We start from the raw sequence: 110,076 nt of genomic DNA on the forward strand, positions 1-110,076 counted from the left end.
CTGACAAAATTAACAGTGCTACTGTCCACAGAGCATTACTGTTAGCAACCATCAAACTATTGGTATGCCAGTTACGGTTGGATTGGAGTAACCCCAAACGTACCATGACACAATATGTTTTAGTACAGGATAAATGTAAAAGGTGGCAAAATATAGCAAAAGCATTATTGTTCCAAACGTATTTTGATAATACGAATAACAGCATATTTGTAAAATGTTCTACTAATGTTAAAGGCATTTGTTGATACAGAATTTTGCTAGATAACTCAAAATGCCTGATTCCCAAAAAGATCAACATAGGAAAATGCCGTTCAGAATGTCACATGATCAACCTTATGATTTTTGGCAAACTGATCAGAAGTTATAAGCAGAAATGTACATTTTTTGTTATATCTTTTGCCCAGCAGGTGTCACTGTGCCGAATCTATTCATGTACCCTTATGCACATGCTTGTTATAACACATACTAAATTTGGTCAGAATCCACTAATGAGCTGCAGAGATATAGACTCATGTCCATTTTTGCACAAACTTCATTAAATTCTTTAACACAGAAAATTCACACTGAAAATTCTAAATTGCAAAAAATCTTTATTATTAAATAAATTTGGTATGCATTCAACTCAGTATGAGCCAAGGAATCAACAGAAACAAGAATTTAGATTTTAGATCTTATGGTTCAGATATTATTAGCAGAAACATGAATGCAAATTTGGCCAGTTTTTGGCGCTAAAGTCTAAATTAGAGACACAAAATTTACTGTGGCTAATGATGAGACTGTCCTCTATCTGTGTGCTAAATTTCAGAACTTTCCTGCAAGCAGTTCTATGGGCTGCCATAGACTCCCAGAGTGGAAGAAGAAGAAGAAGAAAACAAATAGATACAATAGGTGACTAAGCACCTTTGCTGCTTGACCCCTAATAATACTACTGAATAACTTACATTTCAGACACTGTTACTTTGTCTAAATTTGGCAATGAAAAAATTAGTCTAAATATTTGATATGGAAATATGGAAAGTAAAAAAAACCCTTGTGCTTTGATTATCCACATTCTACAAAATGTTATTTTGTGTTCAGTAGGAGGAGGATATTCATACAGGATTAAAATGTGAAACTCTTGCAAATGAAACAGTTTAGCATTGGAACTCCAGTCAGTGACGTCTTTACATGTTCTGCACTCAGTCATCTTCATTAAAAGTGGTGAACACTAAATTCTTTCACCAGTGCTGGTAACATCCTCTCAATGTTCTCTCAACAACTTTGATCTTGAAATCAGCTTATGATAAATACAATGCAGCACACTTCTGTTGTTTCTGATGACATGAACTCCACCAAATTTGCATATAGTGTGGGAACTAAAAAAATCAGACATATTCATTTTGTGGAGACGCATTTGTGTGGCCAAGTGTAAATGGCAACATTTTTTTTTTAACAAACCGGATAGCTATTTGATCAGAGAAAAAACAGCTACAGTAAATGGCAACAATTATAAAACTAACTATTGATTCTCATGAGTTTCTTGCTTTAGAATTTATTTGCTTTTCTATTTATACCCTTTTGAAGTATAGCTGAACAATCAAGGTCAACTTTAAGGATTCCTTTTAATGAGTTTAATTCACAGAAGCACATGATAGCATATTAATGTGTCATATAGCACAGAATGGTGAGAATTAGTAACTGCATAAAACAATAAACATATTACACACACACAATTCATATAGGAACAAAAAAGTGTTTACTAGCTTTACTAAGTTTCAGTCCAGAGTTTTTTAAACATGTTTGGCCTGTTTACAACACAATATCTTTTACAACTACAAACAAAATCAAACCTGATCACAGCTGATAAACAATGAGATTAAACCCTGTAAACATTATTTTTTATTGCACCTTCTGCATTTCATTTTTCTTTCTATTACAGTGTTTACCTTGTGTCGTTTATACAGTTCTTTTATGGACTGCATGACCTCCTCTGTTTTTAGAGTGTATATGATGGGATTCAGCATAGGTGGTATTGTCTGTGTCAGGGAAGTGTTTATTATCCCGGTGTTCGGATCAGAATATGTTATTGTTATAGATGCAATATTATTACTTATAAGCGGGAGATAATTGATTGCCACTAACATAAGATGTGAGGTGCAGGTCTTTATGGCCTTGATCCGATCAGCACCATGAGCAATCTTAAGCAGAGCCACAGAAATGCAGAAATAAGAGATGATGATCACTATGACTGGTGTGCAAATCAGAAGACCAAAGCTAATTTTTCCAATCAAAATATTCATGGAATTATCATTACATGCTAGTCTATAGACAGGGCGATGATCACAAAAATAACTTTTAAGCACATTGGATCCACAAAAGGAGAGTCTGTTCACCAAACCTACATGCACAGAAAAATATATCACAGAAAAAATCCACATCATCCCTATGATCAGAAACATGGCTGGTTTGGTTACAATGACATGATACCGTAGAGGAAAACAAATAGCAACCAGTCTGTCATAAGCCAAGACAAGTAGTGTCAAAGACTGCAGATTCATGAAGTGAAATACAGAAAACATATTTGCCAAACACGCTTCATATGAAACAACCTGATGGTCAAATAAAAATGCGTCCATGACATTTGGAATCAAAGCTGAGCTTCCACACAGATCAGAAAGAGCCAGATGAAAAACAGCAATGTATTTGGCTGTGTGAAGCCTGCGGGCCAAATATATGATACACATGATGAATGAATTCCCCAAAACAGTCACAACATACACTATAGACAAGAACACATAGTAGTATTTCACATGTGGAACATTAGACAAGCCATTGAGGAAAAATGTTGCAGGACGAACAAAAGTCACATTTGCAGAGGAGTTTGACAGCATGGAGCTCATGATACCTGTTGTCTGGCTTTTTCTTTTTGTGTCACCTGTAATGAAGAGCTGTTATGGAAATACACTCAAAAATACAGAATATTCAAATAATCATTTCATTTCCAGTCACAGTGCATTTATGGATAAAAATGTTTGGATGTTATATTAATTTAAACTTATTAAACTAATATATATATATATATACATTTTTTTTCAGTAAAATCATTAGAGAGAAACACACATAGAACACACATGGTTTATACTCTACCTTCTCCAGACTGGAACCATCTCATTAATTTACCAGCCATCAGCAAATATATAGTTAGATTATTCTCTTGAGTTTGGGACTTTTTTCTCTATGGATTTGAGGGTAAAGGGGCAGGAGTATCTATTCAAGCATGGAAAAAAAAACAACAGTGCCACTAGCCATCAAACTGATGGTATGTCAATCATGTGTGGATTAGAGTAAGCCAATTGTATCATGACACAATATGTTTTGGTATAGAATAAATATAGAAGGTGGCAAAAAAAGGTGCTTGAACAGACAAATTAAAAAAAAAATAGGGAAGAACTTATGAAAATAGTTTGATAATCAGAGCCAATGAAAATAGTTTGATAATCCACACTCAAGTTGTTCCAAACCTGTATGAGTTTCTTATGTTAAAATATATTTTGAAGAATGTGTGCAACCAAACAGTTACTGGTGGCCAATGACTGTACATCATGGAAAACTGTTTTTTTTTTTTTTTTTGAAGTATAATTGTGCATTAAAAACTGTTACATACAGGCCTGTGTGCTGTATCCTGCATTTCTGTCATGTAAATAATGTCTGCTATGCGTTATTTAATAGGATGATTTATATGTAGGATTGTATGGCATTAAACTAAGTACTGTGTGCAATGTTTTACATAGCTGTTTATTATGTATTTTGCATTTATTTTGTCGAATACACAAGGTCTAATGTAAGAATGCCTTTAATAAGTTTAGTTCACTGAAGCACATTATATGAATCACGATGCAGTCTGTGGTTAACAAATACCTACTAATGTGTCAAAAAGCACAGAATAGTGAGAATTAGAAACTGCATGAAACAATAAACACATCACACATGCACAATGCATATAGGAACAAAAAAAAGCATCAACTCTCTAAGAGCACTGCAGTACTGACAAATACAAACATTTACATTTGTTAGATTTAAAGCAAGTGTAATGCAAAGGTTGTTTTTTACTGGATATTTATCTAAAATTATTAAATGCAAAGGTGAGTACTACATTAAAAATGAATATTTACATTTTTTTGTTTGTTTGTTTTAATCAAAGGAAGGAATCACAAAGAAGCATTACTACATTTCAGCCCAGAGGTTTTAAACAGTTTTGGCCTGTTTACAACAATATCTGTTACAACTATAAACAAAATCAAACTTGTGCAAAGCTGATAATGATTATTTTTAAATTCTCCTGTTGCATTTCACTCTTCTTTCTGTGGTTGTGTTCACTTTGCTGTGTTTGTACAGTTCTTTTATGGATTGCATGACCTCTTCTGTCTTTAGAGTGTATATGATGGGATTTAGCATAGGTGGTATTATCTGTGTCAGGGAATTGTTAATAATCCGGACATTTGGAGGCAAAAGTGTTATTGTAGATGCAACGCTATTGCTTAAAATTGGGATATAAAAAATTGCCACCAACATGAGATGTGAGGAGCAGGTTTTTATGGCTTTGATCCGGTCAACACCATGGTGAATCTTAAACAAAACCACAGCAATGCAGAAATATGAACTGAAGATCAATATCAGTGGTGTAAAAATCAGAAGACTAAAGCAAATTTTAAACAACAAACTATGTAGAGAAGTATCATTACAGGCTAGTCTATAGATAGGCCCATAATCACAAAAATAAGTATCAATCACATTAGATCTACAAAAAGAAAGTCTATCCACAGAACTTACAAGTACAGAAAAAAATGTCACAGACAAAATCCACACCATCCCAATGATCAGAAACATGGCTGGTTTGGTTACAATGGCATGATACCGTAGAGGAAAACAAATAGCAACCAGTCTATCATAAGCCAAGACAATTAGTGTCAAAGACTGCATATTCATGAAATGATATAAAAAGAACACATTTGCCAAACACGCTTCATATGCAATGTCCTGATGCTCAAATAAAAATGTGTCAAGGACTTTTGGAATTAAAGTCGAGCTTCCACACAGATCAGAAAGGGCCAGATGGAAAACAGCAATGTATTTGGCTGTGTGAAGCCTGCGGGCCAAATAAATGACACACATGATAAATGAATTCCCTAAAACAGTCACAACATACACTAAAGACAAGAACACACAGTAGTATTTTGCATGCGGGATATTAAAGCCATTGATGAAAAAAGTTGCAGGACGAACAAAGGTCACATTTGCAGAGGAATTTGACTGCATGGAGCTCATGATACCGGTTGTCTGGCTTTTGTGTCACCTGTGATTAAAAGAACTGTTGCATTAAATAGAATATTCAAATAATTATGCAGTCACAGTGCTTTTATGGACAAAACATTTAAATGTTCTTTGATATAATCTTAAACCAAAAATATATTTTCAGTAAAATCATTAGAGAGAAACAGAGGCAACAAAGGTTTATACTCTACCTTCTCCAAACTGGAACCATCTCACTATCCTACTAGCCATCAGACAAATTTATATGAGATTATTCTCATGCATTTGGGACAGCTGTTCATGGATCAGCTCTTCTCCCTATAGACTTGAGGATAACACAGCAGGAGTAAATCTATAGAACTGTCCACAGATCATCACTGTTAGTATCCATCAAACTAAAGATGCTAATTATGGGCGGATTGAAGTAATCCCACTGTACTATGCCACAAAACATCAACGCGGGTATAAACTATTTTCAATCAATGTATAAGACTCATTGCACATCTTAAGCTGCTATAGTAAATAATTAGAAGAATAACAAATCGTTAAACTATTATAAGGCATATAGTGCCTTGAATGAAGGGCAACTCACTCATTAGAACAATCACTTGCACACCTCTAATGCCTACTTTAAAAAAAATGCCCCTTTGACTTAACAGTTGAATGTATTTGTATGTTAGTTCTTTTTGTATGTTTACTTTGGATGAAAGTTTGGACTTATCACTCTGCTATAACTGTTTATACAACGTGTGGTATTTCCTTAACGGAATATGCGGCATTGGCTGTCAGTTGTAAAGCATCCAGCCGGGACATTCAAACCCTGTATCAATTTCACACTGTACATGTGTCCAATTAAGTCCACTAAAATCAAATAAATTACACTGGCACAGCAAATAAAAATGTTAAACCAAGGTTTACAAGACAACCCAGGATTCCATTTACCCAAGGTTAATTATTTCAAGTGTGGAAAGCCTCTAAGTTACTTAGGCTGTTTGGCAAAATAAGTACTGTAATAACGCATGTAATGCGTTCACTCTCTGGGATCACGATCATGAAAAAAAAGAGTTGATGTCTTGAAAGTCACTATTTAATTCATAAACTGTTCGATGGTCACAATCTGCTGAACTCACAAATGCCAGCTAATGATTCATTAGAGACAACAGTATATTCAGGATTGTGACAATTATGAAGCATTTGTAAAACATTTGTATACTGAAACCAAGGGCAGGCCTACTTTTTCCAACTTTTGACTAACTTATCAATTCACGTTACTATATTTATATTGTGTCTGAAATAATTTATTATAACCTATATAGTTTAAACAAAGGAGGTAATCATAGCCCAGAGGTTTTATATCTGATCTGTTTATAAAACAATATCTGTTACATAAAAACATACACAATCAACCAACTTGATAAAATTAGATATTTGTTTAATGTTGATAAGCAGTGAAATTAAACCTGTAATTTGCAATTATGCAATTTATTTCTTCTGCATTTTATTTTACTTTCTCTAGCAGTGTTCACTTTGCGTCGTTTATACAGTTCTTTTATGGATTGCATGACCTCCTCTGTTTTTAGAGTGTATATGATGGGATTCAGCATAGGTGGTATTGTCTGTGTCAGGGAATTGTTAATTATCCGGGTGTCCGGATCAAAAGGTGTTGTTAGAGATGCAATATTATTGCTTAAAATTGGAATATAAAAAACTACCACCAACATGAGATGTGAGGTGCAGGTTTTTATGGCTTTGAGCCGGTCAGCACCATGAGCAATCTTAAGCAGAGCCAGAGCAATGCAGAAATATGAAAAGAAGATCAATATCAGTGGCATGAAAATAAGAAGACTATTGCCTATTTTCCCCATCAAAATAGTCATAGAATTATCATTACAGGCTAGTCTATAGACAGGGCGATAATCACAAAAATAACTATCAAGCACATTAGATCCACAAAAGGAGAGACTATTTACCAAACCTACAAACACAGAAAAAAATATCATAGAAAAACTCCACATCAGCCCTATGATCAGAAGCATGGCTGGTTTTGTTACAATGACATGATACTGTAGAGGAAAACAAATAGCAACTAGTCTGTCATAAGCCAAGACAAGTAGTGTCAAAGACTGCAGATTCATGAAATGAAATACAAAAAACATATATGCTAAACATGCTTCATATGCAATGTCCTGGTGCTCGAATAAAAATGTGTCAATGACTTTTGGAATCAAAGCTGAGCTTCCACACAGATCACAAAGGGCCAGATGGAAAACACCAATGTATTTAGCTGTGTGAAGCCTGCGGGCCACATAAATGATACACATGATAAATGAATTCCCTAAAACAGTTACAACATACACTATAGACAAGAACACATAGTAGTATTTTGCATGTGGGATATTAAAAAATCCATTAATAAAAAATGTTGCAGGACGAACAAAAGTCATATTTGCAGAGGAGTTTGACAGCATGGAGATCATGATGACCACTGTCTGGATTTTGTCACCTGTGATGAAGAACTGTAATAGAAATGCACTCAATAACAGAAAATATTCACATGATTTTCAGCTACAGGGAATCAACAACCAAAAAATATATGGATGTTCATTAATATAATCATTGTAATAATAAAACAAGTTACTGTAGTAAAAGGATTAGTAAGAAAGCTAAGAAACATGGTTTATACTCCACCTTCTCCAAACAAGCTCATCTCATCATTCTACCTGCCATCATACAAATTTATATGATTCTCTTGAGCTTGGGCCTTTGGTTAATGGATCAACCCTTCTCCCTATAGACTTAAGGATAAAGGGGCAGAAGTCTATTAGTAGTATTTTTTATTTATTTCTTTATTTTACAACACTAACAAACTCACTTTTCATATTACACAGTGTCATAATCCTTTTTAGTAAAAGGTAGGTGTACAGAATATTCATACATAAGATGCAATGACGGAACAAGAGTTACTTACCAGTTATCAACACAAAGCCTTGTACCACTGGTAATCACATACCACCTAATACCCAAAACATCACAACTGTATTATAATGCTTGAAAAGCCAATTAAATGAACTAATGTTGAGCAACTTTTACTGATAATATTGCCAGTTCTAGTACCCTTTCAAGACTTGTTCACTCAATGTCGCATTATTAGCTGATGCTGTAAGGAAACTCCTTTTTTCTGAAAATGCTGAAGCCTGTTTGAATAACATAATGCATCACAGTAGGCAATGGTGTTCCATCGCTCAAAGTGTACGCCTCAGAAACATTCTCCTTTTCAGACACACATGATGTTTGGGTCACACCCATACAAAAGTGATGCTGAAGGAGTCTGACTGTCATTTCTGTGAGAAGTCAATCATGACCTTATGTATGAGACTCCATTGTCCTTAATAGCAGCTCGTCTGCCGTCATGCCGTCCCCTCTCACCATGGATGGGGAGGCCATGACATCTCATTCAGGAGATTCCCCCAATGAGTTGACGCTGTCCTAGTGCCCATGTACTCATTGCCACTATAGCCTCTGATCTCCTATGCTAAGAACATCATCCACCTTTCCACCAAAGCATGGGAGCTGGTTGTATTTTTTTCTGTAGAAGATGACACAATATTCACTAACACTTCAAACCCAGGCATTTTGTCAGAAGCGCCTATGGATGTGACTCCTGAAGAGAAGCACCACTAACGAGAGCACATTTGTTGAGTTGTTCCACTCCAGAAGGTTGCAGTGAGTGGAAAGAATTGTTTGAATTCTGTGTTACCGCTTGTAAAAGTTGTAATAAGTGTAATAAGTTTTTTTTTTTCTCAAAATCAGAGATCCTTTGCTCCTCACAATCTCTGTCACAGTATAAGCACAGCCATTCCTTCGCTCCAAACAGCCAGATGCAGGGCCACTTGTTCCTCTTCCTGAGGCAAGTCCTGATAGGGCATGGCTAATCTCTAGCACGAAAGGACACTGATTGTCAACACATGGCGGACTGCCAGCATGAGACTGTGTATGTTCTCAAAGTGTGTGAAAGTGGCACTTTCCCCCTTAAAGGGATCATCATTCTGTGATCATCATCATCATCAGTTCAGCCTCAGGATATGCTGGAAAGCCATAATCACAGACTTCCCAACCACTTGAAGTGCCTTGGCCTGTCTGTCAATGTGCAGAACAGCACGTTTCAGCGTCTCAGTGCATTGCATCTCTAGACATGAGACTTGCGATTGATGATTGCATGTCTGTCTCAGGAACGGGGGCACCATACTAAATGCTCTGGCTGCGTTCAAGCTACGAAGGACTGAAAGCTAGGAAGGTCTGAAATAATTTCAGAGGCTTCTAGGGCTTGCTGCTTAGATCTGCTACAAATAAGGCCACTTCAGGTATGGCTAAAAGCTTGTATCCCCTGAAGGGCATGGAAACCTGGCAGAAACGCATTGTGGTGGCACATACCTGTCTTGATGCGCTGTCAGGACTATGTATAATCAGGGGATCAGTATGGGCAGAGTGGTCCAGAGGGGGCCTAGAGCACAGAGAGTGGAGGATGTATCTACAGAGGAGACGGAGGTTGATCTCTGATCCCATGGAAGAGAAATACTATTGCCCACTGTTCTTTTACATATCGAGTGCTTACCTAACAGGGGAAGTGTTGTTGAGCCACTGGTCCAGAAAGCGCAAGTATGCTGCTAGTGCTGGACAAGACCAGGGATGAGCAGGAGACCTGGTTACTGGAAGTGCTGAGATGGCCCAACCAGACATGGTTTTTAGAGATGATGGAACTCCTTACAACCTCCCCACCCGGTCCAATCTTGTTGAGGAGGGATCTCTTGTCGCAGACGGGGGCACCATTAGGCATCACAGACCAGAGATTTGGGACCTGCATGTGTGGCAGGTCAGCACATCACAGCCATGCTAGGGGTTCTGCAGTGAGTGCTAGATAAAATAGTGTAGCCTTAACAAGATGTCTGTACACTAAGCGGCACATGTTCTCAGCCTGGTGTGAGACCAGGGACAAGAACCCTTGGACTGTGCTGTATTATAAGGGTGATCGGTAGTTAAGCATATTCTGATAGTGAACCTTCTACAGGGGCTAAGGCGGTTGATTCCTGAAACCTGAGTTGGTGCTCAGGGTGATGTCACACCTGCCCTTTGAACCACTTCATTTGAATAAGTTGACAGTTAACAGACAGCGCTGTTGCTTGTATTAGTGTGTGGGAAGTGAGTTGGAAATCTGCAAGTGAGTTAGAGACCTGCAAACTCTTATTACAAATGCTGCTTATATGGAGTTTGGGGCGAATGACTGTATAGTAAAACTTACGCCTAGATGTGGCTTTACACCTAAAGTGCTCTCAATTCTCAGTTCAGAGCTCAGGATATAAGCTAAATTATAAGTTGCTGCATTTAGATCCTCACCTCATCATTATTTGCAACAGTTTTGTGACAGAAGACTTGACTGCCTATATGGATCTAGCAGTTAAGAGAATCCTCCTCCTCTCACAAAGGAACCAGTCCCTATAGAAGCACACACAAGTATTTTTTAATCTTTACCATCTCGCCCCTTATGATGATGACTCCCTGTATGCTTTTTCAGACAAGCCTCAGCTGCACTTGCCCAGAATCAAGCCGATAGGGACTTTCATGGAGTATGTGGAATGGATAGTGGGTACTCCTCCACAATGGTTCCCCCTTTACCATCTGCAAGAATGAAGAGAAAGTTAATGCTCCAGCCACTACCATCAGCTCAATGACAGCAACACTTGAGCCCACCGCAGAGCCAATGCCAAAACCATAGATCACCCCGGAGCCCAAGCCAACCATGTCTGACCAGGTGTGTGTGCCAGCAACATCGCTTATGCCAACTGAATTGCTGGTGGAGAATGAGGGGATTTTGTGGAACAGCAGCTGATGAAGCATTAACTGATTGGGAGCGTGGCTATTCTCTACCCATTTCATTTTCCTGCAATGAGTCTGTTTCACCCAGCACCACAATTTTAGAGTCTGTGTTTCCCTCATCATTGTTCCCGCTCAGCCTCCCTCTCCTGCCTCCTCATCCATACTCAGCCAGTTCTTTAGCCCCATATCTGCTGTTTCCCCTTAGTTCCTTTGCTTCTCTTCTATCACCACTTTCTTGTGTGGAGTCATCTCAGACTTTCTCCAGCTTCGCCCTGGCATGAGCTTCCTCTTGCTCCACCTCAGGCTTCGAGCTCTCCACGCTCCCTCAGCTCCACCAGGTTCCGTCAATCCTCAAACTCCACTGGGCTCTCTCATCCCTCTGGCTCTGCCTTGGTCGGTCATCGACCTGCCTCCACCATTCTCTTCCACTCTTCTGACTGTGCCTTCTCCCTCTATCCCTCTGGCTCCGTAAGCTCCTCCTTTCCTCTGGCTCCACCTTGGTCCTTGGTCGCACTGGCTCCACCCAGGCCTGCCAAAGCCCCCATTCTCACCTTAGTCCCACAAGCCTGCAGCTCCTCCTCCGGTGTCACCCCAGATCTTTATCTCCTCTTTGAGCCCTGGACTCCACCACTGGCTTTCTGACTCTTCAGCTTTCTCCATGGCTCCATGTTCCCTTAGCTCCATCAGGTTCTGTCAGTCCTCAGACTCCACCAGGCTCTCTCGTGCCACCGGCTCTGCCTTGGTCGGTCATCAACCTGCCTCCACCATGCTCTTTCACTCCTCTGACTGCGCCTTGCCCCTCCATCCTCCCGGCTCTGTCAGGCTCCTCCTTTCCTCCGGCTCCACCTTGGTCCTCAGTTGCATTGGCTCGTCTCAGGCCTGCTGAGCCCCCATCTCCACCTCAGTCCTATGAGCTTGCAGTTCTGCCTCCGGTGTCACCCCAGATCTTTACCTACATTGCTCTGCCTGGGTCTCCACCTCCTCTGGCCTTATCTCAGTCCCTCATCTCCCTGGTTTCACCTAGTTGGGCTCCTGGTTGGCATCTCTCTCCCTCAACTGTGCTGTGGGTCTATGTCCTGACTCTTATTATGGGAGTCTCACCCTGGTTTCTTCCTCCTTTATCTTTGCCCTGGCTCCTTCTGCCTCTGCTTCCACCCTGGCTTCTCCTGTCATCGTCTCCTCTTTGGAATCTCCTTCCATCATCTCCTCTGTGGTAGTTCCCTCAGTCAGCCTCCCCTTGGTCATGCCTCTCTCCAGCTCCACATCCATCTCTTAAGCCCTCACACTCCCTCCTCTGTTGGGCTTTAATTTTTTCTACTGCATGAGGATATGACTTTTGGAATGGAGAGCTAATGTCACGTGTATTCTTGTTGCATGTAACCCAGTTGCTCAGTTCCAATGTCCAGTTTTAATTTTGTATAAATAAAACTAAATTGCTGTGCTTAGATCCTCACCTTATTGTTATTTGCAACTGTTTTGTGACAGACAACCAGTATCAAAACAGAGGCTTTTGCACTGGATCAGTGAAGCTGTACAACTAGCTTATGCCCAGGAAGTGGACTACCCTATTGGTATTCGTGACTGCTCCACTAGGGGGCTGGCTTCATCTTATGCTTAGGTAAAAGATATATAAATTCTGGACATTTGTCTGGCAATGGGATGGTATTTGCAGAACACCATCTTTTTTTTTTTTTTTTTACCTTGAAACTTCTTCTTTTGCACCTCATGTCTTATCTGTGCAAGGGAAGAAAGGCAAGCTGTCAGTGGGCACTAAGACACTTTGTGGCCTCAGTGGTTCTGAGCACCATACACTGGTTTTTATGCTTCTAAATAAATCAGTGTTATTGAATTAATCTTTTTAGTAATGACCAAGACAGCCACTTAGCGCCATGTACTGGTGTAACTGGCGTAACCTGCAGGAAGTGTCACTAAAAAACTTGACTGTTACAGTAATACACATACTGACAGCAGCTTAATTCTTAAATGCATAATAGTATATAGTGCTACTCTTACTATGTGAAAAATATCAACATTGTATGCGATAGGTGAAAAACACTTATATTTTTAAAACCTTTTTAAAATGCATATGTCTTCAAGAAAGTGTCACAAATAGGTAGGCCTGTCTGTTGTATCCATCTTTCTTTGTATAGTTTATTTCTGTCTGTTGTTATTTACTAGGTGGGTTTGTAGATGTAGAAAGCTGGTGTGTGTCATTGTACTAAGTACTGTGTATATTGTGCTTGACTTACTCTATGTAATTACTTGTCATAATTATTGACTATATTTATTTTGTTAGATTAACAGGGCCCCAAAAATTGATTTAGTTCAATGAAGCACAAGCCATTACATGGTCTGGGATCACTCTCAAGAAAAATGTAGATCCCCTGAAAGTCACTGTTCACAAATTGTCTGACAGTCACAGTCAGCCAAACTCAAACAAATGCCAGCTAATGATTAATTCAAGACATCTATATATGAAGTGTGAAGTTTTCTGTTCACGATGATAACAAACATGATGCCGAAACATTTCTAAAACATTTGTTATAACCATTTACCTGAAATTCATTCTTTTCATAAATTTCGTGAAACATTTTTAAAGAATCTAGACTGAAATTATTTGTATATTGTTTTGAGCAAAGGAAGATAACACAAAGCAGCTTTACAACACATTTGGCCTGTTTACAGCACAGTGTCTATTACAACATCAAACATGCAATATCAGTGAAGTTTGTTATATTAAATACTTGTTGAATGATCACAGCTGATAAGCAGTAAAATTATAATTGTCATTGTTTTTTTTTTTATTATTTTTTCCAACTGTATTTCATTCTTATTTTTTGAGTTGTGTTCACCTTACTGCGTTTGTACAGTTCTTTTATGGATTGCATGACCTCTTCTGTCTTTAGAGTGTATATTATGGGATTCAGCATAGATGGTATTACCTGTCTCAAGGAATTGTTAATTATACGGGTGTTTGGATCAATAGATGTTGTTAAGGCTACAATATTATTGCTTATAAGTGGAAGATAACCGATTGCCACCAGCACGAGATGTGAGGTGCAGGTTTTCATGGCCTTGATCCGGTCACCATGAGCAATCTTAACCAGAGCCAGAGCAATACAGAAATATGAGATGATGATCAGTATGAGTGGTGTGCACATGAGGAGACCAAAGCTAATTTTTCCCATCATCATATTTATAGAATTATCATTACAAGCTAGTTTATAGATAAGGCCTTGATCACAAAAATGACTATCAATCACATTAGATCCACAAAACGAGAGTCTATTCACCAAACCTACAAGTACAGAGAAATATGTCACAGAAAAAATCCATATCACACCGATGATCAAAAACATGGCTGGTTTGTTTACAGTGGCATGATACTGTAGAGGAAAACAAATAGCAACCAGTCTGTCATAAGCCAAAACAAGTAGTGTCAAAGACTGCAGATTCATAAAATGATATACAAAAAACATATTTGCCAAACATCCTTCATATGAAACAACCTGGTGGTCAAATAAAAATGTGTCAATGACTTTTGGAATCAAAGCTGAGCTTCCACACAGATCAGAAAGAGCCAGATGAAAAACAGCAATGTATTTGGCTGTGTGAAGCTTGCGGGCCAAATATATGGTACACATGATGAATGAATTCCCCAAAACAGTCACAACATACACTAAAGCCAAGAACATGTAGTAGTATTTCACATGTGGAACATTAGAAAAGCCTTTTATGAAAAATGTTGCAGGACGAACAAAAGTCACATTTGCAGAGTTTGACAGCATGGATGTCATGATGCCTGTTGTATGGATTTTGTCACCTGTGACAAAGAACTGTTAAGTAATCACTTCATTTCCACTAACAGTGCCTTAAAGACAAAATGCTTGAAATATCTTTGATACAATAATTTTGAATAAATAATAAAAGGTCATTGCAATAAAAGCATTTAGAGAGAAACAAAAGGGAACACAAGGTTTATACTCTACCTTCTCTAAAGCTGCCAAAATGGCATTACTATACAAGCTATCAGACAGATTTATATAAGATCATTGCTTGGGACTTTAGTTGAATGAGTAAGGCATCTCCCTATAGATTTGAGCAATAAGGGGCAGGACTAAATCAATGTACGCATGTGCCATTATCTACAAAACATTTCTTTATGTTAACATATATATATGTATGTGTGTGTGTGTGTGTGTGTGTGTATATATATATATAGAGGTTGTATTAACCGAACATTTTCCGTCATTGACCCAATTTTTTTTTAGCATTGACGGAAAGATCTGAAGGCCGTCCGTCACTTTGACATATTACACTGAGGTGCTTTATTGTACAATTTAGCTGTAATTCTACCAATTTAGCAGTTGGTAGCGAGTGCGTTCCAGTCTAACAGCAGAGCACAGGATCCACAACAAAAAAATGAAATTGTCACAAATCTTTAGCTGTGCAAGTAGCCTACCCACTATAGCTACAGCGACACGCCACATTAAAGATCGCTAAAATTATATTTATTGCTAATGAAATTAACAGAATTTGAAATCTGAGATCATATCAAAAGTAACACAAAGCTTAGCCTATTGCAATCTATTGGATGGGATGCACACTATGTACTGTTCATTCATCAACTGAAAACAGCATTGAAGAAATCTTTTTTTTTTAACCTACCTATTCTGTAAGTATTTGTTTATCACAGAGTTTGACTAAAATAATTTAGATAAATAAACGAGGCCTAACATAATGATTTGGTTCACTGAAGCACAAGCATGGGCAGGGATTACTCTCAAAGAAAAAATCCCCTGAAACTATCTGCGATTTACAACAAACAGAACTTGAACAAATGCCACCTAATGATTCATTCAAGACATATCATTAAATTCATGTATGTGAAATTTTCAAATACTATTTATTACTTTATGTAATATAGTTTGAAACAAGGGAAGAAATCACACAGCAACTTTACTAGGGCTTTAACCCAGAGTAAACATATTTGGCCTGTTTGCCATTCAATTTTTATTTCTCTAGTACTGTTCACCTTGTTGCAATTATACAGTTCTTTTATGGATTGCGTGAACTCCTCTGCCTTTAGAGTGAGTATGATGGGATTCAACATAGGTGGTATTGCCTGTGTCAGGGAACTGATAATTACCTGGGCATTTGGATGCAAATGTGTTGTTAGGGATGCAATAATATTGCTTAATATTGGAAGATAAAAAAAAATTGCCACCAACGTGACGTGAGGAACAGGTTTTTATGAAACAGAGGAGGCATCATTTATATCATCAGGCAAATTTATATTAGATCATGCTCAATCTTGGGACTTTAGTTCATGGATTAATCCTTCTCCCTATTGACTCAAGGATAATCAAAATTAATAATGGTTTTCACATTTTTCGGACACTGTGCCATGCCATAATACTAGGTATATAATACATAATGCCATAATAAAGTAAGGAGTAACTATAGTGCATTTTAGTAAGCTGCAGTGATAGTGTATATCAGGAGCTGTTGTACCACACATCAGCGCACGCCATTGTGCTGCAAGAAATCACACAGAAGCTGATACTCAGAACAACAACACGATTGTGTACATTTTAGACACAATATTGCCAGTTACTTGACCTGTCAATGAAAATTGTTTTAGAAAATGTAAATTCTATGTATGCATATATGAAAATGTAAATGACGACCACTATATTCATTATTACATCAGGCAACACAACACCACAATCACTCAATCGGAGATTGTTACAGGGAGTGAGGGACGAGAGGCGAACGGATCCACATGCAAGCTTTTATTAAAGGGAGGAGACAGATACATGGTCGGACAGGCAGGGTCAAATCAACAGTAAACAGAAGTGTCAGAGGCGAGACGAGAGAATAGTCCTTAATGACGAGCGATAATCCAAAGGTAGGCGGCTAGACAGACAAACGAGATAACCAGGCGGGAAAAAACAAAACACAGGGAACTAGGAACTCGGAACTCGGAACTCGGAACAAGAAACTAGGAAGCGATAACAAAGGGAATACAACAATATAACAATCCGTGCCTTGCAAGGGGAAAGTCCGGGGTTTTTATAGTGAGCCTGATTGGCTACCGGAGGCAACGCAATGGGCGCGGTGGAGGATGGGAGATGCAGTCCGAAGTGCAAAGTACCAGTCAGAGTGTAATGCAAAGGTGAGAGTGACATCTGGTGGTGAGCAGTCCGCAGAGCACCGACCAGATTCGTGACATAGCCCCCCCCAAAGGAGCGGCTTCCAGACGCTCGAAGGAAACAACAGTCCAAGGGAGCGGTGGGGCGGGAGCGAGACAGGGCGGAGGGCCAGGTCCATGTGGAGGGCCCGGTGATTGAGGCAGGACCGACAGAGCAGGTACCCTCCAGGGCGGGGCGGAGCAGGCGACGCAAGAGCCCTCCAGGGCGGAGCCGGAGGCGGGACAGGCGACGCAAGAGCCCTCCAGGGCGGAGCCGGAGGCAGAGCGTGAGACACTGGCGCCCTCCAGGGTGGAGCAGGAGACGCAGAAGCCCTCCAAGGCGGAACAGGAGGCGGAGCGAACCTCCAGGGCGGAACAGGAGGCGGAGCAGGAGGCGGAGCAGCCCTCCGGGGCGAAACAGGAATCTGCGTCACGGTCTGGGACCTGGGGAAAGCAAGGACAGAGGAGGCAGACAGAATAGGGGGAGAAGGCGCAGCAGCCCTCCAGGGCGGAACAGGAGGCGGAGCAGGAGGTTCCGCAGCCCTCCGGGGCGGAACAGGAGGCGGAGCAGGAGGCGGAGCAGCCCTCCGGGGCGAAACAGGAATCTGCGTCACGGTCTGGGACCTGGGGAAAGCAAGGACAGAGGAGGCAGACAGAATAGGGGGAGAAGGCGCAGCAGCCCTCCAGGGCGGAACAGGAGGCGGAGCAGGAGGTGCCGCAGCCCTCCGGGGCGGAACAGGAGGCGCCGCAGCCCTCTGGGGGGCGGAACAGGAACCTGCGTCATGGTCTTCTCTGAAGGGGAAGGCCTCTGGAGCAGACTTGAGACCAGACGGGACCCCTGGAGCAGACTTAACACCAGACGGGGCCTCTGGAGCAGACTTGAGACCAGACGGGACCTCTGGAGCAGACTTGAGACCAGACGGGACCTCTGGAGCAGACTTGAGACCAGACGGGACCTCTGGAGCAGACTTGAGACCAGACGGGACCTCTGGGGCAGACTTGGGACCAGACGGGATCTCTGGGGCAGACTTGGGACCAGACGGGACCTCTGGGGCTGACTTGAGACCAGGCGGGAGCTCTGGAGCAGGAAACCGCGTTATGGCCTGGGACCTGGGAACAGCAGAGACAGAGAAAGCAGACAGAATATGGGGAGAAGCAGAGAGGTCGTAGAGGGATGCCGCCTCCATGGGAGGATCTACAGCCAAGGCTGACACCTCAGGAGGCATTGGGATGGCTTCTCCAAATGAGGGGAGCTCTGGAGCAGACTTGAGATCAGACGGGAGCTCTGGAGCAGGCTTGAGATCAGACGGGAGCTCTGGAGCAGGCTTGAGATCAGACGGGAGCTCTGGAGCAGGCTTGAGATCAGACGAAAGCTCTGGAGCAGGCTTGAGATCAGACGGGAGCTTCGGAGTGTAGTGTGCGGCCCACATACTGAGAATGGTGATTGCCATCACACTGGCAGACATGATGTGACAAGGCTCTGGCCGGTCAGACAAGACGTAACTTGGCTCTGGACAAATAGACGAGACATGACGAGGCACTGGGAGGTCTGATGAAACATGGGGAGGCTCTGGGCCGTCGGGCAGGGCGTGACTTGACTCTGAAACAGCAGTACCTTGACTTGGCTCAATGAGTGCTGCTGTGGATTGACCAGATTCGTGAAGATCAGTAGTGAACTGACTTGACTCTTGGAGATCAGCGGTGACTGGACCTGGCTCATGGAGATCAGCAGTGACTTGATTTGATACGTGAAGACCAGCGGTGGCTTGAACTGGCTTGTGAAGATCAATGACCTTACTTGACTCAGGAACCACGACTGTGACCTTGCTTGACTCAGGAACCACGGCTGTGACCTTGCTCGATTCAGGAACCACGGCTGTGACCTTGTTCGACTCAGGAGGAGCGGCCGTGACTTCACTTGGCTTGTGAAGGTTAACAATGACTTTACTTGGTTCAGGAACGACAGCCTTGAGGTTGCCTGACGCAGGAACGACAGCCTTGATGTTGCCTGACGCAGGAACGACCGCCTTGACGTTGTTGGACTTGAAAGCTTGACTGGACTCGGAAGCTTGACTGGACTCGGAAGCTTGACTGGACTCGAAAGCTTGACTTGGCTCTGGAATAACAGCAGCAGCTTGACTTGGCTCATGAGGAACTGCTATAACCTGGCTTGGCTCATGGAGATCCGCTGTACCAGGACTTGACTCGTGAACAATATGGCTTGGCTCAGGAACAACAGCTGTTACGTGACTTGACTCAGGAATAACATGGCTTGACTCAGGAACAACAGCTGTAGCGTGACTTGACTCGTGGGGAACAACTGTGACTTGGCTTGACTCGTGGGAAACAGCTGTGACCTGGCTTGACTCGTGGGGAACGGCAGGTGTGTCTTGACTTGACTCAGGGGTAGCTGCCGCGACATGAAGGAGCGCCACTCTAGCTGCCCATACTGTCATTAGGGGTGTGTCCAGCACGTGGGCCATCATGACCACAGGTGGCGTCCGGGTGCTGACCACAGGTTCTGGAATGGCAGCCATATTGTGGAGTGGGCTTGGAGACAGCGGCCATCTTGTGCAGTGGCTGGGAGACAGCGGCCATCTTGTGCAGTGGCTCTGGCGTGGCAGCCATCTTGTGCAATGGCTCCGGCGTGGCAGCAATCTTGTGTGGTGGCTCAGGAAAGATGGGTGTAACTTGACTTGACACAGGAACAATAGCCGCAGCTTGACTTGACTTGGAAACTTGACTTAACTCAGGAAATACAGCTGCAACTTGACTTGACTTGGAGACTTGACTTGACTCAGGAAACACAGTAGCAACTTGCCTTGACTCAGAAACTTGACTTGACTCAGGAAACACAGCTGCAACTTGACTTGACTTGGAAACTTGACTTGACTCAGGAAATACAGCTGCAACATTATATGGCTCTGGTATGGCGGCTGTGATGTGACGGAGCTCTGTTCTCGCCGCCATCTTGTGAACGGGCTCCACCGTCGCCGCCATCTTGTGAACGCGCTCCGACGCGGCCGCCATTTTGTGAACGGGCACCGCTGTCGCCGCTACCGCATTAACGCGCTCCGGCACGGCCACCATCTTGTGCGCGGGCTCTGCTGACGCCGCCATAGCTCGAGCACGCTCCGTCACGGCCGCCATTTCACGAGCGATCCAGGCGGAAAACCTGTTTGTGGCGTCGTGATCCGGTGTTACCGCCAATCTGCAAGAGGGGTGCGCGGCTGCTCTGTCTGCGTTGTCGCGTACCTCCTTCGCGACCCCCACAGTACACGGCGAGCCCACACACAATAACGCAAAGTTCAAGAAAGCAGCCAAAGATGAGCGCGGACCCTCGCGTCTGAGTCTAGCCTTTAAGTGCTCGTTTGCGCCGTCGCAAAAAATCTCAATTAAAATACAGTCCGGTTGGGTGTACTGCTCGAGTGAACATTGTCCTTGCTTTATCCGGCATAGAATCCTGTCAGTGTCTGTATCTGAATGTCTGGATCCTGTTGTGATGGATTGTTCTGTTACAGGGAGTGAGGGACGAGAGGCGAGCAGATCCACATGCGAGCTTTTATTAAAGGGAGGAGACCGATACATGGTCGGACAGGCAGGGTCAAATCAACAGTAAACAGAAGTGTCAGAGGCGAGACGAGAGAATAGTCCTTAATGACGAGCGATAATCCAAAGGCAGGCGGCTAGACAGACAAACGAGATAACCAGGCGGGAAAAAACAAAACACAGGGAACTAGGAACTCGGAACTCGGAACAAGAAACTAGGAAGCGATAACAAAGGGAATACAACAACATAACAATCCGTGCCTTGCAAGGGGAAAGTCCGGGGTTTTTATAGTCAGCCTGATTGGCTACCGGAGGCAACGCAATGGGCGCGGTGGAGGATGGGAGATGCAGTCCAAAGTGCAAAGTACCAGTCAGAGTGTAATGCAAAGGTGAGAGTGACATCTGGTGGTGAGCGGTCCGCAGAGCACCGACCAGATTCGTGACAGGAGATATTCTTGTCTAATTTACATCCCTACTCCGGCATCGGCAGGCGGGTCTGAGGTAAGACGCTCATGTCAATCAACTATGGAGATGCCACACCAACAGGCATCTGAGAACAGCTCAATTTGAAATAGGGAATATTATTTTTACAGATTAATTAAAAACCACTTCATGGATTTTTATCATTAGAGGGCAGATTTGTACATACACTACTAACACACATTAATGTTTAAACAACATGTAAAAGTGAACTTTGCATCCGATGACCCCTTTAATTGTGACCCAAAACTAAATGTAACATTCAACAACAAGTATTTCACAAAATATATTTTAGTCAACACTGTTGCAAAGCAGGTTAAACCATATGAAATGATGTGAGTGTCTCTGAAATGTTAAATAAGCTTCTCTCATTTTTTTTTTGACCACTTGGGCCACATACTTCTTGAGCAGTGCTGTCACTAGCTGACTTTCTCCAGGCATGGTGCACAGACCTGGGTATTTGATAATACAATTTATTGCAGAGTATTTACATGACAATTTCTTAATCTGTTTAATTAATTAGTTGTTGCAGTCCTAAAATATTGTCTTGCTGTCTTGTGTTTACATTGTGGGTTTATAGATTAGGAACGCTGTTATACGGCCTTACAGTACACTGTTTTTGTGTGATGGGGTTGTGTAACTGCTATTGACTGTTTTACTTTAGTCCAATAAACACATATTAATACAATGATTTAGTACACTGAAGCACCATGAAAAATTGGGTAAATTCATAAACTGTCTGTGGGTAACAATCAGCAAAATTCAAACAAATACCAGCTAAACATTTAAGAGGTCTGTTCATTAGAATAACAAACATGATGCAGAAGCATTTGTTATTTTGAGAGCAAATTTGTTATTTTTAAGAGCGGATATACTTCCATTTGACTTGTTAAACTGAAATTATTGAATAAAAATATGAATATTTTTAAAGCTTTATTTTTTTTGTCTTGATTTAAACTGTTTGTACACTGTTTTGAATAAAAGCAGCAATAAGAAGCTTTACTATATTTAACTGTTCAATATATTTTGTCTATTTATAACACCATTGCTGTTACAACATATACATACAGTACAGAATCAATCAACTCTGTTAAATAAGATATTTGTTGAATGACCACAGCTGATGAAACAACTAATCAAATATCTGTAGGCAAAGAGTTTTTTTAAGGCAGGTAAGGAAGGTCAACACCAATATTGCGTTTCACACATTGATCAGAATATATGAGATTAAACCTGTAATTATTTTAAATTTATCCTACTGCTTTAATTTTTCTTCCTTTGGTTGAATTCACTTTGCTGCGTTTGTACAGTTCTTTTATGGATTGCATGACCTCCTCTGTCTTTAGAGTGTATATGATGGGATTCAGCATAGGTGGTATTGTCTGTGCCAGAGAGTTGTTAATTTTCTGGACATTTGGATGCAAAGGTGTTGTTACAGATGCAAGGACATTGCATAAAATTGGGAGATAAAACATTGCCACCAATATAAGATGTGAGGTACAGGTCTTTATGGCCTTGATCCGATCAGCACCATGAGCAATCTTAAGCAGAGCCACAGAAATGCAGAAATATGAGATGACGATCAATATGAGTGGTGTGCAAATCAGGAGACCATAGGAAATTTTACCCATCAAAATATTTATGGAAATATCATTACAAGCTAGTCCACAGATTGGGGCATAATCACAAAAATAACTATTAATTACATTAGACCTGCAAAAAGACATTCTATTCACCAAACCTACAAGTACAGAAAAAACTGTCATAGATACAATCCACATCACACCTATGATCAGAAACATAGCTGGTTTGGTTACAATGGCATGATACCTTAAAGGAAAACAAATAGCAACCAGTCTGTCATAAGCCAAAGCGAGTAGTGTCAAAGATTGCAGATTCATGAAATGATATACAAAAAACATATTTGTTAAACACGCTTCATATGAAACAACCTGATGGTCAAATAAAAACATGTCTATGATTTTTGGAATCAAAGCTGAGCTTCCACACAGATCAGAAAGTGCCAGATGAAAAACAGCAATGTATTTGGCTGTGTGAAGCCTGTGGGCCAAATAAATGATACACATGATAAATGAATTCCCCAAAACAGTCATAACATATACCAAAGAGAGGAAAACATAATAGTATCTTGCATGTGGAATATTAGAAAAGTCACTGATAAAAAATGTAGCAGGACGAACAAAGGTCTCATTTGTAGAGGAGTCTGACTGCACAGAGCTCATGATGCCTGTTGTTTCACCTGTAATAAAGAACTTTTACAGAAATACACAAAATAACAGAATACACCCATAATGATTTCAGTTCCAGTCACAGTGATTAATGAATGAAAGTTATAGATGTTCATTAATATTAATATTAAACTAACAATAAAACAGTTTTCAGTCATTGCAGTAAAATCATTAGAAAGGAAACACACGGTTTATACACTACCTTCTCCAAAGCTGTCAGAATGACATTATGCTACCAATCATCAGACATGTTTATATTAAATCATGAGCTTGGGACTTTAGTTCATGAATCATGCTTTTTCCCTATAGACTTGAAGAAGCCAGAGCATGCAAATGAAAATGTAATAGAATAGAAAATTTAAGATTGTTTACGCAATACATTGATGCTTATAACAACAGAAGCATACACTTTATAAATGGTTTAAAATTACGACTCTATAAATGGTTAGACATGAAACAGCATTGGCTCTCTTATGCCTCGATGTGAGTGTATTCATATAGCGGTAATATTTTCCTGATTGAAAGCATTAACTTTAACTGCTCGTTACGTGTTTTGATTTGTTGTGGTTATAGGGGAAAGTTCACTCACAAAAATGAAAATTCTGTAATTAATTAATCACCCTCATGTCGTTCTAAACGCGTAAGACTTTTGTTCATCTTCAGAACACAAATTAAGATATTTTTGATGAAATCCGAGTCCGCTTTCTGACTTTGCACAGACAGAAAATGTTCCCAGGCCCAGAAACGTAGTAACATCGGTAAAACAGTCCATGTGACATCAGTAGTTCAACCGTAATTTTACGATGCTAAAAGAATACTTTCTGCATGCAAAGAAAGCAAAAATAACGACTTTATTCAACATTATCGAGACTACCTCTGCACATAAACAACGCATGTGCTGTGACTTGTATACGTGCAGAGGAGCACACATATATGCGTTATGATTACGTGATTTGGAGGAGAAGAATTGTTGAATAAAGTTTTTTTTTTTTTTTTTCTTCGTAAAATTGCAGTTGAACCACTGATGTCACATGGACTATTTTACCAATGTCTTTACTACATTTCTGGGCCTAGGAACATTTCAGTTACATTACTGTCTATGCAGGGTCAGAAAGCTCTTGAATTCCATCAAAAATATCTGTTTTAGGGCTTACCATACATAACCAAGACATTCTGGGGTGCAGAACCTCAAAAAACCAAAGACCATATATTTTTTAAAAATCAAAATAAATTTTAAGAGTTGTTTCAGGTCACATCCATGCTGTTTTTATAGGACAATTTCAATACAACAATATTAAGAACAATCATAATTACTATTATTATTATTCATTATTAGTACTATTATGTTAATGTTATAATTATAACAATAGTATTTTAACAAATACTACAAATACATAATAATAATATTATTACACTGTAAAATAAAAAAATATATTTTTGATTATAATGATAATAGTACTTAGAACAACTGTGAAATAACAATACTAATATTGTTGAAGGAAAAGCGTTCTGTAACAAGAACTACCCACACACATTGTCAAAACATCCATGTGTTTTTAAACTTTCAAAAAATGTATGTGATGGACTAATAACATGAAAAATCCCATTTTAATATGAGATGTTGATGTTGTAAAGTTTTATTAAAAGACTTAAACCGCAACTATTCTGTGATGAACCTTTTTTTACTTAACAGACTGTTTTAAATTCTGTTCGCACTTCATAACAGAATGTTGAAATATTAATTATTCTAAACATCATGAAGATATATGAACAAAACAACACTGAAAAATAATGTTACATAAATTGAAGAAAAGAGGTTTATTTCCAAGACAGAAATGTGACTCGTCTTTTAAGAAGTCTTTTCACAGACACCATGAACTCCTCTGTCATGAATGTGTAGATTATTGGGTTAAGCATTGGAGGAAGTACAGTGGTCAAAGAGAGATTAAAAATCCTTGTGTTAGCGTTTATAAATGAAGAAAGAGCATATGTAAAAGTGATGGGTACATAAAATATAGCCACTAATAATAAATGAGCAGTACATGTCTTTGTGGCTCTTTTACGGTCTTGTGGGGTCGTGATTTTAAACAATGTCACAGCAATGCATGTATATGAAAAGATAATAAAAGCTACTGGAAACCCAAGGATGATTGCTGGGAACAAACTGGCTACCACAGAGCTTGGGAAATTATTGTTACAAGCAGAACGATATATAGGACCATGATCACAGTAGAAACTATTAACGGTGACAATAACTTTGCAGAAAGAAAGTCTGCTCATAAAAATTGCTCCGATCATTGTTAGCAACAGTGCTAGTGTCCATGAAGCACCAATCATAACAAGCATTGATCTGTGGGTCACAATCATATGATACCTCAATGGTAATGAAATAGCAACTAATCTGTCATATGAGAGAACAGCAAGAGTTAGTGATTGCACTGTAAAAAATAACATATTGGAGAACATATTTGACATGCACAATCCATACGGGATCAACTGATTCCCAAACAAAAACGTGTCCAGCAGCTGAGGGATCACAGCCGTACTCTCACAAATGTCTGTTAGTGATAAATTAAAGACAGAGATATATTTAGGAGTGTGAAGATTTCGGTCCATAACAATAACACACATGAGGCAGGAGTTTCCAAGCAGAGAAATAAAATAGACAAAGAACAGAAATATGTAATAGTATCTCATGTGAGGTATACCAGACAAACCAGTGATGTAGAAGTAAGATGGAATAGAAATATTCCTGTTTTCAGTGAAATCGAGATTCATGGTCATTCATTCACTGATCCTTTATTCATCCTGTCTGGGCAGAAAATAAGCGTGTTTATTATTGTGGTAAGATATCATTTGAAATGACAACAGACTTTGCAAGACAAGAAAGATATGCTGACAGACACAGAAAATGAGTTTCATAAACAACAATTACAATACAATTAAGTAATCATTAAGGTTTTCATGTATCTTTAAAAACTTGTACTCACAGAAATGGAAAAGAGTGGGTCTGGTGTATACAGCAGACGGCATTGTAAAAAGAACTTTCCCTGCATTGTTATATATTGAACTACATATCCCTCAGTTGAACTCTGAACCTCACTGGACTTGTCAGCTGACCAATCACAGCACAGAACTGGCAGTCATACTAATCCATAGAGGAGAAACATAAGTCAGCATTTGTTGCTCCATACGACTAAGGCTAAATCTTAAACAGAAATATTATCCTTTACAGCTGTTTTTCAAATAGCAGATTTGGTAGAGTTTTGGAAACACAGCTAGTAGCAACCTGATCTAATGGCGAAAACATTCCTCCGCCATAGTCTTGCGACGCTAATCATCATTCGCTTCAACATCAAGCACCCTACCCTACCCTTACAGTAATCAAAATACAGTGTTGGAAGCATAATCTGATAGGAACCATTGTTTGTCAGAACACCAGAAAGCGAAACATACTGAGCTGTAATCATAAGTGTGTACAAAACGATTACAAGTACTCGCCATTTCTACCGCCTCTAGTGTTCATTTCTGTTGGAAACTGCAGTGATATGTACTTACTGGTACGTATTTTGCGTCTCACAAAAAGTTTCCACAGTTACGTTTTCGTCATGAGACCAGGTTGTGATTACTTAAAAACCACTGCATGTATTTTTTATTATAGGGTAGATTTGTACATGCACTACCAACACACATTAATGTTCAAACAACATGTAAAAGTGAACTTTGCATCCGATGACCCCTTTAAACGTGACCCAAAACTAAATGCAACATTCAAAAAGAAATATTTCAAAAAATATATTTTAATAAACATTACTGCATTTTTTTTTCCTTGTCACTCACAAACTGAGGTGCATGTGCACACGTTAACTTTGTGAAGGCTGTGAAGCAGAGCAGAGATTCCCTCGCTTTCAGGATGGGCCTTTGTTCTAGATATAAATACTTGTTTGAATGTATACGGTCAAATAAAAGTAATGGGTTCAGGAAAAGCAGGTTAACCCACATACAATTTATTGCAGAGTATTTACATGACAATTTTTTAATCTGTTTTATGAATTAGTTGCTCCAGTCCTAAAATATTGTCTTGCTGTCTTGTTTACACATTGTGGGTTTATAAATGAAGAATGCTGTTATACGGCCTTACATTGTGTTTGTGTGATGGGTTTTGTGTAACTGCTATTGACTGTTTCACTTTAGTCCAATAAACACATATTAATACAATGATTTAGTACACTGAAGTACCATGTCCTATGGGGTCTCAAGAAAAGAAAAACTGGGTAAATTCATAAACTGTCTGAGGGTAACAATCAGCAGAATTCAAACAAATACCAGCTAAACATTCAAGAGGTCTGTTCATTAGAATAACAAACATGATGCAGAAGCATTTGTTATTTTGAGAGCAAATACATATACATATACATATACATACAGTACAGAATCAATCAACTCTGTTAAATAAGATATTTGTTGAATGACCACAGCTGATGAAACAACTAATCAAATATCTGCAGGCAAAGAGTTTCTTTAAGGCAGGTAGGGAAGGTCAACACCAATATTTCACACGCTGATCAGAATAAATGAGATTAAACCTGTAATTATTTTAAATTTATCCTACTGCTTTCATTTTTCTTCCTTTGGTTGAATTTACTTTGCTGCGTTTGTACAGTTCTTTTATGGATTGCATGACCTCCTCTGTTTTTAGAGTGTATATGATGGGATTCAGCATAGGTGGTATTGTCTGTGCCAGAGAGTTGTTAATTATCTGGACATTTGGATGCAAAGGTGTTGTTACAGATGCAACGACATTGCATAAAATTGGGAGATAAAACATTGCCACCAATATAAGATGTGAGGTACAGGTCTTTATGGCCTTGATCCGATCAGCACCATGAGCAATATTAAGCAGAGCCATAGAAATGCAGAAATATGAGATGACGATCAATATGAGTGGTGTGCAAATCAGGAGACCATAGGAAATGTTACCCATCAAAATATTTATGGAAATATCATTACAAGCTAGTCCACAGATTGGGGCATAATCACAAAAATAACTATTAATTACATTAGACCTGCAAAAAGACATTCTATTCACCAAACCTACAAGTACAGAAAAAACTGTCATAGATACAATCCACATCATCCCTATGATCAGAAACATGGCTGGTTTGGTTACAATGGCATGATACCGTAGAGGAAAACAAATAGCAACCAGTCTGTCATAAGCCAAAGCGAGTAGTGTCAAAGATTGCAGATTCATGAAATGATATACAAAAAACATATTTGTTAAACACGCTTCATATGAAACAACCTGATGGTCAAATAAAAACATGTCTATGATTTTTGGAATCAAAGCTGAGCTTCCACACAGATCAGAAAGTGCCAGATGAAAAACAGCAATGTATTTGGCTGTGTGAAGCCTGCGGGCCAAATATATGATACACATGATAAATGAATTCCCCAAAACAGTCATAACATATACCAGAGAGAGGAAAACATAATGGTATCTTGCATGTGGAATATTAGAAAAATCACTGATAAAAAATGTAGCAGGACGAACAAAGGTCTCATTTGTAGAGGAGTCTGACTGCACAGAGCTCATAATGCCTGTTGTTTCACCTGTAATAAAGAACTTTTACAGAAATACACAAAATAACAGAATACACCCATAATGATTTCAGTTCCAGTCAGTGATTAATGAATGAAAAGTCATAGATGTTCATTAATAGGGCTGCAACGATTAATCGAACGATGTCGTGAGGCGCGTTTAGTCAATGAAGCCGGTACTTTGATTAGTAGTAAAGCTCCATCACGTGCGTTCAGCTGAAGCGGCAAGTAATACACAGAGCTGTAAAGCACTGACAAGCTACGCCAAATCGTGCGCAAAATTGAATTCGATTAATCGTTGCAGCCCTATTCATTAACATTAATATTAAACTAACAATAAAACAGTTTTCGGTCATTGCAGTAAAATCATTAGAGAGGAAACACACGGTTTATACACTACCTTCTCCAAAGCTGTCAGAATGACATTATGCTACCAATCATCAGACATATTTATATTAGATCGTGAGCTTGGGACTTAAGTTCATGAATCATGCTTTTTCCCTATAGACTTGAAGAAGCCAGGGCATGCAAATGAAAATGTTATAGAATAGAAAATTTAAGCTTAGAGATTTTTTACGCAATACATTGATGCTTATAACAACAGAAGCTCATTTTAATAAGTTGGTTTATGAGTATTGCTCTAGTCAATATTAGCAAAAGTTCCTGTTTCCACAAATATACTGCGCAATTAAACACCTGCTCTCACTCACTAGAGCACCCAATACTGTCACAAATCCAAGATCCACGTCATGCCAGAAGTGCCTTTTAGCATCTTTACTGTAACACCACCAGGCTACTCTTTAGCTGTCAAAGAGAAACATTTGGCGTCAAAATGGACGCAAAGGGCAAGGGGATTTTATCATGATGAAAGTATATAGGCTACTGATGCATGATTATATTTTGGACTAGGATTTTTTTTTTTCATTGAACAGCAACAACTTTATATTCACAGTATTATGTAGATATTTTTGATTGCTTACAGGATTAAAACAGTAGCTACACAACTTTAAAAATCGGAACTGATTTTTAAAAACAGACATCATACACTTTATAAATGGTTTAAAATTATGACTCTATAAATGGTTAGACATGAAACAGCATTGGCTCTCTTATGCCTCGATGTGAGTGTATTCATATAGCAGTAATAATTTCATGATTGAAAGCATTAAATTTCATTAACTGTTCGTTACGTGTTTTGATTTGTTGTGGTTAGGTTAAGGGGATAGTTCACTCAAAAAATGAAAATTCAGTCATTAATCACCCTCATGTTGTTCTAAACACGTAAGACTTTTGTTAATCTTCAGAACACAAATTATGATATTTTTGATGAAATCCAAGAGCTTTCTGACTTTGCATAGACAGCAAATGTTCCCAGGCCCAGAAACATAGTAAAGACATCGGTAAAACAGTCCATGTGACATCAGTAGTTCAACCGTAATTTTATGATGCTGAAAGAATACTTTTTGCGCGCAAAGAAAGCAAAAATAATGACTTTATTCAACATTATCAAGACTACCTCTGCACATAAACAAGGCATGTGCTGCGACTTGTTTACGTGCAGAGGAACACACACTATTTGTATGCGATATGATTACATTATTTGGAGGAGAAGAATTGTTGAATAAAGTTTTTTTTTTTTTGCTTCGTAAAATTGCGGTTGAACCACTGATGTCACATGGACTATTTTACCAATGTCTTAACTACATTTCTGGGCCTAGGAACATTTCAGTTACATTACTGTCTATGCAGGGTCAGAAAGCTCTTGGATTTCATCAAAAATATCTGTTTTAGGGCTTACCATACATAACCAAGACATATACATATAAAGACCATATATTTTTTAAAAATCAAAATAAATATTAAGAGTTGTTTCAGGTCACATCCACTCTGTTTTTATAGGACAATTTCAACACAATAATATTAATAACAATCATAATTACTATTATTATTATTCATTATTAGTACTATTATGTTAATGTTATAATTATAACAATAGTATTTTAACAAATACTACAAATATATAATAATAATATTATTATACTGTAAAATAAAAAAAACCTATTTTTGATTATAACGATAATAGTACTTAGAACAACTGTGAAATAACAATACTAATATTGTTGAAGGAAAAGCGTTCTGTAACAAGAACTTCCCACACACACAGTCAAAACATTCATGTGTTCCCTTTCGAGGAACTCGAACTGCGTCCTCTAGGGGGCGCTAGGGGGAACGCCGTCAGCGTGACCCGTGTCTGAAGTATATATACAAAACAACAACAAAGTTGGCCGGCGACAGCCTATGACGTCACTGCCGGCGCGACTCGTCGCTGCCGGCGCGTCACTACCGGTGCGACCACAGTATAAAAGGACACCGGTAGAGCAGGACGGCCTCTTCTTCGTCTTCATTGACTCTTTGTCTGGAGTGTGTAGCAAAACGGTAAGAGACCCCTTTTCTTTGGAAAAATATGGCTAGCACTAGTAAGGCGTTTAGAAAGTGCGTGGATCCGTGTCCTCGTTATTTGACACCCGATGACACGCACGATCTTTGCGTCTTTTGTTTGGGCGAGGAGCATGCACGCGACGTCCTCGAGGGGGCAGTCTGCGTGCACTGTGAGCTTTTTCCCATGAGAAAGCTCCGTTCTCGTCTGTCTCTCTTCTCGAGGGAAGAGGGACAGCCACCTGTTCCCCGTGGCTCAGGACCCTCCGCTGCTGAGGCACGGAGAAAAATGAGCTCATGGGGATCCCAGGTGGACCTCGCTGACGAGCTAAAAAAAGGGACTTTCCCTTTCACGCGCGTCAGTCGCGGGCGAGGACGAACTGCTGGCTGACGATGATGTTGTTTCTCTTACATCATCCGATCCAGCAGCTAGTGCTCTGTTGGGTCCTTCCCAAGAAGAGCAGGAGATGTTGGAAGATGAGGAAGCTGAGGCTGAACCCTTTCTAATCTCCTGCCCTGCATACGAGGAGCTGTTGGAGGTTATGGATCGCGCCACGGTAAGGCTTGACTTGCCGTGGAAGCGAGCCAGAGAGGTGGCGCCTCGGGGTCGTCTCGATGAGCGCTATCTTTCTGATCATAACCTCCCGGCCCAGGTGAGTCTTCCATTCCTTCCCGATCTGCATACGGAGATCGAGAAGGTATGGAAGAGGCCGTTTTCCTCACGCATCCATAATTTTCCGCACTCTAATTATGCGAATATTGAGGGGATGCGTGAGCACGGCTATCAGAGGATGCCACCTGTAGAAGAGACGCTGGCCAGCTATCTCTCTGTAGGTAAGGCATCTTCCCTGAAGACTCCCTCCCTGCCATCCATTCCCCTTCAAGTAACATCTCGTTTGAATGGCAGGGCGTATGCAGCAGCAGGTCAGGCTGTGGGTGCGTTGCACACTATGGCGGTGCTTCAAGCCTACCAGGCTGACTTGCTGAAAGATCTGGATAAGGGTCAGGGTCTTTCCCCGGACGAGGTTGCTGAGCTGCGCCGCACCACGGATCTCGCTCTCCGTGCCACCAAGCAGGCCGCCACTGCCATGGGCAGGTCTATGGGGGCCATGGTGGTTACGGAGAGACATCTGTGGGTGAACTTGGCTGACCTCGGGAAGAAAGAGAGGGGCTTTCTTCTCGACGCACCAGTCTCGCCTTCCGAACTTTTTGGTACCTCCGTTGAGACGGTGGTTGAGAAGTTCAGGGAGGCGAGGGCGCGCTCAGCGGCCTTCAAAACCTTCATTCCACGAAGGTCCAGATCTGAGCCCGAACAGTATGGGGGTCCTGGCCCGTCTCGTTCTGAGGGACGAAGACAGGCCCAGAAGACTAGTGTGGCCACTCGCGCCCTCCCCCACCTGCGGGTGGTTCCGGGAGGAAGCGTGGGTCTAGAGGAGGTAGACAGGACCTGAGGGAAGTGATCCAGACGAGACAGCGTGCTCGCCGGGGTCAGAGTAGAAGATAGCTTCTGCTTATCTTCCTTTGGGGGCTCCTGTCTCCCTCCTCTTAATTCCCCCTTCATATTAGTCTCTCCACCTGACTGAGGTTTGGTGGTACTTTTCCTGCGCACCCCTGCCGGACCTATGATGTTTTAGGTTGGCTTTTTTGTTAAAAAGCAACTTTTACTGATGGTCTGGCTCGGCCTTTCGGCCTCCTCTCAGGAACCATGGATGGGTGAGTTCGATCCATTTTTCATGTCTAACTATGAATCATATTTCTAGCTCAGTGGTCGCTCCCCTTTTTAGGGTTTCTAATAAGCGATCTCTTTGAGGTAACCAGGTGAGTGCTGTCTTCCCCTACGAAAATGAAAGCAGGGTAGACAGCCCATTTTTTATGATTTGCTGTACTCCCCTATAACCTGGTCTCTTCTTAATCTCTCCCGACAGGTCATAGTAATGGTCTAGATGGTTTCTCAGAAGGATTTTCTGAGTCTTCTGGAGTTATGCGCAGGAACCATGGTGGGGTGAGTACGACTCATGTTTAATGTGTCTACCATGCTGTATACAATTGGGTCCTGTTTTTGTGCCTTCCTTGGTAGGTCCTCTTCGAGCACCCCCCTCTGATCTTCAATCATGGTTATGGGCTGCTTGCCTGGGTCTGCCTCCCGTTTTCGAATAGGAAGCTTTCAGGTTCCCTTTACAGCACTGAGAAAACTAGGACTTCGGTCCTACGTCTGGGTAAGCTCTTCAGAATCTCTTTTCACAGGGAGCTCCTGGACATTTTGGATAGACACATTGACCACCGGGTTAAGACCCTCTGTCTTCATCCTGCCCTGAGGGGCTTCGGTTGCGGGGTTTCCGCCCTTCACACAGACCTCCTACCTATGCCATCTGGTGATCTAGCGGTCGCCCTCCGAGGAGTGGGCTTGGTCACGCTATTTCACTGTTTCTCAAGTCAGAGCTGTTTCTGTGGAAACCCTCTGAGTGCTCCGAGGAGCCTTCAGCTAAGCATTCTTGGCCCTTGGTCCCAAGGCTCTGCGGGTCTTGGTAGAGCAGGGCCCGTGCTTTCCATCGAGGAGGTAAGCATAGGTCTGTGTGGGGTGAGAAGGGCTTATGCCCCTTGAGAGGTTACCCACAGAACAGCCTGAGGGCTGGGGATGTGACTGCTTTCTGTGCAGTCTTGTAGAGGTGGCTCCCCGTCATTTCTGATCCCCGTATCTCTTCCTGGGAGTGTGCGACGATGCTCCCCTTTCTGCGGAAAGAGTTTTTGCTAGAGTTCGTCTTCCTTGGAGAGATCAGGTGTCCCTCCCATGTCTCGGGAGTGGAACCCGGTCTCGATACACTACCTTTCCTTGGTACGTATATCAGCTTCAGGGCAGTATTATTAGACAGTTAGCTGCGGCTACTGCATAGGGTGCTCCCCTCCCATCGAGGGTTTACCTGAGCACTGCCCCATTGGGCAACTGAGGTTCACCCTTACTGCCTTCCCCAGGCCAAAGGGAACTTTCGCGGGTCAGATCTCATCCAAGGCTTCTGTACAGGGCACGGTGATGCTCCCCTTTCTACGGAAAGGGTCTCTGAGCTCGTCCCCTGGGGGGATCAGTGGCTCCTCCTGTCCATGGGAGTAGAAGCCTGTCGCGATACACTGCCTTGTCCTGTGTGGCTAAGTGTATCGGCTCTTGGCAGTTTTAGTGGATAGATAGCCGCGGCCTCTATCTGCTTGGCATCTTTGTGCTCCCCTCTCCTTGAGGGTTTTGCTTTGAGCTTTGCCTAATTGGGCGGCTAGATGCGCCCTACTGCCTTCCCCTTAGAGCCTTGTTAAGCCGGCAGTGCTCCCCTCACCCTGAGGGTCTTCTTATTCCACCGTTTCTCAACGGTACGTCTAAAAATAGGCCCACATGTTTGTGGGCGCTTTCTCAAATCCATGTATATGGTAAGTGCACACGTTAACCTTTGGGCACTTTTCTAAAATCCACGCTGTGGTATGGAAGGCACCGGTGTTCTGCGTCCATTCTAAAATCCTTTATGGTAGGGATTCACGCGCTATTGCCCGTACCCTTTCTCGAGGTGGTCTAAAACCCGGTCGTCTCGGGTCCATCTCCAGAGCTTCTGCCAGGCTAAAAGAACGGTTTTTACGCGCCCTAGTTCCGGTGCGCATTTTATGCTCGCTCAACCGGGTTGAGCAGGGAGTTACCACTTGCGTTCTGTGTACGACTTCTGAGGGAGTCGTGCAGGGCTGCAGTAGCCCCTGTGTGACAGGCCAACCTGGGTATCCTAGGCTTCTGGCCGTATCCCCTTAAAGGAATACTTTGTTTCCAAGCTTGGGCTCTACCCCGGGCCGATATCTGCCCTACAGGTAAGTTGGGTATGCAGCCTAAGCTCTGGCCGTAGGGGATATGTCACTGACAGCCATCACTTTATCCTAGGGGCGACTCCCTTAAGGCCTAGGGAGTTGGTACTTAGTGCCTGTCTCTCCGGAAGTCAGGCACTCCCCTCAGCATGGCAGCGTGGGTATAACCGTTCCCCCTAGCGCCCCTAGAGGACGCAGTTCGAGTTCCTCGAAAGGGAACGTCTCAGGTTACGTATGTAACCTTGGTTCCCTGAGAAGGGAACGAGACACTGCGTCCTCTAGGCTCGGGGCCATGCTTCGGGATGTGAGCTTCAGACGAAGAAGCGGCCGTCCTGCTCTACCGGTGTCCTTTTATACTGTGGTCGCACCGGTAGTGACGCGCCGGCAGCGACGAGTCGCGCCGGCAGTGACGTCATAGGCTGTCGCCGGCCAACTTTGTTGTTGTTTTGTATATATACTTCAGACACGGGTCACGCTGACGGCGTTCCCCCTAGCGCCCCCTAGAGGACGCAGTGTCTCGTTCCCTTCTCAGGGAACCAAGGTTACATACGTAACCTGAGACGTTTTTAAACTCTTAAAAAATATAGATGATGGACTAATAACATGAAATAACCCATTTTAATATGGGATGTTGATGTTGTAAAGTTTTATCAGAAGACTTAAACAGCAACTATTCTGTGATTAACCTTTTTTTACTTAACAGACTGTTTTAAATTCTGTTTGCACTTCATAACAGAATGTTGAAATATTAATTATTCTAAACATCATGAAGATATATGAATAAAACAACACTGAAAAATAATGTTACATAAATGGAAGAAAAGAGGTTTATTTCCAAGACAGAAATGTGACTCGTCTTTTAAGAAGTCTTTTCACAGACACCATGAACTCCTCTGTCATGAATGTGTAGATTATTGGGTTAAGCATTGGAGGAAGTACAGTGGTCAAAGAGAGATTAAAAATCCTTGTGTTAGCGTTTAGAAATGAAGAAAGAGCATATGTAAAAGTGATGGGTACATAAAATATAGCCACTAATAATAAATGAGCAGTACATGTCTTTGTGGCTCTTTTACGGTCTTGTGGGGTCGTGATTTTAAACAATGTCATAGCAATGCATGTATATGAAAAGATAATAAAAGCTACTGGAAACCCAAGGATGATTGCTGGGAACAAACTGGCTACCACAGAGCTTGGGAAATTATTGTTACAAGCAGAACGATATATAGGACCATGATCACAGTAGAAACTATTAACGGTGACAATAACTTTGCAGAAAGAAAGTCTGCTCATAAAAATTGCTCCGATCATTGTTAGCAACAGTGCTAGTGTCCATGAAGCACCAATCATAACAAGCATTGATCTGTGGGTCACAATCATATGATACCTCAATGGTAATGAAATAGCAACTAATCTGTCATATGAGAGAACAGCAAGAGTTAGTGATTGCACTGTAAAAAATAACATATTGGAGAACATATTTGACATGCACAATCCATACGGGATCAACTGATTCCCAAACAAAAACGTGTCCAGCAGCTGAGGGATCACAGCCGTACTCTCACAAATGTCTGTTAGTGATAAATTAAAGACAGAGATATATTTAGGAGTGTGAAGATTTCGGTCCATAACAATAACACACATGAGACAGGAGTTTCCAAGCAGAGAAATAAAATAGACAAAGAACAGAAATATGTAATAGTATCTCATGTGAGGTATACCAGACAAACCAGTGATGTAGAAGTAAGATGGAATAGAAATATTCCTGTTTTCAGTGAAATCGAGATTCATGGTCATTCATTCACTGATCCTTTATTCATCCTGTCTGGGCAGAAAATAAGCGTGTTTATTTATTGTGGTAAGATATCATTTGAAAGGACAACAGACTTTGCAAGACAAGAAAGATATGTTGACAGATACAGAAAATGAGTTTCATAAACAACAATTACAATACAATTAAGTAATCATTAAGGTTTTCATGTATCTTTAAAAACCTGTACTCACAGAAAGGTGAAGAGTGGGTCTGGTGTATACAGCAGACAGCAAAAAAAAGACTTTCCCTGCATTGTTATATATTGAACTACATATCCCTCAGTTGAACTCTGAACCTCACTGGACTTGTCAGCTGACCAATCACAGCACAGAACTGGCAGTCATACTAATCCACAGAGGAGAAACTTAAGTCGGCATTTGTTGCTCCATACGACTAAGGCTAAATCTTAAACAGAAATATTATCCTTTACAGCTGTTTTTCAAATAGCAGATTTGGTAGAGTTTTGGAAACACAGCTAGTAGCAACCTGATCTCATGGCAAAAACATTCCTCCGCCATAGTCTTGCGACGCTAATCATCATTCGCTGCAACATCAAACATCTTTTGTAAATGAACACAGTCCATGGCATTTAACATATCATACTACCTGCACTACACCTAAACTTACCTGATAGTATGAACAAAAGCAGATGTGACATAAAAACCGCAATCACAAGCATGCCGTTTTAGCTTATTCATACCCAAGGACTCCGCAACATGTACACCTACCCCACCCCAACCCTAAACCTACCCTTACAGTAATCAAAATACAGTGTTGGAAACATAATCTGATAGGAAGCATTATTTGTCAGAACACCAGAAAGCGTAACATACTGAGCTGCAATCATAAGTGTGTACGAAACGATTACAAGTACTCGCCATTTCTACCGCCTCTAGTGTTCATTTCTGTTGGAAACTGCAGTGATATGTACTTACTGGTACTTATTTTGCGTCTAACAAAAAGTTTACACAGTTACGTTTTCATCATGAGACCAGGTTGTGGTTACTTAAAAACCACTGCATGGATTTTTTTCATTATAGGGTAGATTTGTACATGCACTACCAACACACATTAATGTTCAAACAACATGTAAAAGTGAACTTCGCATCCGATGACCCCTTTAAATGTGACCCAAAACTAAATGTAACATTCAAAAACAAATATTTCACAAAATATTTTTTAGTAAACATTACTGCATTTTTTTTTCCTTGTCACTCACACACCTTGTCACACACATTTACTTTGTGAAGGCTGTGAAGCAGAGCAGAGATTCCCTTGCTTTCAGGATGGGCCTTTGTTCTAGATATACACTACCGTTTAAAAGTTTGGGGTCAGTACATTTTTATTGTTTCTTTTTTTTTTTTTTTTTTTTTTAAGAAATTAATACTTTTATTCACCAAGGATGTATTAAGTTAATATTTAAAAGTTTATTAAAAGTTAATAATAAATAATTTACATTGTTATAAAATATTTATATTTTGAATAAACACTCTACTTTTTAAACTTGTTATTCATGAAAGAATCCTGAAAATAAATATCACAGGTTCCAAAAAATATTTGGCAGCACAAGGGTACCTGATATTATCCAACATTGATCATTCTAATAATAAATCCGCATATTAGAATGATTTCTGAAGGATCATGTGACACTTAAGACTGGAGTAACAGCTGATAAAAATTCAGCTTTTCATCACAGGAATAAATTCTATTTTAAAGTATGTTAAAATAAAAAACATTATTTTATATTGTAGAAACATTTTGCAATATTACTGGGTTTTTTTTCTATATTTTTAATCAAATAAATGCAGCCTTGATGAGCATAAGAGACTTCTTTAAAGACTATTACAAGTCTTACTGACCCCAAACTTTTGAACGGTAGTGTAAATACTTGTTTGAATGCATACGGCCAAATAATGGGTTCAGGAAAAGCAGGTTAACCCACATACAATTTATTGCAGAGTATTTACATGATTTTTTAATCTGTTTTATGAATTAGTTGCTGCAGTCCTAAAATATGGTCTTGCTGTCTTGTGTTTACATTGTGGGTTTATAGATGAAGAACGCTGTTATACGGCCTTACATTGTGTTTGTGTGTGTCACGAATCTGGTCGGTGCTCTGCGGACCGCCCACCACCAGATGTCACTCTCACCTTTCCATTACACTCTGACTGTTACTTTGCACTTCGGACTGCATCTCCCATCCTCCACCGCGCCCTTTGCGTTGCCTCCGGTAGCCAATCAGGCTCACTATAAAAACCCCGGACGTTCCCCTTGCAAGTCACGGATTGTTGAATTGTCGTATTGTAGTTATTCCCATCATTAGCGTTTCCTAGTTTCTTGTGCCCTGTTCCTAGTTTTGATCTCTCGCCTGGTTTTCTCGTTATCGACTGTCTAGCCGCCTGCCTTTTCGGACTATCGCTCGCCTTACTGGACCATTCTCTCGTTTCGCCTCTTACACACCTGTTTGCCGTTTGCTTTGACCCTGCCTGTTTTTCGACTATGTATCTGTCTCGTCCCTTCAATAAAAGCGTGCACATGGATCCGCTCGCCTCTCGTCTCACTCACCCCTTTACAGAACAATCCGTCACAACAGGATCCAGCAGCTTCACCCCCGGACATTCAGATACAGACTCTGACAGGATTCTATGCCGGATAAAGCAAGGACAACGTTCACTCGAGCAGTACACCCGTGAGTTCTTAGTTTTTGCAAATTATTCCACCCAACCGGACTGTATTATAATTGAGATTTTTTGCGACGGCGCAAACAAGCACTTAAAGGCTAGACTCAGACGCGAGGGTCCGCGCTCATCTTTGGCTGCTTTCTTGAACTTTGCGTTATTGTGTGTGGGCTCGCCGTGTACTGTGGGGGTCGCGAAGGAGGTACGCGACAACGCAGACAGAGCAGCCGCGCACCCCTCTCGCAGATTGGCGGTAATGCCGGATCACGACGCCACAAACAGGTTTTCCGCCTGGATCGCTCGTGAAATGGCGGCCGTGACGGAGCGTGCTCGAGCTATGGCGGCGTCAGCAGAGCCCGCGCACAAGATGGTGGCCGCGCCGGAGCGCGTTAATGCGGTAGAGAACAGAGCTCCGTCACGTCACAGCCGCCATACAAGAGCCATTTAAAGTTGCAGTTACACTTCCTGAGTCAAGTCAAGTTTCTGAGTCAAGCCAAGCTGCAGCTGCATCTCCTGAGTCAAGTCAAGTTTTCAAGTTAAGTCAATTTACAGCTGCATTTCCTGAGTCAAGTCAAGTTTCCAAGTCAAGTCAGACTGCAACCGTGTTTCCTGTGTCAAATCAAGCTGGAGCTATGTTTCCTGCGTCAAGTCAAGTCAGAACCGCTCTTAAGGCAAGTCAAGCTAAAACTGTGTTTCCTGTTTCAAATCAAGCCAGAACTGTTGTTCCTGTGTTAAGTCAAATTACTGCTGTCGCTTCTGTTTCAAGTCAAGTTAAAGCCATCTTTCCTGATTCACTGCACAAGATGGCTGCCACGCCAGAGCCACTGCACAAGTTGGCTGCCACGCTAGAGCCACTGGACAAGATGGCCGCTGTCTCCAAGCCGCTCCACAAGATGGCTGCCACTCCAGAACCTGTGGTCAGCACCTGGACGCCACCTGTGGTCATGATGGCCCACCTGCTGGACACACCCCTAATGACAGTATGGGCAGCTAAAATGGCACTCCTTCACGCCGCGGCGGCTACCTCGGGGTCAAGTCAGGCTTCCAAGTCAAGTCAAGCAATGGAGTCAAGTCAAGCCAAAGCTGTTGTTCTCCACGAGTCAAGCCAAGATACAGCTGTCCCCCACGAGTCAAGCCAAGTTACAGCTGTGCTCCACGAGTCAAGCCAGGTCACAGCTGTGCTCCATAAGTCAAGCCAAGTCACAGCTGACCTTCCAGGGCCGAGTCAAGTCACCGTTGAACTTCCAGAGCCAAGTCAAGCTTCAGCCGCTACTCCAGAGTCCAGTCAAGCTTCCAAGTCCAGTCAAGCTTCCAAGTCCGGCAACGTCAAGGCAGTCGTTCCTGCGTCAAGCAACGTCAAGGCGGTCGTTCCTGCGTCAAGCAACGTCAAGGCGGTCGTTCCTGCGTCAAGCAACGTCAAGGCCGTGGTTACTGAGTCAAGCAACGTCAAGGCCGTGGTTCCTGAGTCAAGTAAAGTCATTGCTCTTCACAAGCCAGTTCAAGTCACCGCTGGTCTTCTCGTGTCAGATCAAGTCACCGCTGATCTCCATGAGCCAAGTCAAGTCACCGCTGATCTCCAGGAGTCAAGTCAGTTCACGACTGAGCTTCACGAATCAAGTCAAGTCACGGCCAATCTCCAAGAACTAAGTCAAACCACAGCTGATCTTCATGAGCCAAATGAAGTTATTGCTGCTGTTCCAGAGTCAAGTCACGTCCCGCCTGACGGCCCAAGTCACGTCCTGTCTGACGGCCCAAGTCACGTCCCGCCTGACCGCCCAGAGTCAAGTCACGCCTCGTCTGACCGCCCAGAATCAAGTCACGCCTCGTCTGACCGTTCAGAGTCAAGTCACGCCTCGTCTGACCCTCCAGAGCCCCGTCACATCTCGTCTATCTGTCTAGAGCCTCACCATGTCTCGTCTGACCACCCAGAGTCAAGCCACGTCCCGCCTGACCGCTCTGAGTCAAGTCACGTCCCACCTGATGGCCCAGAGCCTCTCCATGTTTCATCAGACCTCCCAGTGCCTCGTCATGTCTCGTCTATTCGTCCAGAGCCAAGTCACATCTCGTCTGACCTTCCAGAGCCGTGCCATGCCTCGTCTGATATCCCACGATCACGGCCTATCATGATAGCCAGTGTACTGGACCCACCACAACCTCCCGCTGCTGCTCTTCCTTTAATGGCGGTTGCCATCTGGTGTGTGTGGGCTGCACACTGTGCCCCTGAGGTCACGTCTGTTCACAAGTCAGCTCCTGAGGTCACGTCTGTTCACAAATCAACCCCTAAGGCCACGTCTGTTCACCAGTCTGCTCCAGAGCTCCCGTCTGATCTCAAACCTGCTCCAGAGCTCCCGTCTGATCTCAAACCTGCTCCAGAGCTCCCGTCTGATCTCAAGCCTGCTCCAGAGTCCCTCTCTGATCTCAAGCCTGCTCCAGAGTCCCTCTCTGATCTCAAGCCTGCTGCAGAGCTCTTGTCTGGTCTCCAGCCTGCTCTAGAGCTCCCCTCTGATCTCAAGCCTGCTCCAGAGTCCCTCTCTGATCTCAAGCCTGCTGCAGAGCTCTCGTCTGGTCTCCAGCCTGCTCCAGAGCTCCCCTCTGATCTTAAGCCTGCTGCAGAGCTTTCGTCTGGTCTCCAGCCTGCTCCAGAGCTCCCCTCTGATCACAAGCCTGCTTCAGAGGTCCCGTCTGGTCTCAAGTCTGCTCCAGAGGCCTTCCCCATCGTAGAAGCTGCGCCAGTGCCTCCAGAGGTGTCTGCTCCGCCTCCGGCTCCACCCTGGAGGGCTCCTGCTCCGCCTCCGGCTCCGCCCTGGAGGGCTCCTGCGCCTCCTGCTCCGCCTCCGGCCTGGAGGGCTCTTGCTCCGCCTCCGGCCCCACCCTGGAGGGTACCTGCTCTGTCGGTCCTGCCTCAATCTCTGGGCTTCCCACATGGACCTGGTCCTCCAGCCCTCGCACTGTCTCGCTCCCGCCCCACCGCTCCCCTGGTCTGTTGTTTCCTTCGAGCGTCTGGAAGCCGCTCCTTGGGGGGGGGCTATGTCACGAATCTGGTCGGTGCTCTGCGGACCGCCCACCACCAGATGTCACTCTCACCTTTCCATTACACTCTGACTGTTACTTTGCACTTCGGACTGCATCTCCCATCCTCCACCGCGCCCTTTGCGTCGCCTCCGGTAGCCAATCAGGCTCACTATAAAAACCCAGGACGTTCCCCTTGCAAGTCACGGATTGTTGAATTGTCGTATTGTAGTTATTCCCATCATTAGCGTTTCCTAGTTTCTTGTGCCCTGTTCCTAGTTTTGATCTCTCGCCTGGTTTTCTCGTTATCGACTGTCTAGCCGCCTGCCTTTTCGGACTATTGCTCACCTTACTGGACCATTCTCTCGTTTCGCCTCTTACACACCTGTTTGCCGTTTGCTTTGACCCTGCCTGTTTTTCGACTATGTATCTGTCTCGTCCCTTCAATAAAAGCGTGCACATGGATCCGCTCGCCTCTCGTCTCACTCACCCCGTTACAGTGTGATGGGTTTTGTGTAACTGCTATTGACTGTTTCACTTTAGTCCAATAAACACATATTAATACAGTGATTTAGTACACTGAAGTACCATGTCCGCATGGGGTCTCAAGAAAAGAAAAATTGGGTAAATTCATAAACTGTCTGTGGGTAACAATCAGCAGAATTCAAACAAATACCAGCTAAACATTCAAGAGGTCTGTTCATTAGAATAACAAACATGATGCAGAAGCATTTGTTATTTTGAGAGCAAATTTGTTATTTTTAAGAGCAGATATACTTCCGTTTGACTTGTTAAACTGAAATTACTGAATAAAAATATGAATATTTTTAAAGCTTTATTTTTTTAGTCTTGATTTAAACTGTTTGTACACTGTTTTGAATAAAAGCAGCAATAAGAAAATTTACTATATTTAATTTTTCAATATTCTATTTATAACACCATTGCTGTTACAACATATACATACAGTACAGAATCAATCAACTCTGTTAAATAAGATATTTGTTGAATGACCACAGCTGATGAAACAACTAATCAAATATCTGTAGGCAAAGAGTTTCTTTAAGGCAGGTAGGGAAGGTTGAAACACCAATATTTCATAAATGAACAAATGAGATTAAACCTGTAATTATTTTAAATTTATCCTACTGCTTTAATTTTTCTTCCTTTGGTTGGATTCACTTTGCTGCGTTTGTACAGTTCTTTTATGGATTGCATGACCTCCTCTGTTTTTAGAGTGTATATGATGGGATTCAGCATAGGTGGTATTATCTGTGCCAGAGAGTTGTTAATTATCTGGACATTTGGATGCAAAGGTGTTGTTACAGATGCAACGACATTGCATAAAATCGGGAGATAAAACATTGCCACCAATAAAAGATGTGAGGTGCAGGTCTTTATGGCCTTGATCCGATCAGCACCATGAGCAATCTTAAGCAGAGCCACAGAAATGCAGAAATATGAGATGACGATCAATATGAGTGGTGTGCAAATCAGGAGACCATAGGAAATTTTACCCATCAAAATATTTATGGAAATATCATTACAAGCTAGCCCACAGATTGGGGCATAATCACAAAAATAACTATTAACTACATTAGACCTGCAAAAAGAGAGTCTATTCACCAAACCTACAAGTACAGAAAAAACTGCCATAGATACAATCCACATCACGCCTATGATCAGAAACATGGCTGGTTTGGTTACAATGGCATGATACCGTAAAGGAAAACAAATAGCAACCAGTCTGTCATAAGCCAAAGCGAGTAGTGTCAAAGATTGCAGATTCATGAAATGATATACAAAAAACATATTTGTTAAACACGCTTCATATGAAACAACCTGATGGTCAAATAAAAACATGTCTATGATTTTTGGAATCAAAGCTGAGCTTCCACACAGATCAGAAAGTGCCAGATGAAAAACAGCAATGTATTTGGCTGTGTGAAGCCTGTGGGCCAAATATATGATACACATGATAAATGAATTCCCCAAAACAGTCACAACATATACCAGAGAGAGGAAAACATAATAGTATCTTGCATGTGGAATATTAGAAAAATCACTGATAAAAAATGTAGCAGGACGAACAAAGGTCTCATTTGTAGAGGAGTCTGACTGCACAGAGCTCATGATGCCTGTTGTTTCACCTGTAATAAAGAACTTTTACAGAAATACACAAAATAACAGAATACACCCATAATGATTTCAGTTCCAGTCACAGTGATTAATGAATGAAAAGTCACAGATGTTCATTAACATTAATATTAAACTAACAATAAAACAGTTTTCAGTCATTGCAGTAAAATCATTAGAGAGGAAACACACGGTTTATACACTACCTTCTCCAAAGCTGTCAGAATGACATTATGCTACCAATCATCAGACATATTTATATTAGATCGTGAGCTTGGGACTTAAGTTCATGAATCATGCTTTTTCCCTATAGACTTGAAGAAGCCAGGGCATGCAAATGAAAATGTTATAGAATAGAAAATTTAAGCTTAGAGATTTTTTACGCAATACATTGATGCTTATAACAACAGAAGCTCATTTTAATAAGTTGGTTTATGAGTATTGCTCTAGTCAATATTAGCAAAAGTTCCTGTTTCCACAAATATACTGCGCAATTAAACACCTGCTCTCACTCACTAGAGCACCCAATACTGTCACAAATCCAAGATCCACGTCACGCCAGAAGTGCCTTTTAGCATCTTTACTGTAACACCACCAGGCTACTCTTTAGCTGTCAAAGAGAAACATTTGGGTCAAAATAGACGCAAAGGGCAAGGGGATTTTATCATGATGAAACTATATAGGCTACTGATGCATGATTATATTTTGGACTAGGATTTTTTTCATTGAACAGCAACAACTTTAGAGTCACAGTATTATGTAGATTTTTTTGATTGCTTACAGGATTAAAACAGTAGCTACACAACTTTAAAAATCGGAACTGATTTTTAAAAACAGACATCATACACTTTATAAATGGTTTAAAATTACGACTCTGTAAATGGTTAGACATGAAACAGCATTGGCTCTCTTATGCCTCGATGTGAGTGTATTCATATAGCAGTAATATTTTCATGATTGAAAGGATTAACTTTAACTGCTCGTTACATGTTTTGATTTGTTGTGGTTAGGTTAAGAGGATAGTTCACTCACAAAATGAAAATTCAGTCATTAATTAATCACCCTCATGTCGTTCTAAACGCGTAAGACTTTTGTTCATCTTCAGAACACAAATTAAGATATTTTTGATGAAATCTGAGAGCTTTCTGACTTTGTACAGACAGCAAATGTTCCCAGGCCCAGAAACGTAGTTAAGACATTGGTAAAACAGTCCATGTGACATCAGTAGTTCAACTGTAATTTTATGATGCTGCAAGAATACTTTTTGCACGCAAAGAAAGCATAAATAACGACTTTATTCAACATTATCGAGACTACCTCTGCACATAAACAACACGTGCTGCGACTTGTTTACGTGCAGAGGAACACACATGTATGCGTCATGATTACGTGATTTGGAGGAGAAGAATTGTTGAATAAAGTTTTTTTTTTTTGGCTTCGTAAAATTGCGGTTGAACCACTGATGTCACATGGACTATTTTACCAATGTCTTTACTACATTTCTGGGCCTAGGAACATTTCAGTTACATTATTGTCTATGCAGGATCAGAAAGCTCTTGGATTTCATCAAAAATATCTGTTTTAGGGCTTACCATACATAACCAAGACATTCTGGGGTGCAGAACCTCAAAAACCAAAGACCATATATTTTTTAAAAATCAAAATAAATTTTATGAGTTGTTTCAGGTCACATCCACACTGTTTTTATAGGACAATTTCAATACAATAATATTAATAACAATCATAATTACTATTATTATTATTCATTATTAGTACTATTATGTTAATGTTAGAATTATAACAATAGTTTATATAGTATTTTAACAAATACTACAAATATATAATAATAATTATATATTGTATATATATATATATTGTATTATATATATAATAATAATTATATATATAATAGTACTTAGAACAACTGTGAAATAACGGTATTAATATTGTTGAAGGAAAAGCATTCTGTAACAAGAACTTCCCACACACACAGTCAAAACATTCATGTGTTTTTAAACTCTTAAAAAATATAGATGATGGACTAATAACATGAAATAACACATTTTAATATGGGATGTTGACGTTGTAAAGTTTTATCAAAAGACTTAAACCGCAACTATTCTGTGATTAACCTTTTTTACTTAACAGATCGTTTTAAATTCTGTTTGCACTTCATAACAGAGAATATTGAAATATTAATTAATCATTCTAAACATCATGAAGATATATGAATAAAACAACACTGAAAAATAATGTTACTTATATTGAAGAAAAGAGGTTTATTTCCAAGACAGAAATGTGACTCGTCTTTTAAGAAGTCTTTCACAGACACCATGAACTCCTCTGTCATGAATGTGTAGATTATTGGGTTAAGCATTGGAGGAAGTACAGTGGTCAAAGAGAGATTAAAAATCCTTGTGTTAGCGTTTAGAAATGAAGAAAGAACATATGTAAAAGTGATGGGTACATTAAATATAGTCACTAATAATAAATGAGCAGTACATGTCTTTGTGGCTCTTTTACGGTCTTGTGGCGTTGTGATTTTGAACAATGTCACAGCAATGCATGTATATGAAAAGATAATAAAAGCTATTCCGTTTTAGCTTATTGATACCCAAGGATTCTGCAACATGTACACCTACCCCACCCCAAAACTAAACCTACCCTTACAGTAATCAAAATACAGCGTTGAAAACATAATCTGATAGGAAGCATTATTTGTCAGAACACCACAAAGTGAAACATACTGAGCTGTCATCATAAGTGTGTACGAAACGATTACAAGTACTCACCGTTTCTACCGCCTCTAGTGTTTATTTCTGTTGGAAACTGCAGTGATATGTACTTACTGGTACGTATTTTGCATCTCACAAAAAGTTTACACAGTTACGTTTTCGTAATGAGACCAGGTTGTGTTTTTCACAGGATTTGTACCCAAGGATTCCGCATCCTAAGTCCAATTCCATGCCGGCCAGGCTACCAAGCAAGCTTGTTACATCTGGAAATTGAAACATATGGAGCTGTAATCATAACTGTGTATGAAAATGATTACAAGTGCCTATTGTTTTACCACCTCTAGTGTTAATTTCAGTTGGAAACTACAGTTATATGTACCTATTGGTACATATTTTGTATATTACATATATTGTTCCTAGAGATTCTATCATCATATGTAAATGTTTATTAGCTAAAGGCTTGAATCCCCTAGTTTTGCGACGCTAATCATGCTTCGCTAATCATGAACATACTTAAACAAAAGATGTAAGTGTGCATGAACGGCCACTATTCCAATCATCACTGTAACTTCAATAAGGCCTATCCACCTTATTTTTAACATAAGAGACCCGCAACCATTTGTAACCTAAATGTGCAAGGCTTCTGGTGTTACTCACTTCCAGTTATTTTAACTGTACAAAAACATTACCATATGCTGCTTCATATTGATAAGTGGTGTTTGCTATCATATTATTTTAGTTTATTATTGTAATCATAAACATACTGGTTCATAGTCCAAATTGTTTTACCGTTTGCTGCTGGTTCAGCAGCTAATGAAGTGAAAGTCTTTAAAATAGTTTACTTCTAACTTTTTACGTATTGTTAAAAACTTGGCACGCACCTGAAAAGAAAAGGCTTTCTTGAATATTCAATGTAATATGTGACCTTGGGCCACAAAACCAGTCTTAAGTAGCACGGGTATATTTGTACCAATAGCCAAAAATACATTGTATGGGTCAAAATGATTGATTTTTCTTTTATGCCATATATCATTAAGTAAATATCTTGATCCATGAAGATATTTTGTAAATTTCCTACCATAAATATATCAAAACTTAATTTTAGATTAGTAATATGCATTGCTAAGAACTTCATTTGGACAACTTTAAAGGCAAATTTCTCAATATTTTGATTTATTTGCACCATCAGATTCCAGATTTTCAAATAGCTGTACCTCGGCCAAATATTATACTAACATTAATGGAAAGCTTATTTATTCAGCTCTTAGATGATGTATAAATCTCACTTTCACAAAATTTACCCTTATGTCTGGTTCTGTGGTCCAGGGTCACATTATTTATATATATATATATATATATATATATATATATATATAGACTGTTTTAATGCTTTATGTTCTCAAATTCATTTCACAAACCAATATAAGTCAGATATAACAAATCAGATATAAGGGAGCAGGGATGCATTATAAGCAATGAACAAAAAACACACTAAAGTTACAACGGTATTATTTATCCACTATTTGTATTTCAATAACAATGTAAACTGTTTTTTAATACATTACAGTAGTTTGTTAGTAGCTTCAACATTTTATGGAGTGATACCTTCCTTAACTTACGTTGCCTGGCTTTTACAGAACTTATATTAAATTACATTTAGAAATGCAGAACATTGAAGCATACATTTTTCAGCAACAACAACAAAACAATACAAATGACCACAGTGTCTAACAATGTTTTAAAAATTTGGGAAAAGGGTTTATTTTGAATATGGGAATATGATTCTTCGTTTAAGAACTCTTTTCAGAGAGGCCATGAACTCCTCTGTCTTGAACGTGTAGATTATTGGGTTAAGCATTGGAGGAAGAGCAGAGGTCAGAGAGAGATTAATGATCCGTGTGTTAGTGTTTATAAATGATGAAAGAGCATATGTAAAAGTGATAGGCACATAAAATATAGCCACTACTATTAAATGAGCAGTACATGTCTTTGCGGCTCTTTGACGATCTTGTGGGGTTGTGATTTTGGACAATGTCACCGCTATGCATACATAGGAAAAAAAAATAAACGATACTGGAAAGCCAAGAATTAATACTGGGTACAAACCACCTATTACAGAGTTTGGGAGATAATTGCTACAGGCAGAACGATACATAGGCCCATGATCACAGTAGAAACTATTTATAATGACAATAACTCTACAGAAAGAAAGTCTGCTAATGAAAATTGTAGCAGCGCTTACCATAAGCAGTACTATTGCCCAAGTGAATCCAATTATAACTAGCATTGATCTGTGGGTCACAATGGTATGATACCTCAGTGGTAAACAAATAGCTACTAATCGGTCAAAAGACAGAACAGCAAGAGATAAGGACTGTGTTGAAATAGATACAAAAACAGAGAACATATTAAACAAGCACAATCCATATGGAATCAGCTGATTCCCAAACAAAAATGTATCCAGTAGCTGAGGGATCACAGCAGTACTCTCACAAATGTCTGTCAGTGATAAATTAAAGACAGCGATATATTTAGGCGTGTGAAGATTTCGGTCTATAATAATAACAAGCATGAGGCAGGAGTTTCCAAGCAAAGAAATAATGTAGACAAAAAACAAGAATATATAATAGTACCTCACGTGAGGTATACCAGAAAAACCACTAATGTAGAAATAAGATGGGGTTGAAATATTCCTGTTTTCAGTGAAATCAAGATTCATGGTGAGTTCACTTTGTATTCAGCCTGGCTGGGTAGAAAAGCAGTATGTTATTAAACACGGTAAACATGGTTTCATTATATTGTTCTTCAAAACAAACACTGCAACAATTGACTCTCAGACAGATATTTAGACTGCAGTAAACTGTCTAAAAAATAAGCAATATATGTTATATACATACACATACATAAGACTCACAATTTAATCCCTGCAGAACAAAGCCAAACATATGAACATATTAGGCATTTCATTAGGCACCTCAGTTATATTATAACATTCACCTTAAAAACTTCTATTGCCCTATTTGAATAGGATTTGGTATATAATATACAAGATTTTGTATAATAAATGCTGCAAACACAGTAGCTTAGATGTACTCACACAAAGAATAATACGCCTATAGGAAGTTTTACTCGAGCTAATACAGAAAGTGCCCTGTAAAAAGACTTCCCCAGACCTGATACATACTGAACTATATATCTTCCAGATATGAATGGCAGGCCTCTCCAGACTTGTCAGTTGACCAATCAGAATCAGATACACTGACTAATCCATAGGGATGCACAAAACTGAAGTTGTGAAGGAACCTTAACCAACAAGAAGTATGCAAGTTACAGATATCTTGATAAAGGTTACTGCTGTTTTAGTGTTGAGAGATCACATTTAATATGGGGCTAAAAAAAAAGAGACAAGCTAAATGAACATCACTGGCCAATGAAAAACTCATAAAACTACATTTTATGACACAAGTGTCGCCATTGTCGCTCACTAAGAGTAATGATGGATTTTAGAAAATGCACAGACAAGCAGAGTCATCAGCGATAATAGCCTAGTACATTATAACGCCACAGTGTTACGGGCGTCCCGAGTACCGAGCTTTCTCCCAATTTACTTCCTGTCTGCTCTACACTGTACAACTGTAATAAAGACAAAAATAAATCTTCAAAAAAAGACAAGCAGAGTCATACAAATGGTGAACAGTTCAAGGGCTGATACTGGTGATATATCCAGTAATAACCACACATCACAGCAGTCTCAAAAAGAAAGTCTTAAGCAGGCTCAAGCCAAAGAAAGTCTTCTTATGTGGGATATGTTGATGTGTGTTGTAGTCATTCTAAACCCCACCTTTAACTCTGTGTAACTGGACACTTGTAATTTAGATCAGTGGTGATCCAAACCTGATCCAGAGCAATGTTAGAACCGCTTTTGCGCTGTTAACCCCACACTGCTGTGCCAAACTTGTACAGTTGTGAAACAATGCTAGAATGTTACAGCTAGATGCTCAGTAGCAGACAACCAATCATGTGTCTCATATTGACTTGCTTTGGACAGTCACGTAAACACACCTCATTGTGTAAACAGCAGTTTCAGCGCTTGAGAAAAAATGTCAAATGGCAACGCAAAACTCACAAACTGGAGTAAGGAAGAGATTGTTTTATTCTTACCTTTATAGTCCACAGAAGGGTCCATTCTGAAAATTCCTGATAGTAGTGATGTTATGCCTGATGCCAAAGCTTCAAAGCTTGTGTCAAGAACATCTGGTACTTTCAGTCAAAGCTCCGTTTTGAGGCTTGTGTTGTTTTAGTGAAGTGGCGTAACTGGTGATGTTCGAAGCTTCATTTGATTGCAGTGCTTCAAGAAGGGTTTCACTTTCCAAGAATCACAGAATTCTAAAAAGAAAGAAATCGTAGATATATCTATTAGGGGTGTAACGGTACACAGATGTCACGGTTCGGTACGTACCTCGGTTCGAGGGTCACGGTTCAATATGATTTCAGTACAACAGAAAAAAAAAAATAAAAATCTACTATGCTAGGTTTCTTTTCATTTATTTTAAACAGACAGTAATACAAATGACAAATTTTTCCACCTACATGTGAAAATACTAAATATTATATCAAATTAATGTCATTTACAGGCTATAAAATCTGCAGTGAATATATACATACAAGGAATAAATACTTGAAATATATTTAAATTAATTAACTGATAGACAAGGGGGAAAAAACTGTGCGACATGTAACTTAGGATATTTGCTGAGTTTCAGTTCAGTTTTGTGACAGAATGGAAAATCAAATGGCAGAAAGCGACATTCTATTTGTTTTTTGTTTAAGTTGATTTTGCTGGTATGAGGAAGTTGAAGTAATTGCGCTTCCAGGCTTCTTGCATTGCTAACTTGACAGTGCAGTTGGTACATTATCAAAATAAAACACAGTGAACTAAACATCAGCGTGCCTGCCTCACTGCGTCACCGTTAGAACGTGACTGAAGTACAAAGTCTATAAATTACATAATAATAATAGTTTAGCATTTGGATGCATCGCAAATATGGAAATATAATGGAATATTTGGATTTGTGCCGAATGAGAGAGGTAGGATACAAGAGCACAAAGCTCCATTTCGCAGACAGTTGAGTGCGCAATCCTTTAATGTAACGTTATACTCCTTTGTCAGTGCGAGACGCGTTCAGAATCAGCACATGGTCACTGTCTAGTGGTCTTTGTTTTCAAATGCGCAACTCCTGGCATTCGCTGTTCTTCTGCTGGTGGTTATCAAACAGAGTTGTATTACTGTGGGTGCCCCCTTCTGGATTGAGGATGAATTGTGTGTATTCGTTGTAAGGCCTCATGTACCGAACCGAGATGCCCGTACTGTGACGGTTCAGTATGAATACATGTATCATTACACCCCTAATATCTATACATTCTATATGTGTTTATGTGTGGATATGTTAATGTATCATCCTTTTTTTAACCATGTAGTACAGATTTTGGTGCTGTCACACTCCTGACAATTTTTCTCTAAATTATTTGCATCGACCAGCAGGTGTCCCTAGCGTGCATTTGAAGCCTTGAGAATTAACCACTTTTCAACATGTCTGGCAGGAAAGCTTCAAAGCTTCATGAAGCTAATAACACTAGGAAGTGCAATGCTAGAGCTTTTAGCTGCATTCACAGCTTGTCGTAATTACCGTAATTCCAATGCGTGAATAAACATGTTACAACACGTGACTTTCTACTTGGACTCTTTAACGCCAATTATTAATGTCAAAGTTTTCACAAGGTCACAGAACTCCTAATTACAATTTGTAAGCTGGGAATGTACTAAAAGGTACAAGTTGCACCACGTTATAGCTGTACCACCTGACTAAGGCCAGTTTCATTTAGGCACTAGCTCACGGTGTGTTCACACCAGACGCGAATGAAGCGTTAAGCGCGAGTGATTTACATGTTAAGTCAATGCAAAGACACGATAGACATCCTGATGTGCGGTTCGCGCGAACGAGGTGGTGAATTGAGTGTTTCGGGCGGTTGACGTGTTGAAAAATCGGAACTTTGGCGAATATTCGCGCCGTATTAACCAATCAGGAGCTTGCTTTAGTAGTGATGTGATTACGAGTAGCGAGCGGAGGCAGAAATCAAAAACAACAATGGAGGACAAAATCATTGTCGCTGTATGTGGATACCCGGAGCTGTACGATACATCTTCATACTTTTATAGAAACAGGAATAAAAAGGATCTTGCTTGGAAGAAAGTGAGAGAGGAGGTCGGACAATCTGGTAAGTTGTAAAAAACGCTTTTTACTCAATTTGAGCTATATATATACACATACATATTGATGGACTGATCTGATGGACCCAGACATGGCGCCAAATGAGTCTACGCCGTTTTTCAGCCTTCAATAGCACAAAGCGCAGCTACCCTCTCAACAAAATCTATGTCAGCCATTTCGCAACGAGACTGGAGCCGCCTGGCAGAAGCCCCTCCCATGACGTGAATTTGCGTCTGCTGTGAAGCGAATTTCACACGCGAATGCTGCGTGTAAGCTCAAAATGTTCAAGTGTCCAACTACGCACGATTTATTCACGCAAGTTGCGTCTGCTGTGAATGCACCATCAGAGGACATGAACAGCTCAGAGTATAATATCACATGTGGTCATCACCAAGGATCCGCCCCCTTCATTACTGTTGCTACACTGCAAAAAATAAAAAACACAATTTGTTGAGTCAGCTTAAAATAATTTGTTACACTGCTGCCTTAAAATGTTAAGTTCAGTCAACTAAAATAAGTTTATTCAACTTGAAATGTTAAGTTGTACTAAGTAACAACTTAGATATTTGAGTTTGCTAAACTTAACAGATGGGTAAGTAACCCAGCTGCGTTAAAATTTTAAGCTGATTCAACTCAAATATCTAAGTTGTCACTTAGTATAATTTAACATTTCAAGTTGAATAAACATTTTTTTGAGTTGACTGAACTTATAATTTTAAGCCATCCAGGTTACCAATTGTTTTTTACAGTGTATGTCCAATAAGCCATGGCGCTTTCACGCCACACATTATGTTCAAAATACACAATATAATCTACTCTCCTGTCTGTCGGACAAAATGTACGATTCTGCGGTATGATTGGTACGATTGCTTCCTCTGAAGGGTCACGCATGGTAATTACAACATTGTGTGAATGCCGTTTTTATGTAAACAGGTTGCATGCTGCATTTATCCAAACAATGACACTGGCTCCGCAAATATCAAATAAGAACATTAACCTGGGGTTTAGGAATGTACAGTGTAAAACACCACCTTATGAATACTCAGGATTAAATGCTAACCCTGAGTAAATTATGAGCAGTGTGAAATGTGACACAAGATACAGTATTTCTACTATACATGCTAGTATACTATACTAAATTCACCCTCTATCTCTCAGCTGAATCCTATCCTCTTTGTCCCTAAGTTGTTGCCATTTGTAATGCCTGTTTGAAAATGTTTCATACCATTGCACACTATTTTTACAGTATTAAGTATATTTTTGTCATTTTGTCATTATTAAATAGGACTGTTAAGGAAAAAAAGGAAAAAAGTCTTGCATCAGGGCACAAAATCTATTTGGCTGACATAATATACGTAATATGAGATGTTACTTCATTTAAAAAGACATGTATTGTCATATTCACATTTTTAACATAAAGTAATTTTGTTGAATGTCTATTCAGCATTCCCATTAAAAGTTCTTTAAGTCAGTTACTTCGGGGTCCAAGAGTGATATGATTCTGCATGAGAGTCTTGCATAACACTACAGCCCAGGCTACTGAAAAGCTGCTATTCACTTTTAAAAAATATAAGCATAATAAGTCTTCAAAATAAAAGTCCCAAATAAGCAAAAAATAAACAAATCAGAACTCAAAGCATTAGCAAACAGCTATTAATCGGTAAAGCGAGCTGCAGCATCAAGGCTAAATTTTGAGACATAAATTGCATCATATGGTACTTGAGGTACAAGTTTTTTTATAGCTTTCATGGGCCCTCTTAATATGCAGAGACACAGTAACGCAGAAATACACTCTTAAAAATCTCAAAAGAGGGTTTTTGCAGTAAAGGCATTTTGGTTCATAAATTAAAACATGAATTATTGTAAACATCACAGAATGACACACAGGAAAAAATATATTTATATTTAAATATAATTAAATACCACAACTTCTAATGTTATTAAAATGCAGAAAGGTTTATTTATGAGATGGGAATATGAATCTTCGTTTAAGAAGTCTTTTCACAGACACCATGAACTCTTCTGTCATGAATGTGTAGATTATAGGGTTAAGCATTGGAGGAAGTGCAGAAGTCAGAGAAAGATTAATGATCCTTGTGTTAGTATTAATAAAAGGCCAAAACGCATATGTAAAAGTGATGGGTACATAAAATATAGCCACTAATATTAAATGAGCAGAACATGTCTTTGTGGCTCTTTGACGGTCTTGTAGGGTTGTGATTTTAAACAATGTCACAGCTATGCATGTGTACGAAAAGATAATAAAAAATACTGGAAACCCAAGGATGATTGCTGGAAACAAATTGGCTATCACAGAACTTGGGAAATTATTGTTACAGGCAGAACGATATATAGGCCCATGATCACAGTAGAAACTGTTAACAGTGACAATAAATTTGCAGAAATAAAGTTTACTCATGAAACTTACTCCAATGATTGTTAGCAACAATACTAGTGTCCATGAAGCACCAATTATAACAAGCATTGATCTGTGGGTCACAATCATATGATACCTCAATGGCAATGAAATAGCTACTAATCTGTCAAAGGACAAAATAGTGAGAGTTAGTGACTGCATTGCGAGAAATAACAAAACAGAGAACATATTGGACATGCACAATCCATACGGGATCAGCTGATTCCCAAACAAAAACGTATCCAGTAGCTGAGGGATTGCAGCGGTGCTCTCACTAATGTCAGTCAGCGATAAATTAAAGACAGCTAAATATTTAGGAGTGTGAAGGTTTCGGTCCATAACGATAACAAACATGAGGCAAGAATTTCCAAGCACAGTAATAATGTAGACAAAAAACAGAAATATATAATAGTATCTCATATGAGGCATACCAGAAAAACCACTGATATAGAAATAAGACGGGATGGAAATATTCCTGTTTTCAGTGAAATCTTGATTCACAACCATTTCACTCACTGATTCTGTATTCATGCTGTCTGGGTAGAAAAGCACAAATTGAGTTATATTAAACACAGCAACAACTACTACACTGTAGTTAAGACTCTCAATCAAACGGTTAAAAAGACGGAATCTCACATTGTTAAATTAAACTCAATTTTTATATATAATACAATTACTTTACAGTATGATATACCCATAGATCATGAAGAATGGCTTAATGGGGCCCTGGAAAGCTCAGGCTTGTACAAGCAAAAAGACCCCTGACCTGTTACATACTGAACTATATATGCCACTGATTATGATATGAATGCTAGGCCTCTCTGGACTTGTCAACTGACCAATCATGTTACTGATGGCATGAATAGCTACATCACAGACATCGACTAGTCCATAGAGAGGAGAAACTTTTGTGCTACTGCTTTATGATGGCCTATCTTCTCAATATTTTAGACGAAAAGGCAATCTCAGTTTATTAAACTTTATTGCAAAAAGGTGATTCCATTCTTCTGTCTACAACCTGGAGACTGTTAAGAATGGCCTTCGCCCTCAGAAAGTATGGAAATTACAGTTACATGTTGTTTTACACATGAGAAAGTCACAGCTATTGTGGTAAATTATATACTGTGTTATAATAATGTCAAACTGTGTACATTTATTACTTATGTCAGTCATCAGCTGATGACATTTCTATAATTAAACTAACAGCTTGTTTATTCATATGTTTTTGTAAGTAAGATTATTTCTTTAGCTAAAGCAAAGCCTGCCTGTGAATGTGTGTGTGTGTTGAGGATGTGTTGTAATCAGCAAGTGTTGCATCATCTAATTATGAGGTATGTGTTAATTACCCTGTTAATAGCACTGTGTTTGCTCAGGTAAACCTGTGGAGAGGTTCATATGGAACCTGAGAGGTTTCAGTCTTGTGTCTCGAAGCTCATTAGTGTGAAACAACAGGGAAAAAAACAAGTGGAGTGTGACTTGCAATATACCCACAAGAAAACAGAAACAGAGGGGGCAGAGGTCACACATAACTTAACATGAAGAAACCAAAAAACAATAAGAATTCTTAGTCTTGGTCATTGTCCTAAGAGGTCATTTTAAATATCGCTACTCTAAAGGAATAATTTCCCCAAGCTAAGAAGCATCCAACTCCATCTACTGTACAGTTGATGAATTATATTGGGGATGTTAAAATTGTTTTATTTTACAGAAACATGGATTATGTTTAAACATTAATGATCCTTATTAACTAATATCAGCAGCATGTTGTCACTCTATATGGGCTAAGCTGTCACAGTGGATCCTGGCATTAAATAACCTATTATGTGTTTTTCAGCAACATTAAAATAGCTTTTTTGAAAATATGAACGGCTGAAATGGTTTATATATCACAAAACGGGTAACATTTAAACATCAAACTATTGTGCTGGGAAGATTTCTATAAAATGTAACAAATAGTGACAAAAAATGTGTGTGTGTGTGTGTGTGTGTGTGTGTGTGTGTGTGTGTGTGTGTTTTTAACAACCCTATAGTTAATTAAATATAGCCCTTTTATCATTGTGTGACAAATTACTCCATCTCCTAATCATGTCTAAATAAATAATAGATTAATGCATTGTAGTATTGTTGGAGATATTTTTTCCTCATATTTGTGTGTTGTGTGTGTGTGTTTAACCACAAACTATATTTTGAGTGACTTTCTATGTTGTTGAATCCTAAGTTTACTCAATCACGGCTGCTAGGAAACCATCACGTATCTGTCACATATTAAAGTATAAAAGGCAGGATTTCAGTCATATGTTTATCTGGATGGGAACATCTCAGATGGTTTATTTTATAGTATAGCTATTTTAAAGTACTCTGATTAGAACTTAAAAATTAAGGAACTAAAGAAGAAAAGAACAAGAAATTACATTACATAATATCTTCTTTTTTATTCTTAAGAATGCATGAAACTCTTTTTGTATTTCTGATAAAACTGTATTTCAACTTTCAGACTTTTCATCACCTTGCCGTTACAGACGCTGTCTGCATCTTTCTGCCATTTTCCTTCATAGGAGCTTTTTTTCTGTGCATATATGAGTACATTGAGGCTCTAATTGACTTCATCTTTTCATCTGTACTGACTGTGTTTTAAAAAATTTGAACATTGGGAAGTGTCTGATTGAAAATGGCGATGGAAAATTACACTTTACATGGCTTTATAATCGCTGGATTTGATCACCTGCAAAATCAGAAGCTACTTGGATTCCTCATCTTAATAACCTACATGCTCATACTGCTTGGGAACGGCATCAATCTGTGTATCATCTTGACTGACAGACATTTACACAAACCAATGTACATATTAATCTGTAATCTAGCTGTTATTGATATAATGTTTTCTTCTAGCTGCAGCACAACCATGATCTCAGTGCTGCTGGCTGAGATTAAAACCATTTCATATTACTCTTGTATCTCAAGTATGTACTTCTATCATCTTGGTGATTTCACAATATGCATGGCTCTGACATTAATGGCAATTGACCGACTTATTGCAATCAGGCTTCCATTGAGATACCACAGCATTGTAACAAATTCACGAACATGTCTGCTTATTTTTCTGACCTGGCTCATTGGTTTTGGTGTTATAGCTTTAATGGCATCAATGGTAGACAGTGTTCCATACTGTCGTCAGCCTGTCATCAGATATGTGTTCTGTGATCATCCTTCCCTGATCAGAGCTGCTTGTGTTGATCCTGAACCATATTTTTTCGTACCTGTAATGATAAGTCTGTGGCTACTGGGTGGACAGTTTCCCTTTATTATGTGCACATATGCTGTACTGGCATATAGCGTGACTAAACTCTCCAACAACTCAAGCAAAAAACAAATGATCAACACTTGCTTGAGTCACCTCATTGTCCTGCTCAGTTATTATGCACCCAAGCTAGTCTCTATTTTATTAACTCGAATAGGAGTTGTGTTAAATTTAACAGAGCGAAATGCAGTTTTGATTGTAGCCTCTCTGATTCCTCCTTTAATAAACCCCACTGTTTACTGCACCAGAACTAAAGAGATTAGGAAACGATTAGCGGATTTATTTTGGGGGAAAAAAATAGTACCACATCATTTACAGATAATTTCAATAGCTTTATTTTCTTAATTCTGATTGTGATGATGTTGCTTGTTTTCATAATGTGTTTTGTGATGCTCCTGCTCATGTTAGAGACTAAAAGCCAAAGCATAGACATGCTGATGTTGAATTGTTCGTTTTCAAATAAAATAAAAGAAAATAGGGAAAATATTTAGAGCTCTGCTGATTTTTGAAATGACAGAATTGGCAGAAATTTGAAACGTTAAACAAAAATGCTTCTAATGCATTGACAAATAGCATGCCTATGAAACAAAACTGTTTGTAGATGTATTGTGTATTTCATTTTTAAATGTGAAGCTTGAATAATACTGTATATGTGATGCAAACATAATATTCTATTAAAACATTTGTGCACTGGGATCTAAAACACATCTCTGCTCAGCTAATAATGGATCATTAAGATCATTGTGTAAGGTGAAAGCATTGTGGCTTTGTCCCAGTCAGTATTGAGAAGCTACTGAATAAAAAGTTTAACCAGCTAAGCTACAATCTACTCTACAGAACTACTGTACCTAATCTTTAAAATCTTTACCTAATCTTTAAAAGCTAGGTTCAATACACTGAACATGATAGATTTATAATATTAACTCTAAGACTGTGATATTGCTGCTGCATGTGTTTTATGATGCTCTTGCCTATGTTGGAGACAAGGCCAAAGCAGATATTTGTTTTTAAAACAAAGAATACTTGTATTTTTCTTAATCACGGTATTAAAAGAAATTAATGTGATGTGAAACAGAAAATATTTGTAGATTCACTGCATATTTCCACTGTGCATGAATAATATTATTAAAGCAAATCCAATAACATCTGTTGTCCCTCAGACAGGAACTTAAATACAAAAACCATAGGGGCCAGATTTACTAAACAGGGCAAATTAGCATTAGAGCACAATTCCATAAAAGCGCCAATGGGAGGGAAAAATTCTGGGTGTGATTTACTAACAATGTGCACATTAAAGAACACAGACACAGCCAAATCATTTCCATAATGACCAGTGAAATCTACCAAGAGCATGCAAATTACCGCCTGCTTTAGGACATGCTGTTTTGGGGCGTTAAATAATGAAAGGAAAGTGCAAAAATAATTCTGTCCAAGCCTTATCAGCACTAATTCCTTACTGCGTGCCATTAGTAAAACATCAGAGTACTATTTTAACACCAGAGATGGTTTGCACTGGCACAAGCTGTTAGTAAATCCGGCCCTAAGATTATTAACTAGACACACCTGTGTCTTATAATGACAAAAATCAAATCAATAACTATGACAACAAACAGACCAGAGAAAAGGTGCAAACTGAGTCTAAACTAACAGAAACTGTAACAGAACATCCCCTCCTGGAAGGTGCAACCTTGTGCTGTAAAGAGAAGAGATGGCCAATAGATGGAACCCCAGTGGAGTGATGCAGGAGGAGGTTTTGGAGGTGGGCGGACGACCGGGAGGAGGACAACAAACAAAATCCAGGGAGGTGCAGGTGGAGGAGATGACCAAGGAGGAGCACACGGAGAGAAGAGCTAGGAGCTGGTGGAACCGGGTGGGACCCAGACTGCAGACAGAAAGGGTGGAGGGAGGAGCCATGATGGAGGAAGGGCTGACGACTCCAGGTGGCCACCTGACGGAGGCAGAGCTGGCGGTAATAGAGCCCAGGGTGGAGACGAAAAGCCGCAGAGCAAGGGTGACAGAGAGGCTCCGGAGAGCCCAGGCAGAGCAGATGGCTCAGGCAACCCAGGTGCCGGAAGGTCACGGTGGCACTGTCAAGGTGGAGCCACGGGAGGGAGGGACAAGGCAAAGCTGGAGGAGTGTTGTCCCGAGATGTGGGCAGGTTGACGACTGACCAAGGCGGAGCCAGAAGAACGAGGAAGCCCAGTGGAGCTAGTAGACTGATAGGCCAAGGTGAAGATGAGGGAGCTGTGAGCCATGGTGGCCCGAGGCGGAGTCTAGGGAGGTGCAGGTGGTGGAGATGACCAGGGAGAAATCAGGAGCAGGAGGAACCAGGCGGGACCCAGACTGCAGCCAAGAAGGCGGCCCACGATGAAGCTGATGAAAGGAGGAGCCATGGTGAAGGAAGGGCTGACGACTCCAGGTGGCCGACTGAGGGAGGTAGAGCCAGTTGTAATGGAGCCCAGGGAGGAGACGGAGAACCACAGAGCCAGGGTGACAGGCGGAGCAGACGGAGCAGACCACAGTGGAGCTGGAGACTGACAGACCCTACAAGAACCCGATCCACAGACGGAAAGCTGAGGATGAGCTGAGCGACTGGCAGAATGCAGCGGGGCAAAAGATGGTAGATGGCTCATGAGAGGAGGTGTTCAGTCCAAGAAGAACGTGCCACCAGAGGTCGCCTTGCCATTCTACTGACATTCACACTACACAGACTGTTGCACTATACCCTGGACTACATTTCCCACACTACACTTCACTGATTACGCACACAGCTGCAGCCAATCACACAGTATAAATACAAGGCCGTCACCATCATTCAGGGCCGAGTATTGTCTAGTGTTTATCGCTCTCGTAGTGATAGCTACTTCTGTGGAGCCATTTCCAGTGTCTTGAGTCTAGTTAAGTCTTGTTTCTAGTCTGGTTATCTCGTCTTGTCTGATCTCTGCCTGCCCTGTATTTATCGCCCGTCTTGGATTATCCTTTTGTCTTTCCGATTGCTGATTAAACCTGCTTGTGAAATGGTGGCTGCACCGGACCGCGTTCACATAATGCTGGCAACACCGGACCAAGTTCACATAATGGTGGCGACAGCGGAGCACGTTCACAAAATAGCGGTGACAAGTCAAGTCACAGTTGAACTTCCCAAGTCAAGTCAAGGCTGATCTTCATGAATCAAGTCAAATTACAGCTGCTCTTAATGAGTCAAGTCTCGTCTCAGCTGATCGTCCAGAGCCTCGTTGTGACTCAGCTGGTCATCCAGAGCTTCACCATGTCACAGCTGATCGTCCAGAGTCACATCTCATCTCAGCTGATTGTCCAGAGTCACACCACACCTCAGCTGACCCTCCAGAGTCTCGTCTCATCACAGCTGATCGTCCTGAGTCTCGTCACGTCTCAGCTGATCTCCCAGAGGCTTGTTACGTGTCATCTGATCATCCAGAGTCACATCACGTCACAGCTGATCGTCCAGAGTCACGTCATGTCTCAGCTGATCGTCCAGAGTCACGTCACGTCTCAGCTGATCGTCCAGAGTCACTTCACGTATATATGAGGAATACCAGATTTTTAAAATTAGTCCTTCGGTATCCCAGTCTGGTATCCATTGTGAGGGATGCACCACTGGTGTCTGCACACACAGCTGGTATCCCCAAACCTACTCACAGTTTTTGAACTGATTCGCCCATCTGGGATGTCTGCTTCGGCTGCCTGCGCGGTGGTAGTGCCTAGCGATACAACCCCAGCCTATGAACTATCATCCTGTTTCAACAGCTGCAGAGGCTGTTTGTGAACTCTTGGCCTGTCCCAAACTGACCTCAGAGATTGTTAATGAACCTGTGTCCTGTCTTGACGTGGCCATAGAGGCAATGAACCCTTAACCCTGCCTGTCACAAGCCCAGTGACCACTTGACACTATCTGTTTGTCCTACATCTGAATTTAATTGTGAACTGTCAACTTGTCATGTTTCCCAGAGTGTGCTTGGTTTCCGTGTCTGTCCAGAACCAGTCAACAATGCTGGGTTAGAGTTGTCAGTCTTACCAGTGTCAATTAGTGATCCCACATATGAACTGTCGGTTATTTCAGTTTCCCCAATTGTATGTGATTTAGAACCGTCTGTATTGTCAGTTTCCATCAGCAAGCCAAACTATGAACTATCTGCCCGTTCAGTCCTTGTGTCTGATTTCGAATTGCCTGTTTATCAAGTCCCTGTCTATACATCCAATCTTGAACTGTCTGTCTTGTTAGTCCCAGTCAGTCTAATTATGAGCTGTCAGCCCAGCCTGTTGTGGCTAAGGAGCCTGTCAGTGAACTGTTTACCCATTCAGTGGTCCCCTGGGAAACTACTGATGAACTTTTTGCGTTCCCTGCCTCTGTCCTTGCTGCCGTAGATGCACTGTCTGTCTCTTATGTCTTAGTTTTCCCCAGGTCCGAGTCTCTGCCATGGGCCTCTGCTTCGTCTGCTCCGCCATGGTGGTCTTCTTCCCTGCCCTGGTGGTCTTCTGCTCCGTCTGCTCTGCCGTGGTGGTCTTCTGCTCTGTTGTGGAGGTCTTCTGCTCTGTCTGCTCTGTCTGCTTCTCCGTGGTGATCTCCTGCTCCTGCTCCATATAGGTCTTCAGTCCTGCTCTGGTGGCCCTCAGCTTCACCTGTCCTGCTGGCTCCACTCTGGCTCTCTGCTCTGCCATCTCCACCCCAGCTCCCTGCTATGCTCTTGGATTGTTTAGTGTTTGGAATGTCTGCAATCCCATTCCTTGTGGGGGGGGTTGCCTTGCCATTCTATTGACATTCACACTACACAAACTGTTGCACTACACCCTGGACTACATTTTCCATGCTCCACTTCACTTTACACATACACAGCTGCAGCCAATCACACACAGTATAAATACAAGGCCATAACCATCATTCAGGGCTGAGTATTGTCTAGCATTTCTTGCTCTCCTAGTGATAGCTACTTTATCAATGCTTGTATTTTCAATGATTGTAGCCTCTGTAGTTCCTCCTTTAATAAACTCCACTGCACCCGAACTAAAGAGATCAGAAAATAATTAGTAGATGTGTTTTTGTGCAAAGAATGTACCTAATCATTAAAAGCTGAGTTCAACAGATTGACCATGATAGATTTATGATGTTATTTCTTAGATTGTGATGTTGCTGCTGCATGTGAGCATCATGTTTTATGATGTTTTATGCTCATGTTAGAGACAAGACCAAAGCAGACAATTAGTTTTAAAACAAGGAATACCTTTTTGTGTGTGGAGCCTTTATGATGAGTACTCTCACTGATCTACTGCTTTTGGATCCAACATTTCAAATTAGTTAACATTTAACAATTATTTAATATGGCTATTTGATTTTTGAGGGGTTAGGGTGATGCAATACACTAAAGACAAGTGTTTTACATAGAAAACCTGAAACTTGAGAGATATAGCCCCTTTATCCTTGTGTGGCAAACTACCCCTATCTCTAAATCTCTTCTAATTAAATAACAGGTTAATGCATTATAATATTGTTTATTTATATTTCTCATATATGTGTGTCTTTATTTAAGCATAAACTATACTTGAGAGATTTTCTATATTGTTAAAGTCCTAAGTCAATCACGGCTGCTAGGAAACCATGACGTATCAGTCATATACAAAAATATAAAAGGCAGGATTTTAGTCATATGTTTATCTGGATGGGAGGAACATCTCAGAGTTTATTTTCTGCTATTTTAAAGTGCTCTAATTGGAATTAAGTAACTGAAGAAGAAAGGACAAGAAATTATATTACATATCTTTTTGTTCTTAAGAATGCATGAAACTCTTTTTGTGTTTCTTATAAAACTATATTTTAATTTTCAGAGTTTTCATCACCTTGCAGTTACAGACGCTGTCTGCATCTTTCTGCCATTTTCCTTTGTAGGAGCTTTTTTTCTGTGCATATATGAGTACATTGAGGCTCTAATTGACTTCATCTTTTCATCTGTACTAACTGTGTTTTAAAATATTTGTATACTGGAAAGGGGCTGATTGAAAATGGCAAATTATACTGTGAAAAACGTTGACAGCTTCATCATCACTGGATTTGATCACCTGCAGAATCAAAAGTTCCTCGGATTCCTCATCTTAATAACCTACATGCTCATATTGCTTGGGAACGGCATCAATCTGTGTATCATCTCGACAAACAGACATTTACACAAACCAATGTACATTTTAATTTGTAATCTAGCTGTTGTTGACATAATGTTCTCCTCTACCTGCAGCACAACCATGATCTCAGTGCTGCTGGCTGAGATTAAAACTGTTTCATACTACTCTTGTATCTCAAGGACATACTTTTATCATCTTGGTGATTTCACAGAGTGCATGGCTCTGACATTAATGGCAATTGACCGACTTATTGCAATCAGGCTTCCATTGAGATACCACAGCATTGTAACAAATTCACGAACATTTCTGTTTATTTTTCTGACCTGGTTTGCTGGTTTTGCCGTTTTAGGTTTTGTGATATCTATAGTAGACAGTGTCCCATACTGTCAGCCTGTCATCAGATACGTGTTTTGTGAATATGCTTCCATGATCAGAGCTGGTTGTGTTAATCCTGAGCCATATTTTTTCATACCTGTAATGCTAAGTCTGTGGCCAATGTGTGGACAGTTTCCCTTTATTATGTGTACCTATGCTGTACTGGCATATAGCGTAACTAAACTCTCCAACAAATCAAGTAAAAAGCAAATGATAAACACCTGCTTGAGTCACCTCATTGTCCTGCTCAGTTTTTATGCACCCAAGCTGGTCTCTGGAATACTAACTCGAATAGGAGTTGTGTTAAATTTAACAGAGCGAAATGCAATTTTGATTGTAGCCTCTCTAGTTCCTCCCCTAATAAACCCTGCTGTTTATTGCACCAGAACTAAAGAGATCAGGACAAGATTAGCAGATATATTTTTGCACAAAAAAATAGCACCAAATAATTTAAAGTCCATTTCAATGGCTGTATCATCTTAATTCTAATTGTGATGTTGCTTGTTTTGTTTATAATGTGTTTTGTAATGCTTTTGTTTATGTTAGAAATTATAAGCCAAAGCATAGACATGCTGATCTTGAATTGTTTGTTTTCAAATAATGTAAAAGAAAATAGGGAAAATACATGGAGCTCGGCTTATTTCAAAATGACAGTATTGGCAGAAAAGTAAAATGTTAAACAAAAAGATTTTTTTATGCATTGGCAAATAGCCTGTAGATGTATTGTGTATTTAATCCTTGTATGTGAAGTTTAAATAATACTGTATATGTGAAGAATGAATAATATTAATAATTATAATAAACACAAAATTAAATATGCTGTACCTCAGTCTCAACCATAATATCAGTTACTAATTATTTTACCTGTACAAAACAGTCCATTATGGTGCTGAATACTGCAAACTGGTATTTGGTTATTATATTGTTTTATCATTACCATAAACACACTGGTTTGTAGCACAAATAGTTTTACTGTTTAACTCTAGTTATTTACCCATAGAGGCTAATGAATCAGAAGTTTCACACCTTTACTGAAAATAGCTTACTTTGCAGAATAAGGCAGATACATACAGTAGGCCTATAGGCAAGGTATAATTGACAACAGGTTGTAGAACTGTTAGAAAAATAATGCACACCAAAGGTGGTAATGCAGCCACAACAGAAACAAGGATGGCATTTCCATATGGCAGAGTCAGTTATTCCACCTATACTAATATTACCACTCCAGACATTGAACTTAACTAATTTCTGAGGACACGCAAACAAACAAGCGCAATTGACAATGGAAGGCAACGAACCTTACACTGTAAACTGATAAGTTGACTTATCCGCATTTTAATATGCCTGTGGTGCCTGTGGCTTTTTAGATGCTGAGGCTTTTTAGGTCGGGAAGAATCTGCAATCTTTGACCCAGTTCTTTTGCCGCTTCCTTAGCTGCAGTATGCTGTATTTTCTGCATACTGGCAACCCAGGCTGTCGAAATATTATTGAATAAACTGTAAGTGGGTGGAATCTCACAGACACTCCAGCACATTCCAACACGGAATGCACATTTTCAGAATTTTTTGTTTTTGGTTTTTGGTTTTTTTAATTTTGCCCATACTGATAGGACAGCTTAGAGCAGTGGTTCCCAACCACACTCCTGGAGGCCTCTCAACATTGCACATTTTGCATCTCTCCTTTGCCTGACACACCCATTTTAGGGTTTGAGCATGTGTCCCTTAATAACCAATCACATTACAGCCCTGACATCACTGAGTTTCAGTCAGACTTGTGCGACACTCAATCGCCGTTTAAGGATACCATAGGAATGAATGAGAAGTGCCGTAAGCTGAATCCCACCTGTCGCAAAAAAACAGTGACTTCTCTTATTCACCTTATTTTTCAATGCGGAAGTAAGCTGTTTTCTGGTAATGTGTTAGACTTCCTGTTCATAATCTTTCATAGAGAAATAACGAGAAGAATATTGAAGTGCCGTAAGCGGTAAGACAGTTTGCACTACAAGCTATTGCGTTCATAATTAAGATAATACATTAAAATAATATGGTAAGACACCAGTTTGCAATATCAAGCAGCAAAACAAGCTGTTTTGTAGAGATCAACATAGCTGGACGCATATGAGACGTCCAACGTCAGAAGCCAGACACATTAAATTTACAAATGGCTGCTCCCTCTCTTTCGGCAAAAATAAGGTGGAAAAAAAAGCATTTTTTTCGTGGTAAACTCTAAAAATAGTTCAATCCAAAAGTACTGTTTAGTGTAAAACATGTTGAAGATTAGCAGATAGGTTGTCAATTCATTAAATGATAAGCCTGTAAAAAGATGATTATTCGGCGTAGTACAGCGTCTCCTCCATTGACATCCATTAAAAAAAAGGCCTCTGGTCTCTTTTTCCACGTACTGCCAGACAGGAAGCGTTAGCTTTAGCCGTTATGCTTTTTTGGCTAATGGTTGGAGGCTTGCCATCTAGTGGCCGATAACTTTTTTTGGTCTACTTGACCTTGGCTTGACATTAAGAAATCTCTGAATTTTCCACTACTTGACAATAAATGACAGATTTCACTATTTCTGTAGGGTATGCGAACATTTGAGCTCAACTGTAACTAGTTAAGCTCAATCTACTTTACAGAACTACTGTACAGCCTACATGAAAAATGTAGCTTCTATGCACCTTACTAAAGTAAGTGCGGGAGCAGCCATTTGTGACTTAAATGTCCAAGGATTCCACTTCCAGTTATTTAACCTGTACAAAAAGAGTGTGTTATGCAGCTGTTGTCATGGACTGTGTTGATGAAAATTCAATTATTCCACTTCAATTATTACCACAAGAGACACTGAACTTCATTTCTTAAGCATCTCATCTCAAGCCTCCAATTTCAAAACGTCATTTTAGAGCTTGTAACGGAGGCTTGAGCCATTGATAATGACAGCTAGTAGTTGAAATGGGTACTGCGGTTAAAATTCAAAATACTGTTTCTCCCACCCTTCCTCTTCCTATGTTAATAGGACAGCGTAGAGTAGACAGTAAGTGATGTGGCAGGGGAGGGGTTGGTAAAGGTTTTAAATTGCATTTAAAAAGCCAATGAGAATTGGCGAGTGGAATTTGCATGCCATGCCACAACCCCGTACATACGAGTATATAAGATGGCAGCATGCAACCACTCACTCAGGTTTTTGGAGCTGAAACACCCGGCATCTCCAGCGCAGTTCAGGGGTTGTGGCAAGAGGGACATAACATCTCCGTTCCCTCCTTCAGGAAACGAAGGTTACAGTTGTAACCGAGACGTTCCGCTTCAGTTGTTCTCTACGACGTTACGTCAATACTGACGTATTTGGGGTCCCTATGGAAAACACCACAATCCTGAACCACGTTACGTCATTGAGGACAAATGCCAACAGGCAAGCGTGTTGGAACAAGTGTACTCAATGCGTAACCTACCCAACGTCCTGGGAGCCAGCAAAGGGGGCCCCACAGGGATGCCAAGATTAAAGCAGACCGTTGGGGGGTGGAGACAGTGACAAAAATACATGTCCTGTGAAGACTGTGTTACAAAATCCTTTGTCAGGTTAGAGGAGCACGATGGTAAATCGTGGAGAAATTTAAAGATTCAAGCCACAACTGGAGGGGGCGAAGGAAACCCACTACCAGCACAGTAACGAACTACTCCGCTTAGTTCGAACCGGCGGGCACGGAGGACCCAGGGTTCACCACTGGGAACCACAGGGGGAGGCACACTGATCCGAATGGAATGGCGCAGCAAGCCGACACCGAGCCGTCCTCCCGAATACCTGAGTTACCTTAAAACCCGGGAGGAAACAGGCTCTACGCTAGTGTTTCTCAACGGGGGCAGTACCGCCCCCCAGGGGGCATTTGGACAGCATCTGGGGGGGCTGGAAGCAATATTTTTGAAAGGGGGGCACTGAGCTGTTGTTGGGGGGCGTTTGGTCAAGACAAGTTTACACCAAAGATGTATGAGCTGAAACTTGGTCTGCCACACCCTAACACTGTCTCTACACTGGATTTATCAAAGCGCACTTTCTATATCTCAACCTGTCGGTAGTGCAAGCGCGTGGAATACCGCAGGCAGAAATAGAACGTGGCATCCGTTTACTGTAGCGCTCGCGCTCAGTTGTTACTGAAAGACTGATTGTAACGGGATCTATGTGCTTTAACACAACGTGTCGCGCTGTTCGCGGCCGGTGTAGCAGTGTTGTTAGTTGCTAGTTTACACCAATACTCCCGCTCCTAGACTAGACGGTGTTTCATATTCTTAGCAACGACTTCAGTACTTTTGCTTGACTTTGGCTGCATCAAAACAATAGCATTTAGACACAATAAAGCAAGATAAGTTTTTTCTTGTTTAGAAAAATTAATATTAAAGCTTTTTGTTTGCTGATTGGCCGTGGGTGGTTTGAATGGGTTGAGTATTTCTAAAGAGTTTATTCAAAGCTCACAATTATAGCCTAATTTATATCCACGTGGATTTTTTGCTCCTTTTTTTTGCTTCTAGTGATAATGATATTTCAAATGATAAATCAAAAATGTGATGAATGTCATGTGGCATTCAATGAAATAAAAAAATAATAATAATAAAATTATGTATGGCTGTTTTTTGGGGTTAAAATACATGCTTTCAAAACAGGCCTACATATTATAAATAAAATATAGCCTATAATACTACAATTAAAAAGGTCAGTATGATTTGTAAATGGGTTCATAAAAAAGGTTGCATTTGTTTGCTTTATAAAACAGCCTACAGTAAAAACAATAAATCTACCATTTGAAAAAAAAAAAAAAAACTTCTATTTGAGTATATTTTAAAATGTGTTTTCTTCTCATGCTAAGCAATATTACTACAGCTTTTACTGTCACATGATCTTTCACCTGATTGTTGCTTAAGAAACATTTCTTATTATCGTTATAGCTGGCACACCACACTGACAAAAAAAGCAAGTTTTGAAATTTAATTGACTATAACAAATATATAAATCAGGACAGCACTAAAATAGTCACTATTTTGAAAATGAGGAGCATATGATTCCCATCTTTCTACAACCCCAATTAAAAGTTGGGGCGTTTTGTGAAATGCCATAAAATCAAGAATATGTCATTTGTTCTCTTTAGCCTTTATTTACTTGACTTAAGTACAAAGAAAAAAATCCAATGTTTTCACTGGCCAAATTCATTTTATTTTGTTAATATAAATAAATTTTGAGCCATGATCCAGTTTTTCTTGCGAAGACTGAGAAGCTCCATTTATACCCAGACATGATACCCTCACCTATTACCAATTCACCTGCTTGCTGTGTTTCACAACAGTTTATTTGGTTATTCTATAACCTTTTCACTTTTATTTTGCCTCTGTCACAACTTTGGAGTGTGCTGCATACTTCAAATAAATAAATAAATATTTTATAAATAAATATGCTTATATTTACAAAATACATTTAAGTTGGTCAGTGAAAACTTTGGAATTTTTTTCTTTGTACTTTTGTCAGTTAAATAAAAGTTAAATAGAATGAACAAATTACAGATTTTATCATTTTACAAAATGTGCCAACTTTTCCAGAATTAGGGTTGTACTTAGTTTTTTTTTTTAAGTAAACTTTGAAATATTCTCACAAAATCTATGAAATATAGTAAAGTAGGGTTTATGTGTAAATGTGGTATTTACTCACCAAAATAACAATGTCAACTATGTCATTTTTATTTAGTCTTTTTAAATTTGGGGCAACAAAATATATCCGCATCTCAACAACACTGAAGCTGTAGCAATGAAAACCACTAATATGCTTAAAAACTCTGTAAATTAATGTTATTACACTTATTTTAAAATAATTTACTGTAAAAAAGTACTTCACTGTCTTTTTTGATCAATTCAATGCATCCTTGAAATAAAGTAATTTCCTAAAAATCATAATGACCCCATACATTTTTACTTCAATATTCAGTGAGGACAATAAGACTACGATTTGTTTGATGGGGGGGTGGTGAGGGACCTGGATAATGGGTAGGGGGGGCGCTGGCCCAAAAACGTTTGAGAACCACTGCTCTACGCGGAGGTTGTAAAATCTCGTGAAGGTGTTAGCTGTCGCCCAGCCCGCAGCCCTACAAATGTCCGATAGAGAGGCGCCGTGCACCATCGCATAGGAGGAGGCGACACTCCGGGTGGAGTGGGCTCGAAATCCTAGGGGGCACGGCTCACTCTGGCACTGGTACGCCAGGGTGATGGTATCAACCACCCAATGGGCCAACCTCTGTTTGGAGACAGCATTCCCCTTCTGCTGTCCCCCAAAGCAGACAAAGAGCTGCTCAGAGCATCTGAAGCTCTGGGTGCGGTCCACGTAAATGCTAAGAGCGCAAACGGGACACAGCAAACCTAAGACCGAGTCTGCCTCCTCCGGGGGCAGCGCTTGCAGGTTCACCACCTGATCTCGAAAGGGAGTGGTGGGAACCTTAGGCACATAACCAGGTCGGGGGGTCTCAGGCAAACGTGAGAATCAGCCAGACCAAACTCAAGGCATGATTCGTTGACAAAGAAAGCGTGCAGAAACCTGCAGAGGAAGCGCACCTCTCAGGAACCTGACGATCAGGAGGTGCCTCCCAAGGGGCAGGCCATCTACCACGTCATGATACGCCGCAATGGCCGCCACATTGATCTTCAAAGTGGAGGGGGACAGCCTCCGCTCCAACCCCTCTTGTAAAAAGGAAAGCACCACTCCAACCGAACATCTCTGAGGGTCCTCTTGACGAGAGGAATACCAGTCAACGAACAGAACCCACCTCAGAGCATAAGCCTGCCTCGTCGAGGGGGCTCTAGCCTGAGTGCTAGTATCTATCACAGCCTGGGGAAGGCCGGAGAGGTCTGCCAGAAGCCATATGTGAAGGTTCCACAGATCGGGGCGTGGGTGCCAAATGGTGCCCATCCCCTGAGAAAGAAGGTCCTTCCTCAGGGGAATCTTCCAGGGAGGGGCTGTCGGGAGGAGCATGAGTTCTGCGAACCAGGTCCGGCTGGGCCAATAAGGCGCAACCAGCAAGACCTGCTCCTCGTCCTCCCGGATGATTCTGGAGAGGCAAACAGATCTATCTGAGCTTCCCCGAATCGGCTCCAAATCAGCTGAACCACTTGGGGATGAAGTCTCCATTCTCCAGGGAGAGTATGCTGGCGTGAGAGCACATCCGCTGCATAGTTCAGCTCTCCTGGAATGTGAATGGCACGTAGCGATTTGAGCCACTTCAGACTCCAAAGGAGGAGATGGCGGGTGAGTTGCGACATGCAACGGGAACGCAAACCCCCTTGGTGATTGATATAAGCGACCGCCGCCTTCTTGTCCGTGTGGACTAGAAAGTGTACTTTGTCGGCGTCGGCCATCTGCGCTAGATTCAGCCAGAGATGGCGCTCCTGGACTACCATAGTAGCCATCACCTGACCAAGGGACCGCGCCGTGACCTTAGTCGCTCGGAGAGCGAAGTCGGTCGCCGTACGCAGCTCCTGTATAACCCCTTTGTCAGGCCTACCCTCGTGCAGCTGTTTTAACACCTGGGCCTGGTGGACTTGCAGGATTGCCATGGCGTGTAGCGCAGAGGCAGCCTGGCCCACCGCACTATAAGCCTTCGCAGCGAGAGCCAACAAAAGCTTACAGGCTTTGGATGGGAGACATGGACGATTCCTCCAGGTGGCGGCATTTTGCGGGCACAAGTGCACCGCAACTGCACGCTCCACGTGGGGAACATCCATGTACCCCCTGGCTGCACGTCCTCGAGGGTAGTGAGGTAGTGTACAGGCGCTGAAAGGTGCTTTCCACGTCTTAGTGAGCTCTTCATTGACCTCCTGGAAGAAAGGAACTGGGGCTGGACGTGGCTGATTGGAGTCGTGTCGGGACCCCAAGAACCAATCATCAAGCCGCGAGGGCTCGGGGGAAGGCGGCTTGTGCACAACCAACCCGATACTCTTGGCCACCCAGAGGAGCATGGTCACCAGTTCAGCGTCGGCCTCCGACTGAGCAGCCGCCGCTTGGGGGAACTGCTCTGCGGATTCCTCTGCCTCATCTGGTGTAAGCCCCTGCTCTGATGCCGCAATAGACATCTGATCTTCCTCCGGAGCGCCAAAGGAGATGCAGGGCTCGCCACGGGACGAACTTTCGCTGACAAGCTACGCCAAATCACGCTCATAATCGAATGCGATTCATCTGCGATTATGAGCCCGAATTGGCGTAGCTTGTCAGTGATTTACGGCTCTGTGTATTAATTGCCGCTCCAGCTGAACGCACCTGATGGAGCTTTACTACTAATCAAAGTACCAGCTTTATTGACTAAGCGTGCCTCATAAACGCATTCGATTAATCGTGCAGCCCTAGCATTTAGCATTATTTACTATCACTAATATTACTATTCATAGCAACACTGTACTTGTTTAGAGCTTGGAGTGGAGTAATACAGTGATAATAATGCACAAAGCTTCTATTTAAAAACTATAACTAAGACATTGTATGTTTTGTCTTAACTATGGTTGCTGTGAAACCATGACGCACATGTCACACAATGAAAATATAAAAGGCATAACATCACACACAAGTCTCTTGAACAGGATGAGAGGAACATCTTTAATGGTTTATTATATGTAATTCTAATCTACTCTGTTTAGAATTCAAATATTTTAAAGCCATAAAAAGGGGAAAACTTTCATTACATCATATTTTTATTTTCTTTATTCATAAGGATGAATGAAACTCTTTTTGTACTGTTATTAAAACTATATTTTAATCTTTCCAGTTTTCATCATCTGGCTGTTACAGACACTGTTTGCTTGCTTATGCCATTTTCCTTCATAGGAGCTTTTTTTCTCTGCATATGTGAGTATATTGAAGCTCAAAATGACTTTGTCTTTTCATCTGTACTAACCGTTTTCTTTTAAATATTTGTATCTTTATATTAGGAAGTAATTGACTGAAAATGGCAAATGAAAATTACACTGTGAAAAATGTAGACAGCTTTATAATCACAGGATTTGATCACCTGCAGAATCAAAAGTTCCTCGGATTCCTCATCTTAATAGCCTACATGCTCATATTGCTTGTGAATGGCATTAATCTGTGTATAATCTCAACTAACAGACATTTACACAAACCAATGTACATATTAATCTGTAATCTAGCTGTTGTTGACATAATGTTTTCTTCTAGCTGCAGCACAACCATGATCTCAGTGCTGCTGGCTGAGATCAAAACGGTTTCATACTACTCTTGTATCTCAAGGACATTCTTTGCTCATCTTGGTGATATTACAGAGTGCTTGGCTCTGACATTAATGGCAGTTGACCGACTTATTGCGATTAGACTTCCTTTAAGATACCACAGCATTGTAACAAATTCACGAATCCTTCTGTTCATTTTTCTAACCTGGCTTGCTGGTTTTGCTGCTATAGTTTATGTGATATCACTAGCAGCCAGTGTCCTGTACTGTCAGCCTGTCATCAGATATGTGTTCTGTAATTTTGCTTCAATGATGAGAGCTGCTTGTGTTGATCCTGAACCATATTTTTTCAGAACTGCAGTGCTAAGTGTGGGACCAATATGTGGACTGTTTCCCTTTATATTGTGCACCTATGCTGTACTGGCATATAGTGTAACTAAACTCTCCAACAGCTCAAGCAAAAATCAAATGATCAACACTTGCTTGAGTCACCTCATTGTCCTGCTCAGTTTTTTTGCACCAAAGCTCATTTCTATTTTACTAACTCGAATAGGAGTTGTGCTAAATTTAACAGACCGAAATGCAATTTTGATTGTGCCCGCACTAGTTTCTCCCTTAATAAACCCCATTGTTTACTGTACCAGAACTAAAGAGATCAGAAAACGATTAGTAGGTGTATTTTTGCACAAAAAAATAGTACCAAATCATTTGAAGTCAATTTCAATAGCTTTATCATCTTAATTCTGATTGTGATGATGGTGCTGTTGCTTGTTTTGATAAGGTGTTTTGTGATGCTTCTGCTCATATTAGAGACTATAAACCAACGGGGGAAAAAGAAAAAGAAAATATGAAAAAAAAAAAATCTGGAGCTCTTCTTATTTTAAAAATGACAGTATTGACAGAAATGTTCAACAAAATGACTTTCTATAAACAAAGCTTTTGTATCTGTATTGTGTATTTAACTGTTGTATGTGAAGCTTGAATCACACAGTGTATGTGAAGCATGAATAATGTTAATTATCATAATAAACATCAATACTGGGATCTAAAGCACCTCTATGCTTAGTTAATAATGGATCATTAAGACCCTTGTGTACGATGAAGTATTGAGGAGCTGCTGAAAAAAAATACAGTTGAGTGAGCAGGCAAAACACATCTCTTTTATTTCTTATGGGATTCATATTCAACTGTAGGTTATACCAGAATGGCTCAATCATAAAACAAAACATGGCAACAAAGGGAAAAAAATTAAATGACACCTGTTCAAAAGTATGCTTACATTTAGTTTGTAATGCTGGATATTGCCACCTTTAGCATCAATGACAGTGTAGAGTCTTTTATAATAGTTGTCTATTTGGCCCCAAATTCTTTCAGGTGGTATATCTGCCCATTTGTCTTGGCAAAATGCCTCCAGGTCATGCAAAGTCTTTAGTCTTCTTGCATTAACTGCACGTTTAAGATCTCCCCCTCAGCGGCATTTGTGGCTGAAAACTTTTTTTGGTCTACTTGACCTTGGCTTGACATTAAGAAATCTCTGAATTTTCCACTACTTAATAAATGACAGATTTCACAATTTCTTCCAGGGTATGCAAACATTTGAGCACAACTGTAACTAGTTAAGCTCAATCTACTTTACAGAACTACTGTACAGCCTACATGAAAAATGTAGCTTCTATGTACCTTACTAAAGTAAGAGCGGGAGCAGCCATTTGTAACTTAAATGTCCAAGGATTCCACTTCCAGTTATTTAACCAGTACAAAAAGAGTCTGTTATGCAGCTGTTGTCACGGACTGTGTTGATGAACATTCAATTATTCCACTACAATTATTACCACAAGAGACACTGAACTTAATTTCTTAAGCATCTCATCTCAAGCCTCCATTGCTAATTTCAAAACGTCATTTTAGAGCTTGTAACGGAGGCTTGAGCCATTGATAATGACAGCTAGTAGTTGAAATGGGTACTGCGGTTAAAATTCAAAATACTGTTTCTCCCGCCCTTCCTCCTCAGACTTAATGCCCAAACGAGTTGTCAGATTGAGGACAAGCAACACAAACAAGCGCAACTGACAGTGGAAGGCAACAAACTTTACACAACTGATGAGTTGATTTATCCGTGTTTTAAAATGCCAAGCTTTTTAGATGGATGCCGAGGCTTTTTAGGTCAAGTAGAATCTGCAATCTGTGACCCGGTTCGTTTGCTCGTTTCCTTAGCTGCAGTATGCTGTGTTTTGTGCAAACTGGCAGGAGTCTCACAGACTGAAACGAAAAAAGACATTCCAACATGGAACGTATATTTTCAGAATTGTTTTTTTTTTTGGGGGGGGATTTTTACCCGTATTGATAGGACAGCTTAGAGCAGTGGTTCCCAACCACACTCCTGGAGGCCTCCCAACATTGCACATTTTGCATCTCTCCTTTGCCTGACACACACATTTTAGGGCTTGAGCATGTGTCCCTTAATAACCAGTCACATTACAGCCTTAATGTCATTGAGTTTCAGTCAGACTTGTGCAACACTCTATCGCCGTTTAAGGATACCATAGGAATGAATGAGAGGTGCCGTAAGCTGAATCCCACCTGTCGCAAAAAATCAGTGACTTCTCTTATCCACCTTATTTTTCAATGGGGAAGTAAGCTGTTTTCTGGTAATGTGTTAGACTTCCTGTTCATAATCTGCCATAGAGAAATAACAAGAAGAATATTGAAGTGCCGTAAGCGGTAAGACAGTTTGCACTACAAGCTATTGCGTTCATAATTAAGATAATACATTAAAATAATATGGTAAGACACCAGTTTGCAATATCAAGCAGCAAAACAAGCTGTTTTGTAGAGATCAACATAGCTGGACGCGGATGAGACGTCCGACGTCAGAAGCCAGACACATTAAATTGACTTAAAATGGACACTCCTTCTCTTTCGGCAAAAATAAGGTGGATAAAAAAAGCATTTTTTTGGGGGGTAAACTAAAAATAGTTAAATCCAAAAGTATTGTTTAGTGTAAAACATGTTGAAGATTAGCAGATAGGCTGTCGATTCATTAAACGATAAGCCGTTTCCTCTAAAATTGGCCGAGCAGCTGCATCCAAGCCATACATCACCAAGTGCAATGCAAAGTGTCGGATGCAGTGGTGTAAAGCACGCCGCCACTGGACTCTAGAGCAGTGGAGACGCGTTCTCTGGAGTGACGAATCGCGCTTCTCCATCTGGCAATCTGATGGACGAGTCTGAGTTTGGCGGTTGCCAGGAGAACAGTACTTGTCTGACTGCATTGTGCCAAGTGTAAAGTTTGGTGGAGGGGGGATTATGGTGTGGGGTTGTTTTTCAGGAGCTGGGCTTGGCCCCTTAGGTCCAGTGAAAGGAACTCTAAATGCTTCTGCATACCAAGACATTTTGGACAATTCCATGCTCCCAACTTTGTGGGAACAGTTTGGAGCTGACCCCTTCCATTTCCAACATGACTGTGTACCAGTGCACAAAGAAAGGTCCATAAAGACATGGATGACAGAGTCTGGTGTGGATGACCTTGAGTCCTGACCTCAACCCGATAGAACACCTTAGGGATGAATTAGAGCAGAGACTGAGAGCCAGGCCTTCTCGTTCACCATCAGTGTGTGACCTCACAAATGCGCTTCTGGAAGAATGGTCAAAAATTCCCATAAACACACTCCTAAACCTTGTGGACAGCCTTCCCAGAAGAGTTGAAGCTGTTATAGCTGCAAAGGGTGGACCGACGGATTAAGAATGGGATGTCACTTAAGTTCATATGCAAGTCAAGGCAGGTGAGCGAATACTTTTGGCAATATAGTGTATATTACATGGCTTTCTGCAGTATATGATTCTGATTGGTCAATCATGGCATTTAGCATTATTTACTATCACCCATAGCAACACTGTACTTGTTTGGAGTTTGGAGTGGAGTGAGATCCTAAGTTTCTATTTAAAAACATAAAAAAGTAACTTTGTTAATGGTATGAGGGAGAGAACAGCTACTAAGATTACAGAATTATTTATTAAAAAAAAAAAAAAAAAAAATATACAGAGATTAGAACAGAATGAGGAACTGTCAAATTTAAAGGAACAAATTGCAGGTTAATTCTTAACTGTTGAAAAATAACTAATTAAGCATTTCTATAACTGGTAAGACATTGTATGTTTTTGTCTTAACCACTTTACACTTGGCACAGTTGCTGTGAAACCATGACGTATTGCTCACACAATGAAAATATAAAAGGCATAACCTCACACACAACTCTCTTGAACATGATGAGAGGAACATCTTTGATTGTTTATTATATGCAATTCTAACCCACTCTGTTTAGAATTCAAATATTTTTTAAGCCATAAAGAGGGAAAACGTTCATTTACATAACATTTTTATTTTCTTTCTTCAAAAGAATGAATCAAACTCTTTTTGTACTTCTGTTAAAACTATACTTCCATCTTTACAGCTTTCATCATCTGGCTGTTACAGACACTGTTTGCATCTTTCTGCCATTTTCCTTCCTAGGAGCTTTTTTTCTGTGTCTATGTCAGTACATTAAGGTTCTAAGTGACTTCATCTTTTCATCTGTACTAACTGTATTCTTTTAAATACTTGTATCTTTATATTAGGAAGTAATTGACTGAAAATGGCAAATGAAAATTACACTGTGAACAATATAGGCAGCTTTATAATCATTGGATTTGATCATCTGCAGAATCAAACATTCCTCGGATTACTCATCTTAATATCCTACATGCTCATATTGCTTGTGAATGGCATTAATCTGTGTATAATCTCAGCTAACAGACATTTACACAAACCAATGTACATATTAATCTGTAATATAGCTGTTGTTGACATAATGTTTTCTTCTAGCTGCAGCACAACCATGATCTCAGTGTTGCTGGCTGAGATCAAAACTGTTTCATTCTACTCTTGTATCTCAAGGACATTCTTTGCTCATCTTGGTGATATTACAGAAGGGTTGGCTCTGACATTAATGGCAGTTGACCAACTTATTGCGATTAGACTTCCTTTAAGATACCACAGCACTGTAACAAATTCACGAATCCTTCTGTTCATTTTTCTAACCTGGCTTGCTGGTTTTGCTATCATAGGTTATGTGATATTAATAGCAGCCAATGTCCCATACTGTCAGCCTGTCATCAGATATGTGTTCTGTAATTTTGCTTCCCTGATAAGAGCTGCTTGTGTTGATCCTGAGCCATATTTTTTCATAACTGCAATGATAAGTCTAGGAACAATATGTGGACTGTTTCTCTTTATATTGTGCACCTATGCTGTACTGGCATATAGTGTAACTAAACTCTCCAACAGCTCAAGCAAAAATCAAATGATCAACACTTGCTTGAGTCACCTAATTGTCCTGGTCAGTTTTTATGCTCCAAAGCTGGTTTCTATCTTACTAACTCGAATAGGAGTTGTGCTAAATTTAACAGACCGAAATGCAATTTTGATTGTACCCGCACTAGTTTCTCCCTTAATAAACCCCGTTGTTTATTGTACCAGAACTAAAGAGATCAGAAAACGATTAGCAAATGTATTTTTGCACAAAAAATAGTACCAGATCATTTAAAGTCAATTTCAATAGCTTTATCATCTTAATTCTGATTGTGATGATGGTGCTGTTGCTTGTTTTGATAATGTGTTTTGTGATGCTCCTGCTCATATTAGAGATTATAAACCAACGGGGGGAAAAGTAAAAGAAAATATGGGAAATATCTGGAGCTCTTCTTATTTTAAAAATGACAGTATTGACAGAAATTTGAAATGTTAAACAAAATGACCTTCTATAAACAAAGCTTTTGTATCTGTATTGTGTATTTAACTGTTTTATGTGAAGCTTGAATCACACAGTGTATGTGAAGCATGAACAATGTTAATAATCATAATAAACATTAATACTGGGATCTAAAGCACCTCTATGCTCAGTTAATAATATATCATTAAGACCCTTGTGTACGATGAAGTATTGAGGAGCTGCTGAAAAAAAATACAGTTAAGTGATAAGTTAAGATCAGTTAATAATAGATCATTAAGACTCTTGTGTATGATGAAGTATTGAAAAAAAAATACAGTTGAGTGAGCAGGCAAAACACATCTCTTTTATTTCTTATGGGATTCATATTCAACTGTAGGTTATAACAGAATGGCTCAATCATAAAACAAAGCATGGCAACAAAGGGGGGAAAAAATGAAATGACTCCTGTTCAAAAGTCTGCTTACATTTAGTTTGTAATACTGCATATTGCCACCTTTAGCATCAATGACAGTGTAGAGTCTTTTATAATAGCTGTCTATTTGGCCCCAAATTCTTTCAGGTGGTATATCTGCCCATTTGCCTTGGCAAAATGCTCATTGCCCACACGGGTTGTCAGATTGAGGACATGCAACACAAACAAGCACAACTGACAATGGAAGGCAACAAACTTTACACAACTGATGAGTTAATTTATCCGTGTTGTAATATGCCAAGCTTTTTAGATGGATGCTGAGGCTTTTTAGGTCAAGTAGAATCTGCAGTCTGTGACTCGGGTCGTTTGCTCGGCCGTAACGCAATGACGTTATATGTCAGCGCACTGCCCACTAGGCTATCAACGCCAACACGGAATGCACATTTTCAAAGAAAAACAACTGGCTGTAGCATAATTTTTCAGAGAAAAAAAGTAGGTAAACTTAGCATGTTCCCTTTCTGTCGTACATGTCGCGTTGTGTCGAGTGTATGACACTAGGGGTCGCTCTTGGGAGCCCAAACACCTCTGAAAACTTTGAGAAAAGGCCAACGAAATTGGGTGTGCAGATTTTGCATAGCTGGCCACGCCCCGGGCATCCGGGTATAAATAGGGCAGTGCGGGATCTGCTCATTCGTTCTTTTCTTCAGAGCCAAATGCAGCGTCTCTCTGTGAGAAACTGCACCATTTACCTCTTCCTCGTTGGATTTATGGCGCAAGCAGCGGTCTCTCCCTTCTCAAACACAGATAAGTGTTGTGAGAGTTCCCCTGGGAGCTTCAACGGCGATCTTGAAGAGCAGTCTTCCTCCTAAAAGAGTAATTTCTCTAAAAGAGCTGGCGTGGTTGGGATTGTGTGTTGGTAAACATGCCTTTCCCTCCGTGTCCTTCTGGTTGCGGCTTACCCCCCCCCAAATGATCGACACAATCGTTGTGTTCAGTGTTGGGCTATGCTCACACTGATGCAGCGCTTGTTGCTGTTTCATGTTTTGCTTGCGAAAACATGATCGTGGGCGCGCTTTGCTCATGAGCCGCGTGCTTTTATGTGAAGCTGCAGCTCACCTCAACTGCTTCCCGTTCCGGGCCTTCTACTTCCGGGTATGAGGCCGCTGCGATGTGCGTCGACGGGGAGCAATAGGAAGCAAGAAGGTTCCGCCAGGTGAAAACCCTGCAGACCTCTCGCTCCTCGCGTCCCTCGGTCGAGTTTGTAAGTCTGTCTCAGTATGGCTGTTTTTCTTATTCGGAGCTCCTAAACGGGCGGAATGGTCAGCGGCAGCATCGCTAGGAGGGCGTGAGCCATTTGAAGCTGAAGTTTCAGCTAGGCAAGCCCCTGCGGGGGGCTGATTCTCAGTTTGAGGCGGACGCTAAAATGGCGGCCATGCTTAAATAGGCAGCCAAGGAGGGGCTGAATAATAGACATCTGGGTAACGACCTTTACGCTCGTTTCCAGTGCCTGTTCCCCAGAAGTGCACGAGAAGTTGATGAAATCGCGAAGGCTCGGTTTTTGGCCAGAACACGATATACCAACTCCTCCTCTTTCACCACCCTTGATGGGGGTCCAGCGAGGGGGCTTATGAAGGTTTCCCAGGTGGAGAGGGCGATTGCAGTACACTCCCTGCAAAGCGCCGCCACTTGACGGGATCCTCCCAAGGCTCCCGTCCAGGGCCTGTAAAATTTCTCCCTGCACACCACGGCCATCCTGTGGGCATTATGGCCAAGGCGTTATGAGATCTGTGCGAGGGTGGTTCCAACCTAGAGCTACAGGAACTGCATATAACGACTGATTATGCTCCCTGATCTATAAAAATTGTGGCGCAGGCTTTGGCAAGGGTGATGTCCACTTTGTTGGTCCAGGAGCACCACCTGTGGCTTAACCTGTCAGAAATGCGGGAAGTTAGAAGTCCGCTTCTTGAACCCCCATTTCCCAGGTCGATCCTTTCGGTGACAACGTGATAGAATTTGCATGCCAGTTCTTCACGGTAATGTAAAAAAAACAAAACAACAACCCCCATCTGCTCGTCGCCACGGACAGCCCCCTGCAGAACTCCTGAGGCCCTGCAACAGCCGGGCCTCTGGCCAGACCCGCCCAACGGTCAAAGTTCTTGTGGGAAGGTGGCAACACCAGCTCGCCGGTAGGTTTTCTAGAACCCTTGTTAGGTTTCTAGTTTTTCCTCAGACGAGCAACCCAGAGGAGGCGGGCTAACTGACCTATCCAGATCCACTCTCAACCCGGGAATGAGACATGGATTCGGCCCCATTCCGACCGTCTGTCTTCCCGCAGACAGTCACTGCCTGGTCAGTAAGAGTTTCCCCCCCTCTCGGTTATCTTCCAGTGCTATGGCCCTCCATGAGACGGCCAGATGCTGAGTCTGCAGACCAGGATGTGTTGGGCACTCACCTGGTTTCTCTGCATGTTGGCAAAGGCACTCCATGTTCCTTGGGGCTTTCATCTCCAAGCACGGCGCCCTTTGCTCTATTCAGCCACAAATTCCCCACTCCAGGTACGTCGTGTGTAGTTCCTCTGAGACTGCTAGGAGATTCCCGAGATGTTTGGGGCCCAATCCCTCCCGATGGCTTCTCAGGACTACCTGACTTGGCTACGTGACTCAGGTTGCGAGGCGTCCACCAAGGTCTATGGGATTCTCTTACAAATTGGCTCTGGGCAAGAACGCTGTTGTTCTTCAAGCAGAAACCGCAACCCTCCTGGGAAAGGGTGCAATAGAGCCTATCCCCTCAGCCAAAATGAAAGGGGGTTTGTCAGCCCCTACTTCATTGTACCCAGGAAGGGTGGTGGACTCACACCAATCTTAGATCAGAGGTTTTTTGTTTTTTTTTTTGAATCAGGCCCTTTTCAAGCTCCTGTTCAAAATATTAACCCTTAAACACACATTCATGCATGTGTCAAGTTTCAAGATTGGTTTGTGGCATTGGACCTGAAGGACGCATACTGTCTTGATCCTTCCAAGACTCTGTCTTCGAGGTCAGGCTCATCAGTACAAGGTTCTCCCTGCGGCCTATCCCTGTCGCCCCGTACCTTCACAAAGGTCACGGAGGCTGCCCTTGCCCCCTCAGGGAAGTGGGCATATGCATTCTCAGTTATCTCAGTGACTGGCTGGTCCTAGCACACTCATGAGGTTCGGTTTGCACTCTCAGGGATGTGGTTCTCAACCACCTGGCTCGATTGGGACTTCAGGTCATCTGGGAAAAAAGTAAACTCTCCTCAGTACAGGATTTCTCTTTTCTCTGTGTGGACTCGGTCGCTGTTCTTCACGTCTTTCTTAAGACTGTGCATAGTCAGTTCTGTAGTGCATGAGACCACTCAGATTCAGTACAACGGCCCCCTTTTATGTACCAGCAAAGCTCCTGGGGCATATGTACATCACACTTTTGTGGTGCAAACCTTCAGCCCTTGGGGACCCATTTTGTTTCTACTGGCAAGGGTGCCCCTGGAACAAGTGTCTAGATGCACTGTGTCACAGCAGTTGCTTCCAAGTCAAGCTGTGAAGCCATGCGCAACGGGCATGCAGCCTCGGGGGTCCGATTAGGCCCTCGGCTGCTTTGGCATTCAATTGCCTGGAGTTGTTGACAATGCTTCGGGCCCTGAAGAGGTTTCGGCCTTTGTTCAGGGCAAGCATGTGTTGGTCTGCACAGACAACACAGTGACTGTGGCGTACATTGACCACCAGAATGGTGTACGCTCCTTTCACATGTCACAACTGACCCGCCATCTCCTGCTCTGGAGCCAGCACAGACTCGAGTTTCTGTGTGCCACTCACATTCCGGGCGACAAGTTCGCTCCGAGGTGAGTGGAGGCTCCACCCTCAGACGGTCCAGCTGTTTTGGAGTCGATTCGGCCAGGCACAGGTAGATCGGTTGCCTCACCAGAATCCATTCATTGCCAGTGGTGGTACGGCCTGACCGAGGCTCTCCCTCGGTACAGAAGCATTGGCACTCAGCTGACCGAGCGGCTTATGCAAGCATGCTTATCCCCCAGTGAGCCTTATTGCACAGACACTGTGCAATGTCAGGAAGGACACAGAACAGATTCTTCTGGTAGCCCTGTTCGGCCCAACAGAACCTGGATCTCGGAGCTCATGCTCCAATCATCAATCCCTTCCTGGGGAAGGGAAAGAACCTCCTTTCTCAGGGGAAGGGCACAATCTGGCACCCGCGCCCAGATCTCTGGAACTTCCTTCTATGGTCCCCAGAAAACCTTCCACCCGCAGTGGTAAGCACCTTATGCAGGACAGAGCCTCCTCCACTAGGTGGTGGTACATCCTGGAAATGGCGCAGGTGTTCTTCCTAAGGGAAGAACCCACGGAGATGCGGCATCATATCTGTGCTATCCCTCCTCCAAGGAGGCCTGGATAGGCACCTTTCTGCTTCTACACCCAAGGTCCATGTGACAGCTAACGTGACTTGGTGGAAGACAGATCGGTGGATCGGTGATATCAGACTCCTTAGGTGCCCGGAAGTTGAACCCTCCCTGGTTACACCACATCCCCTCTTGATCTGTCTGTGGTCCTTCAGGCCTACAGTAAGAACCGTTGAGCCCCTTCAGTCTGTTGGTTTCTGTGCCCTCTCTATGGAGACGGCTTCCCTGACTGTGCTCACCTCTGTTAAAGACAGAGGTGACTGGAATTTGAAATTTGACTCCTCAAAACAGAACGAATGAGCAGATCCCGCGCTGCCCTATTTATACCCGGATGCCTGGGGCGTGGCCAGCTATGCAAAATCTGCACACCCAATTTCATTGGCCTTTTCTCAAACTTTTCAGAGGTGTTTGGGCTCTCAAGAGTGACCCCTAACGTCGTACACTCGACACAACGTCTCCGTTCCCTCCATCAGGGAACAAGGGTTACCATACGTAACCGAGACATTTCCTGCCTATCTGTAAATGTATTATGGAGTTTTTATTCTATAGTACAGTCAAACAATTACATGCAGCACTTTGCATCTCTCAACAGCGTTCAGCAGCAGCTTCTCTACTAATAGAGAAACTTGTAAGTTTAACTGCTTCAAGAACAGAAATGTTATCATCTCGCTACTAGGAATATGTCATGTAGATGTGATATTAGTTTATTAATAACTTTGTGGGGCAGCGCCGACAAGTGGTTTCTGGTGTTTGTAGATGACCACTAGAGGCTGACATTTTTTCGGGAATCCCATCCCCCCATCGCGGGATGGGAAACAAAATCACTAATAATCACGGGATTGGGACGGGATAGGAAAAAACGTCAGCGGGAGTGGGCGGGACCGGGAATCGTAACGCTATGAAACCCAAATTTATACACAAGTATAAATAAACTATAAACGATATATTGTAATTTTGAACGTAATTCTAGTTGACCTGTCTCTTTATGCTCTTCTTCTGTATGCTTTGGTGTGGCTAAGCAAGTGAGTTCACGACGGACAGATCGTTAACGACTGGTAATACAGCAGGACATCCAAATGCTCACCTATCATTCATCGACCATATGGCTTTTTATCTGAAAGATGTTTGTAGTAGCAAGTTTACATGGCCGCTCAGTCTAATGTTAACCTAGAAAAATGTGCGCTATTGAAGTGTCAGTGCGAGTGTGGAAGCCGAATAGTAGCGCGGTACTGCATGACAGACGCGCTGGTGCAGTCACTTGCTCTTAAAATACCGTCATTCTTAGTCATACAGATAAGAGTGATAGCCATCTTTCGAATCTGTAATGACTCAATGTTTATTTGTGTGCACTCAGAAAAACAAGGAAACGTTGCGCTTTTGTAAACTAATTAAAGCAAAAAGGACGCGCTTCCTGCCGTCTGTCTCTGTGAACTTGAGCGCGTCACTTAGAAACTCTGTGTATACTTACTTTAGAGACATGAAAAATATATCTACAGAGTGAAATGTCTACTTTCAAATGGACCAATTCAAATAGCAAACGTGTGTTTGCATGAATGATTTACATGAAATTTAATGTGTGTGCAATGCACACTGTGCATTTGTTTAAGATGGCTTTCAGTTCAATAAAAAAAAAAAAAAAAAAAAAAAACATTTTGCATTTTTATTCAACTAATGTAAAAAAAAAAAAAAAAAAAAAAGTTACGGGCATACTGTGATCTGTACTGTATTCTTTACTGTAACTGGCAGATTCCGGCCAAAAAAACATAATACGGGAGTGGGAGGGAATGGGAGTCATTCTTCCAGGATTGGGATGGGACGGGATTTTCTCCCAGTTTTTTCGTGGGATTGGGATGGGATGGGATTTTTTTTTGTGGGAGTGGGACGGGAGAGGTTTGAAAATCCACTCCCGTGTCACCCTCTAATGACCACGTAGCTGCCGCACAGATTTTTTAGCTGGACAACTTCTGCAGCCCAAGACGTTAAAATGCCTCTTGTTGAATGGTATGTCACCCCTACTGGCAATGGATATTTAGTAGATTTGTAAGCATCACACTACCCAGCGCGATAATCTCTGGTTTGAGAGGGGCTGGCCTCTTCTTGTTTAAATAGTTTAAATAGGTATATAAAACTGAAAATCTGTAAACACTGTGGAGCCAAATAAATAAGAAATGTATACTCTTAAAAATAAAGGCTCTTTATTGGCATCAAGGGTTCTATGAAGAACCTTGAACATCCATGAAACCTTTCAAATGCAGAAAAGTTTCCTTATAGTCGAAAAAGATTTTTAAAATGTTCTTCAAAATGGTTCTTTTAGGAACTGTTCACTGAAAGGTTCTTTGGGGAACCAAAATGGTTCTTCTATGGCATCACTACAAAACACACCCTTTTGGGACCGTTATTTTTAAGAGTGTAGTTCATTTATTAAAGTTTATTAGCAAAATAAATAAGAAAGCTTGGTGGCACAATATAGCCTACACTTTGATGTAAAATAAAATAGGCTAAATACGTTACACAACATTTAAATAAAGTAAAAATCTGCAAAAATGTTGGAACCAAATAAATTAGAAACAAATGTTTAAAAACCTTCCAAAATCACCTTAGATAAATAGCAGAAGTCAACAGGCTTTTCAAAATCCAAAATATTACTAAACAGGCACTTTTGCATTTATTTTCTATATAATCCTACATGGCTCTCTGCAATATATGATTCTGATTGGTCAATCATGTTATTTAGCATTATTTACTATCACTACTATTACTATTACTATTCATAGAAACACTGTACTTGTTTGGAGCTTGGAGTGGAGTGACATACAGTGATCATAATGCACAAAGCTTCTATTTAAAAACATATAAAAGTAATTTTGTTAGTGGTATGAGGGAGACAACAGCTATTGAGTTTCCACAATTTAAAAAAAAAAAGAGGGAAAAATATACAGAGATTACAGCAGAAGAGAGAATTGTCAAATTTAAAGAAACAAATTACAGGTTAATTCTTGTTGGTTAATAACTAATTATGCATTTCTATAACGAAGACATTGTATGTTTTGTCTTAACTACGGTTGCTGTGAAACCATGACGCACCTGTCACACAATGAAAATATAAAAGGCATAACACCACACACAAGTCTCTTGAACAGGATGAGAGGAACATCTTTGATTGTTTATCATATGCAATTCTAATCTACTCTGTTTGGAATTCAAATATTTTAAAGCCATAAAAAGGGGAAAACTTTCATTACATCATATTTTTATTTTCTTTATTCATAAGAATGAATGACACTCTTTTTGTACTGCTATTAAAACTATACTTTAATCTTTACAGTTTTCCTCATCTGACTGTTCCAGACACTGTTTGCATGCTTATGCCATTTTCCTTCATAGGAGCTTTTTTTCTCTGCATATGTGAGTATATTGAAGCTCAAAATGACTTTGTCTTTTCATCTGTAATAACCGTTTTCTTTTAAATACTTGTATCTTTATATTAGGAAGTATTTGACTGAAAATGGCAAATGAAAATTACACTGTGAAAAATGTAGACAGCTTTATAATCACAGGATTTGATCATCTGCAGAATCAAAAGTTCCTCGGATTCCTCATCTTAACAGCCTACATGCTCATATTGCTTGTGAATGGCATTAATCTGTGTATAATTTCATCTAACAGACATTTACACAAACCAATGTACATATTAATCTGTAATCTAGCTGTTGTTGACATAATGTTTTCTTCTAGCTGCAGCACAACCATGATCTCAGTGCTGCTGGCTGAGATCAAAACTGTTTCATACTACTCGTGTATCTCAAGGACATACTTTGGTAATCTTGTTGATATTACAGAGAGCTTGGCTCTGACATTAATGGCAATTGACCGACTTATTGCGATTAGACTTCCTTTAAGATACCACAGCATTGTAACAAATTCACGAATCCTTCTGTTCATTTTTCTAACCTGGCTTGCTGGTTTTGCTGTTATAGGTTATGTGATATCAATAGCAGCCAATGTCCCATACTGTCAGCCTGTCATCAGATATGTGTTCTGTAATTTTGCTTCAATGATGAGAGCTGCTTGTATTGATCCTGAACCATATTTTTTCAGAATTGCAGTGCTAAGTGTGGGACCAATATGTGGACTGTTTCCCTTTATATTGTGTACCTATGCTGTACTGGCATATAGTGTAACTAAACTCTCCAACAGCTCAAGCAAAAATCAAATGATCAACACTTGCTTGAGTCACCTCATGGTCCTGTTCAGTTTTTTTGCACCAAAGCTGGTTTCTATTTTACTAACTCGAATAGGAGTTGTGCTAAATTTAACCGACCGAAATGCAATTTTGATTGTACCCGCACTAGTTTCTCCCTTAATAAACCCGATTGTTTATTGTACCAGAACTAAAGAGATCAGAAAACGATTAGTAGGTGTATTTTTGCGCAAAAAATAGTACCAAATCATTTGAAGTCCATTTCAATAGCTTTATCATCTTAATTCTGGTGCTGTTGCTTGTTCTGATAATGTGTTTTGTGAAGCTCCTGCTCATATTAGAGACTATAAACCAACGGAGGAAAAAGTAAAAGAAAATAGGGGAAATATCTGGAGCTCTGCTTATTTAAAAAAAAATGACAGTATTGACAGAAATTTGAAATGTTAAACAAAATGACTTTCTATAAACAAATATTTTGTATCTGTATTGTGTATTTAACTGTTGTATGTGAAGCTTGAATAATGGTAATAATCATAATAAACAGTAATACTATGATCTAAAGCACCTCTGTTCTCAGTTAATGGATCATTAAGACCCTTGTGTATGATGAAAGCATTGTGGCTCTGTCCCAGTCAGTATTGGGGAGCTACTAAAAAAAAAAAAAAAAAAAGTACAGTTGAGTGAGAAGGCAAAACACATCTGTTTTATTTCTTATGGGAGTAATATTCAACAGTAGATTATAACAGAATGACTCAATCAAAAAACAAAACATGGCAACAAAGGAAAAAATTGAAATGACCCCTGTTCAAAAGTCTGCATACATTTAGCCCATAATACTGTGTATTGCCACCTTTAGCATCAATGACAGTGTAGAGTCTTTTATAATAGTTGTCTGTTTGGCCCTAAATACTTTCAGGTGGTATATCTGCCCATTGCCCAAAATGTCTACAGGTCATGCAAAGTCTTTGGTCATCTTGCATGAACTGCACATTTTAAGAGTGGCACTTGTGGCTGAACATTTTTTTTGGTCTACCTGACCTTGGCTTGACATTAAGAAATCCCTAAATTTTCCACTTCTTAAGGGTATGCAAACATTTGAGCACAACTGCAACTACTTAAGCTCAATCTATTCTACAGAACTACTGCACAGCCTAAATGAAAAATGTAGCTTCTATGCACCTTACTACAGTAAGAGCGAGAGCAGCCATTTGTAACTTAAATGTTCAAGGATTTTACTTCCAGTAATTTAACCTGTACAAAAAGAGTCTGTTATGCTGCTGTTGTCATGGACTGTGTTGGTGAACATGCACAAAGACAAAGATAAAGGTTAACAGTCTTTAATAAATCTAAAAAGGGAAGGATGGTGACACATACACACTGACATTTAAGATCCGACAAACTCAAACTGAACAGACAGGAACCTAAATACACAGACCAAATTAGGATAATTAACGAGACACACCTGAACATAATGATGATGACATCAAATCAATAACCATGACAATGAACAGATCAGGGAAAAGGTGCAAACAAAGTCCAAACTAACAGAACTGTGACAGATCGACCCCTCCCAGAACCTTGCACCGTAGAGAAGGAAGGGTCAGGAGATGGTGGAGGGATGGCAAAGAGTGATGGTGATAGCAGGGCTCAACGCTAAGGATTTTTTCTTCTGGCCCGTTCGGGACAGTGGTTCAAATTTTTACTTGCCCGGTCAAAATTTTCACTGGCCCTGCCAAAAAAAATTAAGTAGCTGCTGTTGTCATTGTTTTTGACTCATGTTAATGTTTATTTTAATAAATAAGCTTATGAGACACCAAAACTATAACTTTTATTGTACAGTTCTTGATTCCAATTTCGATACCACAGCAAAATCTACTAGCCTAACAAGTGTACAGTTCAAACATTATTTGTCTGCTTAAAAATTATTTTATTATCATTAATATTTCATGATAATATTATTATTAATATTTCAGTGAAAACATGCCACAGAAAAACAGTACAGTGTGAAAGAACGCAAACTCAGTCTCTGCCAGCAGATGGCGCTTATGGAATAACAGTAATATTATGCTTCTTTGGTTAGTGTGTAAACAAAGCAGCACCGTGCTTATGAACGCTAGTTTAAATGCATTATACAGAGGCAAATGAAAAGAAAACGCCACATAAATTTTTCTTAAAACAGTTCCCCTCAGAGACACATTCATATAAACACCTATTTCAATATTTAGGATAATATTTCCTATATTTCACGCATTGTGAACCGTGATTTTGCTCTGCCTGCTACGTTATTTTTTTTCTATGTGTGTTCGTCTTCAGTGTCTCTGCCCTGTGTTAACGGATGTTTAAAAAGTTCATAATAATTCCACACACAACATTTTGAAAAATGATTGTATGCACTTTGTGTGCAAGCCTGGAACAGAGATCGGTTGAAATATGTCCGGTCGATTGGTGCATCCGTAACGTTACTCCACTGTATAAATTAAATATAGATTAATCATTGTTAAAGCTACAGAGTTAATCGTCAAGACGAGTATTTTGACATACATTTGAGGGCTTTTTGTTATCCGTCAGAAACACATCTCTCTGTGATCACTTGAAATTTTAATGTAACAAGGCTTAAAACACATGAAAATGATACACTTTAGTGACGACACAGCAGTGGCCCGATGGCACGTCAACTGTCCCAAGCATCTTTCACGCTGGCCCCGGGCCATCGGGCACTCCTTATTGTCGAGCCCTGTGATAGGCTGGCACAGACAGGCAGTTGGAGGTTCTAGAGGTGGCTGGATCACCGGGAGGAAAACGACCAGAGTCCAGGGTGGTGACAATGGAGGGAAGAGCCAGGGAGGAACAGATGAGAAAAAGAGCCAGTGTGGAACAGGCAAAAGGAGGAGCCAGGGCAGAACGGACAAACGAAGGAGCTAGGGTGGAGCCCGGAGCAGGAGAAGATGGGCGATGCTCCAGAGCCCAGACAGGGAGATGGCCCAAGGTAGATCCGATGGAGGGAGACGCCATGGTGGAAGAAGAGCTGATGACTTCAGGGGGCTGACTGACGGAGGCGGAGCCGGTGGTAAAGGAGCCCAGGGTGGAGACGGAAAGCCGCAGATCCAAAATGATGGAGAGGATCCTGTGGGTCAAGGCAGAGTAGATGGCTCAGGAGACCAAGGCGCAGGCAGGGATCCGGAAGGCCGCGGTGGAGTCGGAGCGACAGAGGACCAAGGTGGAGCTGTAGGAAGCAAGGAGCTCAACGGAGCCAGAGGAACGAGGCGAAGCCGGAGAAGTGTAGTCCTGAAGCGAGGGCAGGTCAATGACCGACCAAGGTGGAAGCGGAGGGACGAGGGAGCCCAGTGGAGCTGGTGGACTGATGGACTACAGTGGACAGGAACTAGGAGGCATGGTGGAGCTACTGGGTCGTCAGGCTGAGACAGAGTCTTGGTCTCAGAGGTTGGAGGCAGAGAGCGGGGATCCTCCATCCTTGATGAAGCTGGAGGCTGACAGGCCCGCAGTGACTCCAATCCACAGATGGAAGGCTGAGGATGGGCTGAGGAACTGCCAGGATTCAGCGAAACAGAGGATGGCAGAAGGCTCAGAAGAGGAGGCGGGAGAGGGAGGCTGGTGCCGTAGACAGAGGAATGACCTCCATGGTCATGAAAGGGATGACAGACAGTTTAGAGAGGATAGACAGTTCAAAACCGACCTCCATGGTCATGAGTTCTTAAATGGCCTCCTTGGCTGTAACAGGACAGACAGAGAGTTCAGATGATGATGGAAGAAGACTGGATATATTAGAATAAAAGTCCTCTGGAGTCCTGTTTCAACTTATCCTCAGCAGTGGTACAGTGGGCGGGGCTTTTCTCCGCACTCTAGCTCTCCACTGCCTCCTCCATCATCGTGTGCACGGTTGCCGACTCTCGCACCTTGTCAGATGTCAGTTGAGGCTCTGGCTCTGGGATGATTCTCAGCTCTGTTGCTCCTCTTGGTGATGGGTTGTCGATATCGCGGTGGGCTCAGGCTGATGCTCCGCACAGCAGGGTGATGCTTGGCTGGGCTCTGGCAAGGTCTTCCTTAAGTCTGAAGGTAAACAGAGATCAATTTCTCACCAGTATCCACTCCACAAAAGCAGCAAAACTATCTATCTTTGAAGACTATCTTTGAACGACTGCGCTCGGCAAGCAGTGCTGAGGTTTGCGTTGTAGAACGAGCAGAACGAGCTAGCGTTGTAAAACCAAACTAGGATAATTAATAAGACACACCTAAACATAATGATGACATCAAATCAATAACCATAACAACGAACAGATCAGGTGTGATCATCTGTGCAAACAGAAAGTCCAAACTAACAGAACTGTGACAACTGTTTATTAATGACTGGTATTTTGTTATTATCTTATTACTATGATCATAAACACACTGATTTATAGTGCAAATAATTTTACCATTTACTGCACATTATTATTAGCCTATATATGAATATATTACATAGCTTTGCATAATATATGATTCTGATTGGTCACTTGTGGCATTCAGCATTATTTACTATTGGAGTGATATGCATCGATCAAAATGCACAAAGTTTACATTTTAAAACCGCACTGCAAAAATTGCACTGAAAAAATTAATAAATAAATACACAAACAAACACAGTCGCGGTTCCATAATTTTTAAAAGGAGGAAAAAATATATAGAAATCGATTACATCAGAAGAGAAAAATGTTACATTTACAGAAACAAATTGCAGGTTAATTTAGAATTGTTGGAGAAACAATTGATTATGCATTTCTATAACTGGAAAGATATTCCATGTTTTTGTCTTTTGTCTTGTCTCTCACAGTTGCTATGAAACCATGACGTATGTGTCACACGATGAAAATATAAAAGGCATAACATCACACACAAGTCTCTTGAACAGGATGGGAGGAACATCTTCGATTGCTTATTTTATGCAATTGTAATCTACTCTGTTTGGAATCCAAATGTTTTTGAAGCCATTTAAGGGGAAAAGCTGTTTAACATAATATTTGTATTTTATTTATTCATAAGAATGAATGAAACTCTTCTTGTACTTCTGTTAAAATTGTATTTTAATCTTCACAGTTTTCATCACCTGGCTGTTACGGACACTGCTGGACTAAAAACTAAACAATTGTTTTACAAAATACTTTTTATTTTCTTTATTCCTAAGAATGAATGAAACTCTTTTTGTGCTTCTGTTAAAACTATACTTCAACCTTTACAGTTTTCGTCATCTGGCTGTTACTGATACTGTTTGCATTTTTCTGCCATTTTCCTTCCTAGGAGCTTTTTTCCTGTGCCTATATCAGTACTGTGCCTATATCAGTGACTTCATCTTTTCATCTGTACTAACTGTATTCTTTTAAATACTTGTATCTTTATATTAGGAAGTAACTGACTGAAGATGGCAAATTACACTGTGAAAAATGTAGACAGCTTTATAATCACTGGATTTGATCACCTGCAGAATCAAAAGTTCCTTGGATTCCTCATCTTAACAGCCTACATGCTCATACTGCTTGTGAATTGCATTAATTTGTGTATAATATCAACTAACAGACATTTACACAAACCAATGTACATATTAATCTGTAATCTAGCTGTTGTTGACATAATATTTTCTTCTAGCTGCAGCACAACCATGATCTCAGTGCTGCTGGCTGAGATCAAAACTGTTTCTTATTACTCTTGTATCTCAGGGACATTCTTCACTCATCTTGGTGATGTTACAGAGTGCCTGGCTCTGACATTAATGGCAATTGACCGACTTATTGCAATTAGACTTCCTTTAAGATACCAAAGCATTGTAACAAATTCACGAATACTTCTGTTCATTTTTCTAACCTGGCTTGCTGGTTTTGCTGTTATAGGTTATTTGATATCAGTGGTAGACAATGTCCCGTACTGTCAGCCTGTCATCAGATATGTGTTCTGTAATTATGCTTCTATGATCAGAGCTGCTTGTGTTGATCCTGAACCATATTTTTTCATAAGTACAATGATAAGTGTGGGACCAGTAGGTGGACTTCTTCCCTTTATTCTGTGTACCTATGTTGTTATGGCGTATAGTGTGTCTAAACTCTCCAACAACGCAAGCAAAAAGCAATTGATCAACACTTGCTTGAGTCACATCATTGTCCTGTTCAGTTATTATGTACCAAAGGTGGCCTCTGTTTTTCTAACTCGATTAATAGTTGGGATGACTTTGACAGAACGAAATGCAATTTTTATTGTACCTTCCCTAGTGACTCCCCTAATCAACCCTGCTGTTTATTGCACCAGAACTAAAGAAATCAGGAAAATATTAGCAAATGTATTTCTGCGCAAAAAAATTACACCAAATCATTTAAAGTCATTTTCTTAATTCAGATTGTGATGATGTTGCTTGTTTTAATAATGTGTTTTTGTGATGCTCCTGCTCATGTTAGAGACTACAAGCCAAAGCATATACATGATGATGCTGAATTGTTTGTTTTCAAATAAAGCAAAAGAAAACAGGGACAATATTTTGAGCTCTGCTTATTTTTAAAATGACAGTATTGCCAGTAATTTGAAATGTTAAACAAAAGACGTTTTATGCACTGACAAATAGCCTTTGTGTTAAACAAACCATTTGTAGATGTATTGAGTATTTCTTCTTTGTATTTGAAGCTTGAAACATACAGTGTATGTGAAGCATTAATAATATTAATTATCATAATAAACAAAATTAAGTCTGATGTCCCTTAGCCCCTACAACAATATTGGTTATTGATTCTATTAAAACATTTATGCACTGGGATCTACTCAGCTAATACTGGATAATTAAGAGCATTGTGTAAGGGTGGAAGCATTGTAGTTCTCTCCCAGTTAGTATTGGGAAGCTACTGAAAAATATATAACTAGCTAAAAAATATAACTAGCTAAGCTAAAATCTGCACGGCCTACATGAAAATTATTTTTAGGGTAAGAGGAGCAGCCATTTGAAACTTAACTGTGCAAGAAATCTGGCGAAATTCACTCCAGTTGTTTTACCTGTACAAAAACAGTGTATTATGCTGCTTTATATTGCAAACTGGTATTTTGTTATCACATTATTTGATCATCATAATCAAACACACTGGTTTGAAACACAAATATTTTTACTGTGTTATTGTTCTAGTTATTTACCTATAGCGGCTAAAAAAAACTTGCACATTTAATTAAAATAGCTTACATCCATATTGCAAAATAAGGTAAATATATACAGTAGGCCTATATATTTAATATATTACATGGCACTCTGGAATACTGTATATGGTTCTAAGTGGTCAATCGTGGCATTCAGCATTATTTAATGATGTCACAAGGACTATTTTACCAATGTCCTTGCCACATTTCTGTGCCTGGGAACATTTCATTTGCACTGCTGCCTATGCAGTCAGAAAGTTCTTGCATTTCTTCAAAAATATCTTAATTTGTGTTCCGAAGATGGACAAAGGTCTTACAGGTTTACAAGGACAAGAGGGTGAACTAACCCTTTAATTTTCGTGTAATATGCATTTAATTTTACTTTATTTCTCAGTGACTCTCAAACGAATAGTTCGAAGATTCATCTTTTATCAAACCCTCCCTTTGCGTGAGGCTATTCTGCTCTCATTGGTCCAATGACCCAGTCTGTTGTTATTGGTCTACTGAGTACAGCATACACTGTAAAAAATAAAAAACACAATTTGTTGAGTCAGTTTAAAATAATTTGTTACCCTGCTGCCTTAAAATTTTAAGTTCAGTCAACTAAAATAAGTTTAGTCAAATTGAAATGTTAAGTTGTACTAAGTAAAAACTTAGATATTTGTGTTTGCTAAACTTAACAGATGGGTAAGTAACCCAGCTGCCTTAAAATTTTAAGTTGATTCAACTCAAATATCTAAGTTGTCACTTAGTATAATTTAACATTTCAAGTTGAATAAACTTTTTTTGAGTTGACTGAACTTAAAATTTTAAGGCAGCCAGGTTACAAATTATTTTAAGTTGACTCAGCAAATTGTTTTTTACAGTGTACTGTATGTTGGAAACTGAACACCTACTAGATCGGAAAGAGTACATAATGTAAATGTATAGACAGAATAAAAGCCTAAGTATAGACATACTGATGTTGAATTGTTTGTTGTCAAATAAACTAAACAAAAACAGGGAAAATATTTGGAGATCTGGGAGAAACTTGAAATGTTAAACAAAAACACTATTCTTGACAAATAGCCTATACCTGTTAAAACTATTTGTATATATTGTGTATTTAATCTTTACAGTGGGGCAAAAAAGTATTTGGTCAGCCACCAATTGTGCAAGTTCTCCCACTTAAAAAGATGAGAGAGGCCTGTAATTTTCATCATAGGTATACCTCAACTATGGTATAGGTATACCTCAACTAAAAATCCAGAAAATCACATTGTCTGATTTTTAAAGAATTTATTTGCAAATTATGGTGGAAAATAAGTATTTGGTCAATAACAAAAGTTCATCTCAATACTTTGTTATATACCCTTTGTTGGCAACGACAGTGTCACAAATCTGGTCGGTGACCTGCGGTCCGCTCACCACCAGATGTCGCTCTCGTTCCATTATCACACTCAGACTGTTGCACTACACCCCGGACTGCATCTCCCACTATCCACCACGCTGATTGCGCCATACACCCGTGGCCAATCAGCAACCCTATATAAGCCCTGGACTTTCACTTGGCAAGCACCGAGTATTGTGGAGTGTATTGTGGAGAATTGTATCAGTTGCGTTTAGCGCTCACCTAGTGCTAGCACCGTTTCCTAGTTCCCGTGTTCCTGAGTTCCTAGTTTCATGGTTCCCGTGTTCCCGAGTTCCTAGTTTCCTTAGTTTAGTATTCTCGCCTGGCCTTCTCGTTTCGTCTGTCTCGCCGCCTGCCTTTCTGGACTCTCGCTCGTTTAAGGATTATTCTTCTGTTTCACGTTATGGATTATGTTCGCCGTTGATCGACCCACGCCTGTACCACGGACTTCTCTTGTGCCTCCCTCCGTTATACCTGTTTGTTATTGTTCTGACCCTGCCTGTCTGACCATGTCTTTGCCTCGTCCATTAAATAAAAGCGTGCATATGGATCCCCTCGCCTCTCGTCTCCCTCTCCACGTTACAGACAGAGGCCAAAAGTTTTTTGTAAGTCTTCACAAGGTTTTCACACACTGTTGCTGGTATTTTGGCCCATTCCTCCATGCAGATCTCTTCTAGAGCAGTGATGTTTTGGGGCTGTCGCTGGGCAACACGGACTTTCAACTCCAAAGATTTTCTATGTGGTTGAGATCTGGAGACTGGCTAGGCCACTTCAGGACCTTGAAATGCTTCTTACGAAGCCACTCCTTCGTTACCCGGGCGGTGTGTTTGGGATCATTGTCATGCTGAAAGACCCAGCCACGTTTCATCTTCAATGCCCTTGCTGATGGAAGGAGATTTTCACTCAAAATCTGACGATACATGGCCCCATTCATTCTTTCCTTTACACGGATCAGTCGTCCTGGTCCCTTTGCAGAAAAACAGCCCCAAAGTATGATGTTTCCACCCCCATTCTTCACAGTAGGTATGGTGTTCTTTGGATGCAACTCAGCATTCTTTATCCTCCAAACACGACGAGTAGAGTTTTTACCAAAAAGTTTTATTTTGGTTTCATCTGACCATATGACATTCTCCCAATCCTCTTCTGGATTATCCAAATGCTCTCTAGCAGACTTCAGACGGGCCTGGACATGTACTGTCTTAAGCGGGGGACACATCTGGCACTGCAGGATTTGAGTCCTTGGCGGCGTAGTGTGTTATTGATGGTAGCCTTTGTTACTTTGGTCCCAGCTCTCTGCAGGTCATTCACTAGGTCCCCCCCCGTGTGGTTCTGGGATTTTTGCTCACCGTTCTTGTGATCATCTTGCGTGGAGCCCCAGATCGAGGGAGATTATCAGTGGTCTTGTATGTCTTCCATTTTCTAATAATTGCTCCCACAGTTGATTTCTTCACACCAAGCTGCTTACCTATTGCAGATTCAGTCTTCCCTTCCCAGGTCTACAATTTTGTTTCTGGTGTCCTTTGACAGCTCTCTGGTCTTGGCCATGGTTGGACGAGTGGAGTTTGGAGTGTGACTGTTTGAGGTTGTGGAGAGGTGTCTTTTATACTGATAACGAGTTCAAACAGGTGCCATTAATACAGGTAACGAGTGGAGGACAGAGGAGCCTCTTACAGAAGAAGTTACAGGTCTGTGAGAGCCAGAAATCTTGCTTGTTTGTAGGTGACCAAATACTTATTTTCCACCATAATTTGCAAATAAATTCTTTAAAAATCAGACAATGTGATTTTCTGGATTTTTAGTTGAGGTATACCTATACCATAGTTGAGGTATACCTATGATGAAAATTACAGGCCTCTCTCATCTTTTTAAATGGGAGAACTTGCACAATTGGTGGCTGACTAAACACTTTTTTGCCCCACTGTATATGTGAATTTTGAATCATACTGTGTATGTGAAGCATGAATAATATTAATATGTTAATATGTCCCTAGGCCCCAACAATAATATCAGTTACTGATTCTATTAAAACTGTGCACTGGGATCTAACGCAAGTCTCTGTTCAGCTAATAATGGATCATTAAGAGGACCCTTACAGGAGAAGTCCACTTCCAGAACAACAATTCACAAATAATTTACTCGCCCCCTTGTCATCCAAGATGTTCAAGTCTTTCTGTCTTCAGTCATAAAGACATTATGTTTTTGGAGGAAAGCATTTCAGGATTTTTTCTTCATATAATGGACTTCAATTGTGCCCCCCCGATTTTGTACTTCCAAAATGTAGTTTACATGTAGCTCACAATGCTATGTACTATTGAATCATGTCGAAAGGTCATGCCGAATGTAGGCGGAACCATAGACCCAGTGTTTACAAAGCGAATGCGCAAAGACTAAGAAAGTGCAAGTAAGTCAAACACTGTTTACAAACAAAAAGGTACAACATGTCGGACGATTCTGAAGTTGTAGGAGAAAATAAGATGGAGTTTTTCACCGTGCTCTACCTTTTTTAGCCAGAGTACACAGATGATGAACTTGGACGTGATTTGTAGTAGTGATAGGAAATTCGGATCATTCTACCGACTCTGACCTTTGAGTCTTGTTCAGCAAAATGAACGAATCTTTTTTCGAGTCATTTTGTTAATTTTAGCAAAATTAGCATCACGTGACAGCCCCATAAGATGAACGAACAACTCAAAAAACCTGAAGACTCGAAACAGGTGAACTAATTCCAGTACAGAACCTAATAGGATGTTGCACATTCGCAACTGAACGAATCACTCCACGAGATGACTCGTTCTTTGCGAGTCACATTAAAGATTCGTTCAAAATGAACAAATCGTTTAAGAACGACCCGTGGACGCGCATCCGAGAGCCTGTGCTACGCAAGCTTTTGTGCTTAAAAAGTATACAAATTTTTATTTTTCAAAAAAAAAAAAAAAAAGACCAATCGTTTCACTAGATAAGACCCTTCTTTCTCAGCTGGGATTATTTAAAGCCCTTTGAAGCTACATGTAAACTACTCTCTGTTCAAATTCGGGGGCACAATTGAAGTCCATTATATGAAGAAAAATGCTGAAATATTTTCCTCAAAAACCATAATTTCTTTACGACTAAAGACAGAAAGACATGGGGTGAGTAAATTATTTGTAAATTGTTGTTCTGGAAGTGGACTTCTCCTTTAAGGTGAAAGCATTGCAGCTTTTTCCCAGTCAGTATTGGGGAGCTACTGAAAAAAAATTTAACTAGCTATGCTACAATCTACTCAACAGAACCACTGTATAGCTGACAACTAACTTAAATGTGCAGCTTCCAGTTTTTTTAAACCTGTATAAAAAGTGTTTGTCACTGAATATGATATATATCATTATATCATGATAGATACTTGAGTTGATTTAACTTAAAATTTTAAGGCAGCTGAGTAACAAGCTCAGCTTTTAAGTTTAACAAACCAAATTTTTAGTTTAGTCAACTCAAATATCTAGTTTGTCACTTAACACAACTTAAAATTTCAAGGTGACTAAACTTATTTGAGTTGACTGAACTTAATTTTAAGGCATCAGGGTAAAAATTATTTGGTAAAAATAAGTTGACAACAAATTGTGGGTTTTTTTTATGTTGTTGTTGTTTTTACAGTGTTGTTGTATTTATTGGCTTGGTCAGTTTCTTTGGGGGTTTTGGTTCTTTTGCTGTTGTAGGCCATAAAAACCTTTGAAATAGCTGAAATCAAGTGATTTGGAAGCATAATGCAGTTAAGACCTGCCTGGAACTACTTCAGCCACGTTTCCTAAAAAATAATTGCATCGGAATTCTTCAACCCAGGCTCATGAAAATACATGCCTCTATATACATTTCTGCAACACCGTAATTACGTACCTTACTGTATTTTTTGCGTCAGTTTCAAACTGAAATGGCCAGATAGTGCCGCTTAAACACAGTTCAATACGTGACCATGACACATTTTTAATATGTTAGTACAGGCACGTATTGCTGCATTTTTATTACACTGCGTGAGATAAGTATTGCGGCTGTTCAGAATTTAAATATCCGGGGAGTGTCACTAAAGGTTAATGCTCTATCGTGTTGGAAATATCCCCTACACCAAACCCAACCCTAAATCTACCCGATAGTGTTAACAAATGCAAAAGCGATATAAAAACAGGTTAATTCATAACTGTTGGAGAAATAACATATTATGCATTTCTATAACTGGAAAGACATTCTATAGTTTTGTCTTAATCACAGTTGCTATGAAACCATGACGTGTCTGTCACACGATGAAAATATAAAAGGCTTAACATCACACACACAAGTCACTTGAACAGGATGAAAGGAACATCTTCGATGGTTTATTATATGCAATTTTAATCCACTCTGTTTGGAATTCAAACGTTTTTAAAGCCATAAAGGGGAAAAAACTTTTACATAATATTTGTATTTTATTTTTCTTAAAAATGAATGAAACTCTTTTTGTGCTTCTGTTAAAACTATACTTCAACCTTTACAGTTTTCGTCATCTGGCTGTTACAGACACTGTTTGCATCTTTCTGCCATTTTCCTTCCTAGGAGCTTTTTTTCTGTGCCTATGCGAGTACGTTGAGGCGCTAAGTGACTTCATCTTTTCATCTGTACTAACTGTATTCTTTTAAATACTTGTATCTTTATATTAGGAAGTAATTGACTGAATATGGCAAATTACACTATGAACACTGTAGACAGCTTTATAATCACTGGATTTGATCACCTGCAGAATCAAAAGTTCCTCGGATTCCTCATCTTAACAGCCTACATGCTCATACTGCTTGTGAATTCCATTAATTTGTGTATAATCTCAACTAACAGACATTTACACAAACCAATGTACATATTAATCTGTAATCTAGCTGTTGTTGACATAATATTTTCTTCTAGCTGCAGCACAACCATGATCTCAGTGCTGCTGGCTGAGATCAAAACGGTTTCATACCACTCTTGTATCTCAAGGACATTCTTTGCTCATCTTGGTGATGTTACAGAGTGCCTGGCTCTGACATTAATGGCAATTGACCGACTTATTGCAATTAGACTTCCTTTAAGATACCAAAGCATTGTAACAAATTCACGAATACTTCTGTTCATTTTTCTAACCTGGCTTGCTGGTTTTGCTGTTATAGGTTATTTGATATCAGTAGTAGACAATGTCCCGTACTGTCAGCCTGTCATCAGATATGTGTTCTGTAATTATGTTTCTATGATGAGAGCTGCTTGTGTTGGTGCTGAACCATATTTTTTCATAAGTACAATGATAAGTGTGGGACCAATATGTGGACTGCTTCCCTTTATTCTGTGTACCTATGTTGTTATGGCGTATAGTGTGTCTAAACTCTCCAACAACGCAAGCAAAAAGCAATTGATCAACACTTGCTTGAGTCACATCATTGTCCTGTTCAGTTATTATGCACCAAAGCTGGTCTCTGTTTTTCTAACTCGATTAATAGTTGGGATGACTTTGACAGACCGAAATACAATTTTTATTGTACCCTCTCTAGTTTCTCCCCTAATCAACCCTGCTGTTTATTGCACCAGAACTAAAGAAATCAGGAAAAGATTAGCAAATGTATTTATGCGCAAAACAATTGTACCAAATCATTTAAAGTAATTTCAAAAGCTTTAACATCTTAATTCAGATTGTGATAATGTTGCTTCTTTCAATAATGGGTTTTTGTGATGCTCCTGCTCATGTTAGAGACTACAAGCCAAAGCATAGACATGCTGATACTGAATTGTTTGTTTTCAAATAAAGCAAAAGAAAACACGGAAATATTTGGAGCTCTGCTTATTTTTAAATTGACAGTATTGCCAGTAATCTGGGATTTTAAACAAACAAAGACTTTCTATGCACTGACAAATAGCCTTCCCTGTTAAACAAAACCGTTTGTAGATGTATTGAGTATATCATCTTTGTATTGGAAGCTTGAACCATGCTTTGTATGTGAAGCATTAATAATATTAATTATCATAATAAACAAAATTAAGTCTGATGTCCCTCAGCCCCTGCAACAATATCAGTTATTGATTCTATTAAAACATTTATGCACTGGGATCTATGTCTACTCAGCTAATATTGGATAATTAAGAGCATTGTGTAAGGGTGGAAGCATTGTAGTTCTCTCCCAGTTAGTATTGGGGAGCTACTGAAAAAAAAATATAACTAGCTAAGCTAAAGTCTACTGCACAGCCTACGTGGAAATTATTTTTAAGGTAACTGGAGCAGCCATTTGAAACTTAACTGTGCAAGGAATCTGGCGAAATTCACTGCCAGTTAATTTACCTGTACAAAAATAATCTGTTATGCCACTTTATATTGCAAACTGGTATTTTGTTATCATATTATTTTATCATCATAATCAAACACTGGTTTGAAGCGCAAATATTTTACTGTGTACTGCACATTGTTATTCTTCTAGTTATTTACATATAGCGGCTAAAAATCTTGCACATTTAATGAAAATAGCTTACTTCCATATTGCAAAATAAGGTAAATATATACAGTAGGCCTGTATAAATATATTACATGGCTCTGTGGAATACTGTACACTGCCCTCCAAAAGTTTGGAAATGCCCTAGAAAAGTGGACTTTTGGACAATATTGGCATGAATCCTTTTTAATTTGTGATAATTTTGCACTGATAAGGGACAACACATTTTAACATAAAATATATTTTATTACATAAACAGTTTACACATAAAAAAACGTACATTTTCATTTCATCAAAATATCCATCATTAGCAGCTATTACAGCGCTGCATAATGTGGGCCTAAATTCATTGTATTCTGAACTTAATTGGCAATCAATTGTTGAAGCTATTAAGGTGTGCTGACCCAAAAATCTTTCAAAAACTTGGACCAAGTTTAAACCAGTAACCAGGCATCACAGCTGGCAAAGGGGCATGTCTGACTTTGACACGTATATATTGCCATTATTATGTAATCAAAATGAAAATTATTATTGCTGGTCTTCAATGATAATGTCAAGTTACTTTAATGTATTTGCACCATAAAATGAAAAGGATTTATGCTTTGTCCAAAACCACACTTTGCCAGGGGTGTTTCCAAACTTTTGGAGGGAAGTGTATATGGTTCTGACTATCAATCGTGGCATTCAGCATTATTTACAGATGTCCTTGATACACTTCTGTGCCTGGGAACATTTCAGTTGTCTATGCAGGTCAGAAAGCTCTCGGATTTCATCAAAAATATCTTAATTTGTGTTCCGAAGATGAATGAAGGTCTTACGGGTTTCGAACGACATGAGGGTGAACTAATCCTTTAATTTTCTTATAATATGCATTTAATTTTACTTTATTTCTTAACGACTCTTAAACAACTGGTTCGAAGATTTATCTTTCCAAACCTTTCAAAATTCGGTACACTGTAAAAAAGGCATAAAAAAAGCCTGTTAAACCTGGTTAACGGTAAAAGACTGTAAAATTTACAGTGAATAACCATAAATTGACATTCCCAGAATTCCCTGTGTTACTTTTTTTAAATAACTCTTTCATCTTAGTTTTTCTTAGCAGTTTTGTAGATTAGGGTTGTATGTTACATCTAATGTTGTTAAATTAATGATTATTGCATTATTTCAAAACAGATTACTTCAATAGGTTGGTATATTAACATTATATCAGTTAATGAAATTACGGTATTTACCTGTAAATTTAGTTGAAACCCGTAAAAAGCAAACCTTGCTACAGTATTTTTTACGGTAAAATTCCACAGCTGCCGTTATTTTACCGTACATTTTACTGATTTACTGATTTTTTTTTTTTTTTTTTTTAGAGTTTAGTAAAGACCTAAACAATAATGGTATATGTGTTAGCTGAACACAGATACAGATTGCTCCATCCTTTATCATGACTCCAAGTAATAAGAATGACAGACATTCTATATTCATTTCAATTTCAATTTATTTATAAAGCACATTTAAAACAACTTTAGTTGACCAAAGTGCTGTATATAAAACATAAACATAATTACTGCACAGATCCAGTCACTACATTAGTATTACACGACAACTCAGCATCGGACTTTCCAGCACCCCCACTCCTTCACTATCACCAGAGTTCTAATTGCCTGCACCTGCACACAGTCATCAACTCACCTTTAAGAACACCTTTTGCCCGTCACTCTGTGTCTAGTCTCGTTAATCTCACCTACAGATCTCCACTCTGGACCTGGGACCTGTCTAAGACTGTCTTTAAGCTTGTCTTCTTCCAGTCCTCTTCATTCAAACTCTCTCTTAGGAAGTTAGGACATTTCTCTACACCTCCAGCTAGCGTAAAACCCTCTGACTGCCTTCATTGAGATCTCCTGCTACATTGCACTGTGTGTTCAATAAAACCCTTCTCAGCACTAACCTGAGTCTATCGTCCTCTGTCCGTGACAGAAGACTAGACCGAAGGAGATGGATTCCAGCGATGCTATCCATATCCCTCCGGAACCCTTTTGCTGAACTGGTCCAGATCCTCTGTCAATCGTTGATCCCGCAAGCTGGCGCTTCCTTGCCGTCACCGAATCCCAGTCCCATGACCCGGCCAGCGGGCTGGTGAGCCTGGTGAGGCGGATGGATGCAGCAGCCTCTTTTTACAGTGTACTCTACTTTGAGATGTAACCTAACCTGTTTCCCACAGATCATTCCAAGATTGCATATATGATTTCCCTGCTGTCTGTCAAAGCGCTATTATGGGCAAAGTCCATCTGGGATGCTAACGGCCAAGGCACTCACTCGTTCACCGCATTCTGCAACCACTTCCGTGAAGTGTTCGGACAATCAACGCACACTCTATCTGTGAATGATCAGCTGCTTCGACTTTGTCAAGGTCAGTCATCCGTAATGGACTATACCTTGAAATTCAGAACTCTCGCTGCAGGAAGTGGCTGGATGTGGCTCTACTGCAGACTTAATGCTGGGACGCCCGTGATTAAACCATCACTCCCCAGATATCTGTATTCCAGGGCTTTATGAATGAGGTGTTCCGGGAGTTCCTCGACCGGTTTGTAATTGTTTACATTGATGATATACTCATCTACTCCCGGAACCCGGCCGAACATCACCAGCACGTGCTGCAGGTCCTTAAGAAGCTGACCACCTTTACCTCAAATTGGAGAAATGCGAGTTCCACTGTGACTGTGTGTAGTTCCTGGGCTATAATATTAGCTTGGCAGGTATCCAAATGGACACCCATAAAGTTCAAGTGGTGTGTGACTGGCCTTGGCCCTCCACCATCAAGGAACTGCAATGCTTCCTGAGCTTTGCCAACTTCTACCATCGCTTTATCGCCCATTTTAGTCACATTTGTTCACCACTCACCTCCGTGCTCCGCATCAACAAATCTCTCTGCTGGACTCCCTCCAAAGCAGCCTTTTGTCATGCTCCTACCCTGATCTTACCGGATCCCAAGCTCCCATTCATAGTGGAAGTTGATGCCTCCACCACAGGGGTAGGAGCAGTACTCTCACAGCGGCAGGGTGAGCCACCAGTACTCCATCCATGTGCCTACTGTTCCAAGACACTGTCCCCAGCAGAGCAGAATTACGATATCGGAAACCGGGAACTGCTGGCCATTAAATTGGCCTTGCAAGAGTGGAGACACTGGCTGGAGGGAGCTCAACACCCTTTCACTGTCCTCACCGACCACAAAAACTCGCAATACCTTGGAGAAGCAAAACACCTGAATCCCCAACAAGCGCGATGGGCTCTCTTTTTCACCCGATTCAATTTCCATGTAACCTATCGCCCCGGTGCAAAGAATCAAAGAGCTGATGCATTCTCTCAATACCATTCCCCAGACAACAACACCAGAACTCCCGAGACCATCCTCTCTCCAGCCATTATAGTTAGTCCCATACAATGGGATTTGGACGACCAAATCAGAGAGGTCTCTCAAACTCAAGGTCCTGAGGGATGGATTTATGTACCAACTTCACTCTGTGCATCCCTCATGAACTCAGTGCACACTTCTTCTGGCTCTGGACACCTAGGCAGCCATCAAACCCTCTCACTGATCATCACAATCGGTATTTGTGGCCAGGTATGACCCAGGAGGTTAAGAGGTATGTCAAGGGATGCTCAGTCTGCGCCATCTCACTTACTCCCCGTAACTTACCAGCTGGTAAACTGGTCCCGTTACCCATTCCTCAAGTACCCTGGTCCCATATAGGAATCAACTTTCTGTCTGACATACCCCGCTCTAACCCCAACACCTGCGTCCTAGTGGTACTGGATAGTTTTTCGAAGGCCTGTAAGCTACCAACCGCCCCTGTTTCCCTGGTCAGGTGAGCCCTCTGATGATCCAGCTGTCAACCATTGTTTTGAGGAGAGTGAGAGGGTATGGGACTCATGTCCATCAGGAGCGGGTAGTAAGGAGGCATAAGAGCCAGACTGACACAAGAAGATCCGCAACCCCGTTATTTCACCCGGGACAAAAGGTCTGGCTCTCTACCAGGGATATCCGGCTCCGACTGCCCTGCCGAAAGTCAATGATGTTACATACCAGCTACAACTTCCCTCACAATATCGTATCACCCCTACCTTTCATGTTTCCCTGCTCAAACCTTACACTGACCCTGTTTTCCGTTCTTCCCCCAGAACAGGTGCTGACGACATGCCCCCTCCTCCCGTTGTTCCAGAGAATGAGCTCATCTACAAGGTGAATAAAATCCTTGACTCCCATCGCCAAGGAGGAAAATTGGAGTATCTGGTAGATTGGGAAGGCTTCAGTATGGACGAGAGATCTTGGGTGGCCCGGGAGGATGTCTTGGATACTTCCCTTCTAGTCAAATTCCACCAGACCCACCCTGTTCGTCCCACCCGTGGTCGCCCTCGCCGGCATGTGCTCCGGGCATCAGGAGATGCCCGTGGGGGAGGGGGTACTGTCACGGTTTCTAGCCAACAACTCAGCATCGGACCTTCCAGCACCACCCACTCGTTTACTATCACCAGAGTTCTAATCACCTGCACCTGCACACAGTCATCAACTCACCTTTAAGAACACCTTCTGCCCCTCACTCTATGTCTAGATTCATTGATCTCACCTACAGGATCTCCACTCTGGACCTAGGACCCATCTAAAACCGTCTTTAAGCTTGTCTTCTTCCAGTCCTCTTCATTCAGACTCTCTCTTAGGAAGTTTGGACATTT

General features: G+C 40.5%; 18 protein-coding genes across 18 annotated transcripts; 7 read left to right on the top strand and 11 right to left on the bottom strand.

Moving 5' to 3' along the window:
• Positions 1-1,871: 1,871 nt before the first annotated feature.
• On the bottom strand, positions 1,872-2,903 carry LOC127172400 (olfactory receptor 24-like). The gene has a single exon (XM_051121661.1). The coding sequence runs from the start codon at positions 2,877-2,879 to the stop codon at positions 1,872-1,874; it is 1,008 nt and encodes a 335-aa protein (XP_050977618.1). The 5' UTR covers positions 2,880-2,903.
• A 1,405-nt stretch (positions 2,904-4,308) lies between these two features.
• On the bottom strand, positions 4,309-5,304 carry LOC127172401 (olfactory receptor 1496-like). Its single transcript, XM_051121662.1, has one exon. The coding sequence runs from the start codon at positions 5,302-5,304 to the stop codon at positions 4,309-4,311; it is 996 nt and encodes a 331-aa protein (XP_050977619.1).
• Positions 5,305-6,743: 1,439 nt separating this feature from the next.
• Positions 6,744-7,766, bottom strand: LOC127172402 (olfactory receptor Olfr180-like). The gene has a single exon (XM_051121663.1). The coding sequence runs from the start codon at positions 7,764-7,766 to the stop codon at positions 6,744-6,746; it is 1,023 nt and encodes a 340-aa protein (XP_050977620.1).
• A 6,198-nt stretch (positions 7,767-13,964) lies between these two features.
• LOC127172404 (olfactory receptor 1-like) lies at positions 13,965-14,969 on the bottom strand. Its single transcript, XM_051121664.1, has one exon. It carries the CDS (start codon positions 14,955-14,957, stop codon positions 13,965-13,967), a length of 993 nt encoding a protein of 330 aa, XP_050977621.1. The 5' UTR covers positions 14,958-14,969.
• Positions 14,970-22,632: 7,663 nt separating this feature from the next.
• Positions 22,633-23,625, bottom strand: LOC127172405 (olfactory receptor 1500-like). The gene has a single exon (XM_051121665.1). It carries the CDS (start codon positions 23,623-23,625, stop codon positions 22,633-22,635), a length of 993 nt encoding a protein of 330 aa, XP_050977622.1.
• Positions 23,626-25,449: 1,824 nt separating this feature from the next.
• On the bottom strand, positions 25,450-26,409 carry LOC127171878 (olfactory receptor 19-like). The gene has a single exon (XM_051120815.1). It carries the CDS (start codon positions 26,407-26,409, stop codon positions 25,450-25,452), a length of 960 nt encoding a protein of 319 aa, XP_050976772.1.
• Positions 26,410-28,234: 1,825 nt separating this feature from the next.
• Positions 28,235-29,227, bottom strand: LOC127172406 (olfactory receptor 1500-like). Its single transcript, XM_051121666.1, has one exon. It carries the CDS (start codon positions 29,225-29,227, stop codon positions 28,235-28,237), a length of 993 nt encoding a protein of 330 aa, XP_050977623.1.
• Positions 29,228-36,324: 7,097 nt separating this feature from the next.
• Positions 36,325-37,284, bottom strand: LOC127171879 (olfactory receptor 19-like). The gene has a single exon (XM_051120817.1). It carries the CDS (start codon positions 37,282-37,284, stop codon positions 36,325-36,327), a length of 960 nt encoding a protein of 319 aa, XP_050976774.1.
• Positions 37,285-44,130: 6,846 nt separating this feature from the next.
• On the bottom strand, positions 44,131-45,123 carry LOC127172407 (olfactory receptor 51E2-like). Its single transcript, XM_051121668.1, has one exon. The coding sequence runs from the start codon at positions 45,121-45,123 to the stop codon at positions 44,131-44,133; it is 993 nt and encodes a 330-aa protein (XP_050977625.1).
• Positions 45,124-49,450: 4,327 nt separating this feature from the next.
• On the bottom strand, positions 49,451-50,580 carry LOC127171876 (olfactory receptor 13C2-like). The gene has a single exon (XM_051120813.1). It carries the CDS (start codon positions 50,578-50,580, stop codon positions 49,621-49,623), a length of 960 nt encoding a protein of 319 aa, XP_050976770.1. The 3' UTR covers positions 49,451-49,620.
• A 5,507-nt stretch (positions 50,581-56,087) lies between these two features.
• LOC127172408 (olfactory receptor 13C2-like) lies at positions 56,088-57,077 on the bottom strand. The gene has a single exon (XM_051121669.1). The coding sequence runs from the start codon at positions 57,075-57,077 to the stop codon at positions 56,088-56,090; it is 990 nt and encodes a 329-aa protein (XP_050977626.1).
• Positions 57,078-59,214: 2,137 nt separating this feature from the next.
• Positions 59,215-60,189, top strand: LOC127171874 (olfactory receptor 10G4-like). Its single transcript, XM_051120810.1, has one exon. The coding sequence runs from the start codon at positions 59,215-59,217 to the stop codon at positions 60,187-60,189; it is 975 nt and encodes a 324-aa protein (XP_050976767.1).
• Positions 60,190-65,859: 5,670 nt separating this feature from the next.
• On the top strand, positions 65,860-66,834 carry LOC127171892 (olfactory receptor 6N1-like). The gene has a single exon (XM_051120829.1). The coding sequence runs from the start codon at positions 65,860-65,862 to the stop codon at positions 66,832-66,834; it is 975 nt and encodes a 324-aa protein (XP_050976786.1).
• An 8,470-nt stretch (positions 66,835-75,304) lies between these two features.
• LOC127171872 (olfactory receptor 6N1-like) lies at positions 75,305-76,285 on the top strand. Its single transcript, XM_051120808.1, has one exon. The coding sequence runs from the start codon at positions 75,305-75,307 to the stop codon at positions 76,283-76,285; it is 981 nt and encodes a 326-aa protein (XP_050976765.1).
• Positions 76,286-80,175: 3,890 nt separating this feature from the next.
• LOC127171880 (olfactory receptor 6N1-like) lies at positions 80,176-81,111 on the top strand. Its single transcript, XM_051120818.1, has one exon. It carries the CDS (start codon positions 80,176-80,178, stop codon positions 81,109-81,111), a length of 936 nt encoding a protein of 311 aa, XP_050976775.1.
• Positions 81,112-89,658: 8,547 nt separating this feature from the next.
• LOC127171881 (olfactory receptor 10G4-like) lies at positions 89,659-90,594 on the top strand. The gene has a single exon (XM_051120819.1). It carries the CDS (start codon positions 89,659-89,661, stop codon positions 90,592-90,594), a length of 936 nt encoding a protein of 311 aa, XP_050976776.1.
• A 5,173-nt stretch (positions 90,595-95,767) lies between these two features.
• On the top strand, positions 95,768-96,727 carry LOC127171877 (olfactory receptor 6N1-like). Its single transcript, XM_051120814.1, has one exon. It carries the CDS (start codon positions 95,768-95,770, stop codon positions 96,725-96,727), a length of 960 nt encoding a protein of 319 aa, XP_050976771.1.
• A 6,856-nt stretch (positions 96,728-103,583) lies between these two features.
• LOC127172410 (olfactory receptor 6N1-like) lies at positions 103,584-110,007 on the top strand. Its single transcript, XM_051121671.1, has 2 exons — positions 103,584-104,530; positions 109,977-110,007. The coding sequence occupies exons 1-2, from the start codon at positions 103,584-103,586 to the stop codon at positions 110,005-110,007; spliced, it is 978 nt and encodes a 325-aa protein (XP_050977628.1).
• The last annotated feature ends 69 nt before the right edge of the window (positions 110,008-110,076 follow it).

This window comes from Labeo rohita, chromosome 10 (genome assembly GCF_022985175.1).
Source record: "Labeo rohita strain BAU-BD-2019 chromosome 10, IGBB_LRoh.1.0, whole genome shotgun sequence".
NCBI lineage: Eukaryota > Metazoa > Chordata > Actinopteri > Cypriniformes > Cyprinidae > Labeo > Labeo rohita.

Bases quoted from the DNA above. Each gene is read 5' to 3' on its own strand.
- LOC127172400 (XM_051121661.1), bottom strand. From the start codon at position 2,879: ATGAGCTCCATGCTGTCAAACTCCTCTGCAAATGTGACTTTTGTTCGT.
- LOC127172401 (XM_051121662.1), bottom strand. From the start codon at position 5,304: ATGAGCTCCATGCAGTCAAATTCCTCTGCAAATGTGACCTTTGTTCGT.
- LOC127172402 (XM_051121663.1), bottom strand. From the start codon at position 7,766: ATGATCTCCATGCTGTCAAACTCCTCTGCAAATATGACTTTTGTTCGT.
- LOC127172404 (XM_051121664.1), bottom strand. From the start codon at position 14,957: ATGACATCCATGCTGTCAAACTCTGCAAATGTGACTTTTGTTCGTCCT.
- LOC127172405 (XM_051121665.1), bottom strand. From the start codon at position 23,625: ATGAGCTCTGTGCAGTCAGACTCCTCTACAAATGAGACCTTTGTTCGT.
- LOC127171878 (XM_051120815.1), bottom strand. From the start codon at position 26,409: ATGAATCTCGATTTCACTGAAAACAGGAATATTTCTATTCCATCTTAC.
- LOC127172406 (XM_051121666.1), bottom strand. From the start codon at position 29,227: ATGAGCTCTGTGCAGTCAGACTCCTCTACAAATGAGACCTTTGTTCGT.
- LOC127171879 (XM_051120817.1), bottom strand. From the start codon at position 37,284: ATGAATCTCGATTTCACTGAAAACAGGAATATTTCTATTCCATCTTAC.
- LOC127172407 (XM_051121668.1), bottom strand. From the start codon at position 45,123: ATGAGCTCTGTGCAGTCAGACTCCTCTACAAATGAGACCTTTGTTCGT.
- LOC127171876 (XM_051120813.1), bottom strand. From the start codon at position 50,580: ATGAATCTTGATTTCACTGAAAACAGGAATATTTCAACCCCATCTTAT.
- LOC127172408 (XM_051121669.1), bottom strand. From the start codon at position 57,077: ATGAATACAGAATCAGTGAGTGAAATGGTTGTGAATCAAGATTTCACT.
- LOC127171874 (XM_051120810.1), top strand. From the start codon at position 59,215: ATGGCGATGGAAAATTACACTTTACATGGCTTTATAATCGCTGGATTT.
- LOC127171892 (XM_051120829.1), top strand. From the start codon at position 65,860: ATGGCAAATTATACTGTGAAAAACGTTGACAGCTTCATCATCACTGGA.
- LOC127171872 (XM_051120808.1), top strand. From the start codon at position 75,305: ATGGCAAATGAAAATTACACTGTGAAAAATGTAGACAGCTTTATAATC.
- LOC127171880 (XM_051120818.1), top strand. From the start codon at position 80,176: ATGGCAAATGAAAATTACACTGTGAACAATATAGGCAGCTTTATAATC.
- LOC127171881 (XM_051120819.1), top strand. From the start codon at position 89,659: ATGGCAAATGAAAATTACACTGTGAAAAATGTAGACAGCTTTATAATC.
- LOC127171877 (XM_051120814.1), top strand. From the start codon at position 95,768: ATGGCAAATTACACTGTGAAAAATGTAGACAGCTTTATAATCACTGGA.
- LOC127172410 (XM_051121671.1), top strand. From the start codon at position 103,584: ATGGCAAATTACACTATGAACACTGTAGACAGCTTTATAATCACTGGA. The intron at 104,531-109,976 runs GTAATTTCAAAA...TCTCACCTACAG, and splicing joins ATTGTACCAAATCATTTAAA to GATCTCCACTCTGGACCTAG.